At 44.0% G+C, this 143152-nt stretch overlaps 3 protein-coding genes, 1 long non-coding RNA gene and 1 other non-coding gene across 6 annotated transcripts; all 5 read left to right on the top strand.

The window, feature by feature from the left end:
* The first annotated feature begins 64936 nt into the window (after positions 1 to 64936).
* Positions 64937 to 90894, top strand: LOC144329911 (golgin subfamily A member 8S-like). Of its 2 annotated transcripts, XM_077939522.1 has the most exons (10): positions 64943 to 65024; positions 80608 to 80657; positions 84362 to 84405; positions 85594 to 85704; positions 85851 to 85894; positions 87744 to 87792; positions 87881 to 87974; positions 88071 to 88175; positions 89960 to 90018; positions 90359 to 90894. In XM_077939522.1, the coding sequence occupies exons 1-6, from the start codon at positions 64992 to 64994 to the stop codon at positions 87780 to 87782; spliced, it is 321 nt and encodes a 106-aa protein (XP_077795648.1). In that variant the 5' UTR covers positions 64943 to 64991; the 3' UTR covers positions 87783 to 87792; positions 87881 to 87974; positions 88071 to 88175; positions 89960 to 90018; positions 90359 to 90894. The 2 variants fall into 2 exon arrangements, with proteins under 2 accessions (XP_077795647.1, XP_077795648.1); XM_077939521.1 differs by lacking the exons at positions 85594 to 85704; positions 85851 to 85894 and having other exon boundaries at positions 64937 to 65024; positions 90359 to 90504.
* MIR7197 (microRNA mir-7197) lies at positions 88077 to 88137 on the top strand. Its single transcript, NR_128385.1, has one exon. It is a non-coding gene; the product is annotated as a microRNA mir-7197 (primary transcript).
* Positions 90895 to 91344: 450 nt separating the features above from the next.
* On the top strand, positions 91345 to 93917 carry LOC100430472 (golgin subfamily A member 2). The gene is made up of 4 exons (XM_028851970.2): positions 91345 to 91562; positions 91658 to 91908; positions 92016 to 92123; positions 92872 to 93917. Exons 1-4 carry the CDS (start codon positions 91496 to 91498, stop codon positions 92899 to 92901), a joined length of 456 nt encoding a protein of 151 aa, XP_028707803.2. The 5' UTR covers positions 91345 to 91495; the 3' UTR covers positions 92902 to 93917.
* LOC144329410 (golgin subfamily A member 2-like) lies at positions 93137 to 104186 on the top strand. The gene is given in 22 exon segments (XM_077938799.1): positions 93137 to 93424; positions 93721 to 93917; positions 94727 to 94790; positions 95220 to 95279; positions 95460 to 95540; positions 96705 to 96759; positions 96844 to 96936; positions 97026 to 97111; positions 98511 to 98569; positions 98900 to 99041; positions 99880 to 99952; positions 99955 to 99968; positions 100076 to 100183; positions 100378 to 100465; positions 100849 to 101100; positions 101219 to 101415; positions 101567 to 101807; positions 102415 to 102631; positions 103632 to 103705; positions 103708 to 103777; positions 103779 to 103827; positions 103914 to 104186. Coding segments are annotated over 22 exon segments (2664 nt in total). The 3' UTR covers positions 104070 to 104186.
* A 9122-nt stretch (positions 104187 to 113308) lies between these two features.
* LOC144329912 (uncharacterized) lies at positions 113309 to 120349 on the top strand. The gene is made up of 3 exons (XR_013395647.1): positions 113309 to 113435; positions 117958 to 118072; positions 120162 to 120349. It is a non-coding gene; the product is annotated as an uncharacterized LOC144329912 (long non-coding RNA).
* Positions 120350 to 143152: the final 22803 nt, after the last annotated feature.

Below are 143152 nucleotides of genomic sequence, written 5' to 3'. Positions count from 1 at the left end.
GTGGAGGCAGAGGCCAGAGTACATTTCCAAGACCCTCCTTCTGCCAGCTGCTTCTGCTGGGGGTCTGCCTGCGAGAGGCACTGATAGAAGCTGAAAGCAGGAAGAAGAAATGAGGCTCTGTGGCCTCCTGCCTCTTGAAGGGGCCTCTGGCCATGGCAGCAGCCAGAGGATGTGGGCTCCTGGTTCCCGATCAGGACCCCGCGCAGCCCCGTCAGCACAGTGGCAAAGCCTCCAACAGACCAGTGCCGTGCTGGCCGGTCAGGTTGCCCGCATCCTGATGTCTGGACGATCTTCTTCTCCCTTGTGCTCCCCCAGCCCCTTCAGCACCTTTTGCAACTAGTTTTCTGCATGAAATCCCAGCCTCGGAATGAACTCTGTAAGGCCGGGTCCACACCTGGTAGAGGGGCTGCAGTGAGGGTATGTTCAGCAGGCCTGAATTTCAGCCATAAATTTGGGGATAAGATAAACAGTTCATTTCCTTTGCTTTGCTTTTTTTCTTCTTCTTCTTTTTTTGAGACAAGGTCTCGCTGTGTTGCCCACGTGGGAGTACAGTGGCACAACCATGGCTCACTGCAACGCCAACCTCCTGGACTCAAGCGATCCTCCCACCTCAGCTTCCTGAGTAGCTGGGACCACAGACTTGCACCACCACACTTGGCTAATTTTTACAGTTTTGTAGAGACAGAGTCTTACCATGTTGCCCAGGCTGGTCTCTAGCTCCTGGGCTCAAGTGATCCTCTCAGCTTGGCCTCCCAAAGTACTAGGATTACAGGTGTGAGCCACCTTGCCCAACCATGTTTGCTTTTCTTAAATACACTTAATTTAACCTTCGAGTCCAGTGACTGCTGGGCAGTCATCGCTAGGGCTGTGCTGCTGTCCAGGGGAGCACAGAGGTTCTGGCCATTCTTGGGGCCAGGCACTGGCGAGGCCCCCATGCTGCAGTCAGCAGGCCCCCACTGTATTAGTCTGCACCGTGCTTCAGGGCTGCCCGCTCTGTTGGGCTTTCTTCTACTGGGAGCGCAGGAGTCTTTGTGAAGTCTGGGGCCCAGGCCTAGGATGCAGCCTGCCTGGGCCTTCGCGCAGTGCTTCCCTCTGAGGTCCTGCCACCTCATGAGCTCTGCCAGCGAATAGGATGCTCGCCCTGTTTCCTAGTGGGAATCACACACTTGTCTCTCTTGTCTCTACCCTGGAGGAATTTCCTTTGGGTCTGAGACAATTCTTTTCCCTCCTCTGCTTCCTTCAAAGTCCCTCCATCTAATCTCAATAAGCCTGTGCTTTTGGAAATAAAACCCAGGAAGGGGCCTGGAGGGAGCTACCACTCCTGCCCTGCCTCAAATCTCCCCTGAGGTAAGGAGGCCAGGATCTCCTATTTGCTCAAATGGGGGAAGGGAAGGAGAACTCCAGGGAGAATAATTTAAACTGATTTCTTCCAAGCTTCTCCTGCCAGAATTGAATATGCCCGGGAGCTATATCACTTCTGTAGCATTCCTGCCAATATGCCCTAACCTGAATCTAACCATGAAGAAACAATCAAATTCGAATTGAATTAACAGTCTACAAAATGTCTGCCTGGGCTCTTCCAAAATGTCAATGTCCTGAAGGAAAAAGGCCAAGCAAGTCTTCTAGGAGAAAGGAGACTCACAAAGACATGACAGCTAAGTGCAGTGGGGATCTTGAACTGGAAGCAGGATTAGGGAAAAAAAAATGCTACAAAAGATGTTGTTGAGACAATTGTTAAAATTTGAATATCATCTATCTATCTATCTATCTATCTATCTATCTATCTATCTATCTATTTTTGAGATGGAGTCTCTGTCTGTCACCCAGGTTGGAGGGCAGTGGCGCGATCTCGGCTCACTGCAACCTTTGCCCCCAGGATTTAAGTGATTCTTCTGCCTCAGCGGCCTGAATAGGTGAGACTACTGGTGCACGCCACCACGCCTGGCTAATTTTTGTATTTTTAGTAGAGGTGGGGTTTCACCATATTGGCCAGGCTGATCTCAAACTCCTGACCTCGTGATCCACCCACCTTGGCCTGCCAAGGTGTTGGGAGCCACCACACCTGGCCTCATCTGTATATTATACAGGGGTATTATTATAGTGTTGAATTTCCTCTGTTCATTGTATTGAGGTTATGTAAGAAAGCATCCTTGTTCTTAAGATGCACACTGAAGTATTTCAGAGGCATGGTGTCTTCAATGAACTCTCAAATGGTTCAGCTACACATATATACATACATATACATATATACATGTATATATACCTATGCATATATGCATACACATATAAACATATATGTATATATCATACGTATGTATTTAGAGCATATGTACATATAGTCAAATTGCATATATATGTATATATTAAGCAAGTGAAATAAGATATTAACAATTGGTGAATCTAGGCAGACTGTGTTGAGAGTTGGCTTACTCTCAGAGGGGAAACAGGTCTGCCAGCGACGCGTCTGAACTGGCACGAAGACCACAGCAGACAAAAGCTCCCATGGACGCCACTTCAAGTTACCAGGATGGGAGGAGAAGCAGGTGATGAGGCCCATGTTTCTCCCAGGAGTGAAAAGTGAAGGCTTTGGTGGGGGGTGCAGAGTTGGCCCAGGGAGTGGGAGGTGGTGGTGGGAATTGGATTCAGTTAATGAAGAGCTACAAGATGGAATGCATCAGAGGGGCTCTGGAGAATTCACAGGATTCTACTGAGTGGTGTGTGGGTTGAAAGCAAAGGGTTTCAAAGCAGCCGTGAACAGGGCTGGCTCTGGATGGGGTCTTTGGGAGGGTAAGGAGAGTAGAGGAAGGGTCCCGGGTTCCTGATCACTTGGCAAGTAGTGGGCATAATAATTTCTAATAATTTAGTGGGAGTTGAACATGTTTCAAGTGAGGCAGAGTACAAGGGGGTTGTCAGGGAGAAAACAGGTTGCGGCTTAGATGAAGCGTAGGCAGGAGCCATTGCAGGTGCTGAGCTGACTCACCCCCAGTGGAATCTTCTCCACCATGTTGGTTACCTCAGTTGGATGATGATAAAAGGTAGCTGGCTGCTCTTGAACCTGGGCTGGTATATCAAAAGCAAATCCAAAGAGGCTGTAATCAGACAGGTGAGTGTTGGCTGTGGACTGAGGCATCAGTGATCATGAAGATCCAGGCCAAACTCACAGGCTGCTCCAGCCTTCTGCATGGATGTGTATGTGAGAGGCAGGTGACAGCCCTGGTCTCCTCCTGAAGAAATGCTCTTAGGTGTTGTGAGAAATGTAGGTGTACAAGGGACCAGAGGGAAAAGGGTATGACCCTGTGGGCAACACCACATTCAAATCTCGAGAGGCAGTTTCAGGCACTCATCCCAGCCAACCATACGGGGTACCCACGTGTTAGCTCGTTACTGTGTCCAGTGCCCTGACAGCAGCATTGCATAATGTGGCAAACCCTCACCAGGGATGCTGGTGTGGAGGAGTCCAAGAGGCTAAGAAAAGGCAGCTTTGGGCTGGACGTGGTAGCTCACACCTGTAATCCTAGCACTTTGGGAGGCTGAGGCGGGCAGATCGTTGAGATCAGGAGTTCAAGACTAGCCTGGCTGACATGGTGAAATCCTGTCTCTACTAAAAATACAAAAAATTAGCTGGGCATGGTGGCGGGCGCCTGTAATCCCAGCTACTTGGGAGGCAGAAGCAGGAGAATCGCTTGAACTTGGGAGGCTGAGGTTGCAGTGAGCTGAGTTTGCTCCACTGCACTCTAGCCTGGGCAGCAAGAGTGAGATGCTGTCTCAAAAAAAAAAAAAAAAAAAGAAAGAAAGAAAGGCAGCTTCAGCCAGGTGCAGCAACTCACACCTGTAATCCTAGCACCTTGGGAGGCCCAGGCAGGCGGATCACCTGAGGTCAGGAGTTTGAGACCAGCCTGGACAACATGGCGATACCCTGTCTCTACTAAAAATACAAAAAAATTAGCTGGGCAAGGTGGTGCATGCCTGCAATCACAGCTACTCAGGAGGCTGAGGCAGGAGAATCACTTGAACCTGGGAGGTGGCAATTGCAGTAAACCAAGATTGTACCACTGTACTCCAGCCTAAGCGAGAGAGTGAGACTCCATCTGAAAAAAAGAAAAAAAAAAAGAAAAGGCAGCTTCGACCTTCCATTAATCATCACCCCAGGAGTGGGGGTCGGGGAATTGGATCTATACAGCTGAAAATTCAGAGCTTTCACAGAACCCAAGGAGTGGAAGGAGAGGTTAAAAGGGTAACAATGAGATAGTTATAAGGTGCAGTGGAGTTACATCAGGCATGTATTTCCTCAGTAAATTCAAACATCTGTGCTAGAGGCTGCAGTAGAAGGCAGAGGGAAAAAGAGGAGAGAATGAGAGCAAGAGCAGGTATGAGAGAAAAATAACCCCCCGGGGTGCCTCACCACTCCTTCTTGTCCCTTTACCTGGGCCACACTTTTGAAAATAGTCCTTTTGCTAAGCGTCATTTAATCGTTGCTAGCTTTGAATATGTCCTCTCCAAAATGCATGTGTTGGGAATTTAATCCTCATGCAACAGTGCTGTGGGGTGTGGCCTCTGGGAGGTGCTCAGGTCCTGAGGGCTCTGCTCTCATCAATGGATCAATGTCATTATCAAAAGGGCTTGCAGGAGTGGGGTTGCCTTCAGCTCTTCTGCCATGTGCAAATGAGTTCTTCTCATGCTCTTCTACCTTCCACCATGTGAGGGCACAGTAAGGAGGCCCATCCCAGATGCCAGTGCTTTGGTTTTGGACTTCCCAGCCTCCAGAACCGTGAGAGGATACATTTCTGTTCTTTTTACATTACCTAGTCTCGGGTATTCTGTTACAGCAGCAAAAGTGGACTAAGATAGTCACCCTCTGTGACTGCCTATTGCTCCTTGCCAGAGCCTTGTCCTAGACAATGGTAAAGGTTATTTAGACTGTATGGGATACTGGCATTCCATGCATTTAGAGGAAAAGGTTATCCTCAAAGCTTTTTACCTGGAAATGGTGCAGTTAAATACATACCTGTAGATGTAGAGGCTTTTATCAGTAGAACAGAGAAGCCAAAACCCAGGCCACACTCTGGTGACTGATCTCTTAACTCCCAGAGTCCAAGCTGATCCCACTGGGAGCCGAAGGGTACCACTGTGCCATGTGTGTGTGTGTGTGTGTGGGCAGGGGTGTGGAGAAAAGGGGATGAGGATCCTTCTAGGTTTACGGGTTCCCTGCTCAGATCCAGGACTCTTTACACGTGGTTCCGGATGATTCATATGTGCTTAACGCGTAATAGAAACCCTGTGGTTATAGGTGGAACAAACTCAACCTCCTACAATAGTAGCTACAGAGCACTGAGGTTACAGGTGTATTTGTGTATATATAGAGAAAATTCTAAGAGTATTCGCCAGTTGGTTAACAGTGGTTACTTCTGGCAGACAGGATTAGAGAGGGCTTTTATCTTTCTGCTTTGGATAGTTCCCTCTTAATTAGCACTTTAAAACACTTTGTTTTTGAGACAAGGTCTTGCTCCGTTGCCCAGGCTGGAGTGCAGTGGTGTAATCATAGCTCACTGCAGCCTTGAACTCCTACGCTGAAGCAATCCTCCCACCTCAGCCTCCCAGGTAGCTGGGACGTACAGGCATGTACCACTGCACACAGCTATTTTCTTGTAGAGATGGGGTCTTGTTTTGCTTCCCAGGCTGGTCTCAAACGCCTGACTTCAAGCAACCTTCCTTCCTTGGTCTTCTGAAGTGCTGGAATTACTGGTGTCAGCCGCCGTAATGCCCATTCAGTAATCCCATTTTTAAAAATGGGATCATTGAATGTTACAGAAATTCTTTGAAATTTTTATTTCAGTTGCACTAAATTTCAACAGGAACTTAATAAAGAGTTGCATCTTTAGAATAATTTATATCCTTATCCTGTACATGGTATGTTTCATTCAATATTACTTTTATACTTTACAAAACATTTGGTGATGTGTATATGTGTGTGTGTGTGTGTGTGTGTAAGAATAACTATAAAATACATCAAGAGTCTTCTCTGTGTTAGCCATTGTCCATTCATAGGCCTCACTTTTAAGACTATGAAGCAGGTATTAACAGATGAAACAGGCTCCAGGCTTGGTGGGGAAGTGGGATGTGGAACTGGGCTCCCATTCTAGATCCAGATGAGATAAAAGCTTCAGCTTTTCTCTCCAATGCTTTATTCTACACCATGCTGTACTCTAGGTTTCCCACATTCTAAAGTGCGTAAGCTGGAGAAGCTATGCAATATCTATCACATAGTTCTTTAAGCTATTTCTCCTTTAGGCAACTAATTATGATCCGGAGTATACTCTAAAACATGTATTAGTATAAAGTTATGAATTTTCCCTTAAAAGATTGAATACTCTGAAATGTAACTTCCTTCTAATGACTGTACTGGCCTATAAGAAATACTTTTATTTCTAGAATTCAAGACTTTAATTAGCATTAAAAGTAATCACCCTCAAGCACTTTCGGAATGTACTATACTTTATCCGTTTCACATACCAGTAGTCATTTTTTCTTCAGGGTAGTTTTTAATTATTGTAAAGATATTGTTATCTTTTGAAACAGGCATTCTAGAAGAAAGCTAGTGACAGAGATGTGATGCAGACAGATGTGTGTCTCTTTTCTCTCAGAGCCTCTAAGCCAGCTACAGAGCAGCTCTCAGGGTGGGAGGTGAGAGCTGGAGCTCTGAAGTTCAGTGGAGCTAGTTTGAATTCTAATTCTGTCATTTCCTTCTTGCATGTCCTTGAGTAAATTATTTAACTTCTTTATAAGTCAGGAAAATAGAAACCCACTGGCTATCACCCAGGCTGGAGTGCAGTGGTGTGATCTCGGCTCGTTACAACCTCTGCCTCCCAGGTTCAAGGGATTCTCCTGCCTCAGCCTCCCAAGTAGCTGGGACTACAGGCGTGAGTCACCATGAGCAGTTAATTTTTTTTGACGGAGTCTCGCTCTGTTGCCAGGCTGGAATGCAGTGGCGCAATCTTGGCTCACTGCAACCACTGACTCCCCGGTTCAAGTGATTCTCCTGCCTCAGCCTCTCGAGTAGCTGGGACTACAGGCACATGCCACCACACCCAGCTAATTTTTGTATTTTTAGTGGAGACGGGGTTTCACTATGTTGGCCAGACTGATCTCGAACTCCTGACCTCGTGATCCACGGTCCTCAGCCTCCCAAAGTGTTGGGATTACAGGTGTGAGCCATGGTGCCCGGCCTAATTTTTGTATTTTTAGTAGAGACAAGGTTTTGCCATATTGGCCAGGCTGGTCTCGAACTCCTGACCTCAAGTGATCTGCCCACCTCAGCCTCCCAAAGTACCGGGATTGCAGGTGTGAGGCACCATGCCCAGCTTCAACAGAGATAATTTAATATAGAGAATTGGTTAAATTGGTGCTGGAGGACTGCAAAAGTGAAAAGGCAATGTTGAGTGAACACAGAAAGCAAAACTGCAGGAAGCAGCTACTGCCTCTAGGGTGAGAGGGACAAACACAAGAAGCCGGGGTTTCTAGAACCTAGAGTCTCAACAAAACGAGACTCTGAGGTCTCTAATTCCAAGGTTTTGGCTCCTGGATGGCATTTCTGGACCCATCCTGGGCCAGAGAGAAGCCTGCTGCCCTGCAGGGTGAGTCCCAGGCCTGACATCATTCACCCACAAGCTGAGTGGAGAGCCCTTGGGCCTTGAGTGAACATCAGTAGTAGCCAGGTTGTACTTGCCAAGGGCCTGGGGTGGTGGTGGCCACAGGGAGACACTCCTATATATAGAAAGGAAAGGAAAGAATGGGAAAAATCTTTGTTTTGCAGCTTGGGTACCAGCTCAGCCGCAGTAGGATAGAGCATCAGGTACATTCCTAAGGTTCTGACTCCAGGCCCTGGTTTCTGGATGACATTTCTGGATCCACCCTGGGCCAGTGGGGAGCTCGCCACCCTGAAGGAAGGACACAAGCATGTCTGGATTCACCACCCGCTGACTGAAGAGCACTTGGGCCTTAAAAACACTGGTGATAGCCAGGCAGTGGTCACCATGGGCCTTGGGCAAGACCCAATGCTGTGCTGGCTTCTGGTCTGACCCAGTGCAGTCCCAGTGGTGGTGGCCACAAGGGTGCTTGTGTTACATCTCCCCCAGCTCCAGCCACCGTGGCATGGAGAGAGAGACTCCGTTTGTTTGGGGGAAAGTAAAGGAAGAGAACAAGAGCCTCTACCTGGCAATCCAAGGAATTATCTCAGACCACCAAGGCGGTATCTCTACAGTCTGCAAGAGTCACGGTGTTACTGAGCTTGGGGGTTCCCCCTAATGCAGATACAGCTGCAGTGACCAAAGATTTAGATCACAACACTCAATTCCTTTTGAATACTTGGAAAGCCTCCCCAAGAAGGACAGGCACAAACAAGTCCAGACTGTGAAGATTGTAGTAAATGTCTAACTCTTTAATGCCCAGGCACAGTCAGACATCCACAAGCATCAAGATTGCCGAGAAAAACATGACCTCACCAAATGAACTACATAAGGCACCAGGGACCAATCTTGGATAAACAGAGACATGTGACATTTTAGACAGAGAATTCAAAATAGCCGTTTTGAGGAAGCTAAATTAAATTCGCTATAAAATAGAGAAGAAATTCTGAATCCTATCAGATAAATTTAACGAATAGATTGAAAAATGTTAAAAAATCAAGCAGGAATTTTGGAGCTGAAAAATGTAATTGACACACTGAAGAAAGCATCAGAGTCTCTCAATGACAGAATTGATCAAGCAGAAGAAACAACTAGTGAGCTTGAAGACAGGCTATTTGAAAATACCGTCAGAGCAGACAAAATAAAAAAGAATAAAAAAGAACAAAGCATGCCTCCAAGATGTAAAAAAAAATCCTCAAATGGGCAAATCTAAGAGTTATTGATCTTAAAGAGGAGATGGAGAGAGAGATCAGGGTAGAAAGTTTATTCAAAGTAGTAATAACAGAGAACTTTACAAACCTAGAGAGGGATATCAATATTCAAGTACAAGAAGAGTAAGAACACCAAGTAGGTTTAACCCAAAGAAGACCACCTCAAGGCATTTAATAATCAAACTACAAAGGTCAAGGATAAATAAAGGATCCTAAAAGCAGCAAGAAAAAAGAAACAAATTACATACAAAAGAGTTTCAATACTTCTGACAGCAGACGTCTCAGTGGAAACTTTACAGTCTAGGAGAGAGTGGGAAGACATATTTAAAGCACTGAGGGAAATAAACTTTTATCCTGGAATAGTCATCTAGCAAAAATATCCTTGAAACATGAAGAAGAAATAAAGACTTTTCCAGACAAACAAAAGCTGAGGCATCGTTATCAACGCCAGATCTGTCCTACAAGAAATGCTAAAGTGAGTTATTCAATCTGAAAGTAAAGGTAATTAATGAGTAATAAGAAATCATCTGAAGGTACAAAATAACTGGAATGAGGACTTCTCCAGAACATGGTAGAAAATCATTTACTTACTCTAACATGGAGCTCCACCCACAGCAATATGGTGAACACAAGGGCTTCCCTTTGATCGAGAGTAGAAGAGACCAACATGGCAGCCACGCATTTATTCATTAGTGGGGAATGGGGTGAAAGGCATTGTCTCTCAGAAGAGCCCTGAGGCCCTGGTGGAGGCCTCCCGCAGCATCCAGATCCCCTCCAGACATATGTCTATGTCTGGTGTAGTACAGAGCAACCCATGGTGGTCCTGATGACCCATAGAGTGGGCTCAGTTATCATTTGGAAGGCCATTGTATACAGAAATATTAGCAATATTAGCACTATTTGGATGAAATGTGATTGGCATGTGTTGTAAGAATAATTTCAATGTTAATCTCAGTCAGAATGGAGTTGTTTTCTTCTCTACTTTACAGATTGGTGTATGGAAAAAACAAAGAGGGGAAACATGACAAAATATTGTGCATGGTAATATTCAATTTATGTAGAAAAGTATTTATATGACTAGAAAAAAACTGGAAGGATATAATAAACAACAAAATGCTAATAGCAATTCATGCTAATAGCAATTCATGCTATAGCAATCCTTCCTTCCTTCCTTCCTTCCTTCCTTCCTTCCTTCCTTCCTTCCTTCCTTCTCTTTCTTTCTTTCTCTTTTTTCTTTCTTTCTTTCTTTCTTTCTTTCTTTCTTTCTTTCTTTCTTTCTTTCTTTCTTTTCTTTTTTTTTTTTTTTTGATGGCGTCTTGCTCTGTTGCCCAGGCTGGAGTGCAATGGCACGATCTCGGCTCACTGCAACCTCTGCCTCCTGGGTTCAGGCGATTCTCCTGCCTCAGCCTCCTGGGTAGCTGGGATTATAGGCACACCCACCACGCTTGGCTAATTTTTATATTTTTAGTAGAGACAGGGTTTCACCATGTTGGTCAGGCTGGTTTTCAACTCCTGACCTTGTGATGCACCCGCCTTGGCCTCCCAAAGTTCTGGGGTTACAGGTGTGAGCCACCACACCCAGCCACTAATAGCAATTATTTCTGAATGTTGAACTTATGAATAATTTAAAATTTCCCACGTTTTCTAAAATTTCTGCCAAATATATGCAGTTATCAAATTACACCATAAATGCTATGACAATTTTTTTTTTTTTTGAGATGGAGTCTTGCTGTGGCCCAGGCTGGAGTGCAATGGTGCAATCTGGGCTCACTGTAACCTCCATCACCCGGGTTCAACCAATTGTCCTGCCTCAGCCTCCCAACTGGCTGGGACTACAGGTGCGTGCCGACACGCCCGGCTAATTTTTTGTATTTTTAGTAGAGACAGGGTTTCACCATGTTGGCCAGGATGGTCTCAATCTTTTGACCTCGTGATCCACCCGCCTCGGCCTCCCAAAGTGCTGGGATTACAGGCGTGAGCCCAGCCAACAATGTTTTAAAAAGGAAAAGAAAAGTGGTAGAGGAGCAGAGTCCCATGGGCTAGGGACAGGGACACTGGCAAGTCGAGTTCCTGAGCCCAAGGTGTCTGCACAGGCGCAGGGTAAACTTGCACAGACTGTCAATATCTATTTCCTGGTTGACTTATTTAAATCTCTAAGGAAAAGTTATGGTGAATCAAAATGAGGAAACATTTGAAGTGCACATAAGGAAGCCATCCTTGAGTCTTCCGTTTTTCACACTAAGTATCTAAAAGGTCCGTGCATGTAGTCTTAGATAGGATACCACTCCGAGATGTTTATCCAAAGAGAGAGAGAACATTTTAAGGTGTAAGTCCTGCAATGAGAAGGCTAATAAAATACAGTATAAGTTAAATATTCGTATCCTAGTAGGAGCCTCTTTTTTTCTGAAAGAAAAGAAAGAAAATCAGAGCAAAGTTTTGTTCACAGTGACACTCCTACAATGGATTCTCATCTTCATTCCTCCAAAGAGAACATTTCCACAGTTTAGTTCTCTCTCCATTACATTTTGCAGGCCTTTGATCTCCTCAAATCCATCCTTTAGGAATAGTCAACTAATTAATCTTCTCCCAGAAGCAGATGCTTTGGAGAAAATGGTAATTAGGTGAGCAAAAAAGCTTTCATCTCAAATATTTACTAATGAGTAGGAATGTTCAGCTTACCTTAAAGACCTGAGACAGGCCCCAGAAGGCCCCAGAGTTCTGTCCACCCAGTCATCTGTGGCCTGGTTTTGAAAAGCCCTTTATTTTTTCTTCTTCAACTAACTTTCTCATACAGCATCATGCTTTGGTTAGCACTGGACTTTTGAAGTAACCTTTGTTTTGATTCGTGATTTGTAACCCTAATTGTAACAATCAAGCCAGGCCAGGCCACACTGCCAGATGAGCTAATCACATCTTCTATCCTGTCTAATTGGGGTGGCACCTGCTACCCAGTCAGGTGGCCACCGGAGGAGACCCTCAAGGCCCAAAGATGGGGAGGGTTGGGTGGGGTTTCACAAGGGTATGTAGAACATGAGGCAAACCTTACTATGTAGGAACTCCCCTTTGAGTGTCCCAAACATTTCCAAAATTAACCAATTATTTTTTGAATAGATAGTATATGCATGAAGCACAGAATTCAAAAGATACAGGGTGGGCATGGTGGCTCACACCTGTAATCCCAGCACTTTGGGAAGCCGAGGCGGGCAGATCACTTGAGGTCAGGAGTTCGAGACCAGCCTGGCCAACATGGTGAAACCCTGTCTCTACTAAAAATACAAGAATTAGCCAGGCATGGTGACGTGTGCCTGCAATCCCAGCTACTCAGGAGGCTGAGACAGGAGAATGGCTTGAACCCGGGAGGCAGAGGTTGCAGTGAGCCGATATCGTACCACTGCACTCCAGCCTGGGCAACAGAGCAAGACTCTGTCTCAAAAAAAAGAATTCAAAAGATATAAAAGGGTATGCAGGTATGCAGTGGCACTAAGTGCGTTTCATGCAGGCACACTGCGTACGGCTGGGCAGGTACTATACTGCACAATTCCAGGGAGCCCCATGCCCATAGTCCAAAATTTTTACACTTTTTTTTTTTTTTTTTTGAGAGGGAGTCTTGCTCTGTCACCCAGCCTGGAGTGCAGTGGCGCGATCTCGGCTCACTGCAAGTTCTGCCTCCCGGGTTCACATCATTCTCCTGTCTCAGCCTCCCGAGTAGCTGGGACTACAGGCGCCTGCCACCACGCCCGGCTAATTTTTTGTGTTTTTTAGTAGAGATAGGGTTTCACCATGTTTACCAGGATGGTCTCGATCTCCTGACCTTGTGATCCTCCTGCCTCGGCCTCCCAAAGTGCTAGGATTACAGGCGTGAGCCACTGCGCCCGGCCAAATTTTTACTTTCTTACTTTTTTTTCAAGATAAACTCTTTTTTCTTATTGCATAAATAATATATCTTCTTGGGGGGAAATGTGGAAAGTAGTGAAAAGTTCAAAGCACATAAAAATAATCTGTAATCCCACCCACTGGCAATAGCACCTGCCTACCTATGGATGTGGTTCCTTTCAGGGTTCCTTTCAGTTCTTTTAGAAACACATATGTTGGCTAAGTGTAGTAAATAAAACAATTTCATTGATTAACATCTGCTAGACTCTTCAGCTCCCTCCCAAAACCCACATATAACCAGGACCTACAGAAAGCTTTGTTTTTTGTAAATAAAACATATTCAGGCTGGGTGCAGTGGCTCATGCCTGTAATCCCAGCACTTTGGGAGGCCGAGGCAGGCAGATCACTTGAGTTCAGGAGTCTGAGACTAGCCTGGGCAACATGGAGAAACCCGTCTCTACAAAAGTACCAAAATTAGCTGGGTGTAGTGGTGTGCACCTGAAGTCCCAGCTACTTAGGATGCTGAGGCAGGAGAATCGCTTCAATCTGGGAGGCGGAGGTTGCAGTGAGCCAAGATCATGCCACTGCACTCCAGAGTGGGTGACAGAGAAAGATTCTGTCTCAAAAAAAGTCCTGGAGTGTTGGGGGGAAGGGAAATGAAGGTAGAGCTTAGATATGGTTAGCAAATCTCAGGCCTCAGGACCTTCCGGCAACTTCTAGATAAAATTATCCCCTTAGTCTGCTCCCATTTTAAAAAGGAGTGGGTACCATATACCACAGGCTCACGAAGAGGTTTTCATTTCTTTACACTGAGATTTAAAAAAGCACCATGCAATATTTTTCAAAGAGTTAAATTCATTCATTCATATAAAAAGGGTTGCCTTCAATAATATCCTACTTTTTTATGTTAAAATAGGCTTTTCTTTTAGAAACAATGAAAGTTTCAAAACACTTTTCTCAACAATCGCACACACACAAAAGTTGGCAACCCTCTATCACTGCCCTAAATTATTTTTGAAATTTTAATGACTTGTGAAATCTGAAAGTCTCAGAATCATTGAACTCCATATGAACCTCTTACTGGATGAAGACCTCCACAGGGAAGGCTCTGTTATTTATTAATTTGCCTGGCTCACCCGAGGCCCTAAATATACATTCATCAAGCCACTGGACGAGGAGCTGGTGGGAGTGGGGCTTTGGAAGAAGGGGTTGGGCTAAAGCACCCTGGTACACTGGAACTGGGAAAGGCATTCCCATTTGCTACACGGCCATGATTGCCTAATCCCAGGTAGGTGCTTTAGATTCTCTGTATCTTTGAATTGCTTGTGAGGACAGTGTAAGTATCAGTATTCTCATTTTACCACAGACGAAATGAAGACTCTTAGAGATGAAATTGCCTGAAATTACATGGCTGGCAAAGTGCAGACTTTAGATTAGAACCCAGGGTAGTTGGATGCTGGAGATCTGATGTCTCCCACCACACCACAGCCAGATCACAGACCACCAGTTAAGGACCCCTGATCTGGGAAAGTTGGGAATGTATACGCCTCCCTTCCCCCTAAAAGTGGGCGAAATGTTAAATGGGAAGAGGCAGGCACTTTCTTAATTCTCAGCACCACTTTTGTTGATGACTCTGAACCCCTTGGACCTGGGTCATAATGGCTCCATTTAAAAAATCAAATTGAGGAAAAATAACAAAGAGCTAATCCAACTCTATGCAAATGTAGCAGATAAATTATGTCTGTTCACACTCAGGTTCCCTTTCTGTAGTTCCCCCCTCCTCAGATTTACTGGCTTGCACCCAAACCAGCCTCAATTTGATTCACCAGAAGCCCTCAAGGCTGAGTAATTCATATTTATTCACAATTGTATGCACAATGCACTCAGAATGCAGTTCCTGTTAGCTCTGAGCTTCTCAAACTTTAAGGTCGGGTACAAATGCAGATTCCGATTCAGTAGGTCTGGGGTGGGGCCTGAGAATCTGCATTTCTAACGTGCTCCTAATGGATGCTGATGCTGCTGGTCCTTGGATGGCTTATTGAGTAGTCAGAGCTTAGGTCATATTAATTTGCCTAACTGGGTACTTTCTGAGCTGGGACTCACGGTAAAACCCTCTCTCAGGGAAGATTGTCTTTCAGGCACTTCGTCATAGCATGACTCCATCCTGATCTCTGGGAAATGAGAGGTTGTGTGTGCTACGAACAGAGCTTAGAGCCTCAGCAAACAGTTGTGCAATGTATTCTTTTTGTGTAAGGAGACCTTCCTGGGTTTTGAAGTCACATCAACAGTCACTTGTCGACTTGAATTCTATATAAAAGATGGCTCTTTGTGGAACCTCCTCTTTCACATTTGCCTCAAATACATACTTTCATTGTGAATTATCCACATAATTAAGAATGCACAAATTAGGCATATCAATCTATGTATAACAGTAGATTGTAGCACAGATACTAATATAATCTTATATTTGCCTTACGCCTATTTCTTTAATTTCATAATTATATCCTGAAAAGAGCCACAATGGTCATCTAGTATTATTTTACAGAGGAAGAATTGTGGTTCACAGAGGGTGATTAAGCTGTCCAAGGAGACTCAGAGTTAAGGCTGCTAGAACCCAGAACTCAGTCCAAGGAGTCTGGAACTGGCATGCGGACTGGGTCTTCTGTACCAATTGGTAGAGGCAATCCAAGGCACATGAGTTCTCCAACTGTCTGCATCCTTAAATATTCCCCCTGAGGAGGCTTTGACATTCCTGCCTACACCTTCTTTGTGTGTCTTTAGGAATCCACAGACTACAAGGGATGGCAAGAAGGCTGTGTGTTATGTGGTGATGTCAGCTGCTGGCGTCGCTGAGGTCTCAGTGGTGGGAAGTTAGAAGAGAGGGTGTTGGAACCGAACTGTCGATTCCCTCCTGGGCAGGGGTCGCCGCAAAGGATCACCGACACAAGATTCACAGCAGAGAGTTATTTATTACTAGCGCGCTAGGGTCCCAAGCTCTAAGTTGGCCCTGGGACCCCGACTGCTTGTTACAGGCTGTTTATATAGGCAAACACAAGTTCAAACACAGCTTAGGGCGCGAAATTCAAACAAAGCTTTAGGCGCGTGGTAATTGGGTCTGTCTATGGCCTGAGCAAGGTGTCTTGTTCTAATTGGTTAGAGCAGGACCTTATGAGGTTTTTTTCCTGGAGTTGTTGATTCCGGGAACTTCGAGGCAGGGTGGGACCCCCGGAATTGGCAGGGTGGGACCCCATGAGGTTGTTTCCCGGAATTGGCAGGGTGGGACCCTATCAGGGTGGGACCCTATCGAGGCAGGGTAGGACCCTATCCAGAGCCACCTGGTGTTAATTTTTTTAAGTTCTTTTTTTATGAGGCCTAGTTTCTAAGTTTTATGCGGCCTAGTTTCATTCCCTCCTCTTTTTCTGTCAGAGGCTCAATCTTGAGCCTCTTCTTCAGTCCTGAGGGTCTGGTATTGTTGGGTCAGAACCATAGCATGTACTATGTTTAATCTATTTTTAATAAGGGTGAGTAAGCGGTTGAGTATGCATGGCCCGAAAGTCAGGATGAGTGTGAGCAGGATGAGGGGTCCTAAGATGGTGGAGATTAGGGTGTTAAGCCAAGGGGATTGGTTGTACCAATTTTTAAACTAACTTTGTTGAGATTTTCTCTCTTTTTTTCTCTTGTCTAATCTTTTTCTTAGTTTTGCCATAGAATCTTTAACTATTCTTGAATGATCTGCATAAAAACAACATTGCTCTTTCAGGGCTGCACAGAGCCCGCCCTCTTTCAGAAAGACAATTTCTAGTCCTTGTCGGTTTTGTAATATAACTTCAGACAGAGAAGTCAAGGACTCTTTAAGTTTTGTGATAGATTGTTCTATGGCTCTAAGGTCTTCATCTATGGCTACTTTAAGTTGTTGCAGATGATGGTTACCATGCACTAGGGCTGCTGTCCCGGTCTCAACTTTAGCCGCTACCTTAATTCCTAACATGTCGGCGAGGGTGAGGGAGATTAAGGGCGGGGAGGTGCTTTGAGGAGCTTTTAGTTGGGGCTTCTCCGATATGGAAACCGGGGGCTTCCTAGCTTCTAATAAAACCTGGTTTGGCCTTACTGCAACAGGGGCAGTGTCTGGATTGACTAATAGTCTGATTTGGAGGGGAATTTTAGGCGGGTTGTGCTGGTATAAATAGAGACCCTATATTAACCTTGGGAAGTCTGAATCTAGGAAAGATTTCTTCCAGAATTTTCTTGGCTACTATGTGTGCCGTTTCTTGCCGGGTGGGGTAGGCTTCTACCCATCCTGAAAAGATATCTATAAACACTAGCATATCCAGCATAGTGAGGTTTTACTTATATCCAGCATAGTGAGGTTTTACTTCAGTGAAGTCTATTTCCCAATAGACTCCTGGGCGATTACCATGAGTTTGTTTCCTTTCTGGCACTCGGGTAGCCCCAGCGTTTACCTGCTGACAGACCTTACAGGCAGATGTCACTTGTTCTACGAGGGTACTTGCCTTTGGGATTAGAAAGCCAGTTTTTTTCAATCAGTAATTTTAGCTTTTCGACTACTCAAGTGTGTCCAGGCATGCATCTGCTGGATCATTGCCAGGGCCTCCTTTTGGGGAAGGACTATTTTTCCTCCTTTTTCTCAGTTTTTAGTGTCTTTGTTCTCTATAGCCCCTATGGCTTTTGCTTCTTCCTGGTCTCCCGGGGTTTAAGTATGTTTAATAGTTATGTGGCTGGTTTCGTCAGGTTCTGTGGCTAGGGTTAGTACTTCCGCCATGGCGGCTTGCCTGGCCACTTGGTCGGCCTGTCTGTTTCTTACTGCGACTGGATCTTGTCCTTTTTGATGCCCGGGGCAATGAATTATAGCCACTTCTTGAGGAAGAAAAAGGGCTTTTAATAAGGCAATTATTTCAACTTTGTTCTTGATTTCCTTTCCTTCTGAGGTTAGGAGACCTCTTCTTTCATAGATACTTCCATGAGTATGAGCCGTTGCAAAGGCATACCGGCTATCAGTATAAATGTTAGCTTTCTTTCCCTTGGACAGCTCTAGGGCCTTGGTTAGTGCTATTAACTCAGCCTTCTGTGCAGACGTGCCAGGAGGTAGTGATTGTGCTTAAATGGTGTTGTGGCCATCTACTACCGCCGCTCCCGCCCTCCGGGTACCTGAGTCAAGGTAACTGCTGCCGTCTGTGTACCAGGTGTGATCCGCGTCTGGGAGTTCTTGGTCTTTAAGGTCTTCCCGTGTTCCATGGGTCTCAGCCAGTACTTGCCGACAATCGTGTGGGCTTGGTTGGTCTTCTGGTACCGGCAGCAGCGTAGCAGGGTTTAGGGTGACTGGAGGGCCAAACTGGACGCGGTCCGTGTCCAGTAGGAGGGCCTGGTAGTGGGTTAGGCGTGCGTTGGTTATCCACCGGTTCGGGGGCTGCCGCACTATGGCCTCTAGAGCATGTGGGGTAATAATAGTTAGTGGCTGCCCAAGGGTTAACTTAGCAGAGTCCTTGACCAGCATAGCGGTGGTTGCCATGATGCAAAGACACGGGGGCCAGCCGGCCGCCTCCGCTTCTCTCCCTCTCTCCCTGGTCCTTTTTCTCTCACAACTGCCGCCAGGATTTTTGTTAAATGCTTATCCCTCACTCGGTCCTTACGATCCTCTCGCTCCATCTGTTCCTTCGCTAACCTGGCTTCCCTTTCCTCAGGGGTTTCTCTCTTATTATACACTTTTTCTGCCTCCTTAACCAATTCCTGTAATCCATAGGTTTGGATTCCATCTAGTCTTTGGAGTTTTCCTTTGATATCTAATGCAGCTTGGTCTATGAATGCCATAGCTACGGTAGCCTTATGTTCTAGGGCCTCTGGGTCTAATGGGGTATACATTTGGAACCCTTCCAGAAGCCTTTCCATGAAGGCTGCCGGGCTTTCATCCCTTTCCTGAGTTATGGTCCTTACCTTGGCCAAATTTGTGGGGCGCTTTCCTGCCCCTTTGAGACCTGCCAACAGAGCCTGGCGATAGATTTGGAGACTCTCCTTACCTGGTGCCGTTTCATAGTCCCAGTCTGGGCGGGTGAGGGGAAATCCCTCGTCTATTTTATTGGGAAGTTGGGTTGGGAGGCCTCCTGGTCCTGGCACATTTTTCCGGGCCTCCAGGAGGACTTGCTGCCTTTCTTCAGTGGTTAGGAGGACCTGCAAGAGTTGCTGGCAATCATCCCAAGTGGGCTGGTGAGTGAGGAGAATGGATTTTATTAATGAGGTTAGGGCCTGGGGGTCTTGGGAAAAGGAAGGGTTATGGGTTTTCCAGTTGTAGAGGTCAGAGGCAGAGAAGGGCCAGTACTGGACCGTGTGATTGACGGTACGGAGGGGAAAAAGGGAGGATTGCCAAGTGGAAGGGCCATCTGGGTCCTCAGTCCACCGCAAGCGGAGACGAGGAGGTGTCGGTGGCAGTGTCCGAGGGGTGAGTTTGGGCGGGGCTGGCGAAGGAGACGGGGTGGAGGGAGGGGCCAAGGGAGAAGTTGGAGAAAGGGTAGGGGCCGAGGCGGTAGAGGAAAGAGCTGGGGACAAGACAGGGGGCAAGGGTGAAGCGTAAGGTGGAGGTCTCAGAAGGGGGTTTTGAGGTGGAGGAGGCAGGGGGTCAAGAAGGAGGAGATCCCTCTGGGGTTCATCTGGGAGGACTGGCTTATGCGGGTCCGGTTTCCGGTTTTTTTTTTTTGGGGGGCTTCTAAGGCAAGAAGGGTAGACTGGGGTGGGGAAGGGGAATGGAGGAAGGGTTTCACCCAAGAGTGAGGGTTTCGGACCAGATCCTCCCAAGTAATTATGTAGGCCACCTGGTCTGGGTGTCCGTGTGGCCCAGGATCTATCACTGTTGCTTTAACCTGTAAGATAATTGGGAGGTCAAATGTTCCGTCCTGGGGCCACCCAACATGGAGGGTAGGCCACTCGGACGAGCAGAATTTTTGCCATCGTCCCTTACGGACTTCTATGGAGAGGTTGTGGGCTCGAGCCCGAACGTCAGGGAAGTGAGTCAGGGTCAGAGACAAAGGAGTCGTCAACGTCTGTCTTATTTCATCCACGTATAACAAGGACAAAACGAAAGTAACAAAAACAAAGACCAGACAAGTAAGGAGAAGCCACGCGGCCAGAGAGTGGCGCCACAAGATCATAAATACTCAGACGGCAGGGGCGACCTGCCTACAGATTTAAGGAGGCTGACTGAGTCGTCAGCCTTCTCCCAGACTACCACCAGGGTGTCCCCTGGGGCGTAAGTGGGAAGGTGCCGGACACGTCTGTCCCCCTTCCCCACTTAATTCAGAAGGAGTACTCCCCAGAGTTCAGAGTTAGCTGGCAAGACAGACAGAACAAAACGAAAGTACCTGGTAGGTCCATTCAGTCAGCAGTCCGTGGCCCGGGCCAGATGGGCCTCCGCCGGATGGGTCGGGGGTCCCCGGACGACCCCACTTCCCGGCCAACGCACCAAATGTTGGAACCGAACTGTCGATTCCCTCCTGGGCAGGGGTCGCCGCAAAGGATCACTGACACAAGATTCACAGCAGAGAGTTATTTATTACTAGCGCGCTAGGGTCCCAAGCTCTAAGTTGGCCCTGGGACCCCGACTGCTTGTTACAGGCTGTTTATATAGGCAAACACAAGTTCAAACACAGCTTAGGGCGCGAAATTCAAACAAAGCTTTAGGCGCGTGGTAATTGGGTCTGTCTATGGCCTGAGCAAGGTGTCTTGTTCTAATTGGTTAGAGCAGGACCTTATGAGGTTTTTTTCCTGGAGTTGTTGATTCCGGGAACTTCGAGGCAGGGTGGGACCCCCGGAATTGGCAGGGTGGGACCCCATGAGGTTGTTTCCCGGAATTGGCAGGGTGGGACCCTATCAGGGTGGGACCCTATCGAGGCAGGGTAGGACCCTATCCAGAGCCACCTGGTGTTAATTTTTTTAAGTTCTTTTTTTTATGAGGCCTAGTTTCTAAGTTTTATGCGGCCTAGTTTCAAGGGTAGCAGAGGAACCCACCCTGTTGCCTCGGGAAGTATAATAGAAAGCATACTCAAGCATGGCTTGCTAGCCACCCCCACGTTTAACCTTGAGAATGTCAGAGCCTGAGGGATCAGCCTATGAGCCTCCCGTCTTTACGAATGAGTACTTTCCTGGGGCTGGCAGGGCAGCTCCTTCCAAAATACAAGTGGGGTGAGCACCACTTGTCTGGATATATGGCAACTTTTCAAAATTTAAAAAAGAAAGCAAGTTTAAAAAAGAAAATTGTCTAAGACAGAAGCAACTTTCAAAGAATTTTTATCCCTCAGGCTCTTTTTTTTTTTTTTTTTTTTTTTTTTACCAATTGCACATACATATATTAATACCTGCTTATGCAAAATAATACTCTCCCCTTTTTTCTTCTTTCCTTCCCTCCCTCCTCCTCTTCCTTTCTCTCTCTGTCTCTCTTTCTCTCTCCTTAACTTGGAATTCCCTGAAAATGCAAGTGTGCTGGGAAGCAAACTTAACCTATACAACATGTATGGAGCTAAAATTTTTAGATAATCAGAATTTAACACAACACACTAAAAAGTGTTTCTCAAAGCCTGTTATATGCAACAGAGTTTCCATAGGATGTGCTGGTAAAACCAACCAACCAAAAGAAGAGGTTCTGCCTTTATTTAATTGAACAAATATCCTTAATGCTGCAAGTGGTATGTATCCCTTACAAATTTCCAGTGCCAATTAGCAAATTAAAATACCGGAGAAGTACTTTAGTAATGAAACATTTACATTTTGTTTCAATGTAAAGTGTGGTCTGAAAACTTACTCAGCCGAATGTCTGAACTGTTTTTGTTGGTCTGTGGTAAGTACTGAAATGAACTAGATAAGCATTTAGAAAGTTTAGAGAAATTAGAATAATTTAATGCTTGTTGATACTACTAATTTAAAAAGCTGGGGTAGTATTTCTTTTTGTTTTTTAACATTTTACCTATTAAATAATTAGTTTTACTGTATTTTGCAAAAAAATTGGTCTGAGACAAATTGAAAATTAAAGAAAAGAAATTGGTCCTTTACCACAGGGAGTTTGAAAAGCAGTGGTTTAAAACCATTTTTCCCAGACTTATTAGACCAAAGAAACCCTGTTAAACTACCCTGTTAATAGCCTAAGGAACTTGAGTTTTGCAGACTATATTTTGGGAAATGCTATGCAAAAAATTTAACCAGATGCAATTCAATCGTTCTTTAATAATTTCAAAAGCAGCTCAGGAATTTGAGGGCTTCAGGCTCATCATTTAGAGCCACAGTTTTCAGTGTGCTGCAACTGGGTTGTAGTCTTAGCTACTCAGCACGTGTACAGCACAGGCGACCATGCTGCTGTGTTTGCCATGTGAAGAGCCCAGGGGTGAATATTAATAGCCCTGAGAACCTGAGCAAGGAGTGACATTTGCAAAAAGCAAAAACATTTTTAAAAAGGGAGTGACATGAGATGATGTACTTAGCACTAATTAAAATTTCATGCTTGGCCAAATCAAGTACTCATATTTTAGATAAATTTAAGACTATAAGTTATGAAAATTTTATTTCCTCTTCTCATTCCTTCAAAACTGAGTTGGAAAAATTTTCTTTTTAAAAAAAATCCTTATTTCCCCCAAATTACCTTAGTTTAGTGCTAATTTAGTGTCTTCATTATTAATTCAAATTTGCAAAGTTAAAAGAAACCAGTTTCTCTCTCGATTGTAAGAGGAAAAAGAAATGACTTTATTTTGGCTGGGCGCAGTGGCTATCGCCTGTAATCTCAGCACTTTGGGAGGCTGAGGAGGGCAGATCATCTCAGGTCGGGAGTTCGAGACCAACCTGGCCAACAGGGTGAAACCCTGACTCTACTAAAAATATGGAAATTAGCTGGGCATGGTGGCAGGTGCCACCCTGACTCTACTAAAAATACATAAATTAGCTGGGCATGGTGGCAGGTGCCTGTAATCCCAGCTACTCAGGAGGCTGAAGCAGAAGAATTGCTTGAACTTGGGAGGTGGAGGTTGCAGTGAGCCGAGATGGTGCCACTGCACTCCAGCCTGGGCGACAGAGCTAGATTCTGTCTCAAAAAAAAAAAAAGAAGAAAAGAAAAAAGAAAAAATTTACAAATATGATTGCCTTTTAAATATCTTTCTGCCAATGTGCTGGTCCTTCATGGGTCCTTAGCTTCTGTGCCTTCCCTTCTGTTCCCTGAGGTCTATTTTAGGAAGCTGGAAATTTCACTTCCCAGACACTCTTGTCAGTTGACTTTCTGTTAGGCTCTGCCCTGGGAAGCCTTGACAAGAGACTGGGAGGCAGGCAGAGGAGAGCCTGCTTCAGGCTTCTGAGGCGCTGCAACAGGGGCTGGGGATTCCTCAGCTCCACGCGCTGGTGCTCAGGGCTTACTCCGTGGTGCTGCACTTGGCAGTTTCAACATTAGTCTGTGGCTGCTCCCTGGTGGGCCCAAGACAGCGCAGGACAAGCCAGCGGCAGAGTAGAGAGGATGTGCCTGGTAACCCTTTCCCCTCCTTTTATTCCACAGCCCCAGAAGTGATAGTATTTCCTCACATTCCTAATATTTGGGTTATCTCATCTTCCCCTTTTGTTCTTTCAGCCTTTTCAACACTGTAGTAATGAGTTGTCTGTAGTAAATCCTCTCTGTTTGAAATATCTAGCAAGGTACCCATCAGTAAGCCATTCAGAAGAAAAACTGATACTGGTACCCTGTTTAAATATGGAGATATACATATTTGAGTTATATGTACATATATGTTACATTTCATATCCAAAAAGACTGCAATTGAAAATATATTTTAAAGTCTACTGACAAGACCTTGTTTTGCCCAAATTCGTGCAAAGATGCAATTGGTCATTTAGTAATGAAATAAACAAATTAGAAGTTAAGGTAGCTGGATGGTGGTAGGTGAATGGGAGTGAGAACCTGTAGTTGATCAAGTGTATAGTAACAGATACTGGCTTTAAAAATGTATTACTTGGCTGAGTACAGTGGCTCATCCCTGTAATCCCAGTACTTTGGGAGGCCAAGGTGGGAGGATTGCTTAAACCCAGGAGTTCGAGACCAGCCTGGGCAACATGACGAATCCCTGTCTCTAGCAAAAAAAATTACAAAAATTAGCCAAGCGTGGTGGTGTGCACCTGTGGTCCCAGCTACTGGTGGGGGCAGAGAGGGGCGGGGGCGGCGGTTTAGGTAGAGGATTACTTGAGCCCTGGAGGCAGAGATTGCAGTGAGCTGAGATCGTGCCACTGCACTCCAGCCAGGGTGACAGGGCGAGGGAAAGACCTTGTCTTTAAAAAAAAAAGTACTTCATGTATTTCCTGAATAGTTCGAATAGGTGTTTTCCAAAATGCAATTCATAGAACTCTGGTCTTCACTTAGGGAAGAAAGAGGGATTCTGTGTTCATTTAAGTCTGGAATTTAGATTGTATTTTACTATTTCTCTTCGCAAGTCATAAGGCTATTAGCATATAAGTGGCTCTGAGAGCTTGTAGTAAAGGTACCTGCTTAATTTTGTTTAAATAAAATTTTCTAAAATTTGGTTGATCATGGGATTTTTTTCCTGTTTATCAATAGTAAATTGCCATATTTTAGAACTTATTATTGGACAAGCATTTTGCAAGAATTATTTTATTTAATCCACTGCTTAACTTACACACATGCACACATAATTTTATCACTATCCCTAAATAGCTATTGCTGGTTTTTGGATTCAAGGAAATGTAACAATGAATATTAAAAAATGTAAAAGATAAATATTTCATCACATATTATGCTTATCTCCTCACACATTTCACTCTATGCCATATTTGGCTTGGTATTTTAATTTTATAAACATTTCCTTATGCAATATAAATTGCATAAATAGTGAGTATATGGCTTCCTTAGCCAATGCTGGCAGCACAGTATTATTGACAGCATCTCCCCTGGAAACTGCTTTTCCTCACAAAGTGTCCAGGGATTAAAACACAGAAAGATATAGGAGTAAGGATTTTTTTTTTTTTTGAGACGGAGTTGCTCTGTTGCCCAGGCTGGAGGGCAGTGGTGCCATCTCGGCTCACTGCAACCTCTTCCCGAATTCAAGAGATTCTCCTGCCTCAGACTCCCAAGTAGCTGGGATTACAGGCATGCACCGCCATGCCTGGCTAATTTTTGTATTTTTTAGTGGAGACAGGGTTTCTCCATGTTGGCCAGGCTAATCTCAAACTCCTGACCTCAAGTGATCCACCTGCCTTGGCCTCCCAAAGTGCTGGGATTACAGGCATGAGCCACCACACCCAGTTGAAGTAAGGACTTCTTTTTTTTGAGACGGAGTCTCACTGTCTTGCCCAGGCTGGAGTGCAGTGGCACGATCTCGGCTCACTGCAACCTCTGCCTCCTGGGTTCAAGCAATTCTCCTGCCTCAACCTCCCAAGTAGCTGAGATTACAGGCGCGTGCCACCACGCCCAGCTAATTTTTTTTTTTTTTTTGAAGCAGAGTCTTGCTCTGTTGCCCAGGCTGGAGTGCAGTGGTGTGATCTTAGCTCACTGCAACCTCTGCCTCTAGGGTTTAAGCGATTCTTCTGCCTCAGCCTCCCAAATAGCTGGGATCACCGGTGCACCACCACCATGCCAGGCTAATTTTTGTATTTTTACAAAATTACAATAGAGATCAGGTTTCAACATATTGGCCAGGCTGGTCTTGAACTCCTGACCTTGATATCCCCTCGCCTTCGCCTCCCAAAGTGCTGGGATTACAGGTGTGAGCCACAGCGCCCGGCCTAATTTTTGTATTTTTAGTAGAGACAGGTTTCACCATGTTGGTCAGGCCGGTCTTGAACTCCTGACCTCATGATCCACCCACCTTGGCCTCTCAAAGTGCTGGGATTACACTCATGAGCCACCGTGCCCGGCCAAGGAATTCTTTAATGCTTTCCACATTTATATATAAATGCAACACTTACCTTAACCTGATAAGTAAAAATAACCAAAGTCCACCAGGAAATTTAAGAGAGCATAGCGTATGTCTTTATGCTTTGAGCTGCAGGATAATAACCGGAGTAATATTAAGTTGGTGCAAAAGTGAAAGTAATTGCAAAAACCGCAATTACTTTTGCACCAACATGATGCAATGTTCTGTGTGCCCAGTGGCCTCCTGAATATGGAGGGGAACCCGAGCCAGCCTCCACGTACATCCCAAGAACCCTTTCTATTTCTAGTGAATGGTGTAGAACCATGGCTCATGGAAAAGGTTGCTTGCTTGCTTTTTTTCTTTTTAATGTTAAATCAACTGTAAAAGAAAGAGGATCTTTTAAAAAATTTCTGTTTGTTCATGTGCAAACAGGCTTCAGCATACCCTGTGGCTCCAGAGATGCAAAAGTAACTTGGAATTTGAGTCTGGATGATTCTTAATGGGAGCCATGATTTGAATTTGGCTGAAAATTCTCAATCTGTTTTTCCAGGACAGGCTGATGACGGCTGCTGGCCAGCACTCTGGCTGGCCTGGCAGAGCCTGCTTTGTCCCCTCCTGTTTCCCTTCCTTTGAATGGGTCTTTGAAATGCCCAGCTAACAGCTGCTGGAGGCGGGGCAGAAAGGCCTGGCAGAAACAGGTGGCTTCACCTGTGTCACAGTCGTGCCAGCTCCAACAACTGGCCATCGGCTGGGAGAAGGATAGTGGGGTCAGAAAGGCAAAAACAGGAAGGAGGGGGGAAAGGGAAGCACAAATAACGGGGAGGTGGAGGTAGAGGAAAGGCTGAAGCTGAGGAGAGCCTGGATGTTTGGACACCATTTAGCACCAGTGAATTAAGAGAACTCATGGAGATGTTAAGGTGGATGATACTTCTCTGTCTAAAATATGGCCACTTCGTTTCCTTAGGTTCTCTGATCCTGCGATTCCAAATGGAGTTTGAAACCTGATAAATTTAACCAACTCGACCAGACTTAGACCACACACACTTTCCAGGTTTGGAGGTGAATTCCGTCTCAGTCCTCCTGGCAGGAGGGCTAAACAACCCAGGGAGGTTTGGTTTTAGGCATCCATGCCAAAGGCCTTGAGGGGAAAGCCAGAGAGCAAATCAAGAGATATGAACAGCATCATAACTAAGAGACCGCAGGCTGGACAGGCACAGGCTCGTCAGCGTCCTGGCTGGTTCAACTGAACCCCAAGCATCTGCACCTGCTCCAACCCGTTGAATTCTCACACCATCTATCCTTTCCAGGTAAAGCCCCTGATGGGCAGGTGGGACACCTCTGGGAATCCACGTGATGATGTGCCCCTCCCCAGCCTTGGTGTGCTTTTACTACTGGTATGTGTAACTTTTCTTTGGAGGACTGCTTTGAGATGCTGGGGCCATTTGATCGCATGGACATGGAGAGTCAAAAATGCCTGGGACATTCCACCCCTGCAGCCCTCCGCCAACCACTGAGTGGTGACTGGGTCTGGATCCTGGTTCCCTTGCCTAAGCTCTGGACAGACTCTGAGACATAACTTGTCCTCTGGAGCCCCTCTGCAAGAACAGATTGAAGTTGCCTCTGTAGGATTTGGCTGAGATCGAACCTTTCCCTGTCCTGCTTCCCAGTTCCCTTGCTCGTTTCCCCTGGAAGCACTTTAATAAATCATTTGCACCGGGCGCGGTGGCTCACGACTGTAATCCCAGCACTTTGGGAGGCCGAGGCGGGAGGATCACAAGGTCAGGAGATCAAGACCATCCTGGCCAACATGGTGAAACCCCGTATCTATACAAATACAAAAAAAAATTTAGCCAGGCGTGGTGGCGGGCGTCTGTAGTTCCAGCTACTCAGGAGGCTGAGGCAGGAGAAGGGCTTGAACCTGGGAGGCGGAGCTTGCAGTGAGCCAAGATCGCGCCACTGCACTCCAGCCTGGGCGACAGAGCGAGACTCCGTCTCAAATACAGATAAATAAATAAATAAGTAATCATTTGCTCCTGAATTATCTCAGCATTTGCTTCTGGGGAACCCAATGTAAGACAGGCAGTTTTTAAAACCCAGGTATCCCTGAGGGAATAGTGCTTTATGATGGTAACAGGTTAGCTCTGATCTTTTCTTTTTGTGAGACGGAGTCTCGCTCTGTCGCCCGGGCTGGAGTGCAGTGGCGCAATCTCGGCTCACTGCAAGCTCCGCCTCCCGGGTTCACGGCATTCTCCTGCCTCAGCCTCCCGTGTAGCTGGGACTACAGGTTCTCCTGCCTCAGACTCCCGAGTAGCTGGGACTATAGGCGCCCGCCAGCACGCCGGGCTAATTTTTTTTTTTTTTTGTATTTTTATAGAGACAGGGTTTCACCATGTTGGCCAGGATGGTCTCGATCTCCTGACCTTGTGATCCGCCCGCCTTGGCCTCCCAAAGTGCTGGGATTACAGGCGTGAGCCACAGTGCCCAGTCAGCTCTGATCTTTTAATAATAGTAGTACCAGCAAACAGCTGGCCTTGACAAAACTGAACTTAGTATTGGTGAGTTTCAGCGTTTTTTCACTCTCTGGAGAAAGTCTCCTTAGTTTGGGGCACTCTCCAGAAACAGCCCAAGGCTCTCAGGGCTTTATGGATCGGAGGCTGAGAGGAGCATCCTGGAGCTGAGGAAAGCTTTGCCGAGGGCTGCCTTCGCCCGGTGCGATGGAGCCCCAAGCACATCCCTGGCACAGAGGAGGGGCTCTGTCAATTATCTGCAGACAACTAGGGGGCCCGTCAGGGTCCTAGGCTGTGATTTCAAAGCAGAAGAGCTGCCCATAGTTCTGACAACTTTTTACCATTACTCCAATCTGATAAGAATGAAATTGCAAATTAGAAGTTCAAGGCTGAATTATTTTAATAATTGTTGCAATGTTTTCCACTATCTTAGTATCACAGCCTATAGCAGTAATTTGAAAAATCCTTTTAGTAAAACAAATGCTTTTAGCAAATGGTCTTTTCCTCTAGGCACACAGGTGTTTTGTTCTTAACTATATGATTATTGCTCCATTATATATATATATATATATATATATATATATATATATGACATAAACACCTATGTCATGCATGTCTACATTTTATACATATATGTGTATATATGTATATAACTTTTATATATACCTATATAACATATATATGTATAAAGTTATGTGTGAACCAGTATCATTTATGGAACATAAAGGGAACACGTTTGATTTGAGCAGGGCAAGAGATGGGAACAATGTACACCTTGAAGCATGAGTGAGAAGTGATGGTAGAAGTTGAAAAGTCTGAATAAATGGAATCAATTCACATTTATGTTAAACAGACTGGGACCAAAGCATAAAGAATGTAATATTAATTTAAGTTAAATCAGTACTTAGGGTTGATATTATAGGGTTTTGTTTTTAAAATGCAAAGAAATCTAGTTGCAAGTTAAAGTCCTAGATGTATGTGATTACTCTTTTTTTTTTTTTTTTTTTTTTGAGACAGAGTCTAGCTCTGTCGCCCAGGCTGGAGTGCAGTGGCACCATCTCGGCTCACTGAACCCATCCTTCCTGGGATCAAGCAATTCTCCTGCCTCAGCCTCCCAAGTAGCTGGGATTACAGGCGTCCGCCACCATGCCCAGCTAATTTTTGTATTTTTAGTAGAGACAGGGTTTCACGGTGTTGGTCAGGCTGGTTTCGAACTCCTGACCTCATGATCTGTCCAGCTCAGTCTCCGAAAGTGCTGGGATTACAAGCATGAACCACTGTGCCTGGACGATTACTCATACTTTTTTGCTCAGTGTGAGGTTGAGAAAAGGTAAGGGTGTTGATGTTAGGTTGGTGTAAAAGTAATGGCAGTTTTTGCCATTCATTGGAGTTTTTGCCATTACTTTTAATGGCAAAACTCACAATTACCTTTGCACCAACTTAATAGTTCATGAATCTTTTAAAAAACAATTTTTCAAAATAATTGTTGTGAAGTGTATTACAACTGAGAAGAGAAATGCTGTGTAAAGTTCGAAGAATAAAATTGAAGCACACTCCTGCATCCTGTGCACTCAGCATTAGAAATAGGATATTTCCAGTACTTTTGAAGACCCACCCTCTGAATTCCCCCTCCTACCTCCATTACATCCTTTCCTTTCTCTTAAGACATAACAGATATCCCAGAATTTGTATCAGTTACTCATTTGCTTTTCTTTATAGCCTTACATCTAAGTATGGAGACTCCAACAATATATTGTTTAGCTTGGTATGTTGTAGACCTTTATATAAATGGAATCACACTGCATGTTTTTCTGTTAACTTTTTTTTGTTTCAACATTACTTTTGAGATGTGTTTGAGATGAATTTGTAGTTCATTTAGTTTCATTGCATTTCATTTCCATTGTGTGATTATGCCAGCTGGGTTCCAGCCCGCTTAGTGTGAGTGAACGTTGCTAATGCCTTGCCTCAGACCTATGGCACTAACCTCTTACCTCCTGCCCTAGGTGCTTAATTCTAAAATGTGGAAGAGTTTGCTCTCTTTGGGGTAAGCCTCTAACTGATGGTAGCTGAAGGCTATGAATAAATGCTGCCTCTCCTTTTCTCTTCACCATGCACAACCCAGGGATGCATTTTGTACTGCTTCTCAGTGAGGACCCAGGAACCACAGCACCTCTGGCAGCATACAGAATGCGCCCTCATGTTGCTCTCACTCCTTCCCTGCTTTGTTCCCTTGTTGGTACTTGCCCCCTGGGATCACTCTCCAATACAATGTTGTACCTTAGTTGGCTGTGCTTTGGGAATCCCAGGCTAAGACACTTTGATTCCATTATAAACATTTACAGCTATACATTTTCTTTTCAGCACCTTCATTAGCTGTATCTCAATATATTTCAATTTGTAGGTTTTTTTGTTTTTGTGGAATGGGGAGTTCTAAGACTTTCCTAATTTTCACTATTATGTTGTTATTGACCTATCGATTATTTGTATGTGTTTATATTTTGTAGATTTTGAAAGTTATCTTTTCTGTTATTGATCTCTTAGTTATATTGCAATTAGAGGTTTTTTTCTTTGAAAAAGCCTGATTCTTTCTTTGAAAAAAAACTGATTCTTTGAAATTTATTGAGACTTGCTTTGTGACTTACTACATGACCAGTTTTTATAAACGTTCTCTGTGTGCTTGAAAAAGTCTTTTCTTCAGTTTTGTGGGTACAATGTTCTATATTATTGTCCTCCCAAATCTTCTATGTACTTGCTGATTGTTTTTCATATGCCTGGTCTGTCAATTACAGAGAGAAGGATATTCATATCTTCCACTATGATGGCAGATTTGTCCATTTCTCTTGGGTAGTCAATTTTTGCTGCATATATTTTTGCTTTATATCATCAGCCAAAGTTAGCCAGGGCTCAATAATGGAGTTGAGGTCAAGAAAATGATTGTTTCAGCATTTCAAATTATCCTAGGCTGTTTTAAAAAGAGAAAAGTAGGTAAGCCTTAGCTGAACCATTTTCTTTAAGTAATGGGTGAACGGGTAAAAAAAAAAAACCCTAATTTGTCTGTAGTAAGTTGTTCTATATGAATATATGGATTTTCCACATAACTGAAGTTTAGACCAATTAAATGTATAAATCCTTAAAAAATTTAAGTGTTTTCTCTCCCCACCCTTTTATTTTGAAAAATTTCAAATCTATATAAATGCAAAAGACTTGTGTAATGAAAGCACATGAAACATGAGCACCTTCTTCAAGATTCACCAGTTATTAATGTTTTTGTCATATCTGCCTCCCCCTCACCCCATATATATTTTTTGGGTTGAATCATTGGGATACAGCTTGCAAGCATCATGACACTTCACCTCTGTATGTTTCGGCATGCATCTCCCAAGAACAAAGATATCCTCCTAAGGAACCACAATACCATTATGACATATGAGGATTAAATATTGATTCAATAGAAAATCATCTATTATATACTCATATTCAAGTTTCCACAATTAAGCCCCAAAATGTCCTTTATAGTTAGTTTTTATGTAAAAATCTAGTATTCAAGTAAATTCCCCATTGCATTTAGTTGTAATGCTTTTTAAAATTTAGAACAGGTAACCACTCCCTTGCCCTGACCCTCAATTTTGTTTGTCTTATAAGAAAGTGACCCTTAGAGACCAGGGCAGTTGTGCTGTAGAATGTCCCATTGACTGGATTGTCTGATTGTTTCCTCAAGGGTAGATTTAGGTTACTTTGTGGCAAGAATACTATAGAGGTGATATTTCCCTTGCATCATATCAGGAAGCACATGATGTCATTTCTCTCCCATTATTGGTGATGCTATTTCTTTGGTCAGGTTTATTAAGGTATAATTTATATATCATATAATCTATCCTTTTTAGTGTATAGTTCCATTACCTTTTTTTTTTTTTTTTTTTGAGACGAAGTCTGACTCTGTTGCCCGGGCTGGAGTGCAATGGCACGATCTCAGCTGACTGCGACCTCCGCCTACCAGGTTCAAGCCATTCTGCCTGCCTCAGCCTCCCAAATAGCTGGGATTATAGGTGCCCACCACCACGCGTGGCTAATTTTTTGTATTTTTAGTAGAGACAGGCTGGTCTCGAACTCCTGACCTCAGGCCATCTGCCTGCCTCAATCTCCCAAAGTGCCGGGATTGCAGGCACGAGCCCCCGCACCCGGCCAATTTTTGGTGTGTTTTTAATAGAGCCGGGGCTTCACCATGTTCACTGGACTGGTCTCAAACTCCTGACCTCAGGTGATCTGCCCGCCTCAGCCTCCTAAAGTGCTGGGATTACAGGCGTGAGTCACTGTGCCCTGCCCCATGAGTTTTTAATAAATGCTTGTGGTTGCCTAACTATCACTTCAATCTAGATGGAAACTATTTCCACCATCCCCAAAGTTCTCATGCCCCTTTGTACTCAATCCCCTCTTTATACCCCCAAATCGAGGAAACTACAGAGTCAATTTCTGCTACTACAGTTTTGACTTTTCATGAATGTAAAATAAATGGAATCATGCACTATGTAAACTTTTGTATCTGGCTTCTTCCATTTAGCATAATAAGTTTGGGATTTACCCATGCTGTTGCATGTATCAATAGTTTGTTCCTTTTTGTTGATTAGCATTACATTGTATACATATAGCAAAAGTTGTTTATTCACTCACAGTTGATGGACATTTGGGTTGTTTTAAGCTTTTAGTTATTATGAGTCAAAAGCGCCTGTGGACCTCTGTGTAGACTTACTTACATTTCTCTTGAATAAATACTTAGGAATGGGACTACTGGGTTGTATGGTAAGTCTGTTCTTAACTTTATAAGAATCTGGTAAACTATTTTTTTCAGTGGCTGTACCATTTTGCATTCCCACTAGCAATACATGAAAATTCTAGTTGTACCACATCCTTGCCAGAACTTAGTATTGTCAGTCTTTTAAATTTTAACTTTTCTAGTAGATGTGTAGTGGAATCTTATGGTAGGGTGATGCTAAATTTAATTATATGGTATGACGGTGTCCACCAGATCTTTCTATTGTAAATATTCCTTTGTACTTCTGTCATCAACAGATAATATATTTGTGGGCAATACCTTGAGGTCATGTGCATATTCTATTTTATTTCACTCAATGACTTTGGCATCTCTTAATAATATTTCCCTGAATTAATTATTACATTGGTGATTGCAAAATAAGGATTTAAGAAAATTCTGCTTTTTCTACATTTATGAACTGATATTCTTTTTAAAATAATTGTTTTATTTTTAATTTTTGTGGGTACATAGTAGATGTATATATTTATGGGGTACATGAGATGTTTTGATACAGGCATGCAATGTGAAGTAAGCATATCATGAAGAATAGGTTATCCATCTCCTCAAGCATTTATCCATTGAGTTGCAAACAATCCCATTACACTCTTTGAGTTATTTTAAAATTTAGAGTTATTATTTACTATAGTCACCCTGTTGTGCTATCAAATAGTAGGGCTTATTCCTTCTATTTTTTGTACACCTTAACAATCCCCACCTCCCCCAGAACCTCCAACTACTCTTCCCAGCCACTGATAACCATCCTACTCTCTTTGTCCAAGAGTTCAATTGTTTTGATTTTTAGATCCCACAAATAAGTGAGAATATGTGATCTTTGTCTTTCTATGCCTGGCTTATTTTACTTAATGTAATGATCTCCAGTTCCAACCATGTTGTTGCAAATGACAGGATCTCATTCTTTTTTTATAGCTGAATAGTACTCCATTGTGTATCTGTAAAACTTTTTTTATGTTTGTCCATCTGTTGATGGACACTTACATTGCTTCCAAATTTTAACTGCTGTAAATAGTGCTGCAAAAAACATAGGAATGCAGATATCTCTTTAATATACTGATTTTCTTTTCTTTGGGTATATATCCAGCAGCGGGATTGCTTGATCATATGGTAGCTCAATTTTTAGTGTTTTTTTGAGGAACATCTAAACGTTCTCCATAGTGGTTGTACTAACTTACATTCCCACCCACAGTATACAAGGGTTCCCTTTTCTCCACATCCTTGCCAGCATTTGTTATTGCCTGTCTTTTTGATATAAGCCATTTTAACTGGAGTGAGATGATATCTCATTGTTTTGAGTTGCCTGTCTTTGATGATCAATGATGTCGAGCACCTTTTCATAAACTTGTTTGCCATTTGTATGTCTTCTTCTGAGAAATGTCTATCGAGATCTTTTGCTCATCTTTTGATTGGATTATTAGATTTTTTCCTATAGAGTTGTTTGAGTTCCTCATATTTTCTGGTTATTAATCCCTTGTCAAATGAGTAGTTTGCAAATATTGTCTCACATTCTGTGGGCTGTCTTGTCACTTTGTTGATTGTTTCCTTTGCTGTGCAGAAGCTTTTTAAGTTGATGTGATCCCATCTGCTCATGTTTACTTTGGTTGCCTGTGCTTGTGAGGTATTGCTCAAGAAATTTTTGCCCAGACCAATGTCCTAGAGATTTTCCCCCATGTTTTCTCATAGTAGTTTTATGGTTTGAAGTCTTAGATTTAAGTCTTTAATCCATTTTGATTTTTGTGTAAGGTGAGAGATAGGGGTCTAGTTTCATTCTTCTATATATGGATATCCAGTTTTTCCAGCACCATTTAATGAAAAGACTGTCTTTTCCCCAGTGCATGTTTTTGGCACCTTTGTTGAAAATGAGTTCACCGTAGGTGTGTGGATTTGTTTCCGGGTTCTCTTATTTTGTTCCATTGGTGTATGTCTGTTTTTATGCCAGTACCATGCTGTTTTGGTTACTATAGCTCTGTAGTATAATTTGAAGTCAAGTAATGTGATTCCTCCAGTTGTGTTATTTTTGCTCAGGATGGCTTTGGCTGTTCTGGGTCTTTTGTGGTTCCATATAAATTTTATGATTTTTTTTTCTATTTCTGTGAAGAATGTCATTGATATTTTGATAGGGATTGAATGGAATCTGTAGATTGCTTTGGGTAGTATGGACATTTTAACAATTGAGTCTTCCAATTCATAAATATGGCATATTTTTCCATTTTTTGGTATCCTCTTCAATTTCTTTCATCAATGTTTTATAGTTTTCATTGTAGAGATCTTTGACTTCTTCGGTCAAGCAAATTCCTAGCTATTTAATTATATATGTGGCTATTGTAAATGGGATTTTAAAAAACTTCCTTTTCCTCATGTTCACTGTGAGCATATAGAAATACTACTGATTTTTGTATGTTGATTTTGTATCCTGCAACTTTACTGAGTCTTATGAGTCCTAATAGTTTTCTTGTGGAGTCTTTAGATTTTTCCAAATATAAGAGCTTATCATCTGCAAACAAGGATAATTTGACTTCTTCCTTTCCAATTTGGATGCCTTTTGCTATCATTCTCCTGTCTGATTGCTCTAGCTAGGATTTCCAGTACTACGCTGAATAACAATAATAACAATCAGCATCCTTGTTGTTTTCCAGATCTTAGAGGAAAGGCTTTCAGTTTTTTTCCTATTCAGTATGATACTAGCTGTAGGTTTGTCATATATGGCTTTGATTATGTTGAGGTATGTTTCTTCTATCCCCAGTTTTTGAGAGTTTTTATCATGAAGGAATGCTGGATTTTATCAAATGCTTTTCCAGCATCAGTTGAGATGATCATACATTTTTATCCTTAATTCTGTTGATATGATGTATCACATTGATTGATTTGTGTACGTTGAACCATCCTTGCATCCCAGGGATAAATCACTTGGTCATGATGAATGATCTTTCTATTTGTTGAATCTGGTTTGCTAGTATTTTGATGAAGATTTTTGCATCAATATTTGTCAGAGATATTGGCCTGTATTTTTCTTTTTTTGTCATGTCTTTGTCTGGTTTTTGTAACAGGTTAATACTGGCCTCTTAGAATGAGTTTGAAAGTATTCCCTCCTCCTCTATTTTTTGGAATAGTTTGAATAGAATTGGTATTAGTTCTTCCTTAAATGTTTGGTGGAATTCAGCAGTGAAGCCATCAGGTCCTGGGCTTTTCTTTACTGGGACACTTTTTATTACAACTTTAATTTCATTACTTGTTATTGGTCTGTTCAGGTTTTGAATTTCTTCCTGGTTCGATCGTGGTAGGTTGTATGTGTCTAGGAATTTGTCCATTTCTTCTGGATTTCCTAATTTATTGGCACATAGTTGTTCACATCACAGTAGCCACGAATGATTCTGTAAATTTCTGCAGTATCAGTTGTAATGTTTTCTTTTTTCATTTCTGATTTTACTTATTTGGATCTTCTCTCTTTTTTTCTTAGTCTGGCTAAAGGTTTGTCAATTTTATTTAACTTTTCAAAAAACCAACTTTTTGTTTTTTTGTATTTTTAAATTTCAATTTCATTTACTTCTGCTCTGATGTTTATTTCTTCCACTAATCTTGAGTTTGGTTTGCTCTTGCTTTTCTAGTTCTTTAAGATGAATCATTAGATTGTTTATTTGAAGTTTTTCCTCTTTTTTGATGTAGGTATTTATAGCCATAAACTTTCCTCTTAGTATTGCTGCTTTTGCTGTACTTGATATGTTTCGGTATGTTATGTTTCCATTATCATTTGTTTTAAGAAGTTGTTCAATTTTCTTCTTAATTTTTTCACTAACCCACTGGTCATTCAAGAGCATATTGTTTAATTTTCATGTGTTTGTATAGTTTCCAAAATTCCTCTTGTTGTTAACTTCTAGTTTTATTCCATTGTGGTCAGAGAAGATACTTGACAAATTTCAATTTTTGGATCTTTTAAGACTTGTTTTGTGACCTAACATATGGTCTATCCTTGAGAATGATCTCTGTGCTGAGGAAATTAACTGATATTCTTTAGAAAAAAAGAATCTCTTCTCTTCCCCTCCAGCCTGGGTTTATAGTTTCTGCACAAATGGATTCTTTTTTATTCAGTACATTATAATCCATTACTTCATTATTAATTTTGGTGCTCAAACGGCCCTGAAGTTGAACATGGGAGCCTCCTCAAGCCGGCTCTTGTGTCCTTTTGGCATGTCTCCATTAGTCTTTGAACATATCCTCACCTTCTAGAATCATAAGACTTTCCAGGCTCATCTTATACTTTCCTGGAATCATCCATTGCTCTAAAGAGCCCTGATTCCTTTTGCCGAGGAATCAATAGTAAATCCTTATGTGTCATAATGGTATTGTGGTTCCTTAGGAGAATATCTTTGTTCTTGGGAGATACATGCCAAAACATGCAGAGGTGAAGTGTCATGATGCTTGCAAGTGCTCCAGTTACTGGGATATCAATGTTTTGAAGCCCTTTCAGTGGGTATACCTGGAGTATATGCTATATTTTTTAAAAATATTGATTTTATATAACATCTCCAATTCAAATCCAACGCTACAGAGTTCTTTTGCATCTACACTCATTCCAAATTCTCCTACAGTGAGAGGCTTGATGTTTTCTTCTCCAAAATATTAATATATTTATTTGTTTTATCCTACAATTATATACAAAATAGTTTCAGAATTATACTCGTTGCTTTACTAACAACAAACCTATTACATGAATTCAAGATTTTTTGCAGTTATTTTTGGCCGCAGGATGTTACTCACTTAAATTATATTATTTTCATAAATTACTTGAATTGATTATACTTTCTCTGGTGTTATGTTAGCAATTTGATATACAATTAAATTGACTTGTGTCTGCATTTAATGTTAGGGTTTGAACCATTTTGAATATGGAAGACATTTTCTTTATTTCTTCTTCTTATTTTTTTTTTAATTGTAGAGACGAAGTCTCACTCTGTCACCCAGGCTGGAGTGCAGTGGTGCGATCTCGGCTCACTGCAAGCTCCGCCTCCTGGGTTCACACCATTCTCCTGCCTCAGTCTCCCAAGTAGCTGGGATTACAGGTGTGCCCGCCACCACGCCCGGCTACTTTTTGTGTTTTTTTTTTTTTTTTTTTTTTTGAGACGGAGTCTCGCTCTGCCGCCCAGGCTGGAGTGCAGTGGCCGGATCTCAGCTCACTGCAAGCTCCGCCTCCCAGGTTCACGCCATTCTCCTGCCTCAGCCTCCCAAGTAGCTGGGACTACAGGCGCCCGCCACCTCGCCCGGCTAGTTTTTTGTATTTTTTTAGTAGAGACGGGGTTTCACTGTGTTAGCCAGGATGGTCTCGATCTCCTGACCTCGTGATCCGCCCGTCTCGGCCTCCCAAAGTGCTGGGATTACAGGCTTGAGCCACCGCGCCCGGCCTACTTTTTGTGTTTTTAGTAGAGACGAGATTTCACCGTGTTAGCCAGGATGGTCTCGATCTCCTGACTTCGTGATCCGCCTGCCTCAGCCTCCCAAAGTGCTGGGATTACAGGCATGAGCCACCGCACCTGGCAACATTTTCTTGGTTTAATCATGTAGGCCTAATCTTGTTTTCAGCAAGACAACTGATAAAGTTCTCATGATAACTTCAGATAAAATTTTATCTGTTAGAAGAACCCCAACTAAACAGTTGGGTCAATCTAATTTTGGAGAAAGGTTTCTAGTGACAACTATAGGACCCAGTGACATTATAGAAACAGTTATCAATGCCCTCTTACTAGATGGTAGTAAGCTCCTTTGGAACAGACACTGTCTTTGAATCTCCAGAGCCTAAGAAATGATTAATACATAAAAGTTGTTCAATAAATCTTTACTGAATGAATTGAAGGATGAACAAATAGATAAGTCAGTGGTAGGGAAGAATATCTCAAGAAGCTAAAATGATGTGTTACCCAGTTGAATTAAGTAGGACTGAATGAAGTGTGACATTTATGTTATAAAAAACAATGTACATACAAACGTAGAGAATGTGGGAATCCTGGCTTAGCAACTATGTAAAAAGATTTTTTTTTTTTTTGACTCAGGAATATTGGTGCTCAAAAAGCTCAACACCTTGATACAATTATAGACTTCATTAAATATTTTCTGTGTGTGTATAATATCCAGGTAGTCCCACTGTCCATTGCTCTGAAGTGCTGTATCCAATTCCAGGTCACACACTTTTTAAAGGGACACCGAGGCAGAGGAAGCGCTTTTAGGAGGGTAATCAGCAGGTTGAAGAGTCTGAAAACCACATCCAGGTACTATTATAGATGATAGAAAATGCTGGGGTAGCTTTCCTTGGAGATGATTTTGAGATGAGATGAAATAACAACTGTTCAAATTCCTGAAAGATTGTCATGAAGGAAAAATATCAGTCGCTCTGTGGAACTCAAATGGCAGAACTAAGACCAATTCATGTAAGGCATAGAGGCTGACTTCAGCCCAATATAAGAAATTCCTACAGAGTTGAACAGAGAGGGAATGAGTCACTTCACATTGATGAGTTCCAAGCATGGTGAGGTCCGTGGCATTGTCAGCCACTGCCTGTGTGACCATCTTTCAGGAGCGTTGGAAGGGAATGCCCCGCTCGAATTAGATCAAATGCACCTGAAGGAACTGAACTGGCCAGCTGAAAGAATCCACACTTGAGTCTTCTGGGCTAGTCTCATCAAAGAACATTATTGTTTTCTAGTAATTCGATTTCTCTAATAATGGAGGAACGTTTCCATGTACTGATAGCTGTGATTTTTGTGTCATTCGCCATGTGGCTCTAAACAGTGTTTATCAAATTCAGATCACACATACTAATCCTTCAAATACTGCTTCATATACTGCTTTTAGAGATTCACAATCAATGAGAACATCTTAGAGGGTCTGAGAAGGAAGTTATTTTAACTTTAACTCAAAATTGCTTAAACACAGTTGTCAACAGAACTAATTTTTTTAATGCTACTTACTATCTCTGCTTCCAAGTTTCCTTGGTAATGCTGGCTGCTTTCCTCCTTTTCGCATCTCCTGCCTCTGGGGTTATCATTTAATGCTGTTTCTAGTGTTTTGAGACCACAGTCTCAAACACAATTTTCCAAAGCAACCACAAGGTGGCTCTGCTAGTCTTACAAAAATCAAGCTGCCGGGCTTTCCTGCAACCTCTGTCTCCTAAGGGCCTTGCGCAGGACTGCTCCACAAGGTCTGGGACCACTAGGTTACCAGTGTACATGAGTTAAGCTAGAATGACTGCGCCTGACCCAGATGAGTGACGTGTTCCAAACAGCGTTATAAGTACTGGAGTTTTCTGGTTGTCTCTTCCAAGTTCCCATTTTGAGGCTAAATTTCCTTAGAATTCATGAGTGGAACTCTTTTCTTCCAGGTCAGTGAAGAGCAGAAGGCCCTGAAATCTGGCAAGACCCGTTTCCTGTGAAGCCACTAGATATTTTCAACTAAGTATATTTCATTTCCTTCCAGGCCTTTGAGCAGAAAGAGATGTGAAGCAGGAAGCCGAGGTGTTGGCACCTCCAGCTTAGCCCTCTGTGCTAATGAGTTAATTCTAATCAGCAGCAACAGGAACAGTTTAATGGTGTTCTGATCCTGATTGCACCATCATCAAAAAATTGATTTTTGCAGGTGTATGCATTTTAATGAATGGGAAAAATAAGCATTGTCCTCAAAGCTAAGAAAGGGATATTTCTCACTGAATCGAAAGAGCTTACACCAGCTGTGCTGCAGGCGGGCAAGAAGCGTTAATGGTTTCCAAGGGCTCTCAGTGGCCTTATGGTTCCCAATTCTAAGAAGATCTATGTGTACATAGACGGTACCTTCAGATATCTTCAGAAAAATCTCTCTGCTTCTTTGTATCAGCTCCTTCTGCGTTACCCACTGTGTTCTTCCCGTGTAAGTCTTCTCCAAACTTCAGAATTTCATCCATTCATTCATTCATTCATTCACTCATTCACTCATTCAGTAGAAATATTTACACCTACTTTGTGTACAGCACATACGCTACATGCTATAGTTTGTTTGTTTGTTTATTGAGACAGAGTCTCACCCTGTCACCCAGGCTGTAATGCAGTGGTGCGATCTTGGCTTACTGCAACCTCCACCTCCTGGGTTCAAGCAGTTCTCCTGCCTCAGCCTCCCAAGTAGCTGAGATTACAGGCATCTGCCACCATGCCCAGCTAATTTTTGTATTTTTAGTAGAGACAGGGTTTCAGCATCTTGGCCTGGCTGGTCTTGAACTCCTGACTTCATGATCCACTCGTTTCGGCCCTCCAAGATTCTGGGATTACAGGCGTGAGCCATCACACCTGGCCAAGAGTTCTTTAAAAAAAAAAAAAAAGACTCTTTGAAGGGACCATGCTTCAATTGTCTTACACATTATGGAATGTCCCTCATTCTGGATTTGTCTGTTGGTTTCTTCTGATGTCTTAAAACTTGCCCTAGTAACCTTCTGTGTTTCCTAGAAACTGTAAACTTAGTCATAAAGATGATCCTGAGTGCACAGTCTTCCTTGAGACTTTCAGCCAGTAATGAAAAAGACAACAAGTGTTGGCAAAGTTGTGGAGAAATGGGAACCCTCATACATTGCTGGTGGGAATGCAAAATGGTGCAGCCACTGTGGAAAATAGTGTGTCTATTTCTTTAAAATTTACAGATACATTTATCATACAACTCAGAAATTTCACTTGTAAGTATCTACCCAGTAGACATAAAGACATATGTCCACACAAAGACCTACACATGAATGTTCATAGCAGCATCGTTTTTAACAGCAAAAAGTGGTAACAAGTCAAATGTCTATCAACCAACGTGTGAATAAACAAAATATAGTGTAGCCATAGAACATTGTTCAGCAATCAAAATTAATGAACTATTGTGATTCCTCAAAATGTTAAAAATAGAACTACCATGTGATCAAGCAATCTCACTTCTGGGTGTATATCCAAAACAATTGAAAGCAGTGTCTCAAGGAGATATTTGCACACCCGTGTTCATAACAGTATCTTTCCAAATAGCCAAGAGATAGAAGCAACCCAGATATTCATTGATGCATGAATGGATAACCGAAATATAGTATATACATGCAATGGAATATTTTTAGCATTAAAAAAGAAGGAAATTCTGTAATTTCTGTAAATGCTACAACATGGATGAAACTTGAAGACATTAAATGAAATAAGCCAGTCACAAAATGACAATCATTATATGATTCCACTTATCTGAGGTATCTAAAGTAGTCCTGTATGCCCTTTTTAGTCTGAGTCTGGCCATGGTTCTGCTGGTCACCTCTGGGGGTTTCAAGAGCCCATTCCACATCCGCATCACTGGTTGTGGCCTCTGGAGTCCTTTCCTAAACTGTTGCAAGCTGAAGTGATCTTAGAACTCACGAATGGATCAGTTCAGCTTGCAACAGTTTAGGAAACTTCACTGGATGCATGGCTAGCTACAATGATAGCCTGACTCAAATGAGCGCTTTTTGTCACATGTTTAATGTAGCCGAAAGCCCATGTGCCATATTGAAAACTCCTCACAATCGAATCCTAGTTAAACTTCACTTCCATCATCATCATCACCCACACACAAGGATAAACAAGCCTCATTGAGAGGAGAAGTGGGGCTGTGACCTTCATCCCCAATTCAAACATGTATGTTCTTTCATGTTTCATTTGGTTATATTTTCTTCTTGTGGGTGCATGGGATTTGTCACACACCTGCCTCTATAAGCACTGGAAATATCTGTGAGGAGACCTGGTAGCTCCTGACACCTTGACATCAGAAACAATTAGGAGTTGTTCCAGAGCCTGGCATCAGATGATAAACTAAATATTGGAAATACAAAGCCCTTAGCTCTGATGCGTAAAGGTAACGGAGCCCAGCTCTAACTCTCCAGCTATGCCTTTGATTATGAGGAAGGTGTATGAATATTTATAAGACTTTAAAAAAGAATTTGGATTATCATCAGATGGCTTCGAACACATGTAATGTTAAAATGTTCTAAGAGGAAGACTAAGGGAAGACAAACACTGGCCAAGGCAGGCTTTAGTCCATTTCCCTGCCCCATTAAACTGAGTTGCCTCAGTATACATTTCCTATTTCTGTTATTTACTCATGTAATCTAGGGTCAGTCATATAACCAGGGAAAGTATGAAAATATATTCTTGGCTGGGCGCGGTGGCTCAAGCCTGTAATCCCAGCACTTTGGGAGGCCGAGGCGGGCGGATCACGAGGTCAGGAGATCGAGACCATCCTGGCTAACACGGTGAAACCCCGTCTCTACTAAAAAATACAAAAATCTAGCCGGGCGAGGTGGTGGGCGCCTGTAGTCCCAGCTACTCGGGAGGCTGAGGCAGGAGAATGGCGTAAACCCGGGAGGCGGAGCTTGCAGTGAGCTGAGATCTGGCCACTGCAGTCCAGCCTGGGCAACAGAGCAAGACTCTGTCTCAAAAAAAAAAAAAAGTATATATATATATATATATATATATATTCTAATATGGGGCAGGTTCTGACCCATCAGAGGGATGGTCCCCAAGATTCCTGCTGTGCTAGGCATTAACCTTTCACTTGGTGAATTGTAGTGAAGTCTAGGATGTCCTGGGGGACGGTCTAGGACAGCCAGGGGTAAAGAGAGGTTTTGGGATAAAAGCTTGAATAACTATTAGCAGAATAACTTAGAAGATTTGGGGCAACAGTTATTTACCACCTGGTTTGGAATTTCTTTTCTTTCTTTCTTTTTTTTTTTTTTTAAACAATTGGTATGGCTGCACTAGTGCATAACGGCCACGTATAACCTTTCCATGGTTCTGTTCCTCATCTGCAGAATGGGGATAATATCCAGGCTGCCTGCCTTGTAGAGTTATTGAACCTTATATATAGATATTCTCTGAGCACAGTAAAGCCTGTAAAACAGAAATACAGAGTAGAAGTTTTTGAGAGTAATTCCTTCCTGTTGGAGGGCAGGAAGCTTTCCCAGCTGGTGAAGGTTCTCTGGGGCTGAGGTTGTTAGAGGGCCGACTCCAATCTGAGATTACACAGTATTCCAATAAAACTACGGACTAAAAATAGACAATGGGATTGGCCCGCTAGTAGAGCACTTCAGACAGCTACTGGGGCCAGAGTATGGGCGACCGGAACTGAAGCTCCAGGAAGCGGAAAGAACGAACCCTTCCATCCTGGGCTGTCTCTGATGTCTGCCCTTTACCTGCTCTCTGTAGGGTGATTGGGTATGCGTGAACAAGGGATGGAGGGGAGAAAAAAACCCATGTTTCAACTCTGATCCCATCAGGAGGTAACTGTTTTCTGTCAAGGGGAGTATAATTAAAAGAGCTTGGCTCATAACTGAAACTCATTAAATATTTGATAATTAACTCTGTAGTAGTACTAGTAGGACACAGGAGAACACAAGACAGGACACAGCACTCAGAGACAGGGAGAAAGCAACTAACTACTAAAATGGAAGAGAATCCATTTTTGGGAATAAGTCATTAATGGCAGGTATGTTTCAGAGCATATTGAAACAGTGCCGTGTCTTTATTATCTCTCGATTCATTTATTTAACATAAAAATTCATGGCATCTTATGGTAGATGAGGATATACTTATCTTACATGACGCTGCCATCACCCTGTCCTTCTCATATACTTACTTGTCTTAGTCCGTTTTGTGCTGCTAAATCCTGGCCCAGTCACTTACTAGCAGTGTCTCTGGACAAGTAACCTATGTATCAAGGGTTGCCAGACTTAGCAAATAAAAATACAGGATGCCTAATTACATCAGAATTTCTAATTGTCCATGCATACATGCACTCAGATAATAGGAAAATATTGCACAGAACATACTTTAACAATTACTTGTTTATTTGAAATAAAGTATCAGTATCTAAATTACATGCCTCTTTAATTATATTTCTCCAATGATTTGGCTCTCATTAATGGTTCTTTGTTTCGTAGAATGTGCTTATAAAATTCCTTACAGTGACAGTCTAAGTTCCATTTACATTGTAACACAGCTTCTACAGTTATCATATGCTCATTTTATTCTTTTGTCCATTGAACCTTCATTAATGAGAAAACATATGCAATATTAGCATGATAAGCCAGTATACTGGGCATATATTGGCATAAAGTTAACAACCCAGAGACCTTCTCTTCAAATATGATTTGTTGAAGTATATAATACCATCTTTCATGGCATAAATGGCTTTCCTACTCTTCAGGATTACATTGCATCTCTTCATCAGATAGCTTTTTAAGAATCCACTGACAAAAAAGAGCATTGTCATCAACTTTTATTTTCTTCTTCAATGCTACATATAAAAATTTCACTTGCTCACAGGCCAGAAGTCCATGTAAAAGAATAGAGTTCTCCAAGGGCTGAAACCATTTCAAAAGATAGTCATGGCAAGTGCCATAATAATTATCCACTTAAACAGGAATTTATTTTCCTGTTCTTAAGTAATATTGTTCTTTTTAAGAACAGCTTGGACACTTAAAGGGATAATTTTTGGTCAATACTTTCTTTAATGTACTCAACAGGTTCTTTTAAGCTCTGAAGTACTTCAATAACACTGTTTGCTTTTCTTCAATTTGCATAATCCTATTGCTGAAAGAGATACTAAAAATTAGGAACAAGAAATTAGTAGGCTTCATTTAATGGGTTATTTAAAAAGTCAGCTGCATTCGTTCAAGAGTGCTAACGGGGTTTTGGATGAGAGGGAATTGAAAAACTGTATCAGGTCTGCAAGACCATCCCCACCCTCAGAAATGTACTAGAAGATGGATTTAACCATTCTACGATGTAAATGTTCTTCAGAACATACTGTTCTATACAATAAAACATACAATGTTATCTGTCAACTAAAAATGATAAATACTTTTTTTTTTTTTTGAGACAGGGTCTTGCTCTCTTGCCCAGACGGGAGTGCAGTGGCATGATCATGGCTCACTGCAGCCTTGACCTGGTCTCAAGTGATCCTTCTGGCTTAGCCTCCTGAGTAGCTGCAACTGTAGGCACACACAACCATCCCTGGCTAATTTTTATTTTTTTGCTTTATTTTTTGTTTTTAACGTTTATTTTAAGTTCAAGGTATATGTGCAGGTTTGTTATATAGGTAAACTTGTGTCATGGGGGTTTCTTGTACAGATTATTTCATCACTGAGGATTAAGCCTAGCATCTGTTGGTTATTTTTTTCTGTCTTTTTATGAGATTTCATACCTCTATATTGTAACTCACAAGAGGAAATATTTTTCTGTTACATTCCAGAATACATATACACAAAACCCCCAAAGTGTCATAAAATAATACTTATCCTGCAATATGTAATGCATTAAAAATTTTTCTTGAAAAAAATACTGGTTGCAAACCATGAATGGTTGTGATCCATGGTTTGAAAAGAACAACTCTAACACAGCTAACATTTATAAAGCCATACCATAGCCAGACACTATACATTCACATTTATTACCCTCATTTAATCCTTCCGTCAACTTCATGATTTATCATCCCCCTTTTATAGATGAGAAAACTGAGGCTTAAGGAAGTTACTGCTCAAGGTCACATTTTGGTAGTAAGGTGTGGTAGTAAGTTGCCAAGCAGGGATTTGAACCAAAGACTGAAGCTAGGAACCAAATGCTTGGTCACCAGACTATGTGGCTTCAGCTGCAGAAATTCAGGGCATACTTATGCCCGTGGTAGAGCACTCGTGTCCCCCAGAAGAGTTTTGACAGACATTCCTGTGCAGCGTTTGTCATCTCTCCTTGGATCCACTTCATTGGCTCCTCCTGTGTGCGCGTGTGCGAGGACAGAGCGGGACCCCTGGGGGCCACTCTGCTTCACTATGGCCATCATGCTGCTCAGTCAGCAGGGATGCTTTCTTGAGGGAGAGGGTGGGAAAAAGAGGATTTCAGTGTGAGTGTACACTGGTCTGTGGCTTGCTGCTGCTTCATTATGATTCTTTATCTTCTCACCTTCTGTGAGATGATACTAAGTCAGATATGTATTTAAAGGATATAAGAAAAAGCCACATGGGCGTTGACCACAGATGGAAAGCAAAGATCAGGGCATGTGCACGTATCCAGGGTGCTAACATGTCCCTGACTCTAAACTGCTCACTGACTACCGTTCCCGTGTGGAGGTCCCTTGGTTCTATTATTTTCTCTTTCCCTTCTGGGCTGCTTCTTCACCTAAAGGGCCCTTGGTCTAGAGATGGGTTCAACTGATGAGATGCACAAGGAGTGGTAGGCAGGCTAATAATTTGGATCCACTTCATACAGACTTTTCATTGATGTCTTGGCAGTCATTTGTTGGGGAGGCCACAGAGGATGAGGGAAGGAGGTCTCGGTGGCTTCTCAGGGGTGGGAGCATATGCCTGTGTCACAGTCAGCCCACTTGACTGCACGATGCTGAGCTCAGCAGCACACAGGACCCATATCACCAGTGGGCATTAGGGGCCACCTGAAGAGTGACCCCTGCAAGCCCCGAGTGGATTCTCAAACTTGAGAATTAGTCAGAATCACCTGGAGGCTGTTAAAATACAGACTGCTGGGCCCCACTCTCAGTTTCTGGTTCAGTAGGCCTGGAGTGGGGACTGAGAATGTGCATTTCTTTTCTTTCTTTCTCCCTCCTTCCTTTCTTTCTTTTTTTTTTTCCTTTTTTTGTCAGAGTCTCGCTCTGTTGCCCAAGCTGGAGTGCAGTGGTGCAACTCGGCTCACTGCAACCTCTGCCTCCCTGGTTCAAGCCATTCTTTTGCCTCAATTTCCAGAATAGCTGGGATTACAGGCTCCTGCGACCATGCCTGGCTCACCATGTTGGCCAGGCTCGTCTTGAACCTGACCTCAAGTGATCCACCCGCCTCACCCTCCCAAAGTACTGGGATTACAGATGTGAGCTACCACACCCAGCCAAGAATGTGCATTTCTGACAAGTTCTCAGGTGATGCTGATGGATGTTGATGCTGCTGGTCTGGGGACCTCAAGAAGAGCATCCTTGAGGAGGAGTCCAGCAAAGTCACTGTTCACATTTCTTTGATGTTTATGAGCCCCTTCCAGGTGGGGCCCCTTCCTTTTACTGGCTGACTCACCCTTTAAACTGATGCGCTGCAAGTCTTGAAAAGAGAGAAACCAAAAACCCATTAGTCTGACTGGGAAAGCCCCGCCCAGCCTCCCAGAGAGGAGTTTCTGTGTGATGCCAAACTCACATAGGTGTTTAAAATGTTTGTTAATTTACTTCACCTGAGGTTGCAGTGAGCTGAGATTGTGTCACTGCACTCCAGCTTGGGTGACAGAATGAGACTCTGTCTCAAAACAAACAAACAAACAAATTTACCCCACCTGAAAGGTTTCTGCATCAGGGGATGGTGGATTCTAACTACCTAAGTGGCCTAGCCAGATGAGCAAAAGCTGGTAATATTTTGGGCTCTTTCAAGAGGGGAAGTACAGGGCTGGGCACAGTGGCTCATACCTGTAATCCCAGCACTTTGGGAGGCTGAGGCAGGACGATTGCTTGAGATCAGGCATTTGAGACTGGCCTGGGCAACATAGTGAGACCCTGACTATTAAAAAATAAAAAAAATAGGTGGGCATGATGGTACATGCCTGTAGCCCTAGACATTCAGCAGGCCAAGGCACAAGGAGCACTTGAGCCCAGGAGTTCAAGGCTGCCATGAGCTATGATTGTGCCACTGCACTCCAGCCTGCGAGACACAGCAAGACCTTGTCTCAAACAAAAAAGAAGAAATACAGTATGAAAAGGACAATACAGTATGATGAAAAGGAGACTTAGCACATGCACTTCTACCCAAATGTACTTTGTGTACATGATGTCACCAAGCCCATTCAAATATGCTTAGATTATAGATTTGCTTGAACCTAAGCCTTTTGCATATTCAGTCTGGTTGCTATGAACACAAACCTGAAGTTGACAGAAGAAACCTGGGGATCAATTAAACCAACAAGGCGCATCTTTATTTTTCACTCCCACTCCCCAGAACCCAGGTTCTGAAAGACTGTGGCTACTACTCGTTCATTTCCCATGAATGCACCAATGAGTACTATCAGAACTCCTGCACCGAAGCCAAAAGCTGGGGCTGCCTTTGTGCAGAAAGAGGTCCTCTTTCATTACATCTGGAAATACTGAGGAGAGCTCAGGGGTGCTTCTTCCTGCATGGGAGCCAGCTGGGAACCAATCACTGGGCTGCAAACAATGGCCACATTCCTCTGTCACTGTGCTCTCAGCAAAATGTTATCAGTCTCAATGAATATGAAATAGGGGCCGGGCGCGGTGGCTCACGCCTGTAATCCCAGCACTTTGGGAGGCCGAGGCGGGCGGATCACAAGGTCAGGAGATCGAGACCACGGTGAAACCCCGTCTCTACTAAAAATACAAAAAATTAGCCGGGCGCGGTGGCGGGCGCCTGTAGTCCCCGCTACTCAGGAGGCTGAGGCAGGAGAATGGCGTAAACCCAGGAGGCGGAGCTTGCAGTGAGCCGAGATTGCGCCACTGCACTCCAGCCTGGGCGACAGAGCGAGACTCCGTCTCAAAAAAAAAAAAAAAAAAAAAAAAGAAAATGAAATAGGAAAAATGCTAGGAGCCTTGAGGTATTCCTATCTTCTGAATGTAGCTGGCTTGAGAGCTGAGGAACATTCATTCTTTCTAGCCAAAGGCCAATAAAAACCCAGAGGTAGAATCCTATGGGATGTCTGAAGGAATCCCACTCTATGGGAAAGATAAACATAGTATGCACAAGTTTAAAGGGTTAGTTTCTATTTTTAGGACTCAAAAATAAAATTCAATGCATCTTCAGCACTATCGACTTCCTTAGAAATGCCAGCAGGAAAAGAACTAACCTGGCTCACTTTAAAGAATGCCCTTGAAGATGGAGTATTACCAATCTCTCTCCCCTAGGGGATGGCCCAAGTTGCACTGCTGCTCTAGTCATTGAATACAATCACACTTCTTTCATATGCCTAAGTGAACCGTAAATTTAAAAATGCTTTAAAAATGCATATTGAGAACAAATGCTATCAACTTGATCTAAAACAGCATTCTTTTTTTAAATCTTAGCATCTCAGCCTTGCCTGTAGAGCATGAAGACCACCGAAGAGGTGAGTCAAAGTTAACTAACTCAGAAAAGCTCTTAGGAGAGCCCATCAACACAATTGATTCAGGCTGCAGAAAGCAAAGGAGACAGACCTGGTGGGGTAAACCAATTCAGGAGAGGGACCATAGGCCGGGTGTGGTGGCTCATGCCTGTAATCCCAGCACTTTGGGAGGCCGAGGTGGGTGGATGGCTTGAGCTCAGGAGTTGGAGACCAGCCTGGCCAACATGGTGAAACCCCGTCTCTACTAAAAAATACAAAAATTAGCCGGGCATGGTGCTATTTGGAAGGCTGAGGCATGAGAATCAGTTGAATTCAAAAGGTGGAGGTTGCAGTGAGCCAAGATTGAACCATTGCACTCCAGCCTGGGCAATAGAGTGAGACTCCATCTCAAAAAAAAAAAAAAAAAAAAAAGGACAGGCACCATATACTCCTTTAAAACCGAAAGAATAAAATAGCCTCAATCAAGAGAAGGAGCAATGAAACAAACGCCCAGAGAAAACTCCAGTAGACTGTGACAGTTGGCTTTCCCCTAATGGTAACGCTGCCAGAGAGGAGAGCTAAATCAGAACAGGTTTAGGAAAAATTGTGTTGCATTTTGTTTCCATGTGGAAGCACTAACAGAAGTGAAGAGGCAGCATGTTCCATTCACTTTTCTGAAAAATCACATGACTTGATTTAAGGGAGGAGACCACCCCTCATATTGTCTTATGCCCAATTTCTGCCTCCAAAGAAAGAAGAAGTAAAAACTAAAAGGCAGAAATGAAATCTACAAGCAGACAGCCCGGCACCACACCCTGGGCCTGGTAGTTAAAGATCAACCCCTGACCTAATCAGTTACTTGCATTAAAAAAGCACTGTGAAGATCCCTGTCCTGTTCTGTTCCATTCTAATTACTGGTGTATGCAGCCCCCAGTCATGTACCCCTGCTTGCTCAATCGATCACGACCCTCTCACGTGGATCCCCTTAGAGTTGTGAGCCCTTAAAAGGGACAGGAATTGCTCACTCCGGGAGCTCAGTTGTTGGAGACATGAGTCTTGCTGAAGCTCCCGGCCGAATAAAGCCCTTCCTTCTTTAACTCAGTGTCTGAAGGGTTTTGTCTGCGGCTTGTCCTGCTACAGATTAACTTTCTCCCTACCCAGGGCAGGATTGAATAAATTTTACCTCCTACCCCCAGCCGAAGCAAAAGCTACAAAAGGGGGGTTTGTGGCAACAGCTTAAAAAACAAATCAATGAGTGAGAATGCCCAGATGGTCAATCATTATATTTGTTATTTTTGCATTTGGAGGGCACTCCTTACCTCCTTCACCTCTCCCCACCATCACCATCTCCTTCAAACAAGAGTCACATAGAAAATACCTCTCAAATGGAAAATCTATTCTGTTCCAGTGCCACAGGCTTAGGTGTATCTGTGGATTCCAGATAATGGGATGGCCATATGTCAACTTAGAAAGGGTGGGGGCTGTGATGTGACCCCAGCATCCTGGTCAGCTCCATGCCAGTACAACAGTCTTCCAAGTTAAAATGTAGATAAGACACAAGTACATGTACATTTATGGAGGTTAAATATCAGAAAGTGAATCCACTTTAGAGGTTTATAAAACGAGAGGCGGATGATGGTAGGGCTGCATGTGTTGGGCACTGGTGCCTGTTGCAGTCATAATTAACACTGCTTAACTGACATCTTGCTGAGGAAGAGAGGGCAATGGGGTGGTAAGAGAGAAAGTAGACATAAGAAAGGAAAATGGAGGCTGGGCACGGTGGCTCATGCCTGTAATCCCAGCACTTTGGGAGGCTGAGGTGGGCAGATCACAAGGTCAGGAGTTTGGGAACAGCCTGACCAACGTCTCTACTAAAAACCCCATGATGAAACCCCGTCTCTACTAAAAATAGTAGTAGAATGGTGAAACGCCATCTCTACTAAAAATACAAAAATTAGATGGGCTAATAAATGTCTTCTTTTGAGAAGTGTCTGTTCATATCCTTTGCCCACTTTTTGATGGGGTTCTTTTTTTTTCTTGTAAATTTGTTTAAGTTCTTTGTAGATTCTGGATATTAGCCCTTTGTCAGATGGATAGATTGCAAAAATTTTCTCCCATTCTGCAGGTTGCCTGTTCACTCTGATGATAGTTTCTTTTGCTGTGCAGAAACTCTTTAGTTTAATTAGATCCCATTTGTCTATTTTGGCTTTTGTTGTCATTGCTTTTGGTGTTTTAGTCATGAAGTCTTTGCCCATGCCTATGTCCTGAATGGTATTGCCTAGGTTTTCTTCTAGGGTTCTTACGGTTTTAGGTCTTACGTTTAAGTATTTAATTCATCTTGAGTTAATTTTTGTATAAGGTGTAAGGAAGGCATCCAGTTTCAACTTTCTGCATATGGCTAGCCAATTTTCCCAACACCATTTATTAAATAGGGAATCCTTTCCCCATTGCTTGTTTTTGTCAGGTTTGTCAAAGATCAGATGGTCGTAGATGTGTGGTGTTATTTCTGAGGTCTCTGTTCTGTTCCATTGGTCTATATGTCTGTTTTGGTATCAGTACTAGGCTGTTTTTGTTACCGTAGCCTTGTAGTATAGTTTGAAGTCAGGTAGTGTGATGCCTACAGCTTTGTTCTTTTTGCTTAGGATTATCTTGGCTATGCAGTCTCTTTTTTGGTTCCATATGCATTTAAAGTAGTTTTTTTTCCAATTCTGTGAAGAAAGTCAATGGTAGCTTGATGGGGATGGCATTGAATCTATAAATTACTTTGGGCAGTATGGCCATTTTCACGATACTGATTCTTCCTATCCATGAGCATGAAATGTTTTTACATTTGTTTGTGTCCTCTCTTATTTCCTTGAGCGGTGGTTTTTAATTCTCCTTGAAGAGGTCTTTCACATCCCTTGTAAGTTGTATTCTTAGGTATTTTATTCTCTTTGTAGCAATTGTGAATGGGAGTTCGCTAATGATTTGGCTCTCTGTCTGTTATTGGTGTATAGGAATACTTGCGATTTTTGCACATTGATTTTGTATCCTGAGACTTTGCTGAATTTGCTTATCAGCTTAAGGAGATTTTAGACTGAGATGATGGGGTTTTCTAAATATACAATCATATCATCTGCAAACAGAGACAATTTGACTTCCTCTTTTCCTAATTGAATACCCTTTGTTTCTCTTGCCTGATTGCCCTGGACAGAACTTCCAACACTATGTTGAATAGGAGTACTGAGAGAGGGCATCCTTGTCTTGTGCTGGTTTTTAAAGGGAATGCTTCTAGTTTTTGCCTATTCAGTACGATACTGGCTGTGCGTTTGTTGTAAGTAGCTCTTATTATTTTGAGATACATTTCATCAACACCTAGTTTATTGAGAGTTTTTAGCATGAAGCACTGTTGAATTTTGTCGAAGGCCTTTTCTGCATGTATTGAGATAATCATGTGGTTTTTGCCATTGGTTCTGTTTATCAACTAACAGGCAAAATAAACAGCTAGCATCATAATGACAGGATCAGATTCACACATAACAATATTAACCTTAAATGTAAATGGGCTAAATGCCCCAGTTAAAATACATAGACTGGCAAGTTGGATAGAGTCATGACCCATTGGTTCGCTGTATTCAGGAGACCCATCTCATGTGCAAAGACACACGTAGGCTCAAAATAAAGGGATGGAGGAATATTTACCAAGCAAATGGAAAGCAAAAAAAAAGCAGGGGTTGCAATCCTAGTCTCCGATAAAATAGACTTTAAACCAACAAAGATCAAAAGAGACAAAGAAGGCATTACATAATGGTAAAGGGCTCAATGCAACAAGAAGAGCTAACTATTCTAAATATATATGCACCCAATACAGGAGCACCTAGATTCATAAAGCAAGTTCTTAGAGACCTACAAAGAGACTTTGACTCCCACACAATACTAGTGGGAGACTTTAACACCCCACTGTCAATATTAGACAGATCAATGAGACGGAAAGTTAACAAGGATATCCAGGACTTGAACTCAGCTCTGCACCAAGCGAAACTAATAGACATCTACAGAACTCACTATGCCAAATCAATAGAATATACATTCTTCACAGCACCGTCACACTTATTCTAAAATTGACCACATAATTGGAAGTAAAATACTCCTCAGCAAATGCAAAAGAACGGAAATTGTAACAAAACAGTCTCTCAGACCACAGTGCAATGAAATTAGAACTCAGGATTTAGAAACTCACCCAAAACTGCACAACTACATGGAAACTGAACAACCTGTCCTGAATGACTACTGAGTAAATAACAAAATGAAGGCACAAATAATGAAACCAATGAGAACAAAAACACAACATACCAGAATCTCTGGGACACATTTAAAGCAGTATGTAGAGGGAAATTTGTAGCACTAAATGCTCATAAGAGAAAGCAGGAATCATCCAAAATCGACACCCCCAACATCACAATTAAAAGACATAGAGAACGAGGTGGCGGGCGCCTGTAGTCCCAGCTACTCAGGAGGCTGAGGCAGGAGAATGGCGTAAACCTGGGAGGTGGAGCTTGCAGTGATCTGAGATCCGGCCACTGCACTCCAGCCTGGGCGACAGAGCAAGACTCCGTCTCAAAAAAAATAAAAAATAAAAAATAAAATAAAAGACATGGAGAAGCAAGAGCAAGCAAATTCAAAAGCTGGCAGAAGACAAGAAATAACTAAGATCAGAGCAGAACTGAAGGAGACAGAGTTATGAAAAACCCTTCAAAAAAATCAATGAATCTGAGAGCGGTTTTTTTGGGGGGAGGTACCTTGAAGGGAATATGAAATCTTGGCCAGGAAATGGAGGATTTGTGACTGCAGGTGGTGTTTTCATTATTTTTTCCTGCTCCAGGTAGAACTTCAGGGAGGGGATGATCTGGGAGGTAAATGGCTGAAATTCCACTGGATTTGTGTTTGTGGCCTATAGCTCCTAATACCAGAAAGAAGGGCCTTTTCTGGGGTTGAAGTATTTCTTAAGAGGCCTGGGAAGAATGTGATTGCCTTGAGCTAACTGGCCTTATGAAGAGGACCTTAAACTGAATTGCCAAGTTATTAATCTCAGGATTCACAGACTTTGGAGGATAGCAGGTATGACTCAGAAAGATTTATAGGAAGGAGCCGGAACCATATATATTTATGGCTTCTGATGTCCACAGTGACAACTTGAGAGTAATAAATAATAAGCAAAATGGAACTTGAGATAAAGCATAACACAAAGATGGGAGTGGGGGCAGGAGGGAATGGGATCTGGTGGGCCACTGGGTAAATCCAACTTGCTATGCTTTTAAGGAAGTTGTTTTCTGGTGTTTCAGGCAACATGTGAATTACTGAATTGAATTCTGTGGTAGTACTTTAAGAAGGCTCTATTTGATAAATTTAGGTTCATTTAGAGAATAATAGCCAGGATTGGGAAGAGATTCTATTCTGTGTGCTAGGATAGCTGGTTAAATTATTGTGGATTCAGAGAGGAAAACATGGGGGTTCACCATAGCTTGTCTTCAACTACTTGAAGGACTACATATGTGGAAGCACTAGTTTTTATTTGTTTTTGGTGAACACAGGGCATAAAACCAGAACTAATAAGTCAAATTACAAAGAGGTGATTTTCAACTGAATATAAGGAAGTAATTTGTAACTATTTAGAGCCATCTGGTGATGTGATATTTAAAAAATAGAATGTTCCTCATCCTTAATAACTTAGAAGGCTGAGATGCTGGCCGGGCGCGGTGGCTCAAGCCTGTAATCCCAGCACTTTGGGAGGCCGAGACGGGCGGATCACGAGGTCAGGAGTTCGAGACCATCCTGGCTAACACGGTGAAACCCCGTCTCTACTAAAAAATACAAAAAAAAAACTAGCCGGGCGAGGTGGCGGGCACCTGTAGTCCCGGCTACTCGGGAGGCTGAGGCAGGAGAATGGCGTAAAAACCTGGGAGGCAGAGCTTGCAGTGAGCTGAGATCCGGCCACTGCACTCCAGCCTGGGCGACACAGCGAGACTCTGTCTCAAAAAAAAAAAAAAAAAAAAAAAAAAAAAAGGCTGAGATGCTAAATGAGAAATCATAACTTCATGAGATCCTTGTACAGCCTAAGAGTCTGTTTCTGAGTTAACATGTACTAGGGTAACTCAAACTTCATTTTAACAGTCACCTTCAATCTTTTTTTTTTTTTTTTTTGAGACAAAGTTTTGCTCTTGTTGCCCAGGCTGGAGTGCGGTGGCGCGATCTTAGCCCACTGCAACCTCTGCCTCCTGGGTTCAAGCAATTCTCCTGCCTCAACCTCCAGAGAAACTTGGATTACACCCTCAACCTTTTTTTTTTTTTCCTCCTTGAATAACTCTTTTTACTTCTGTAAAATCTGGATTTCTGAGTTCCGGGGTACAGAGTTTATGGAATAGCATACGGAACCATTGCCATTCCAGAGTTATGGAAGAGCATCTGGAACCATTGGTTATAAACCATTGTTGTTATTGATAGGTAGAGTTTTAATGATCCATATATATACACACACATACGTATATTTATATATACACACACACATATATATATATATTTTACCATAAAAAACAATGTTTTTCAAATGTAAATTGTGATAGAGGGTGTAGAAAATGTTACGATTACAGAGGGGTCCCCACATGCCTGTGATCATAATTGATACTTCTAGGAATAATCTTAGGAAATCTCATGGACCTGTGAAACTGACTGTCTAATTACTTCTAGAGGTAATAGTTGCAGTTTAGTAGACTCAAATGGTAATTGTCATGCAGTTTTACTGAAGTTTGTGTTGCTTCTTTTTTGTGGTTGGAAATCTTACAGAAGGAGGGGAAAAGATCACAATTTGTTAGGTTAGTTATGAAATTCTCTGTAGACCCTCAAATTATGAGTAATTTAACGAGAATTTTCAAACACTCAAATTCTATTATGTGACGTAATCCACATTATGGTGATTAAAATCTAAATATATCCAGTCCTTACTTTGATCATTTCTATGGTTGGGATAGTAATAGTTGCATTTAGGGTAAAAATATGAGTGATGACGTAAGACTTCAGAACTTAGGCCGGGCGCGGTGGCTCACGCCTGTAATCCCAGCACTTTGGGAGGCCGAGGCGGGCGGATCACAAGGTCAGGAGATCAAGACCATGGTGAAACCCCGTCTCTACTAAAAATAGAAAAAATTAGCCGGGTGCAGTGGCGGGCGCCTGTAGTCCCAGCTACTCGGGAGGCTGAGGCAGGAGAATGGCGTGAACCCGGGAGGCGGAGCTTGCAGTAAGCCGAGATTGCGCCACTGCACTCCAGCCTGGGCGACACAGCAAGACTCCGTCTCAAAGAAAAAAAAAAAAACTTCAGAACTTTCTCCAGAAGTTCTTTGTTCCTACAGTTATTTTTAGTTATATTTGCTTTACGTGCTTATATATGTGTTTTGGGGGCTAACATCCTTTTAAGAATCATTTCTGTATAGTCAGAATACATATTAACTGTGGTGTTGATACCACAGAATAGTTATCTGGGCAGGATGTTCATCTGTAAAGCTCAGAGAAACAAAAAATATTATTTTTATTAAAAAACCCTTAGTATTACATATGGATGTGCTAAGCTCATTTTGAGTTCTGTCACATGGTAAAGCAATACTGTTTTTTATTTATGTGTTTATTGACAGAGGGTGTTGCTCTGTTGCCCAGGCTGGAGTGCAGCATGATGCAATCATGGCTCACTGCAATCTCTGCCTCCCAAACTCCAGCCATCCTCCCACCTCAGCCTCCTAAGTAGCTGGAACTGCAGGTGCATGCCACCACACCTGGCTAATTTTTGTATTTTTGGTAGAGACAAGGTTTCTCCATGTTGCTCAGGGTGGTCTCGAACTCCTAGGCTGAAGCAATCCATGTACCTGGTCCTTGCAAAATATTAGGATTACATATGTGAGCCACTGTGCCTAGTCCGATATTTTTAAACATTTTAATTTATCATTTACTTTTGCTTTTTTGTTTAAAATCTTAAATTTTTTTCAATATTGTTTTTTGTTTACTTACCTGACACCTGCAGCCTAATTTTTGCCATATCTCCCAAAATGTTCTGTGAGTGCAAATATAGGGGTGTGTTAATAGATGTTTGTTTTGTGGGGATTGCAAGGTTTTGGGGAAGCCAGGTTCAAAATATCTTTTACTAAAGGACCTCTTGGAGCCTTAATGCTATTTTCTATTTTTTCCAAATTTGTTTAATAATCTACCGGACAGCATCTCAGAGGATGGTGTCCTTTGGCTTACTCTCTGGGAAATGCTTTGTTGGAAATCTGGAGTTCTGAGTGACTCCCATGTGTTTTCTGCCACAGAGGGAGAAAGGCTGATGTGATCCCTTAGTGGGCAGATGTTAGAGCTCTCTTTTGACAGATTTTTACAAAGTTGATCACAAATATACTTTTATAGTGAGTGGAAGTCCCAGGTTGGGTGTGAAACAGAGTTGTTTATAATTGTGTAAAGTTTCATGTTGTTGCCTTTAAAGCTTCCCTAGACTGTTTTCAATTAGGCAGTAAAATTGTTATAAAAGTACCTCTCTTGTCATAAAACCTCGTGATCAGTTTTGGAAGTTGAATGTTAGGTAACCCAGCCACATATTCACATATCCAAAATAAACACAAGACTGAGAAATAGTAAAGTTTTAACCTTTGTGTCTCTTCCTCACAACACCAGCCTTTTACGAGCTACCAAGCCATAGCTGTTATCTTTTTCACAGTTTAACATTAAAATACCTTTTTAATGAAGCCCTTACTGATTGGGGAGAAAAGACATAACTATTGCGCTTTAGTTTTATGTGCTTGTTTATAAAATTGTGTATGTTTACTCAGTATTCCCATAAGCATTGGAAAAGGAAGACAGGTCATTTTTTGTTCAGAATCTTATTTGAGAGAAAAAAAAATGATCAAAGAAAAGATTTGGAAAAAAATCTGCAAATTCAGGATAAATGTCTAAAAACATTTTTAAATGTGATTATAAAATTGACCAGTATAGCTTTTCAACATTTTGTTGTAAGAATCCCAAGAATTTAAGTTTATGATCTTAGTTTACCACCTACGATAGAGACAAATACATGAAGTTACGAATAATGCCATTTTCAGTTTTAAAATCCGTTACAAGTTTCTTCATTCTTTTTTTGCCACAGTGTGTTGTCATTATTCAAATGAATAATTAGAGTAAGTCAGCTTGTGACCTACCCAAATAAATCTTCTGATTCCTAATAAAGTGTTTTTCATTATACCAAATGCCAGCTATATCAGAGGGGATTAAAAGTACTGAGTACTCCATTGATTATCAAATGCTAAGCATGGACTTAATTTCTCTTTAAAGCAGCAAAAAGTTGCTCTGCCAATAGTTACCTGAAGCCTTCATGAAGTAGGTGGGATCTCAGCTAGGCAGTGAAATGTGAGTGGGGTTTGGTCAGCTGGTGGAAGTTGGAGGAAAATTATTTACATAGGTGAAAAGTAAACACATTCGGGTATCTAGGAAAAAGAATGAGGTATTCAGAGTATACCAGACCAGTCTGAGCTATAACACAAGAAGGGCAGGATTCATGTAGAAGAGTTGTAGGAAATAGTGCTGCTGTAATATCTTGTACTTATGCAGTTCTTATACCGCTTCCATCCACTATTATGGAGGGAATGGTAGTTGAGTTAAATAGTGAAACCCTGGAGCACACAGCCTTTAGGGGAGCTACTAACCTATTTATATGGTCAGGAAAGACACCTATTTTTCCCTGCTGTCCTCAGCTTCCAGTTATTCTTCTACAGAGTCCCCTAGTCTGTGATCACGTTCAGACGAGAGATTTGTTTTTGTTTTTTCCAGGGTAGGAGGAAGTGGTCACCACTTATACTAAGCAGTCTAGTCTTCTGTTTATAAATGACCTAGGATGGGGAGCCAAATTCTAGAACCTTGAGTAATCCTGAGATTCTCCAAGAGAATCCAAGAGAATCTCGAGATTATGCAAGATAGTAAAGTGGTCTCATGTTAGTTGTTTCTACAGCTCTCATCAGAAGCAGACACAGATGCTTTTTGTAGGAAAAGCATCTCTAGTTTAAGCCTGTAGGATTCCCAAAGATTAAAAGCAGGCAAGTGTGAATTCAGCCAATCATAGCAGTCAAGTAGTCAACCCAATATATTTGAGAATTGTCAGAAATCATGAATAGATATGTTTCCCAAAGACTATAGGTTTTGGAATCATCAGATACAGAACATAGACTTCAGATATTAGAATTGTGAGAAAATAGTTCCATGTGAAATCTAACATAAAGAAAAAAAGAATCATAAAATTGAGCAAGCAGTAAGACCACCAGGAATGATGAGGAAGACCTGAAAAGAAAATGGATGAAATAGAACTTACAGAAATGAAAATATATAGCTGGGTATAGTGGCTCACACTTGTCATCCCTGCGCTTTGGGGGACTGAAGCAAGAGGATGGCTTGAGTCCAGGAGTTTGAGACCAACCTGGGGAACATGGTGAGAACTCGTTTCTATAAAAAATAACTCCCACCCCCCCACACCCCCCAAAAATATTAATTGGGTATGGGGCACGTGCCTGTAGTCCCACCTACTGAGGTGGGAGGTGAGGAGGCTGAGGTAGGAGGATCGTTGGAGCCCAGGAGACCAAGGCTGCACTGAGGCATGTTCGTGCCACTGTAGTCCAGCCTGGGTGACAGAGTGAGACTCTGTCTCAAAATAAAATAAATACAAAATGTAATTGTTGAAATAAGAAACTCAGTAGATGGATTAGACATCAGAAAAGAGAATTGATTAGACAATTATCTCCAAAAAATAAGTCAGAATGTTACACAGAGAGACATGAGGATGGATGATAGTGCAGAAGTTGGTGAAGTGGAGGCAGGGAGAGAGACAGCAGAATGAGGTCTAAAATATGTCATAGTGGAATCCTAGGAGGAGATATTAAAATTATATTAGAAAGTGGCAGAAATAGAAGTTCTAAAGGTTATAGAAGCAAGTCCACATAAATCAGTCACAACAAATGTAAATGGACTAAAGTTACCAGTTAGAAAGATTGAATTAGAAAAACAAAATCCAGCTGTTTTAATCCATCATATTTAAACTATGAGGATACAAAAAGATTGAAAGTTTTTATAAAGGAGAGTGATGATGATATACCAGTATACATTAACCAAAAACAAGTGATGTAGTTTTAGTATCAAACAAAATAGGATTTTGGAACAGAAAGCATTAGTAACAATGATGCTTTGATAAAACCATCTGTTAATTAGATGATAAAAGATGATAAAAGTCTGTTAATTAGGAGGATGTAGCAATTTTTGTACTTCATGTACCTATCAAAATGGCCTCAAAATACAGAGGAAAAACTGATAAAACCGCAGGGAGAAACTGACAAGTTTGTTATCATATTTAGAGATTTCAACATACCCTGCTTACCATAAATAAGTTAAACAGAATGTCCATATGTGGATTCGAATAACTATTCAATGGGCATGGTATAACGGACAAATATAGACCTCTGTACCCAATAATTAGATATTATATATTCTTCTCAAGCATATATGGACTATGGGAGAAAAATTAATTATATAGTAATCCATAAAGCAAGTCAGAAGATTTAAAAACAATTGGTAGCACATATACCATATAATTTATAATTTAAATATGAAGCAATTAAGGTTAGAAGGCAATAATGAAGAGATTAACAAAAATCTACATGAATTTGGAAATTAAACACCCTTGTAAATCATGGTTTAAAAAATCAAATTAAATTTTTAAATGCTTAGAAGTGAAGCATAATTAAAATACTAAACTTCTATCTATTCCTCTCTCTCCCCCTCTTCCTATCTGGAACATTCATGAAGCTAATCTTTTTCAATGAAGAACACCTCAAATACTGAAAAGTAGAAAAAGGACAGATGTCATTCTCGGATCTTAGTTAAATCTATAAGTTAATAACAAAACCAGAAAACAAATACTTGTGGAATTTTAAAACTCATGCAAACAGCCCTTAGCTCAAATAGGGATTTGAAATTAAAACAGCAGAATACCTAGAGAATAGCAATAATGCAATTATTACTTACTAGAGACTAAAGGAGAGCTCCGAGGAACATTCATTGCCTTAAAATCCTAATGTCATTAAGAATGGAAATGAATAAAGCCTCTTAACTCATTGTCAGAAAGGACAATCAAAAAACCCGAAGAAGGGGGAGATTATTAAATATATACATGCAGAAATCAGTGAGTTAGAAAAATAGAAAGGGCTAAATCCCCATTACGGTAAAGCCTCTGTAGAAACATTCCTTTAACTTGGGCTTTGCGTACCTTGCTACTGATGATGGAGACTGGGAAAGGCCAACATTCTTATTTTCTCCTTGTGTTTTGGGTGATGGGCAGTAGGGTTGGGAAGTGACTGCTTCATAATCATTTCGGAGTTTCAGGGTATTTGTACTTTTTATGCATAGTTTGTCTCTGAATCTTTTTTTTTTTTTGTCCTTTTTGTGAAAATACTGACTGACTAAAAAACCACTTTTTCATTGATGTTAAGAAAAATGTGTTACTACACATTTTATATCTTAGTTTTTTAGGCGCATTATGGCAGGGCTTTACTATTTTAAAGAGCTCTTAGAAGTTGAAAAGGACTACCCTGTAGAAAAATGGGAAAAGTGCTTACGTAAATGTAATGTCATGTTTTTTTTAAAAAAAAAAAGGGAAAAGGGGCCAGGTGCAGTGGCTCACGCCTGTCATCCCAGCACTTTGGGAGGCCGAGGCGGGTGGATCATGAGGTCAGGAGATCGAGATTATCCTGGCCAACATTGAAGCCCTGTCTCTACTGAAAATACGAAAATTAGCTGGGTGTGGTGGTGTGCACCTGTAGTCCCAGCTACTCAGGAGGCTGAGGCAGAATTGTTTGAACCCCGGGAGGCAGAGGCTGCAGTGAGCCAAGATTGCACCACTGTACTCCAGCCTGGCAACAAAGAGAGACTTTGCCTCAAAAAAAAAAAAAAAAAAAAAGGGAAAAAGGATATTAAACGTCTGTTTACAGAAACAAACAAATGGCTCATGAACATAATAATGGAGACATGCTCAGTCTCACTCAATAATATAAATACAAATGAAAACTATACTAGGAGTCCATCTTTCATTTAGAATATTGTCAAAAATCACAAAGGTTTGAGGTACTGTGTTGGTACCTCAAACCTTACACACCAGTGTCTGTAAGCATGCAACTCTTTGTGAGGGAAAGCAGGGGGCAGTGGCTAATAACAATTGGCTATGCATGAATATTCTTCTATAATCTTAAAGAAGAACATACAAGAATAGTGGTTAACTTGTGTGGAGGAAGGAGAATGAATGAGAGGAAACTGGGTGGTTTGAGGACAAGAGTAGAAGGGAGAGTTTTCACTTAGGATGTAGACATTTTTGAGTGTTGTACTGTGTGAATTTATTACGCAAAAAATTCTGGGACATAATATAGTAGATACGTGCGTACCGCTACAGAGAATGCTGATGGTATATTAATTGGAAGTTAAGGTACAGGTTGGTTGTACTTACAGTGACAAAATTAACTCTCGATTTAGCTCCTTAAAAAGATTGTATATTTTTAGGGCCAGGCGCAGTGGCTCATGCCTGCAATCCCAGCACTTTGGGAGGCTGAGGCAGGTGGATCACCTGAGGTCAGGAAGGAGTTTCAGACCAGCCTGACCAACGTGGCGAAACCCCATCTCTACTAAAAAGTGAAACTCCATCTCAAAAAAAAAAAAAAAAATTGTATATTTTTACCAAAAGAGAACTCCTTTAGTAATGGCTTGGTGCCAATTATGGGCATTCTTTAGATTTCTTTTCTTTTTTTTTTTTTTTTTTGAGCCGGAGTCTCGCTCCGTCGCCCAGGCTGGAGTGCAGCGGTGCGATCTCCGCGCACTGCAAGCTCCGCCTTCCGGGTTCCCGCCATTCTCCGGCCTCGGCCTCCAGAGTAGCTGGGACTACAGGCGCCCGACACCGCGCCCGGCTGTTTTTGTATTTTTAGTAGAGACGGAGTTTCACCTTGTTAGCCACGATGGTCTCGATCTCCTAACCTCGCGATCCGCCTGCCTCGGCCTCCCAAATAGTTCGATTACAGGCGTGAGCCACCGCGCCCCAGCCATTCTTTAGATTTCTAACTTAAAATGTCATTCCTATGTGTAGTCATGGAAACTTAATATCTTCTTATCTGAAAGTAATATTTTGTAGTTTTAATAGAATTTATGAGGGAGTTTGAGTTTTATTAACATCCAGATAGCGTCCTTTAACTTGATTCCTCAATATGGAGATAGACTCTAGAACCAGAAAGCTTTGTAGTTGTCCAGTGGTAGGAAGACTTATAAAAATGAACTGTGAGATTTGTTGATTTTTATTGGGGTACAATTTTGGTTTTGTTATTCTTATAAAAATGTAGAGAATAATTGAGAAATAAGACTATTAAGTTAAAATTGTTTTTGAAATGGAAATATTCAGTTTCCTGTGTACTTTTAGGCACAGTGGTAATGCATTCATACATTGTAATAATTTTCACCTAATTTTGATTTAACATGTGTCTCTTTCAGAATCCATATAATCTTAGGAAGAGCCCAATAATCCTGTTATTCCATTGTACAGATACATGAGAAAAATAGTATGTTTAATACAATGTGTTTATTGACATTTAGGACGTTTCATATAATGTACTTGATGTGGTTTGGCTGTGGAATCTCAACTTGAATTGTATCTCCCAGAACTCCCCATGTTGTGGGAGGGACCCAGGAGGAGGTAATTGAATCACCGGGCCGGTCTTTCCCATGCTATTTTCGTGGTAGTGAGTAAGTCTCACGAGACCTGATGGGTTAATCACGGGTTTCCGCTTTTGCTTCTTCCTCATTTTTCTCTTACTGCCACAGTGTAAGAAGTGCCTTTCGCGTCCTGCCATGATTCTGAGGCCTCCCCAGCCATGTGGAACTGTAAGTCCAATTAAACCTCTTTTTCTTCCCAGTCTTGGGTATGTCTTTTATCAACAGCATGAAAACGAACTAATGCCGTATTGATATTTACCCTGTTTTAGTTTTCTGTTTTTGCTTTAGTTTCTTAAAAAAGTACAGTTACCGTAGTGAAAAATTTTAACTTGTGCTGCATACAAAATATTTTAACGAATCTTTAACACTGCTTCAGTCAAAATCTTTGTATCCTGTACACTTAACCTAGGTATCTCCAAGTCAGAATCAATATATATATATTTTTAAGTGCCTTAATGAATGACCCACTCTACTTACTCGAAATCAATGGTCTTAGGTTAGGAATTGAGTTAAAGGCAACTCTTTATAGATGGAGTTCTTGTTGTAACTGGGTAAATGCAATCAGAATCGTGACTTGCTGTTTCTGAAACATCTTCAGACTATACTTAATACTTCTGACAGTCTTACATATTTATCTATTCAAGTAAGAATAGTTTAATTTCAGTATATACTTGAGTATTGAATTGTAAATTTTTTTAAGTTAAATCTAAAATGTCTTTCATAAATGTAGTGGTCTTTAAATTTTGCTTATACCTTATTCACAGTGCATGTTTTGAGTTTTTGTCTCTAACAGTGAGATTAAAAAAAAAAAACTAGACTTGAAATAATTTCATAAATAACAAGACAAGAAATAATTTTATAAAGCCTTTTAAAATCATGTAGAACATATTTTTATATGCCATATTATACTTTGCACTAAAATTGTTTCTCTGTCTCCTTGTTTTACAAGGTTTTCTTTTACTAAGTAAATGAACCCATCACATTTTCTACATTATTTGGTGGGGGATCAAGGCAAAAAGGAGGTGGGGGCGCTTTTGGCAGGGTGAGGAGAAGTAGGGCATGTATATAGAATTTTTAAAAAAGGTTCCAGGTAAATCTCTAATTAGAATGATTTTGTCCCCTGTACTTCCATTTCATTTATTCCCAGAGCCGTTGCATGGACATTAACAGAAAACAAATAAGTAATCACTCTGCTAAGCTTTCCTATATTGACCTCAATGCACAAATGTTTCATTTGTTATCTTCCATTTGATGCAAGAACTGTGCTTGCAAATAAAATGTCAATGAGCTTGTTAAGCAAACAGAAAACGGAACTTACCTGTAATTAGAAGTTAACAAGAAGCTTTTGAAAATATATTAGTTGACAAGGAAGTCAAGAAAAAGAGGATAATAATAAAATATATCAAAACAAAGGTAAATTAAAAATGGAGGAATTTTCTAAATTAAACTCAAGGCTGCCAGATTAGAAAGACAATATAAATGTAATACAATCTCTTTTCCATTAATGTTTAAAACTTGTCCTATACTGACCTGTAAATTTGCCCCACTGATGAAATGGAATCTGAAAATCGGGATACAGATACTCTGGGAAGAACTCCTCCAGATCAGCTCCAAAAAGATACATACTATTAACGGGGGAAATATTGTGAACTGCAGTCTTTAATAGATAACATTGATCAAAAACATTCCTGTGGGTAAATTACATAAAATGCGTTTCTCACCAACAAAAGCCTCTATAAATTTCAGACTAATCTGATGACAATTTAGCTTATTTTTAAAAATGTGTAATGATATCAAGAAATGCCACCATAAAGGCCTGAATACAGTCCCTGAGCCTAAGCTCTTCCCCATCTTCACCTCCGTTTCACATGTGGTTGTACATATATTTGAGAGAGCTTCACTCATTTGTTTTGGGAGTAATCTATAACTTTGGACGTTTCTTGACGGCAAGAATCAAACCTTTTACAGCTTCTAGCATGCCTCTGTGCACCCCACAGATCCTCAATAAATAATGTTACCCTACTTTGTCATAAAATACAGGACATACTTAGCTGTACAGCACAGTGTGATTTGATCACACCCAACCTATGAGTGGATAATAACAGCACTGAATCTGTTTAAAAACCACATTTTCTATTCCCTTTTCATCTGCATGGTATATTCGTTTGGTTTCTAGTAATGTTGGCTCTATCCATATGTTTTTAGATAGTAGTACAAACTATGTTGTGCCTAAGTAAAATTATACCAAAAATTTTTATGGGGAAAAGCTAATGCGCTGCTCTTAATTTTAAGATTTTAGACATTTGAAAATATAAATTTTCAAATGAGATACTGGACAGTGAGAGTTTTATTTTGGAGGCTGCAGGAAATTGAAGTATCGGGGTAAGATTGATAGGCTCCTTTGGCTACTTGTGTATGGGGTTAGGGAGAATACACAAGTTTACAAAATCTAATAAATTCTCTCAGTGCTTACTTTTGTGACTTTACAAAAACTGGAATTATTTTTTCCTAGCTCTCAGTGGAGAAATGTAAGCTGTGAGTTTAACATCATGTTTACTGTGCTTTGGCCAGGATTTTGCAAGCTTTTGTGGAAAAAATTATATTGCTTTCCTTATCCTGTTTGTCACATATATATATATCAATATGCTTCCTTGTATTTTACTATAGTAAACTGTATCTTGCATATAGAGAAATAAGTCAGAGTGAATTAAAAGAAATCTTTACTCTGAGGTGGAAGCGTTGTCTAATGGACCATATGTTTAAGCCTTGTTAATAAATCACACTAGAGCCCAGCGCAGCAGTGTGCGCCTGTAATCCCAGCCACCTGGAGGGCTGAGGCAGGAGGATGGCTTGAACCTAGGAGTTCAAAACCAGCCTGGACAACATAATGAGACCCCATCTCAGTCAATCAAGCAACTAATCAATTACACTAAAAAGAGCAAGATCTTAAAACTGTTCTAACAAATGTCTGGGTGTCTAAAGCAATGAAAATAGTTTATGACAGAGTTACAGCAGTCATCAGAGAAAAACCCTGGACAAATTACAAATGTGTGCCAGTTGTGAATTGCTATGACTGCAACTGAAAACCAAAGTTATTTTTGTACAGTCTTCTTGGGTGTATTTGTGTTTAGTAATAACTTGTTTGCAAATTTAGAGGACTCTAGCTATGATTTCTTAGAGACTTTGAACTTGAGGAGCTCACCGTTTAATAGAAGAGAGAACTAGAAACCAAGATTAAATGTGGAGAGTGATGTTCTGCAGTACAGGGTGTATGCAGGGTGCAGAAGCACTATGGCATCGTGTTCTGGCCTCATCTTCTACTGCTCTAGACTTCCTGAAGTGCCATGTCCTGAACCTATCTTTTTTTCCCACTATCTGGACCTCTCTCTGTAGGTGCCATTCTCTCTCCTTGCAAGCCTTTTCCACACCTTATGTGCCTGGTAAGTTCTGTTTCTTCAAAATCTTCTTGAAGCCTGCCTCTACCTCATCCAAATAATTGTTTTGTCTACTTCTCTGTTATTTCCTTATAAATAATTACATTCAATTCTCATTATTTGCAGCAGTTATATTCTATAAAGTTGCCTAGAACACTGAATTAAAGAAATACTAGGCCGGGCGCGGTGGCTCAAGCCTGTAATCCCAGCACTTTGGGAGGCCGAGACGGGCGGATCACAAGGTCAGGAGATTGAGACCATTCTGGCTAACACGGTGAAACCCCATCTCTACTAAAAAAATACAAAAAACTAGCCGGGCGTGGTGGCGGGCACCTGTAGGCCCAGCTACTCGGGAGGCTGAGGCAGGAGAATGGCATGAACCCGGGAGGCGGAGCTTGCAGTGAGCTGAGATCCAGCCACTGCACTCCAGCCTGGGCCACAGAGCGAGACTCCGTCTCAAAAACAAAAACAACAACAACAAAAAAGAAGTACTAAACCCTTGTTCCCAGGGAAAATAGGCACATATATACATATCTCGCATAGGTTATAATCTTAATTCCTAAAAACAGCTCATCCTGGTAGATTGAATTTTCTTTATTTACAAAAGAATAAAGGAAGTACAGAAGCGTTAAGTGATTTGCTTGAGGCTGCTTCACTAACAGGTGCCAGAGTTAAGATTCAGACTTCGTCCAATTGGTCCCAGAGCCACAGCTTCTTGCACTACCCTGCACTGCCCTCTGCTGTCTCTATCCTTGGGTCATATTTGTATGAGAGCTGAAACAAGGCGGCTCAGGGTCACCTTAGTTGACCGTAGCTTGGGACGTGTGCAAGGAGTGACAAATTTTTCACTACTATGTGTATATTCATGAATCACCTGGAAAGCTCCACAAGTATTAATTTGGAGATTACAAACACATTTTAGTAAGTAAGCAAATTTGCAAATATAGGATTCACAAATAATGAGCATCAACTGTATTTGTAAGTGACTGCTAGGGTCTGGTTCATGATAACCCTTTCGCCCAACAAGGTGGAATGTTTCTTTAGCTTCTTTGATAGTTCATTCATTTATTCATTCATATTTTTATTAAACACTTACATTAAGCCAGATTCTGCTGTAAACTGCGGTGAACGAGCTAGAGATTAAGGTCTTGCCCTGTGGATTTTATATTACAGTAAGAAAGACAGAGAGCTAAGTCTGGAGCTCGGGGGAAGTAGACAGTCACTTGACCAAGGTGAAATCTGGTGTGCCCCTTCCTACTTCACATCCCCAGACATACTTCCAGAACGTTTCTGTTCTGTTCTTGGGTATAAACTCTTCCTTTTGAGCCTCTTTCCACTGACGCATGTCAACCTCTACTTGTCTTTTGTTGATTTTGAGGCCACTTGCCCATGTTACTGGCAGGGTATTGCAGAAGAATCATGCCGACTTGCTCTTTGAATTCTGGTTCTGCTACCTACCAACTGAATTGCTTTGGTCCAGCTCTTGGACTTCTGAGCCTATTTCCTAATTTCAGAAGTGGTGATACGATGTGTTAGACCCTGATGGGTTGCAAGGAAGAGGCACATACATATCATCTTTGGTAATGAGGGCTGAATGTAAACTTGGATGGGAAGTCATCTAAGTAGCCATATTGTTTCTTGGCTCTAGTACTTTCAAAACGTCACAGAACATTAATTTAGCAGTATATAGGATAGGATTTGAGCTCTGAAGACCTGCCCTCTTTTCCTTTGTTCACCCAACATTTCTATTTTCCAAGAGAAGAGTATCTGATTGGATTAGCCTGTCACCTCCTAAAAACGGAAGGCCCCTATTGGAGAGAATTTTGAGCCATGCCATGTTCTTGGTGATTGATCTCCCTTAAATTCAACCTCTATGTTGTCCTTAGCTGAAACACTGATCCAGCTAACTGATCCTTGGTCCAGTTACTTGTGGCCAAACAAGTAAGGTTGGTTTTATGTATTATTGGTCACATGGATATGCTACAGATATGCTTTTTGTGTACGCTACAGTTGCACAATAGTTGTATGACTATAGCATATTCAGAAAGAACCATTAGGAGACAGTTTCTTTAGAAGACAATTGAGAGTATAACAAACTCTAGCAGTCCTAGAGTTTCATGGCCTTCTGTCCAAATACTTATCTAATATGATCATAGATAATTGTTAATAAAGCATCTAACAAGGTGATTGACACATGTCAAATATTCAATACATTTCCCTTTTGGTATTGTAGTTAATATTATAGTGTGGTTATTACTTGTTAATATGGCTGCTTTTCCATACTAGACCGTGAGCTCTATGAGGGCAGTTTCTACAGTTTCATCTTTCTCTCCTAGACACTTAGTTCAGTGCCTGATACGTAGTAATAGAGGCACAAACATTTCAAGAGTTAAGGAATTCTCAACTCTTACTGAAAGAATGGGAGGATATAAAGGTTTTCCAGAGAAGGTGTTATTTAAGCTGATTGTTTAAGGGTGAGGAGGAATTCTTTCTAGGTGAATAAAACCTTGAGGCATCATTCCCAGCAGAGACTAGCAGGTGCAAAGACACAGAGATATAGATAGGGTGAAGTTTACCAAACACTCCTAGATTTAAAAATACCAAAAAAACAATCAAAATCAAAAATTAAAATTAAAAATCACCTACAGAAAAAACTATGAATGGGCTTGACCAGAGAGCATGTCACAGTTGATTTAACTATGGCCGTAGATACTCAGTAATGGATGGAAGTTTTAGGGGAAGAGCATAACATTCTCAGGTTGTTGGCAGAGCATCTAGAACAATTTAGAAATACAGGTATTGAATTCTGGGAAAGATGACACTGTAGGGAATCATTTCCTTCTCTGTGTAGGAGGCATGTATGTTCAAGGTCACACACTGTTCAAGGTCGCACATTGCTCAAAGAGACCATGAGCAATCAAGGGAGACAGATGGGCGAGTACCTGGTTATCATGTGACAAGTGAGGTAATACAGATATGAAGAAAATGCTATCTGAAAATGAAGAAGGAATAATTAGTAATATATGGAGTGCTAGGGAAAGGTTTCTCAAATGAAGCTGGCTGGGCATGATGGCTCACACTTGTAATACCAGCACTTTGGGAGGCAGAGGTGGGAGGATCCAGCAGGATCTAGGAGTTCACGACCAACTTGGTTGACTGAGCAAGACCCTGCCTGTCTCTATATCGAAAAAAAAAATTTTAAATGAAGTGATATTTGAACACTCTGGAACACTATGCAAATATGGGACAGACTGAAAGAATATATCCAGCTTAGTTTGAATTAACATTTTTAGAAATTTTACATTGCAAAAATTGTACATATTCACTGTTGTGAAATTAGAATTGATAAACAAGGAGGGGGGATCTACAAAGCACTCCGTAGGTCCAACATACTGAGACAATGCTTAATGCTTTGATGGATTTATTTTATACTTTCTATGCATATGCATGTATTGTATACATACATATGCATTGTTAAATAGAAATTGTTATGCTGGGTGTTCTATTTATCCATTTATTTTATGAAATACATCCTCAAAGAGTACATTTGCTTTGCTCAAGGGAGTCTTTTGCTACATACTGCTGTACATAATGAAAACTAAAAAAGGAATTAACTTTCCAGCCTTGTGATCTTGTGCTGATTTAAATAGAGGCTTCATCAAAGGCACATTCAGAAATGAACTTGGTGTGTGGGTGGTTATCCTTGGCATTATTGTTTGTGATAGTATGATGAGGATGGCTTCAGTGTCTGCCCACAGGGAACAGGTTAAATAAACTGTGGGACATCCAAACAGTGGAATACTGTGTAGTTGTAAAGAAGAATGAGAAAGACCTATGTACTCAGGTAGAAGAACTCAGATATATTGTGTGGTTTTTAAAAAGGAACAAAGAATGGTATGGTGTATATGGTATGCTGCTTTTTGTGTTGAGAGATAAGAGCAGTATTTGTGAATGTAAATTCTGAAATGATACATGAGAAACCGATTAAAAGTGTTTGGCTGTGGAGGGAGAATAGGATATGAATGGGATTTTGCCACATACTTTTGTAGTTATATTTTTAAATTTTTCGAATTATGTGTTTGTATACATTACCCCTTTAAGAATAAGTGAATGAAGGAATGAAGTGAGATTATGAAAAAAGGATCTAAGGGGCTGCCCATCTTTTTAGTACCCAGTGAATATTAATACATAGCAATAGCAGCAAAAATTGGAAGAGTAACCCCAGAAAGGTGGGGAGTCAGCCTTTCCTTTGTCTTTGCTTCAATTTCATATATTTTAAAAAACACTGAGAACAATAAAACAATTTAAAACAAAAATGTTTCCATACATTTTAAAATAAAAGGAAGATAGGGCAGCTTCGTGTAGTGTACATTCCAAAAATTGACTGAATGACCTCAAGAGGCAGGGATTCTACCTCTCAAGCCTACATGGGATACATACATGAGAAAAAGTAAGAAAAGGAAATTTAAATATAAATAAATGAAAATAACACTTCTTCTTGATTATAAAGGAAATCACATTCTGTAATAATTTGGATGACAAAATATAAAGAAACATCTTTAATTTTGCCAGTCAAAACATTCTGGTTTGTTGCTTTTTATACTTTATGCATATAAACATTGTAAAAAGTAGAATCATAATATATAATCTTTTGTCACTTACTATATTTTGGGCATGTTTCTATGGCAATAAATATATCCTGGTATCATCTTTTTTTTTTTTTTTTTTTTTGAGACAGAGTCTCGGTCTGTTGTCCAGGCTGGAGTGCAGTGGCAGGATCTCGGCTCACTGCAAGCTCCGCCTCCCGGGTTCCCGCCTTTCTCCTGCCTCAGCCTCCGGAGTAGCTGGGACTACAGGCGCCCGCCACCTCGCCCGGCTAGTTTTTTGTATTTTTTAGTAGAGACGGGGTTTCACCGTGTTAGCCAGGATGGTCTCCATCTCCTGACCTCGTGATCCGCCCGTCTCGGCCTCCCAAAGTGCTGGGATTACAGGCTTGAGCCACCTTGCCCGGCCGGTATCATCATTTTTAATGGCTGGATGTATATTAAGTTAATCGTTGCACCTCAGGGGTGAATTTCCTCATATGTACATTTTAATGGACTCGAGCAAGCATTTTACGACTGAATTCATAGAAGTAGAATTTCTGGAGGAAAATAATATAAAACAGTTTTAGGGATTTTAATAGAAATTTTCAAATTATCGTGCAGGAAATTTGGTTCAGTTTATACTCCCACCAACAGAGACAGAGCTCTAACTTCCCCCTTCCATTTGCCATCTTTGCTGGTCTTTAAGCAGAAAATCTCATTGTTTTCATTACATTTCTTTGATTTCTAGTGCTTTTGAATCTTTTATATGCTTACTGGCTGTTTTTATTATTGTGGAAAGTGTCTGTTTCTCCATTGCCCATTTTCTGTTGGAAACCATTTGTTTTCTTCTGAGTAATTTTATAAAATTATAAAATAATTTTATCTTTTAAAATCATATTTCTGAGTAATTTTAAAGTTTTCTTTATGGACTGGGGATTTAAACCTTTTTTTCTGTCACCGAGGTTACAAAAACTTTCTCCTACTAAGTAATTTGTTGTTTAGCTTTATTTTTTCTTTCCTCTTTTAGCTACCCAGGCTCCAAAATCACACTTCACTTTATTTATTTATTTTTATTTTTTTGAGACAGAGTATGGTTCTGTTGCCCAGGCTGGAGTGCAGTGGCATGATCTCGGCTCACTGTAACCTCTGCCTCATAGGTTCAAATGATTCTCCTGCCTTAGTCTCCTGAGTAGCTGGGATTACAGGCACCCGCCACCACACCTGGCTAATTTTTCTATTTGTAGTAGAGGCGGTGTTTCACCATGTTGGCCAGTCTGGTCTCAAACTCCTGAACTCAGGTAATCAGCCTGCCTCAGCTTCCTGAAGTGCTGGGATTACAGACGTGAGCCACTGTGCCTGGCCACATTTCACTTAATTTTTTTTTTTTTTTTTGAGATGGAGTTTCACTCTTGTTGCCCAGGCTGGACTGCAGTGGTGTGATCTCAGCTCACTGAAACCTCCCCCTTCCAGGTTCAAGTGATTCTCCTGCCTCAGCCTCCTGAGTAGCTAGGATTATAGGCATGCACCACCACACCCAGCTAATTTTGTATTTGTATTAGAGATGGGGTTTCTCCATGTTGGTCAGGCTGGTCTCTCGAACCTCCGACCTCAGGTGATCCACCCACCTCGGCCTCCCAAAGTGCTGGGATTACAGGTGTGAGCCACCACGCCCTGCCATTTCACTTAATTTTTATCCTGCTGAATGAAAGCGTTTTAACTTAGTGATTTTAGTGTAAACAGGAGCAGGACAGAATGTAATTATCTAGGTCTCACTCTGTCACCCAGGCTAGAGTGCAGTGGCATGATCGTAGCTACAGCAGCCTCGAACTCCTGGGCTCAAGCGATTTTCCCACCTCAGACTCCCGAGTAGCTAGGACTACAGGCGTGTGCCACCAGGCTTAGCTAATTTTTAATTTTTTTCGTAGAGATGTGAATTACCTATGTTGCCCAGGCCAGTCTTGAACTCCTGACTCCAAGTAATCCTCCCACTTTAGCTTGCCAAAGTGCTGGGATTACAGGTATGAACTACTGCTTCTGGCTGAGAGTTTACTTTTGTTTGCTAGTGGTGTTTTTGGTATCTTTTCATATTTGAGGCTTTAGTGCTAGTTCTGAAGTATTACACTCACCATCTGAAGTTTACAGGACTTTTGTTTTAATATTAACAACTTTAGTTCTGCATCTTTGCAAGTATACACAATATGCCTACCAGGACTCTGCTTTATATCAGTCAAAAGCAAGAAGTAATAAAGTAAAACTTTGCCTGGCTAGAGGCTTTGAAAGAATGGAATATTCTGGTTTAATTCTATTAACTTGGAAGTATAAAGTTGAAAAAAAATTCAAAACTTTAATTTCCTGTTGAATGCAATTTGAAAATACAGCCAGTGATCCACTTTTCTTCTCTAGTAAGTTTGGACATTCAGATCTACTTGGTCTTTTATTATAGAACTCCTAGTGTGCCTTAGACTTATATTGTGAAGGTCCCTTTCTAAAACTTTAGATGTAGGAGGATGTAAGTGGTATTGTGTAAGATCAGACTGGATAAGAACAGATACCTGTAAATATACTTTTTAGATTAAATCTCTGATTGACACTTGTTTTCCTGTTTAACTTATTAAAAAAAACACATTAGCTGGAGGGTGGGAGTAGGAAGGAGATTTATGTCTTTTAATTGCATGTCTTTGTTTCATATAAAGACAGAACATGTAGTATCCCTGGCTTTGGGCCTACAGAAGGAAACACATTTTTCTACCTGCTGTATGCCAGAGGTTCCTGAACACCTGCAGGGCTTATTGCAGCACAGATTGCTAGGCCCTACTCCAGAGTTTCTGATTCATCAGGTCTGGGGTGGGGCCTGAGAATTTGCATTTATAAAAAGTTCTCAGGTGATGCTGGTGGTGCTGGTCCAGAGATGACATTTTTGAGAACCATTCTTGTATACTAACTGTAAATTGTAGAACTCTAGAAGAAAGCTTAGTTTGGTCTGGGACAAGAAGCACACAGGTTATGGAGCAAATCATGAAAGATTGAACCCTTGATCCCAGCCTAGTGTGGAATTCAGGTAACAAGCAATACATAGTGACATAACACAACTCTTGGTTTTCTTTTTTTTTTTTTTTTTTTTTTTGTGAGACGGAGTCTCGCTGTGTCTCCCAGGCTGGAGTGCAGTGGCAGGATCTCGGCTCACTGCAAGCTCCGCCTCCCGGGTTCACGCCATTCTCCCGCCTCAGCCTCCCAAGTAGCTGAGACTACAGGCGCCCGCCACCACGCCCGGCTAGTTTTTTGTATTTTTAGTAGAGACGGGGTTTCACCATGTTAGCCAGGATAGTCTCGATCTCCTGACCTCGTGATCCACCCGCCTCGGCCTCCCAAAGTGCTGGGATTACAGGCTTGAGCCACCACTCCCGGCCAACTCTTGGTTTTCATGATTACAAGTCATAGCCAAGTATCGAGTGAGAAATTCAGTTTCATTTGCAAGGTTTGGAGAGGCCAGGTGATTCTCGTCAAATAGGATTTAGTGATTAACCCCTTGAGAGTAGGAGTTATTTATGTCCTTTTTCTCTCCCCCATCACTTAGCATTTAGCCTTACTTTAGAAGGACCTTGTACTTTTTTTTAAACTGGTAAAGAGCTTTGAGTGCTTATTAAATTGAAAACTGTGTTTTTAAAGATATTAGACATGTTTCTTATTTAAAAAGTCTTAACAATAATGTAGGAGAATAAAATAATCTTTTTCCAAAAAAGAGAAATCATTGTGATTATTTTATCTTATTGGAATGTTGGATAATATAGTCTGCTGCATTAATCATCAAGCATGCTATGGGTTTTCCACTTTTATAGGATTTGTACCACAATTGAGGTAATACTGGTAATTCTTGTGCTCCATTTGAAGATGAATAACAAAGGCCAAAATCAAAGACCTGGTATAGAAGCTGTATAATGAAGATAGCTCTGAAGGAACACATATACACACACATAGACACACATATATATAAAGTACGTGCAGATTTTCTTTTTAAGTTTTAAAGTTTTAAAAGTGAAAGCCAGCCCTGCCCCTCTCCTGGAGTGGGCAGGGACAGCAGTTGCCTGTGCAGCTTTCCTTGTGAAACCACAGGTCCCTCCGGCCACACTGCCACCTGGCCATGTCTCCTTTCCCTTTTTTTTCCCTTTTACCTCCTTTCTCATTGACCAATGGGCTTGGAGCATTGAGGCCATGACCTTATCCTGCGTTCTATTGCGGCCCTGGTTACGCCTCCGCTGGCTCAGTCGCACAGCTGCGTGGTAGCTGGCTAGAAGTGTTTAGCAGTGGTTGCCAGGATCACACTGATGTGGTCCCAACTCCGCCTCCCTCTCTGCCCTGTGGTGTGGGAAGAAACTGACACAGCAAATTGGACACAGCCAAGAAAAAAAGGTAAAATGCAGCCAATTGGCCACGGCCAAGAAAAAAAGGTAAAAATGCACGGGGTCGTGGCTACCTGACCCAGTCCCAAGCCCCCTCCGACAGCAGGACCACTGCCAGAGTCTGTGCCACTCCTGAGGCATACTGGGCTGGGCCTCTGGGCTTCCCCAGCCAAAGTCTTGTCAGCCAGCCCCACCCCATCAGCAGCCCAGCCCCCACCCTCACTGGTCACCCCTGGGTGACTCTGGGCTAATGACTCCCAAGGCTCTCCACTCCAGATTTGGTCCTCACCTCCTGCCACCCAAGCCAGACCTCCCTGGGCTCTTTGAGCTCACATCTCCAAGCACCCCCTCCCCCACTGCAGAGCAATGTGGCCCCCCCAAGGAAGGAGTTGTTGGGAGAAAAGCTGAGTATTGGGAGAGAAGCTGAGGCAGGGCTTGCATGTCTGACATAAAGCAAAAGAGTCTTGGAACATGTCCGGGGTTCAGGGTATAAAACCCCTCATGAGCTTTGGAATACCAAGCTCTGTGCTAAAGAGTGGAAGGCTGCCCTGCTGCACCACAATCTAAGCCCAGGGCATAAAACCCCTTGTGGCTTGGATGGAATCCAGGGCTCAGGGCATAAAACCCCTCGTGGCCTCTGGAATGTGTCTAGACTTGCTGGCTCCTTGCTTCTAGCAAGTACAGGTTCATAAGACGAGTGTATCTTAAACTAGAACATGTTTTCCATTATCTCAAGTAGAATAATGTGTTCCATATACTGCAAAGAAAATGCTAAACCGTCACAGCTGTAGCTCATTCACTTGATGCACTGCTTTCTCTCAACCCTCACATCCTTACTACCTGCTGCTTTGTTTGATCACCAGTAAACAGTGTGGGCTCCCAGAGCTCGGGGTCTTCGCAGTCTCCATACTAGCGTTGGCCCCCTGGTCCCACTTTATGCCTTAACTAGTCTTTTCTCATTCCTTTGACTCCGCCGGACTTCGTAGCCCCCATGGCCTGGTGTAGGGTCTGATCATCCCAACAAGGAATGGAATGTAGTGAGTCACAATCCCCCTGGGAACTGTCATTATTGCCACAAGACCGGCCTTTGATCTTAGGACCCAATCCCCTAACTGTTCTCACCCCCTTTCTGGTTCCTCTGGTTGCAGCACAAATTTCCAGCTGGAAGGGGAATGGGAACTATGGAACCTGGGAGCAAGAGGTTTCAGGTTGCCTTACTCCCTTAACTTAGACACTGACAGTGTGAAAAGCTTACACTCCCCACCATCGCCTCCCCCTGCACCGGTGAGCAAACATTGACAGTTGTCAATGGGAGAATGGGATTGGTTGGTTTCCTTCCAGGCTTCTACTCTTAAGAGAGACTTTAGCATTTTGTTTTCTGAGTTCTCTACCTCATATTTGAGTTCTCCATGGTTCTGAGACCAGAGTGCCTTTCAGTCAGTGGTCTCTGGAGTGAGATCTGCTCATCTTCTGTGGAACAGATCTTGGGAAACTGAACTTGACAGCTTGAATCTTCCTCATCTCATCTCAACCTGGGGTACTTTGAGTGGCACAGGATAAATATGGGGCATCTTTCTGAAGCATCAGCTTGGCTTCATTCTCTTGAAAGAGAAAAAATAATATACTTAGGGGTGACAGTCACATAGATTTCTAAGAGTATACCAGACTTCTCTCTGAAATGAGACTTGGGTTGTCCTCTTTCTGATAAATTCCCAGATTTAACAGAAAGGCTGCCTTCTGTCATGAGGATACATTGATGTAAAAGTTTGAGAGGTGCTGGTGTACTTCTTACACTAACAGATGTGTGACGATGTGTGACTCTGAACTGCACAGTGTACAGTTCCTGCCTACTTTATGTTTACTTTTCTACATCTGCCTCTGGTTTTGGTCCCTGGCAGCTGCTGATTCATGGCAAAACCCCAGAGCTCGGAGTCAGAAGACTGAGTTTAAGTTTCATTATTGCCTTTTTTTTTTTTTTTTTTTTTTAGCCATCGTATCAATCCTTGTCTGTCCTTAAGTGATTATGACAACACCTTGTACAGTTGTTGGTGGCATTAAATCAGATGGTGTATAAGAGTATTTTGTAAAAACCATAACGTAGGATGTGACTGTAGGGGCTTGTAGTTCTCATGAGTATTACTGCTTTTCTTTTCCAAAGTTGAGAGAATATTAGCAGAGGAACAGCCCTTGTGTTCGGCAGGAGTAAAGAGGAAGAAAAGGAAACAAAATGGCAGTAGCACTGAGACAAAAACTTCTGGTGGTTGCCACTCACCTAGGGATGTGAGTCTTGGCTGGCCAGGCTTCTGGGGACAAGGGGCCCAAGGGGCAGTAGAGGGTAATTGTTAAGATTGTGGAAAAACTGTCAGGTACTGGTTAAGAATTCTGGGTTCGAATCCTACCTCTCCATCTGCTAGGGATAAGATTTAGGGCAAATTGCTTGAGCTCTCTTTGGGCCTCCTTTTTCACATCTGTAAAATAGGGGTGCTGTTGTTTTACATATATTTGTGAGGTTTAAATGAGATTTGTTATTGCTGTTGTTTTTATGTTAATCCCTAGTACAGGGCCTGTTGTAAACACCCAGGACACCCAGGAAATGGTAGTTACTGTTTGATTTTCCTCATCCCCATTCTCAAGGGGAAACCAGGCCAATGAGAACAGCCATTTGCCATCAGGCTGTCCCTTTAGGAGTCACTGAAAGGGCCCCAGCATGTGGTGAGGAGAACCCCAGGCACTAGGGTTAGGAGAAGATCTAACTTTTGCGTTCATCTTTGCCATCAGTTTGCTGCGTGACCACAGAAAAATCACTTCTTCCACTGGGCCTCAGTTTCCTCCTCTGTAAGATGATACCAGATAAGATCAGTGCCTTCCAAATTTGTTTTTTAGCTGGAGACCCCTTTGTTCAAGTGAACCGTTACTCAAAAGTCTGGTTTTTAAAATAGAGGTGGAGGTCTTCTGGAGCTCTCCCAGATTCATCGCCCATGTCCTGGGCCTGTGGAGAGGGGTCCAGTGAGCATATGAAGAGCTGCACTGGTCAGGTGACCCCACTCCATGCTTAGGGGACTTTCCCTAAGCAATGCAGTCACATGGAGTGGGGTCACCTGACCAGTGCAGATAGATGACTTTCCCATCTATCTGTTCTGGCCCTTGGCAAGGCAGCAGGTGGCCATTTGGTGGAAGGAGGTCACAATCACAGGTCGTGGTTTTGACCTCCTCCACTCTTCTTTAGCATTTCGTTTCCCTGAACCCATATCTTCCTCATTCCCTGACTTTCTTGCCTCTCTCTAAGTGACTCTTTCTCCCCCTGCCCTTGTTTTTCCCTTTTCGCTTCCTGTAGATTCAGGACCTTGTGAAGGTGCTGCGTTCCCCACACTGGACATGTGGAAGGTGAGGGGGTGCTGAGACTTCTCTCTGGCTTGCTCTCTCCAGCTGTGCATGCCCTTAGGCTTCTCTGGTTTGGGGGAATACTTTGTCTTCGGCTTATTTTATTTTGCTGCCTTAACCTTCAGCCTGTTTGTGTCCACTTCTTCACCTGTTTGACTGTTTTTTTTCCTTCCCCCACATCTTTTATCATTTTAGAGAAGGTGAGACATACCTTAAAGTTTAACAACAATTTGAGAATAACTTTCAGAGCAGGCCTGTGGGATTTAGGGCTTTTTTTTTTTTTTGAGATGGAGTCTTGCTCTGTTGCCCAGGCTGGAGTGCAGTGGCAGGGGCACGGTCTCAGTTCGCTGCAATCTCTGCCTCCCAGGTTCAAGCCATTCTCTTGCCTCCACCTCCTGAGTAGCTGGAATTACAGGTGCCCATCACCATGCCCAGCTAGTTTTTGTATTTTCAATAGAGACAGGGTCTCACCATGTTGGCCAGGCTGGTCTCGAACCCCTAACCTCAAATGATCTGCCCTCCTCGGCCTCCCAAAGTGCTGGGATTACAGGCATGAGCCATCATGCCCAGCCTGAGATTTGGGCTTTTGAATGCCCAATGTGATGCTCTCAGACTAGGAGGGATGGAGGGAAAAACCCAACCAACCTTTAGGTTTTGCCCTAAAGGCAAAGATCATTAGACCACATAGAAGTCCGTCACTTTTTAAAATTAATTCACTTTGGTTTAAGAGAGAAAACACAGGGTTAAGAGAAAATGAGTTCACATTATAGTTGGAAGGATTGAAGCTATTTTTTCAGAGGAACTAACTGTAAAAGATATGAGGTTAACCAAACAGATAAATGACTGAAACATTCTGCCCCTAATCTCTTTAAAATAAAATGAACACTTAGCCATATTCATTGGGCTCTTGATAGCAAAGGCACTTTGCTAAATAAACAATGGAGAGAATAGATGAACAAGGTAGGCTGCACACTGAGGGAGGCAGACTCGTCTGAAGGAGGCAAGAGAGAATTTTGGAACATTCTAAATGCTCAGCTCTGGGGTAGCTTGGTTCCGAATGGACTTGAGGCTGGGGGAAGTGGCATTTGAGGCTGACTTGAAGATTAAAGGTGGGTAAACATTCATCCATAAGGGGAGTAGGGGAGGCAGGGAGAGTGGTGAGGTCATGGCCATCATTATGAACTCACAGAGCACCTTTCAGGAGCACAGGGAGCCTGGTGGGGGGCAGGGCATGGGGGTACACGGGGCTAGGAGATGACTTCCTCTGGTTGTGATTTGGCATTTCCTTCATATCTTACTTGCCTGGGGTGCTCCTGACAAGCCAGAGGAGCAGGGCACAAATGGCGCCAGATCCTGTTGAAGATGGGCATGGGGAGGGGGACTGAGACAGAGCACCCTTGTCTGCTGTTAGAGACTTTTCAGTCTTCACACCTGTTACCCGCCCCCGCCAGTGGGTCAGGTCTGTCCAGGTGCTGTGACTCACCTTGCCAGCTCAGAGGAGGTACTGAGTGGTATGGTGCAGAGTACAGGCCTAGAGGCATCTTGCAGCCGTGTATTTGGCTTTTTCTCTGCCGATGGTCCAGTGGATTGGGGGGTCTGGAGCCTGTTTCCTAATGCTCTGAGATTCTGTGCCCAGCCCAGGTCTCTCTGTTCTGGAAACAAAGGCCCAGATCCCCATATTTCCTTTTTGCTGTTTAGTTTTAGTTTTTGTTTTTGAGACAGAGTCTGGCTCTCTCTCCTGGAGTGCAGTGGTGGGATATTGGCTCACTGCAACCTCTGCCTCCCAGGTTCAAGTGATTGTCGTGCTTCAGGTCTCCCGACTAGCTAGGATTACAGGCATCCACCACTGTGCCCAGCTAATTTCTTTTGTATTTTTAGTAGAGACGGGGTTTTGCTGTGTTGCCCAGGCTGGTCTGAAACTCCTGGCCTCAAGTGATCCACCAGCCTCGGCCTCCCAAAGTGCTGGGATTACATGCATGAGCCACTGCATCTGGCTCCTTGTTGCTTCTATACCTTCTCTATATCCATAACTGTTTCCCATGTAAGTTTTTTTAAAATTTCTCATTTTTATTACCATGTAAATTTTCTTTCCTTTTTTTTTTTTTTTTGAGATGGAGTCTCGCTCTGTTGCCCAGGCTGAAGTGCAGTGGCGTGATCTCGGCTCACTGCAAGCTCCGCCTCCCGGGTTCATGCCATTCTCCTGCCTCAGCCTCCCGCGTAACTGGGACTACAGGCGCCTGCCACCTCACCTGGCTAATTTTTTGTATTTTTTTTTTTTTTTTTGAGACGGAGTCTTGCTCTGTCGTCCAGGCTGGAGTGCAGTGGCACGATCTCGGCTCACTGCAAGCTCCGCCTCCCAGGCCCACGCCATTCTCCTGGCTCAGCCTCCCGAGTAGCTGGACCACAGGCGCCCGCCACTGCGCCTGGCTAATTTTTTGTATTTTTAGTGGAGATGGGGTTTCACTGTGTTAGCCACAATGGTCTCGATCTCCTGACGTTGTGATCTGCTCACCTCGGCCTCCCAAAGTGCTGGGATTACAGGCGTGAGCCACCGCACCCAGCCAACCATGTAGGTTTTCTACTCCAGGAGTGCAGATCTGTGATTGCGGTATCCTGAGTAGAGCTGATAACATTTCCAGAAGTAGGGAATAATGGAGAGAGAGAAAAATATCTTAATGTGATGGGACCATTTGAGGAGAGTAGGCTTTATTTATTTTTTTTAACTCCATTCTTAGCTACAAGACTTAAAATTATCTTCAGTTCTGCTAGCCTCTGTAGCACTTGCTCTAAGGAGGGAAGCAGATTTAGGTTTTCAGAGGCCAGGACCGAAGGGTCCAGTGAGCAGGCAGTCCTTTCCCTGGAGCGAGGTGTAGCCACTTTCCCCAAACCCAGCTTCCTGTCCAGGCCCTGGCTCCCTGGTGTTTCTCTCTTGTCATGCTTAGCTGGTCAGCCAGCTTTTTCCACTGTCTGCCCACCTGGCCTGTTGGATATTAGAAGATCTCTAGAGCCAGATGCTTGGGCCAAGAGTAAGGCCACAGTCTGGAGAGAGGCTGGGTGGGGCTCTGGTCAAGCAAGTAGGTCCAGCTGGGGGCAAGGGAGAGGCTCCACATGACTCCAAGTCCTGAATCCCAGGATGGTCCCCAGCTGCTGTTTCCAGGAAAGAGGCCCCACAATTTCTAAGTTGCCAAGAGCCATAGGGCAGATGTCTTACCTCTGTTTTTTTGGGTGGTTTCTTGGTTGGGTTGATGTTTCTGGATGTAAAAGGACAGGGTAGGCGTGATGACTATGGTTGATTCTCTTTTTACCTCCAGAGAGTGGGGAGAGGCTTCTAGTTGGGCAACTTTTTTTTTCCCTGAAAAGGCCTGAATCAGTAACACAGTCAATAGGTGCAGTGGCTTATACCTATAATCCCAACACTTTGGGAGACCAAGGTAGGAGGATTACTTGAGCCCAGGAGTTTGAGACCAGCCTGGGCAATATGGTGAGAACTTAGAGAGACAGGGTCTCGCAATCTCATGGGTAGCTTGTTCTCTAGGACCAATTGGCCTTCCTGGGGATGGGGCTGGGGGAAGGCTGAGACTGGCCTTTTACTTGAGGTCTGGGGAGATGCAAGATTGTTGGAATGAGCTTGGGAGCTTTGCTCACCCCACCCTGGGTGCCTGTTACCAGAAATTGAATGACCCTCTTATATGTTTCTTCCCACACAGAAACATGATGCTGACAATGACCCTCATCTTACGGATGAAACCAAGTAAGTGTCTTCTATTGGGGCAGCAGTCTCTAGGCCGAGGGAGTCAGGAAGGCCACTGCCCATGACCTTCTTTTCCATCAAGCCACCTGCACCCCTGACCCATGTCTCCACCCCTAGGACTTTCTCATCCACCAAGAGCCTGTGGTAACTCTACCAACAGCTCAATGATGTTGCCTCTGAGGTACCTCAGAAATTGAAGCCCAGAGTGGGGTGCAGGGGCAAGGAAAGTAGGATAGAAACCGAGGCAGGTTTTCACAAGAGAGGGCAGATCCTGGGAGATCAGCTGATTTGCTGCTGGGCAATGTTGAGGAAGTCGCCTCTTCCCTCAGCCTTCTCCCTTGAAGCTGTTCACATGAAGGAGTTGGACCACGTGACTGGTTGCATCATTTTTTGCTGCAGAAGCACCAGATGAGTGCTGCTCTGAAGGGAGGGATGGTGGGGAGATAAGAACCATGAGATATTTTGGTACAAAAGAGTTGTGGAATGAAGGGTTCAAGATAGGCAGGAAAGAAAATGTTGCCAGTTGCTGGGGAAGAAAGGAAGTCAGAGGGCTTAGACACTGAGGGGGCAGAAGATCTCCATGCGCACCATCATCTCTTGTAGTCAGCAACAGGTATCCACGGGGAGGGCCCTGCATCATCTTGTTAAGAATAAAAAGTTCCTCTTCAAAGTTTCTGTTTTTAAAAACAATAAGTGTTAAGAATAATAGTTCCTTTTAAAAACTTATTTAAAGTTTTCTTTTTATGCTATAAACTAATAAATCTTTTAGTTTACTAATGACTCTTTGTTATGCCCTAGGTAGCTGTTAAATATAGCAGAGAAATAAGTGTATTCTATGTTTCTATGTCCTTATATTTTAAACAAAGCCTAAGCTGTTTATTCTAGTTTCTAGTCTGCCTAGATATGCTCGGACATGCCTAGGCCTGTCCCAGCTCATAGCCTATGCCTTTTCCTTATTTGGAAATGTTATTATTATCCTAGTTTCCTGTAAGTAACCCCCTCCCTTTCTTTGTTCTCCATCGTGCCATTACCTATTTAGGGAAGTTTTAAGATTTTAGCAAATCAGAATCAGTTTAGATTGTGAGTTCCAGCTCTAGGACACAGCAGTAGGGTCTTGATGCATCAGGGATAAAAACTCCTGCTTTCCTTTGTTTGGTGTGCTCTCATGGCAATCTGGCTTGCAAACAGGATCCTTCTGCAGAAGTAAAGTTGCCTTGCTGAGAAATCTTTTGTGTGTTCGTGTTCCTTGCGACTCCGAATTTTCATTTCTAACAATGTGCTATCCTGAAGAATCTGGAGGTAAGAGGGCCTGGGCCAAGGTGCAGTGACCCCCTGGGCCAGCCCTCAAACCTCCTCCCACAGTGGGGGTAGGGTGACCCTCTGCCCCCTGAGATAGCCCAACAGCTCCCACCGCTAATTATTGCCCTCTCTAACTCTCCCCGCAGTCCTCCAGCTCCTCCTCTCTGCGTCTCAGAACCAATACCAAGAGGTAACTGTACCCTGAACTCCAGCTATCTAACAATCAACTCAATAGAATGATTGAGACATTCTTAAGAGTCCAGTAGGGCCCCCTGGTGCCACTCTGCCAATCCTGGGCTCCAATTTCCCCTTGGGGCCCTGAAGAAAGGGGCTAGGGGTGCCTGGTGCCAAGGGTATATGGGGAGCTGGGGGGCCCAGGTCTCAGCTGGAGGGACCCCATGGAGCATGCATCATGGCTCTTCTGTTGCTGCCCTCTTTGCCTACTGTCTCTTTTCCAGACACCCCTGCTCCAGTCCTTGCCACACACGCCTTGGGATTGTTGCCTCTCAGGGAAGTGTTAGTCTGACTGGTTGCTAGGAACTCCATATTTCTGCCCTGACTCAGTCCCTAATTTTCTCTTTGATTCTGGACAAGCCACCTCTCCTCCTTGGGCTTGTGTTTCCTGAGGAGGTAGAGAGTATCAGATGTCTCTGCTAGCTCTGAGAGTCCAAGATTTAAAGGTCCACTAGAATGTAAACCTCAGGGCCAAGGGATCCTGTCTGTCCTTTTTTGTCCTATATCCCTGCTATGAAGAATTGTACCTGGCCCGTGTGTGCTCAATGTTGAGTGAATGCATTTTCCAAATCACAAACTGGCAGAATGTTGGGCTTTTCTCAGACTCCATCTATACATGTCACTGGTAGAAGGTCGTGACTACAAGTTGTCCAAGATCTTGGAATTTTGAACAAAGAATTGGATAAAATGCCCAGCAAAGCAAAGAAAGAATGAAGCAACAAAAGAACCAAAGCAGGGATTTATTGAAAACACAAGTACACTCCACAGTGTGGGAGTGGGCCTGAGGAGCCTCTCAAGGGCCTGGATACAGAATCTTCCTGGGTCCAAATATCCGCCAGAAGTTTCCCATTGGCCACTTCATGCTCACCTCATGTAACTGAAGTGGTAGCCGCAATCAGTCTGATTGGTTGCAGAAAGCATCCAACCAGAGGCTGAAGTGAAGTTACAAAAGTCACACTCCTGTGCAAACAATCTGATTGGTTGCAAAAAGCAACCAGCAACCAACCAGAGGCTAGGGTGAAGTTACAAAGTTATACTTCTTTGCAAATGAAGACTTGACCAGCAATCAGTCTTAACTTGTTGCAGACAGCCAGTTTCCCATCTGCCTCACAGAAAAGGTGAAAGGTAGTAGCCTCTGGTTCTTTCGTTACTCAGACATGGAAAGCTAGGGTTTTCTTTTCATTTTGGTTCTAGGAAGTCGGCGCGAAACAGTCTTAGGTTCCCTGCCTCCGGACCCTATTTTCCTGCCTCATAGAGGTTTATGTTACTGTCGTTTTGGGAGAATCCAGATTCAGACTTTCAGTTCTGTGGCTGTGGGCCAAAACCAACAAAGACCCAAATCCTCTGTCCTTGGGAGCTTGAGGAGAGTTGACCAGTTCGTGGTCCCAGTGGGTCTGAGAACTTTGCCTTTAAAATCCACTCCTGGCCTCTACCTACCGCTTCATGGTCTGGGCAGTAGAGTCGAGGGGGCCGCCCTTGGTCCCCTTCCTTTGACCCTCCCCACGAAACAGCACAACCAAGAAATTGTGGATCAACTGGAAGTAGTAACGTGATTTCTTTGCTCACAGCATGACTGCTGGGTTTGGGGGGCACTCAGATGTAGAGGCCCCAGTCTCGTCTTGCCCACTCCCAGCCTGGGGAAGAAGGCTTACCCCCCATATTCCACCTCATCCCCACAGGGTCCCTGATAACCTAGTCCCATGGGTGGGCCTGTCCTGGGGCATTGGCGGCATTCAGGGGGCAAGTCCCTTGCTGAGCCATCTCTGCCTCCCCCTAGTAAGAGCTCTGTCTTCCTTTTCCTACAGGAAAAGCAAGAAAGCCAGCAAAACCAGGGAGAGCCCTAAAGAGGCAGAGGTGAGTGGAGGGTGTGAAGTTCCCTCCTGTCCTCTGGAGAGTGTTGCTTTCCTTTTCTTTTAGCACCTGCTTGGCTTTTCTCCCAAAGGTTCAAATCCAGAGAACCAACATACTGATGTCTGAGAAAGGAAAATTAAATGCTGAACTCTATCATATGCAATGTGCTGCCAGGAACTTTGAAGGTGGGAATCTGGGCACCCCGTCATCCTTCAACCTGGTGCTTTGACAGGCCTTTTGGGGGAGTCCTTTGGGCCCCATCTCAACCTCTCTCATTTCAGGAGAGTCCACGGATCTGGCCAGCCACCTGCAGTATTCCCAGCAGCGTGTGGGAGAGTTGGATTGGACTCTTTGCTGTCTCGACGCAGCAGAAGAACATGGACAGGGTGAGTCCTATTGCCTGCCCCATCCCTTGGCAGCCCAGGTTCCCAGATGGAGGAGTGAGGGACCTTTAGGTCCCTTCTACAGGATGGAGTGTCCTGCCCAGAAAACAGCATGGGCCATTTCTCATTGCTTTTGTATGTTGTTGTTAGAGGCAGCCTAGGGCTGAGTTGGCTGCTGTGGGTGAGTTGGGGAGCGCTGTGGGGAGCAAGCAGAGTTTGGACGTGCAGCACTGGATGCAGAGCTGGGAGGCCAAGTGCCTACCGTGCCCTTACCTGGCTGTGGCCTTGGCCAAGTCCTAAGTGGGGGATATGGTACTTACACTGTGAAGGTACAGAAGAATATCTTTAGTATGTTACCATTTGTGTAGAGAGAGGGAACGTGTGTATGTGTGCGTGTCTGTGTGTGTAAGTACTATGATAATATACATAAAACATGCTTGAAAGTGGTTTCAGAGCCACTGGCTGCGTTTTCTTGAGGCTCAAAAATGAGAAACAAACTAGGAAAGAAGGGAATTTATTGCTGTAACCGGATACAGGGAGAAGGCTGGAGATAATTCCACCAGGCCAACTCGAAGTGTTACAATTTTCTTAGTGCTTATATAGGTTGGGGTTATGTGCCTACGTGCAGCATAGCATTCACCTAAGTCTATTGATAACTAATTTTGTTTCAACCAGAAAGTCAGAGGCAAAAAGTGCTGGCTAAGTCTGATTAAGCTGTGAGGGCCCCAGTACCCTCAAGGCCTGTCTACTGTGGTATCAGAGTGATTATTTCTATCTTATCTCCCTCACAGCTTGGTCTGGAAAGCTGCCTTAGACTCTCCAATGAATCTATTCAAACAGCTGCCTCTGTTACCTTGACTCGTCTCAGATTCCGTCAACCCGAGACTAGGAATATAAGACTGTCTTTATTATTTTGACTTGCTCCAGGTTAGGGAGAAGCCTATGCAAGGGTCCTACTGACCATATGTTTCTTTTCTAGCTTTGATACCTGGGCATGAATTTCTCTAGGTTTAACTATTTGCTCAATGTTAAGGCAGCTCTGTGGAAATTTGTTTGTGTAAACTGGAGTGCTGTGCAGGGCTGTCTGTGTGACTGTCATGAAGGCCTGTCTGTGTGATTGTCAGGGAGAATTGGCCTGCCACAAAAGGATTCATACAAAACTCAGGAGAGAGACACAGGGTGGCTGGGAGATATTTCCCTTCTGTACCTTCTGAGTTTTGGACTATGTGAATTTATCATCCTTTCAAAAGGTGAACATAAGATTAATTTCCTCCTTCCTTTCTGTGTCCCAACCCCCATTAAAAAAAAGGGCTTAGAGAATCAGATATACCTGGGTGTTCAAATCCCAGCTCTGTCTGAGTGATCTTAGGCAAGCAATTAACCTCTAATACCCCATGTTTTTTACCTGCTCAACAGAGGTAATAGTAGTAACTGTCTCATATGGTGGTTGTGAGAATTAAATGGATTGCTAGCATGGTGCCTGGTGAAGCACTCAAAGGTTCAAATAGTGATAGTAATAATGGTAATAACAATAGCAATATTCTCTGATCTCTCTGGGCCTCTGGTAACCAGCTATAAATTCGATCTCTTTCCCTGTCCCTTCCACCCTTATTGAGTTCTTTGAGAAACAAATGAGACTATGGGCTTGGAAATGCCTTGAAAATATGTCAGCTGTGATTGAGAGTAAGGAAGTGTTAACTGGGGAATAGTTATTATAGCTATTGTTACTGGTCAGCCAGCTGCTCCTCTGCCTGCTATATCCTGACTTAATCTTTCTGTATTTGCAGTATAACAAGGAGGTAACCAAAGACAGAGATGCCCTCAGGCTGAAGTTATACAAGAACAGGTAGGACGGGGGACAGTGGGATGGGAGGTCTGGGGCCCTTAGCATGGGTGATGTGCTGGGAGGTGGGAGGGGTGCAGGTGAGCTTGGTGAGGTGGTCATACAGGTTTGCATGTGTGCACAGGCTAAGCTCTAGCGCTAGCTGTGCCCCTGACTCACGGTGTGGCCTTGGGGAACTCATGTCTTCTCTCTGGTGTGCCACCTGTGACTTGATTCCTGAAGTCCCTTCCAGTGCCACGGTTCTGTTGTTGTGGGGCGAAGGTAGAGGAGCCGTCCTTTCTGCTCTTCATTGTAGTCCTTTCTGTTCTTCGTTCATTCCTTTCTCTCCTGCCTCTGGCCATAGCCAAAACAATGAGGACCTGAAGCAGAAGAACTCAGAACAAGAAGAGAAGCTTCAAGTCCTAGTGACTGCGAAGTCAGGGATTTAACTCAACTTGAAGGAGCTGCACAGGAAGCTGGAGAGGACTGAGCTCCTGCTTCAGGCAAGAGGCTGCAGCCCCAGGGGTGGTGGGAGCCCCATCCAGCTGAGGACATGGTCTAGGGATCATGCAGGGTATGGGGAGGCTCCAGCCAAGAGCTGGAAAATTTGGGTCCTTGTTCTGGTCCTGCCATAGAATCCTCTAGAGACTGCTAAAAATCTACAAACTGGGGCCCTGCCGTAGACCTGGGGAATCAGAATCTCAGGGTTAGGGCTTACATTTTTTAAAAAATTGCATCATGGATGAAAACCATTATTTTATAGATTACACTTATATGGCTAGCTCATGAGTCTGTTTATTTCCTTCTGAGGTTCAAGCCAACACTTCAACTATTCCACGGTAATAATTGAGAGTAGAGTTTTTGTTTGTTTGTTTTTTATTTTGGGACGGGGCCTCCCTGTATCACTGGGGCTGGAGTGCAGTGGCGTGATCTTGGCTCACTGCAACCTCCACCTCCCAGGCTCAAGCGATCCTCCTGCCTCAGCCTCTCAAGTAGCTGGGACTACAGGTGCACACCACCATGCCTGGGTAACTTTTGTATTTGTAGAGACGGGGCTTTGCCATGTTTCCCAGACTGGTCTTGAACTCCTGATCTCCAGCAATCCACCCACCTCCACCTCCCAAAGTGGTGTTATTACAGGCATGAACCACCATCCTTGGCCTGAAATCTTTAAAAAAATTATTTAATTTTTTATTTCTAAAGCAAAGAAACTCGACAGTAGAGATCTTTATTGACCAAGTTGTACATTAAGCCGGGCTCTAGACCTTTTAAAGGGCGCTATGTGGAACAGCCCAGGCTCCCCAGATCTGAACTTCTCACTATTTACTATTCGATTTGATTCTAGGAAGTCGGCGCACAACAGTCTTAGGTTCCCTGCCTCCAGACCCTATTTTCCTGCCTCACAGAGGTTTATGTTACTGTCCTTTCGGGTGAATCCCTTCTCTTTCTGCACTTGCTTGGCTTTTCTCCCAAAGGTTCAAATCAGACAGTTGGAATCTTGATGTTTGAGAAAGCAGAATTGAAGACAGCACTGTATCACACTGAATGTGCTCCCAGGCAGTTTGAAGGTGGGAATCTGGGCACCCATCATCCTTCAACCTGGCGCTTTGACAGGCTTTTAGGGGTAGTCCTTTGGGCCCCATCTCAACTTCTCTCATTTCAGGAGAGTCCACGGATCTGGCCAGCCGCCTGCAGTATTTGCAGCAGTTTACGGGAGAGTTGGAACGAACTCTCTTTGCTGTCTCCACGCAGCAGAAGAACATGGATAGGGTGAGTCGTACAGCCTGCCCCATCCCCTGGCAGCCCAGCTTCCCAGATGGAGGAGTTGAAGCTGGTTATGAAGCTCTTGATGCTAACCAGCAGTTACAGCAGGCCATGGAGGAGCGGGCACAGCTGGAAGCACACCTGGGGCAGGTGAGGCTTTGCAGAGGGAGGGATGTGGAAGGAAGATAACCCCAGGTGGCCAGGAGCAGGTGAGGACCAGTGACAGCCCTTCCTGACTTCTGTGCCCATTCTTGCAGGTGATGGAGTTACTGAAACAACTACAGATGGAGAAAGATCAACACGCTGAGAATCTGAAAGGAGAGAGCACTTTGTGTTGGCAGAGGATGCGGGAGATGTCAGAGGAGGTGAGACCTGACCCTTCAGCCCCAACCACAGATAGGTCACTTGATTGTTCCAGGCATCTGTGAAATGGGAGGAGCACAGCCAGAGGGGGTTCATGGGTCTGGGCTTTGTGGAGTTAGGGGCAGAGAGGGAGACGGTAGCCTGTCCAGCCACCAGCCCTGCTCTCCAGGGCCCTTTCCCCCTGTGCTTTGGGCAGGTGCACACGTTGAGGGAGGAGAGGGCACATAGCATGAGTCGAGTACAGGAACTGGAGACGAGCTTGGCTGAACTAAGGAACCAGATGGATGAGCTGGGGCTGGGGTGACCTGGGAGCAGGACTGGCGTCAGAGGGCTGTGGGGATGGCTTAGAATGCCCCAGGGAGGTGGGCGCATGGAAAGGCTTTGAGGCAGAGGGAAAGAGGTCTGTGCCAGGAGATGGCAAGTCTTGTCATCTTCACGAGCCTCAACGTCCCCATCAGCCAAGAGGAAAAAGTTGTCAGCCACCCACAGGTGTCTCTATCTGAAAGTGGCTTGGAAGATTGGCTACCATCAGGGTGTGAGGAATCATTAGCAGGGAGGCCAAGTTTGGGGAGCTTGAGGGGAGGAGTGGATCAAGAGAAGGATTTTTTTTTTTTTTTTTGAGAATGCAGAGGGTTTTTTTGAGAATCATTAGCAGGGAGGCCAAGTCTGGGGAGCCTGAGAGGAGCTGTGTACCGAGAGGAGGGTTTTTTTGAGAATCCAGAGGCCCTTATTGTCTGCTTCCTTTCTCAGCTGAATCCTCACCCCTGGAGCCCCCAGTAGGGGGCACAGCCCTCATGTGAAGTGGCACTTCTGAAGGGACCTGTGAGCCAGAGCCCTGCTTTGATGGCTGTGGGCGAGAGAGGATCATTTTTCTGATCTGCCTCCATCCTTCCCTGTGCCATGGGAGGCAGACACCAAGTTCTGGGGTCTCCAGCTGCAGCAGCAGCTACAAGCAGAGGCTGAGCACCTGTGGAAGGAGCTGGAGAGTGTGGCAGGACAGCTCCAGTGGGCCCACATGCAAGACAATGAGGGCTTGAAACGCCTGAACTGGGAGCAGGAGGAGAGGCTGCTGGAGCTGAGCTCTGAGGGGAGCAGGCGGAGGTACGCAGGCAAACCCTGGGGACCATGCAGAACGACCTCACCACCATCAGCCCTGCACTCTCCCAGAACCCTGAGCTCAAGGAGCAGCTGCAGAGAGCAGCTTTGTAAAACTGGTGCATCCCACCTGGGGAGACTGTCCTCCTCCCTAGCCCTCCAAGACTTTGTTTCCCCACCTGTTAAGTGGGGGCAGTGTAGCCCTCATGTGAAGTGACACTTCTGAAGGGACCTGTGAGCCAGAGCCCTGCTTTGATGGCTGTGGGGGAGAGGGGATCATTTTTCTAAACTGCCTCCATCCTTCCCGGTGCCATGGGAGGCAGACACCAAGTTCTGGGATCTCCAGCTGCAGTGGGAGGCGTGATTGCTTGTCTCTGTCCAGAACAATGAGAACATGGAGATCACCAGTGCACTTTAGTCTGAGCAGCACATCAAGGAGGAGCTGCCAGAGAAGCTGGGTGAGCTGTAGGAGATGGTAATCCCCACTGATTATGCCACTGTAAGGGAGAAGGCAAGGGAGAAGAGAGAGGCAGACAGCTACATTGTACATTGCCCAGACTACTACTTCCTCATCACTGTCCTCTGCCCAGGAGGGGCCCAGTTAGGGTCACCTGCGGCACAGACTGGCCTTCTGGAAGAACAGTGCCTTTCTCCTCCCTGACTTTGGTGCACCTTCCTCCAGCCTGCTGTGGCTGCCACAGGTCAGAACCTGCTGCTGTCTTTTGCTGAGCTCCAGGGGGAGTGAGGTCCTCATGTGTTCATGAAAGAGGCTGTGCAGCCCCTGCTTTGAGCTTTGGCCATTCGAAATTCTGCCTAGCAGCCCAAGGCCTGGGCAAACCATATCCACACCCCCAAGTGGCTCCAAGCATGCGTGACTGTCAGTCTGACTGCACCAGCATCTGTCCTACCTGTTCCACACTCTTGTGTCCATGGCACCAAGGCACCTTCTCTCCCGCGTGGCCCCCTAACACCCTGCGCTCTGTTCTGTGACAGACGCCAAAGACCATGCTGCGTCTGTATAGCCACCTGCTGATGACACCGTATTACCTGGTGGTGTCCCTTGCCCTGGTGCCAGTCTCGCTAGTATAGTGGCACCTCAGGTTCATGCCTCCTCCTCTGCCTACTGCCCTCCTGTACCTACTGTGGATTCTCTTCTTTTTTCACAAGTAGTTTGTTCCCTAGGGCGAAGTGCCCTTCCTGGGGACTGGGATGGGGGAAGGCTGAACCTGGGCTTTTCCTTGAGGTTTGGGGACATAGAATATTGTTGGAATGAGCTTGGTAACTTGGCTCACCCTGCCCTCGGTGATTCTTACAGAAATTGAGTGACCATCTCATATGTTTCTTCCCACATAGAATGATGATGCTAGCCACAATCTCATGGATGAAAGTAAGTGAGTGTCTCCTATCAGGGCAGCAGTCTCTAGGCTGAGGAAGTCAGGGAGACCAGTGTCTAAGACCTTCTTTCCCATTGAGCCACCTGCACTCCTGACATCTGTGTCTCTGCCCTTAGGACCTTCTCATCAACCGAGAGCCTGCAACAACTCTCCCAACAGCTCAATGGCGTTGCTTCTGAGGTACTTCAGAAATTGTGGCCCAGAGGGGAGTGCGGGGAGAAGGAAAGTATGATAGAAAGAAGCTGAGGCAGGGATCACAAGAGAGAAGGAAGATCCTGGGACCAGCCGATTTGCTGGGCAATGTTGAGGAAGTTGCCTCTTCCCTGAGGCTTCTTCCTTGAAGCTGTTCATATGAAGGAGTTGGACCCTGTGGCTGGTTACATCATTTTATGTAACCTCCTGTAGAAACACCGGATGAGAGCTGCTTGGGAGGGAAGGATGGTGGGGAGATAAGAACCATGAAAGAAGTTGGCACAAAGAGGTTACAGGATGAAGGGTCCAAGTTATGCAGAAAAGAAAATGTTGCCAGTTGTTGGGGAAGAAAGGAAGTCAGAGGGCTCAGACACTGCGGGGACAGAAGATCTCCATGCGCACCCTCATCTCTTGTAGTCAGCAACACGTATCTATGCGGAGGGTCCTGCATCATCTGCTACCTTGAAGGATCTGGAGGTAAGAGGCCCTGGGCCATGACCCAATGACCCTGCAGGCCAGCCCTCCAACCTCCTCCCACAGCGGGGGCTGGGTGCCCCTCTGCCAGCTGAGACAGCTCACACACACCCCAACCCTAATGATTGCTCTCTCTACCTCTCCCCTCAATCCTCCTCCAACTCCTCTCTTCATGTGCCTCAGAGCAGATACCAAGAGGTAACAGTCACCCTGGGCTCAAGTTATATAACAATCAGTCAACTGAATAAAACCATCAAGTCATTGGTAAGAGTTCAATGGGGTCCACTGATTCCACACTGCAAGTCCTGGGCTCCAGTTTCCCCTTGGGGCCCTGAAGAAAGGACTGGGGGTCCCTGATGCCAAGGGCAAATGGGGAGCTGGGGGGCCGTGGCCTCAGCTGGAGGGACCCCAGAGCACAGAGCATGCATCATGGCTCTTCTGTTGCTGCCTTCTTTGCCTACTGTCTCTTCTCCAGACACCCCTGCTCCAGCTCTTGCCACACATGCCCTGGGGTTGTGGCGTCTCAGGGAAGCACTGGCCTGATTGGTTTTCAGGAGCCCTGTATTTCCACCCTGACTCAGGCCCTAATTTGTTCTTTGATTCTGGACAATCCACCTCTCCTTGGGCTTGTGTTTCCCAAGGAGGTAGAGTTAGAGAGTATTAAAAGTCTCTGTTAGCTCTGAGAGTCCATGATTTAAAGGTCCAGTAGAATGTAAACCTCAGGGCCAAGGGATCCTGTCTGTCCTTTTCTGTCCTATATCTCTGCTGTGAAGAACCATACCTGGCCTGTATGTGCTCAGTCTATGTTTGTTGAGTGAATGCACCTTTCTAAATCATAAGCTGGTAGAGGGTGAGCTTTTCTCAGACTCCATCTCTAAAGGTTTATGTTACTGTCCTTTCGGGAGAATCCAGATTCAGACTTTCAGTTCTGTGGCTGTGGGCCAAAACCAACAAAGACCCAAATCCTCTGTCCTTGGGAGCTTGAGGAGAGTTGACCAGTTCATGGTCCCAGTGGGTCTGAGAACTTTGCCTTTAAAATCCACTTCTGGCCTCTGCCTACTGCTTCCTGGCCTGGGGAATAGAGTTGAAGGGGCCACCCTTGGTCACCTTCCTTTGACTCTCCCAAGGAAATAACACATCCAAGAAATTGTGGATCAACTGGAAGTAGTAATGTGATTTCTTTGCTCACAGCATGACTGCTGGGTTTGGGGGGCACTCAGATGTAGAGGCCCCAGTCTCGTCTTGCCCACTCACAGCCTGGAGAAGAAGGCTTATCCCCCAGATTCCACCTCATCCCCACAGGGTCCCTGATAACCTGGTCCCATGGGTGGGCCTGTCCTGGGGCATTGGTGGCATTCAGGGGGCAAGTCCCTTGCTGAGCCATCTCTGCCTCCCCCTAGTAAGAGCTCTGTCTTCCTCTTCCTACAGGAAAAGCAAGAAAGCCAGCAAAACCAGGGAGCCCTAAAGAGGCAATTACAGGTGAGTGGAGGGTGTGAAGTTCCCTCCTGTCCTCTGGAGAATGTTGCTTTCCTTCTCTTTCAGCATTTGCTTGGCTTTTCTCCCAAAGGTTCAAATCAGGTAACTGGAATTTTGATGTTTGAGAAAGCAGAATTGAATACAGCACTGTATCACACTGAACATGCTGCCAGGCAGTTTGAAGGTGGGAATCTGGGCACCCATCATCCTTCAACCTGGCGCTTTGACAGGCCTTTAGGCCTTTGGGTCCCATCTCAACCTCTTTCATTCTAGAAGAGGCCGAGGATCTGGCCAGCCATCTGCAGTATTCCTGGAAGCATGTGGGTGAGTTGCAACGGGAGGAGAGGAAGGCAGATAGGGTAAGTCCAACCACCTGCCCCATACCCTGGCAGCCCGGCTTTCCAGATGGAGGAGTCAGGGACCTTTAGGTCCCTTCTGCAGGATGGAGTGTCCTGCCCAGAAAGCAACATGGGCCATTTCTTGCTGCTTTCGTGCGTGGTTGTTAGAGTCAGCCTGGGGCTGTGTCGGCTGCTGTGGGTGAGTTGGGGGCACTGTTGGGAGCGAGCACTGGATGCAGAGCTTGGAGGCCAAGTGCCTACCCTGCCCTTACCTGGCTGTGGCCTTGGCCAAGTCCTAGGTGGGGGTATGGTACTTGCACTGTGAAGGTACAGAAGAGTATCTTTAGTATGTTACCATTTGTGTAGAAAGAGGGAACGTGTGTGTGTGTTTGTGTGTGTACTATGATAATATACATAAAACATGTCTGCAAGGATTTGTAAAAAACTTAGGAGAGAGGAACGGGGTGGCTGGGAGATATTTCCCTTCTGTATTTTCTGAGTTTTGGACTATGGGTGTGTACCCTTCAAAAACTGAACACCAGATTATACCCCTTTCTTTCTGTGCCCCCACCCCCAGCTGTTAAAAGTGGAGGGTGTCCAGCTTCTTGGCGTCTTGAACAAAGAATTGGACAAAATGCACAAAGTGAGGAAGGAATGGAGGGATTTATTGAAACTGAAAGCACACTCCACAGTGTGGGAGTGCACCTGAGCATAAGGGCTCAAAGGCACCGTTAAAGAATTTTTGGGAGTTTACCCCCTAGAGGATTCCATTGGTTACTTCGGGTATGCCCTATGTAAATGGAGAGGATGAAGTAAAGTTACAAAGTCATTTAGCCATAGGCCCCATAGGGAGGATATTTCCTGTTATAGCTGAAGTGTGAACAGGCCTTATGTTCCCTGCCTCCAGATCCTATTTTCCTGCCTGACAGCGAAAAAATGGGCTTAGAAAATCAGATATACCTGAGTGTTCAAATCCCAACTCTGTCTGATGATCTTAGGCAAGCACTTAACCTCTGACACGCCATGTTTTTCAACTACACAATAGAAGTGATAATGGTAACTGCCTGCTATGGTGGTTGTGAGGATTAAATGGGATTGCTAGCATGGTGCCTGGTGAAGCACTCAATAAAGGTTCCAACAGTGGCAGTCATAACGGTAATAACAATAGCAATATTCTCTGATCTCTCTGGGCCTCTGGTAACCAGCTATAAATTTGATCTCCTTCCCTGTCCCTTCCACCCTTACTGAGTTCTTTTGAGAAACAAATGAGACTGTGGGCTTGGAAATGCCTTGAAAACATGTCAGGCGTGATTGAGAGTGAGGAAGTGTTACTGTGGAATAGTCACTGTAGCTGTCGTTCCTGGTCTGCCAGCTGCTCCTCTGCCTGCTGTATCCTGACTTCACCTTTCTGTATTTTCAGTACAACAACCAGTTAACCGGAGACAGTGATGCCCTCAGGCTGAAGTTATATAAGAACAGGTAGGACGGGGGACGGTGGGATGGGAGGTTTGGGGCCCTTAGCATGGGTGATGTGCTGGGAGGTGGGAGGGGTGCAGGTGAGCTTGGTGAGGTGGTCATACAGGTTTGCATGTGTGCACAGGCTAAGCTCTAGTGCTGGCTGTGCCCCTGACTCATGGTATACTTGGGCAACTCATGTCTTCTCTCTGGTGTGCCACCTGTGACTTTTGATTCCTGAGGTCCCTTCCAGTGCCACGGTTCTGTGGTTGTGGGGTGTGGGTAGAGGGTTGATCACCAAAGCAGCACTTTCTGTTCTTTGTTCATTCCTTTCTCTATTGCCTCTGGCCATAGCAACAGCAATAAGGAGCTGAAGCAGGAGAACTCAGCTTTGGCAGAGCAGCTTCCAGTTGTACTGACTGACAAGGCAGGGATGCAGCGTAACTTGGAGGAGCTGAAAAAGAAACTAGAACTCACTGACCTCACGCTTCAACAGGCGAGAGGCTGCAGCCCCGGGGGTGGTGGGAGCCTCATTCAGCTGGGGACATGGTCATGGTCTAGGGATCATGCAGGGTATAGGGAGGCTCCAGCCAAGAGCTGGAAAATTTGGGTCCTTGTTCTGGTCCTGCCATAGAATCCTCTGGAGACTGCTAAAAATCTACAAACTGGGGCCCTGTCATAGACTTAGGGAATCAGAATCTCAGGGTTAGGGCTTAAATTTTTTTTTTTTTTAATGCATCATAGATGAAAACCATTATTTTATAGATTACACTTATATGGCTAGCTCATGAGTCTGTTTATTTCCTTCTGAGGTTCAAGCCAACACTTCGACTATTCCATGGTAATAACAGAGTAGAGGTTCTTGTTTGTTTGTCTGTTTGTTTGTTTTGGGATGGGGTCTTGCTCTGTCACCGGGGCTGGAGTGCAGTGGCGTGATGTCGGCTCATTGCAGCCTTTACCTTCCAGGCTCAAGCGATCCTCCTGCCTCAGCCCCTCAAGTAGCTGGGACTATAGGCACACACCACCATGCCTGGGTAATTTTTGTATTTGTAGAGACACGGCTTCGCCATGTTGCCCAGGCTGGTCTCGAACTCCTGAGCTCAAGCAATCCACTCACCTCAGCCTCCCAAAGTGTTGGGATTACAGGCACGAGCCACCATGCCCAGCCTGAGATCTCTTTAAAATTATTTTTTATTTCTAAAGCAAAGCAACTTCACAGTAGAGATCTTTATTGACCAAGTTGTACATTGAGCCTAGCTTGAGCCCTTTTAAGCGGCACTGTGTGGAACGGCCCAGCCTCCTCAGATAGAAACTTCTCTTTCTTTACCATTCAGTTGTCTAGCTGGTGTGAAGGCCCTAATGCTAACCAGCAGTTACAGCAGCCCATGGAGGAATGGGCACAGCTGGAATCTACCTGGGGCAGGTGAGGCTTTGCAGAGGGAGGGATGTGGAAGGAAGGTGACCCCAGGGGGCCAGTAACAGGTGAGGACCAGTGACAGCCCTTCCTGACTTCTGTGCCCATTCTTGTAGGTGATGGAGTGGCTGAAGTATCTGCAAATGGAGAGAGACCAGTATGCCCAGTATCTGCACGGAGAGAGTGCCATGTGGTGGCAGAGGATGCGGGAGATGTCAGAGAAGGTGAGACCTGACCCTTCAGCCCCAACCACAGATAGGTCACTTGATTGTTCCAGGCATCTGTGAAATGGGAGGAGCACAGCCAGAGGGGGTTCATGGGTCTGGGCTTTGTGGAGTTAGGGGCAGAGAGGGAGACGGTAGCCTGTCCAGCCACCAGCCCTGCTCTCCAGGGCCCTTTCCCCCTGTGCTTTGGGCAGGTGCACACGTTGAGGGAGGAGAGGGCACATAGCATGAGTCGAGTACAGGAACTGGAGACGAGCTTGGCTGAACTAAGGAACCAGATGGGTGAGCTGGGGCTGGGGTGACCTGGGAGCAGGACTGGCGTCAGAGGGCTGTGGGGATGGCTTAGAATGCCCCAGGGAGGTGGGCGCATGGAAAGGCTTTGAGGCAGAGGGAAAGAGGTCTGTGCCAGGAGATGGCAAGTCTTGTCATCTTCATGAGCCTCAATGTCCCCATCAGCAAAGAGGAAAAAGTGCCTGTTGTCAGCCACCCACAGTTGTCTGTACCTGAAAGTGGCTTGGAAGTCTGGCTACCATCAGGGCGTGAGGAGTCGTTAGCAGCAGGGAGGCCAAGTTTGGGGAACCTGAGATGGGCTATGCACCAAGAGGAGGGTTTTTTTTTTGAGAATCCAGAGGCCCGTATTCCTTATTGTCTGCTTCCTTTCTCAGCTGAACCCCCACCCCCGGAGCCCCCAGCAGGGCCCTCCGAGGTGGAGCAGCAGCTACAAACAGAGGCTGAGCACGTGCGGAAGGAGCTGGAGAATCTGGCAGGACAGCTTTAAGCCCAAGTGGAAGAAAATGAGGGCTTGAGTCTCCTGAACTGGGAGCAGGAGGAGAGGTTGCTGGAGCAGGAGGAGAGGCTGCTGGAGCAGGAGGAGAGGCTGCTGGAGCAGGAGCGGAAGGCCGCTTCCTTTTTCAGCTGAACCCCCACCCCCGGAGCTCCCAGCAGGGTCCTCCGAGGTGGAGCAGCAACTACAAGCAGAGGCTGAGCACCTGCGGAAGGAGCTGGAGAATCTGACAGGACAGCTTTAAACCCAAGTGCAAGAAAATGAGGGCTTGAGTCGCCTGAACCAAGAGCAGGAGGAGAGGTTGCTGGAACAAGAGGAGAGGCTGCTGGAGCAGGAGGAGAGGCTGCTGGAGCAGGAGGAGAGGCTGCTGGAACAGGAGGAGAGGCTGCTGGAGCAGGAGGAGAGGCTGCTGGAGCAGGAGGAGAGGCTGCTGGAGCAGGAGCGGAAGGCCGCTTCCTTTCTCAGCTGAACCCTCGCCCCCGGAGTCCCCAGCAGGGTCCTCCAAGGTGGAGCAGCAGCTACAAGCAGAGGCTGAGCACTTGCGGAAGGAGCTGGAGAATCTGACAGGACGGCTTTAAGCCCAAGTGCAAGAAAATGAGGGCTTGAGTCACCTGAACCAAGAGCAGGAGGAGAGGTTGCTGGAACAAGAGGAGAGGCTGTTGGAGCTGGAGCGGAAGGCCGAGCTCTGGGAGGAGCAGGTGGAGGCGCTCAGGCAAACCGTGCAGAACGACCGTACCACCATCAGCCGCGCGCTCTCCCGGAAACACGAACTGAAGAAGCATCTGGGCGAGCTGAAGGAGATGGTAACCCTCGCCCAACTCAAGAAGGGCAGGGAGGTGGGTACCAGCCTCTGGGGAAGGGAAGTGGGAGGCCAGAGGCAGCTGCCTCTGGTGAGCAGTACATGTGACCCCAGCACCCTCCAGGGCAGTGCCATGACTATTTCTTGCTTCCTGCCCTCTGACTTTTAGAGGTGGGTAGCCTTGGACTCCTCCCAATATCCTCTAGCTGGCTATCATCCCAGCTAGAGACATGGAGCCCTCCAATCACAGGGAAAAGACAGTGGTATAAGAGGCTCCTTAGATTCAAACTGAATTCTGGCCTCGGCTCCACTGCTCACTATTGAACTGCTTTCCATCTCTAAGTCTTGGTTTCTTTCACTTAAAAAGGAAATGAGCATTTTCCTCACAGAGGCGCTCAGGATTAAATGAGATAATACGTGGAAAGCATTAGGCATGTAGCACACGTAGCAGATGGGGGTTGGCTCCTGCTTTTCCACCTGTGGCTTACAGGTTAAATGGTGGAAAAAGGGTGTGTGATTTGAGGCTGGGGAAGGCGGCATGGGGCTCTCGGCAAGGGAGGCAGTCACTTAGGCCTGGAACAAGGGGCCAGGGGCCTGGGCAGGCGACAGTGTCCCACGGTGCCCTTGTTACCCTGTTTCTGGGCCCAGAATCTGGAAGCCAGCCACCGCTTGACCTCACACCCAGCGTCTTCCTGCAGGTGGAGCTGAAGAGCCAAGAGGCTCAGAGCCTGCCGCAGCAGCGAAACCAGTGCCGGGGCCACCTGCAGCCGTACTGTCAGCAGCTGATCTCTGAGAAAGAGGCACTGCACAGGCAGTTACTTCTGCAGATCCAGCTCGTGGACCAGCTGCAGCACCAGAGAAAAGAGTAGCAGAGATGGCCCGCCAAGAGTTGCAGGAGACCCAGGAAACGGAGTTGCTGAGGGCAGGTGCCCGAGGGAGATGAGACCTGGCAGCCTCTGTGCCTTCTCATTCTCTTTCCTGACCCCTTAGGAGCGCCTAGAAGCAGAACCAGTAGCTACAGGCCCAGTTGAGCTTCATGGCTCTCCCTGGGGAAGGTACGGGGGAGACCACTCAGAGGAAGAGGAGAGAGCCCCAGGAGGAGCGGGGGGCTGTTAGCAGCATAGGATTGAGGAGTTGGAAGAGACCCTTAGAAGAGCTGGTCATTATGCAGACCGGGTGTCTGCACTAAGTTCGGCATCAATATGGTGACCTGGGAGCGGGGGACCACCAGGTTGCCTAAGGATGGGTAAACTGGCCCAGGTCAGAAGTGGAGCAGGTCAGAACTCCCAGGTCGATAGGTAGTGGGACTGTGCCTGGGCAACATAACAGGACCTTGGCTCTTTAAAAAAATACAATAAAAATACAGAACAGCTGCTCATTCCTCTCTGGGGAGGGGCTGACCTAGGGTTACACAGTGAGGGTGGGAGCAGAGGTGGGCCCACTGTACCTCCCTTGTTGGGTTGTCTGAGGACCCCTCTGGTCACCACCCCCCACCTCCATAGGAGATGGACTGCAGAGTGAGGAGGAGGAGGAGGAGCCTTGGTCCATGCTGAGCATCCTAGAGGACCTGGAGAACTGGGAGGCCATGGTGAGCCTGCCTCCCCCTGCCCCACCTTTGCTGCCTCCCTCTCTGCTCCCTCCCAGACACCCTTATGCTCTTGGTTTTTCTGCCTTCTGATTTCTTTGGACTCTCACCCCTTCCCTCAGAGCCAGTGGTCAGACTCCATTTCACCTGAGACCCAACAGGTGCACCCTGTGAGGCCCCAAGGGAAGGGCTTCTCTCTACTGCCCTGGCCCGTTCATCCTGTGTATCCCCCTACAAGAATGCGCACCTCCTGCCCACTAGTGACTTTTTAAAACTTGGCTTTAGCCAGTGCCGAAGAGGAGCAGGCACAGCCACATGGGCGGCTGAAAGAGCAAAGGGTGCACTGCCAGCGCCTTCTCACCTGGTGGCCTTGGCCCAAAAGCAGCCAGAGGCGGCCACCTCAGCCCCAGGGACTGGGGGCGATTCTGTGTGGGCAGAGCCATGGGGCCTTGCAGGGGACCATGGAGAAGCTGCAGGTGAGTGAGTCTTTCCTGGCATGGCCAAGAAGGGTGGGGGCAGGGCAGGTTGTTGCGGGGATGTGACCCCATTATTTTGACTCCAGAGCTGCTTTATGGAGCTTATGCGGGAGAAGGAGTGGGTGGAGAAACTGGAATGTCGCTGCATTCAGCTGTCTGGAGAAACAGGCACCATCAGTGAGCGAGAGGCCGGGGCACGGCCGGCGGAGCTGCAGGGTGGTCAGAGGGGCCCCAGTGTCTGAGCCCTGTCCTCCTGCAGGAAAGTACATCACATCATACCAGAGCCAGAGGTCAGTGCTGAAGACGTGGCACCAGGAGGATGAGTACGTAAGCAGGTTGGCCCAGGACAAGGAGGAGATGAAGGTAGGGTGCGCAACATCTCTGCAGGGGTGGGGGTGGGGGTGGGCGTGGGCATGGACGTGGCAGCTGAGCACCCCTCCCTCCAGGTGACGCTGCTGGAGCTGGTGTTGCAGCTTATGGGCGGCCACAACGAGTGGCATGGCAGATTCCTGGCAGTTGCCCAGAACCCTGCTGATGAGCCCGCTCCAGGGGACCCAGCCCCCCAGGAGATTGGGGCTGCCGACTCGCAGGGTGGTGAGTAGAGCCCTTGGGCAAGGTGTGCTGGCAGGATGAGGGGAGGGCTCACACGGTGCTCTGAGCCCTGCCTCCCCGTCTCCAAAGATCTCCCACAGTGTGGAGCCTGAACAAGAAGAGGCCGGGGAGGGTTCTCCCCACAACAGCCCCACTGCACAGCAGATCATGCGGCTGCTTCATGAGGTGCAGAACCCCCAGGGGCACCCAGGCTTGGGCAGCAACCCCTGCATCCCCATTTTTTACTGGGCTCGGGAGAACAAGGTGAAGATAACAATCATCTAAAAGCCGGCCACTGTCAGCAAAGCCTGGAGAAGTGGGGCCAGAGGGTCTCCCCGACTATGTCCCTGCCACCCCTTCCCAGTTACCCCTTTACCCTTACAGTAGCAAAATAAGACCCCTATCTAATGAGGGAGACAGGTGCAGATGAGGTGAACATCATTGTCATCTAAAAACAGGCCACAAAATTTAAAAAAAAAAGTTATGGGATTAAAAAAAAGTTATGGGAAAAAAAGTTACGGGATAAAGAAAGTTATGGGATTAAAGAAGTTATGAAAAAAGTTGTAAGAAAAAAGTTATGAAAAAAGTTAGTTATGGAAAAAAGTTATGGAAAAGTTATAGAAAAAAAGTTATGGGATTAAAAAATAGTCATGGATAAAAATTTAAAAAATAAAAAGCAGGCTACTGTCAGCAAAGCCTGGAGAAGTGGGCCTGGAGACTCTGCCCCTACCATGTCCCTATCACCCCTTCCCCGTCACCCTTTTACCCTTAGAGTAGCAAGACAAGCCCCTGTCTAATGGGGTGAGACACACAAGTGCAGACCCTTTGCCGCCTTGGCCAGGGCTGAGTCCTTAAATTTCTGGATGATGATGATTGTTATTTAAGAGCTAGAGGCTCAGAGTTTCTTTCGAGGAAGCTTCATGGCCTCTCTGATGGCCTTAATTTCACCAAAGCAATTTTTCCCTCATGGGAGCTCCCATCTTACTCAGAGAGGCAGTTGAGGCAGGACAATGGAGCTAATGTAGACCAGGCGAGGGCACGAGCTGCTGGAGGTGGGTCCCCTTCCTCAGTGTACATATTGTATCTGTGCAACATTTTGTATATTCTGGGGGTAGGGCTGCCCCCTGGGTCATACATAGCGGAGGTTGGAGTTGGCACATGGGGAGGAGGTTCTAATAATTATTTGTGGCTGGGAAACTTATTTGATAGCATATGGCAGAGGAAGGAGGCAGGGATGGGGTTGTGGCTCCATGGTGATGAGACTCCTGTTTATTTTGCTTTTTATTTAGGAATAAATAGCTTTTGGCCATACTGCTCAGCCTGGTGTGTTCCTGTTTCCTTCACTGGCTCCTGGAGTTTGTGCCACTGAACGGGGAGCGCCAGAGTATCTGAACATGTCCAACCGGGCTGATGGGGACCTTTCAGGCCTGTTACCTGTATGCTGCCTGGTGACACCTGGGGGATTCCACGGGGACTGCCGTGGTGCCTGTGGGGCACAGTCCAGCCCTGACAGCCAACAGGCTCAGAAGCCTGATCTACCGGTGGCTGGGAAGGCAGGTACCAGCACCCAAGGGCACTGACTTCCATCCAGCCCAGGCGTCTTCCATTCCATCCTCCTCCCTCCCTTGCCTGTCTGTGCCTGGTGGCCTGTTTTTTCTGTCCCTCCAGAGTGCCAGCTGCCCTGCAGGCTTCCTCCAGGCTGAGTTAATGGCCCTGCGCCCTTGTGGCGAGAACCAGCTTCACAGGATGAGCCAGCTAAGCTCCAGGGGCTTTCCAGGAAAAGTGTCCCTTGGAAAGGATGTGGCCTTTTCACTGCTCCCAACAACACTCTGTTAATAATGGCTTGGCCCTTCCCCTCCCCTGAGTTCCACAGAAAACACAGCTAGCAGAGGACGCATTTCCCGTCATTCAGGATGGGTTTGATTATCAGCCGAGGGACAGCAGGACTGGTAGAGACTGTCAGGCCACATGGCTGCCTGCACAGTACACCCATGCTTGGCAGGGGACTGAAGGGATGGCGGGGGCTGGCTGTCCACAGGCCGGGCATGACAGGGAGGCCTCACTGGAGGTGGCACACTTTGGAGGGGCAACGTTCCTGTTGGCTACTGAACTCTTCCTTTGGGCAATAAGTTGAATGTCAAAATGAGGAACTATGGGTCATTTACCTTGATGTGATATACCTGGCTCCTTGCCAAAGGATACCTTACTTTTGGTTTTGCTAAGGGAAGAGGAGACAAAACATGAAAGCACTTGTTGACTAAAAGGAAGTCTTGAAAAATGCTTCAGCATTGAAAAGAGAAATGGAAAAACTAGAAAAGAAACCATACTTCCCAGAAGCTCAAGAGAAAATGTCCCCTCTTTCCATATGGCCCACAGATGCCAACTGTGGGAGAGGGTGGCATGTTTAAAAACAGGCAGAATAAGAACCTATTCACAAGCCAGAGATTTGGAAGTGACATTAGCTACCCCTCTCCAGATATAGGGGAAAGTACAGATCCTTGGAAACCCTAGACCTCAGTCTATATTACTGGATTCTCTTTTGAGCAGCAGCTTGGAAAGGCAAAGATGGGGAAGATTTTTAACTTCACTTCCTATGAATTATGCAGCTTCTTGCTAAGCATGGTTGAGAGTTTATTTGGGCAGGAGAGATTATGTGCAGGAACCTAAGAGGAGCCTGCTCTGAAGAATGCTGTCAGCATCAAAAGGGGCGGAGGAGGAGCTGGAATACAACACCCAAACTCCACAGACTCCAGGGCACTACTTGGGAGAGGTTCCAAATGTGGGCCCTAGTGATGCCATCTGCAGCAGAGAGAGCAAGTTCCAAAGAAGATGGGACAAGGTGCCGTAATTTGATGGTGAAATATCTTTATCAAATTTTGATAATAGTATATAACTCTGTATTAATTTCATTAATATGTATTTCAGGAAAAGTGGATAAAATCTAATAATCTCTTCCACAATATGTGTATATAAGTGAGTGAGGATGCTGCAACTGCCTACCTAGCAATCCTAAATTATCCAACTAGCACTCAGGGGAGCTGTAAACTTTAAGGGTCTATATATTTAACCACTACTCAGGTCACTGGGCTCCCTAGCCCAAGTATAGTTTCAGCCAATCTGGCAGCATGGACCCAAATTCGGGGTGATCAAAATCAGTCTTCCTCTGATACATACACAGAATACCCCACCCACCCCAGCCTTGCACCCAACTACAGCCCAACTTTCAAGTTCATTATCGTGATCCCTGCCCTTTGGAGAGCATCACATAATTCACAAGTAGCTGATTGAAGAGCAGGGAGTTGGTTTCATTCATCTTTTTCCTCTTTATTTCTAGCCTACTGCATGGTGTGGTCAGGCTCTGAACACTTATTATGGAATAAAGGAGAAAGGGGAGAAGAGGGAGAGAGTTGGAAGACAGCTAAAATATGCTTGTGTCTAAACAATGAAAAGGAGAGAGAATACTGCAAGATGACTCTTTCCCCTCTTGAAGCCCTCTTACTAACCTCATGCCTTTCTCTTTCCTTATTCTTGCCCTTATCCTTCTTCCAGTGACCCATTCTCTCTCCACTTTTGATGTCACTGATCTTTTCCTGTTTGGGGCCTTATTTCTACCCCTATTTGCTTGCAAGACTATCTACCTTTCTTTTTCTCATTCTCTGCGTATCTCATCTGTTTGTCTGATTTTTACAAATTTGATCTCTTATTCTGTCATCTGATAACTTTTTTCTTTTAAGAAGGAATGGCAGGGCCTCAGGAGAGCCAACGGGTAAAAGAGTAGATAAGAGAAAGAGCATCATCTAATGTTTCCCACAGGGGCAGGGCCCATTCATCCCTTCTCCCCATGCTTTGTCCCAGTAGGTCAGAAGTGGTCAGTCAAGGGTATCCTATCTCATCTCTCTCTGGGCTCCTTTGAGTTGTCCTCCTGACCTACTACCTACTGTTACCATCAACATGGAAGCTAACCCTTTCAGGCACTACCCAGTTTCTGTTGTTAACTGATCTACCTCAAAGAGGCAGTCCCAGGCCCTAATTTTGAGCAGCAGTGAAGACATACATTCTACAAAAGTCAAGAGAACTCCGTGTTTTTCCCACAGTTTGCTTCCCCAGAAAACTGACACCTGAGAACTCCATATACCCAAATCTAGTCTTGGTTCGGAGGTTTCTAGGCAACTTCCTAACACATGCACAGAGGCTACCTCTAAGGGGTGAATCCTAGTTTCATCTCCCAAGTCCAGCTTCACCCTAAGATCAGCTCCACTAACTCTAAAGAACCTTATGGTACAGGAGCTATTTCTCATTCATCTTAGAACCATGGATTCTCTGTTTGAATAATAAAATAACTTCCCTAAAGGCATTAAAATTTAAGTTTATTTTCGAAAGCATTGTAATACGTAGAAAAGTTTAGGGAAGAAGCGGTTGCTTGCTGTACAGAATGAATCTATTGGTGTCATATCTAAGAAAAACCATTGTCAAATCCAAAGTCATGAAGATTTACCTCTATGTTTTCTTCTAAAACTTTTATGGTTTTAGCTCTTACATTTAGATCATTGATCCATTCTGAGTTCATTGTGTATATAGTGTAAGAGTTCAACTTCATACTTTTGCATGTGGCTGTCTAGTTGTCCAAGCACCATTTGTTGAAAATACTATTCTTTCAACAATATTTGAAATATATTTCAATTCAAAATTCAACAATATGTGTCCAAGCACCATTTGTTGAAAATACTATTCTTTCTTTCTTTTTTTTTTTTTTTTTTTTTTTTTGAGACGGAGTCTCGCTCTGTCGCCCAGGCTGGAGTGCAGTGGCCGGATCTCAGCTCACTGCAAGCTCCGCCTCCCGGGTTCACGCCATTCTCCGGCCTCAGCCTCCCGAGTAGCTGGGACTACAGGCGCCCGCCGCCTCGCCCGGCTAGTTTTTTTTTTGTATTTCTTAATAGAGACGGGGTTTCACCGTGTTAGCCAGGATGGTTTCGATCTCCTGACCTCGTGATCCGCCCGTCTCGGCCTCCCAAAGTGCTGGGATTACAGGCTTGAGCCACCGCGCCCGGCCCGAAAATACTATTCTTTCAAATGGTCTTGGTGTCCTTGTTGAAAATCAGTTGACCCTACTTGTATGGCTTTCATCCTGGACTCTCAATTCTATTCCATTGCGTTATATGTCAATCTTGTGCCAGTACCACACTGTTTTGATTACTGTGGCTTTGTAGTAAGTTTGAAATCAGGAAGTGTTTGAATTCCACTTTTATTCCTCTTTTTCAAGATTTGTTCTATTTGAGGCCCATTTGCAATTCCATATGAATTTTGGGATGAGCTTTTCCATTTCTGCAAAAAAGATCATTGGGGTTTTGATAGGGATTGCATTGAATTTTATTTGTAGATTCTTTAGGATTTTTAAAATATATATTGGGCATTATTGCTATCTTAAAAATATTAAGTCTTCCAGTCCATAAATATGGAATGTTTTTCCATTTATTGGTGTCTTCAATTTCTTTTAGCAGTGTTTTGTAGTTTTCTGTGTATCAATCTTGCACTGCATTGGTTAATTTTAGTCCTAAGTATTTTATTATTTTTGATGCTATTACAAATGAAATTCTTAATTTTCTTTTTGGGTTGTCCATTGCTAGTGTATAGAAATAAAACTGATACTCTGCCTTGTACCCTAACTCTGCTGAGTTAATTTCTTAGCTCTAATAATTTTATTTGTAGATTCTTTAGGATTTTTGTATATATATATATATAGAATCATGTCATCTGTGAATGGTTTTACTTCTTCCTTTTCAATTTGGATGCACTCTCTTTTTCTTGTCTAATTGCTCTGGCTAGAAGTTCTAGTACAATGTTGAATAGCACTGGTGAAAGTGGGCACCCTTGTCTTGTTCCTGATCTTAGAAAAATATTTCAGTCTTTTACTACTGAGTATGATGTTAACTGTAGTTTTTAAAAAATGAATACCCTTTTATCATGTTGAAGAAGTTCCCTTCTACTAGCCATGGTTTTCTGAGTGTTTTTATCACTAAGGGGTATTGGAGCTTGTCAAATGCTTTTCCTGCATCAATTGAAACGATCATGTGGGGCCAGGCACAGTGGCTCATGCCTGTAATCCCACCATTTTGGGAGGCCAAAGCAGGTGAATTGCCTGAGCTCAGGAGTTTGAGACTGGCCTGGCCAACATGGCAAAACCTTGTCTCTACTAAAAGTACAAAAATTAGCTGGGTGTGGTGGTGCGTGCCTGTAGTCCTAACTACTAGGGAGGCTGAGGCCAGAGAATTGCTTGAACCTGGGAGGCAGAGGTTGCAGTGAGCCGAGATCACGCTACTGCACTCTAGCCTGGGTGACAGAATGAGACTGTCTCAAAGAAAAAAAAAAAGATCACGTAGACTTTTTCTCTTCATTCTATTAATGCGGTAGGTATATTATATTATTACATTGATTTTTGTACGTTGAACCACTCTTGCATTCCTGGAATAAATTTCTATATTCTGTTATTATGCTTTACTGTCTCATCTTTTACATATTTTCTCCTGTCATGTTTATTTCCTGCTATATGTGTACATATTATCTCTGCATTTGTCTTTTTCCACACTTGTCACTCTTAATTACTATTTTGTGTCTCTTTTATTGCTTGCATGTTTGGCTGATTTTCCTAGATAAGCACATTATATTTCACTGTCACAGGCAGACTAGAACCAACTCAGCAATGGAGGGCGGAAGGACTCAAGGCAAAATGTAGTAGTTAACCAATTACAGAGGCAGAACACACTAGCTTAAGTCAAGATGAGGTTGCAATGTCTATTTGTCCCATGCCACAATACCTGTGAATCAAGAATGCTGACCTCCCTGGAATCTTCTTAAGATTCTGCCCTAGAGAATGGGGAAAAGAGCTACCATCCTTAGGGTGTTGATATGAACTACTGAGAGGCTCCTTGACCAATGGGAGCATGTCTCTGTGACAGCATTTTGGGAATTTAAGGAGCATCAGGAAAGCCTCACTTTGTTAAAGAGGTAAGTAAACTAAACCCTGCTAATAATGCATTTGAGTATACCAGCTTCATATCCTTAGGTGAAGAGCCTGGACCTTCTTAAACATTAAACACTCTGGGATAGAAATGATCAGATCTTTATGTCTACATGAGTATGTTGTGAGAAGAAGGAGAGACAGAAGAGGAAGGTCAGAGGTACAGGGGAAGAGATTCTTTTTTTTTTTTTTTTTTTTTTTTTTTTTTGAGACGGAGTCTCGCTCTGTCGCCCAGGCTGGAGTGCAGTGGCCGGATCTCAGCTCACTGCAAGCTCCGCCTCCCGGGTTCACGCCATTCTCCTGCCTCAGCCTCCCGAGTAGCTGGGACTACAGGCGCCCGCCACCTCGCCCGGCTAGTTTTTTGTATTTTTTTAAGTAGAGACGAGGTTTCACCGGGTTATCCAGGATGGTCTCGATCTCCTGACCTCGTGATCCGCCTGTCTCGGCCTCCCAAAGTGCTGGGATTACAGGCTTGAGCCACCGCGCCCGGCCGAGATTCTTTAAAAAGGGCAAAACATGCACAAAATGTAGGTCGAGAGAACTATAAACAAACTTCCCCATTGTACAAACGAGCCCAGGGTGAATTCTGAGAGGGGGATCCAAGCAAACAGTGAATTTGCCTTCTACAATTAGGATGCGAATTCCCCTTAAAAAAGGTGTATGCTCAGACATGCCTAGCACAAGTCATAAGACACAGGATTCAGAAAAGACACTAGAAAAATCTGTCTTCCAAATGATGTTTAGTTTTCTGGTTCTAGCTATGCTACATTAAGGCTTTCCCAGTCTCCATCAGCAGGGGAAGGAGTATAAGGCATTGTTGCGAGTCTGAATTCCTGATGTGCAGCCCCCAGCTCTAAACCTTCCAACATAAACCCATCAAGGAGTGTGTTTCTGGTCCCAATCCTGGATCCTACAGATTTGACTGCTATGAGGTCTCCCTGTCCCTTATTTTTTTCCCTAAAATCTGATTTTGGTCTTACTGCAAACCCTTGAATTCTCATAAGATAGATGTATCAGGGAAATTCTAACTCCTAAACCTAAACAAAATAACTGCAAAAAATACCAGAAGAATTGTATTTCAATCAAGTTTTCTTATTTTAAATTGCTATAATGTATTTATTTTTTATTTTTTAACTTTGAAGTTCAAGGGTACGTGTGCAAGTTTGTTACATAGGTAAACTTGTGGGGGTTTGTTGTACAGATTTTTTTTTTTTTTTTTTTTTTTTGGTCAGCCAGGTATTAAGCCTAGAACCCGTATACCCATATTCCTGATCCTCTCCCTCCTCCCACCCCAACCCTCCGATAGGCTTCAGTATGTGTTGTTTTTCTGTATGTGTCCATGTATTTTCATCATTTAGCTCCCACTTGTGAGAACATGTGGTGTTAGGTTTTCTGTTCCTGCATTAGTTTGCTAAGGATAATGGCCTCCAGCTCCATCCATGTTCCTGCAAAGGGCATGATCTCATTCTTTTTTATGGCTGCATAGTATTCCATGGTGTATATATATGTACCACATTTTCTTGATTTAGTCTGTCACTGGTGGGCATTTAGATTGATTCCATGTCTTTGCTATTGTGAATAGTGCTGCAATGAACATATGCGTGCGTGTATCTATAACAGAATGATTTAGAGTCCTCTTGGTATATACCCAGTGATAGCATTGCTGGATCAAATGGTATATCTGTCTTTAGGTCTTTGAGGAATTGCCACACTGTCTTTCACAATGGTTGAACTAATTTACACTCCCACCAATAGTGTATAAGCATTCTTTTCTCTACAACCTTTCCAACAACGTCTCTTATTTTTTGGCTTTTTCCTAATAGCCATTAAATTGCCTTTAACTCCTAATTTCCAGCCATTCCTTGTCTGATTTTAGGTGACAGAGCTGCTGACAATTAGATTTGCCCCAAGGATGACTCCAGTGATAAACGCCATAATGGCTCCGTCTTTGCCCAGCCATTTTGCCAACCAGGAGAATGAACATTCATCCCTCCAGGGACAGGTAGGGAAACCAGTAGGAATCCCACTCCATCAGTGTGATCTTCAGGTGGGAAGGGGAGCGGTTGAGTCCCTGCACTGCAGGTGGAGGCGCACCTCCAGAGCTCATCGTGGGGGAATAGCCTAGCCTTAAAAAAACTATTCATACACAATTTTCAAGCTTGTTTAATGTCATTATGATTCTAGATCCTTCTGGATGATTGATATTGGAGATGCAGTAGAAAGGGATAGCCCTGAGTACCGAAGAGGTGGGAAGAGGGTACTGCAAGAATACAGTCCCCCATTTCACAAGCTGATCTTCTGATTTTTATTGACTGATTGATTGAAATGGGGTCTTGCTCTGTTGCCCAGGCTGGAGTGCAGTGGCACAATCATAGCTTATTGGAGTCTCAACTCCCTGGGCTCAAGCAATCCTTTTGTGTCAGCCTCCCAAGTCCCCAGGCTGCTCTCAAAGTCCTGGGGTGAAGCAATCCTGCCTCAGCCTCCCAAAGTGCTAGGATGGCAGGCGTGAGCCACCGAGCCCAGCCCTATACTGAGGACACTGAGAGGAGGCTCCCAGTCATGCAGGGCAGAAGCTACCAACCAGAGGAATCCCACCCTAAGGCAGCCAGGTCCAAGATCTGTTTCTATCAGGTCATGGAGGGACTGTGAGTTTAGGAGTAGGGGTGAGGTTGAGTGGTGTCAGGTTTCAGAAGTAACTCTAAGACTTTTCTCCATTTTAAGTCTACTTGGGAGCATTTCTGTTCATTTCCCTACAGCAAAGCCACTCAGCAGCACCTACACTGTTTCAGGTCACTTAAATGGTACCCAAGGTCAGGGCTGGATTTTAACTTTTTAACTGGATTAGAAAGGAAGGCTAGTTGGGAGCACATCAGCTAGTACTCACCAGAAGCAACGTGTGCAGAAAAGAGTTAACATAGTAGGCTTGAGACTGCTATCCTTGAAAAGGATAACTTGGCTGCTATCTGGGAACTTGGGTTTAGGGTTCCACACTTTTAGGGGTCGAGCTGAGTGGGAGAGAAGAAGGAGAAAAACAATTTTCTATTATTTGGTCCCAATATATCCTTGTCTCTTTCCATTTCCGCTCCTTTCAGACACAACCCTTAAACTACTTTTCTCATATCTCGTTTTTCTTCTCTCAGAATTATAGAAAGAGATTATTTCTAAAGAAGCTCACCAGCTGTACCAGAGATGCCTATATAGTCTGTTTGAATGACTCTATTGGGCTATATTTTCTGTTTGAATGACCATCTTCCAGTTGATAGCAGTGCTCTTCTTGTCTGCTCATTTCTGATGCTGTGAGTTTTCATTTGTGTCTTCACTGCCTTCTTTTCATCTTTTTTTCAGATTCGTCTCTCCCCTTTCCCTCTGCTATGGTATCCATCTACATTTTTTGTTTGTTCTGAAGCTGTTCTTGAATCTGTTTCTGTATTTGTCTCTGACATAATCTCAGCACTTGAATGTTTGTGTGTCTTCCTTTCACAGCTAAATGCATTCAAAGACATCTTTTCTAGGGAGGCCTGGAGAGTTAAGCCATCTGAGTACATGAGCAGAACTACTTCAATCATCTATTTGTGATCAAAGAACAACTTTGTTGTTGTTGTTGTTGTTTCCGGGCTCCAGTGGGTCAGAAATGATTAGATAGTACTCATGTTTGTCAAAATCTGTGCCCCGACCTGGCTGCCTGCAGGCTCTCCTAGATTCTATCAACAAAGACACACTAACATCCTTCAACAAAAAGCTATCAAGAAGTGGTTTCAATACATGTGTGGAGAAAACACAAGTAAGACGACGACGACAACAACAACAACAAAACCCCAAAATTTTAAAAACCAGAAAAAAAATAGAAAAAGGTGTTTTCAAGCCCCACAGCTGACCACTACTAAGAGTCAATATTTCCAAAGCCCACTATTTTGATGAAATACTTGGAAGCTCCCTGGCCTCTCCTTTTTGACCGGTCTCTTTGGCAGCTGAGACACAGCCAATGGTATTAAAACAAAGCAACAGTGACCTTCCTCCCCACCTCCTACCCTTGCTGCAAAGGCAGAGCCCAGTACCCTAATACACACGTGCGACTGACTCAGCCCCAAAAGGTTGTCCATCACTCCTGGCAGTGTTTCCAGGGCTTCCAGACAGGGCTCCAAGGCTTCCAGGGAGGGTTTCTCCAAGGATTTCAGCAGGGGCTCCAAGACTTCCTTTGAGAGGTTTTAAACAGTTTATGTTAAGATTTCAAGGAGTCCCTTGCAGGAGCTATGAGACTTATCAAGGTTTCCAAATTTCCACTTATAGGCCCCAGTGGAGGCCATAGATTTATTCTGCGGGCTTTTAGATATTTTGGGCAGCAGCTTCTAGCACTGTCTTCTTCTTCAAGGTCTCAGGGAGTAGCTGATCATTATTAATCAGGGAGGCTTCTAGAGGATCCTGTCAGCATATGCTTTCCTCAGCCCCCTCTTTTCATTCAGTCATTCAGCAGACATTTAAAGGGTACTATATTCTAGGCATTGGGCTGGGTCAAACTTATGCCACACAGCATCAGCCTCAAAGAGCTCACAGACATGGCTGCTCCCAGGACTCTCCTGCTGGAGGGGGCTGCCACCATCGGTTGCTGTCTTCAGCTCCCACAAGGCCCCTCATCTATAAAGCCTTGCTTCCCTGCCAGGTGGAACAGCTCAGGGTTCATCTTTCAGTTCTGTGACTGTGCAGCAGTTAGTCTTAGAGTCCCCAGTGCCAATTTTGTTCCAAGCTCTTTCAAGAAGTTTACTAAAACCTCCTGTGGAGTGGCACTAGGAGACTAAATCTCTGTCACCCCACCAGTGACAATTCTCAGGCTCTCTGGCCCTTGTTTGGCTACACTCTTTTTTTTTTCTTTTGAGACGGAGTCTCGCTCTGTCACCCAGGCTGGAGTGTAGTGGCGCGATCTCGGCTCACTGGTGCCCGCCACCACGCCCAGCTAATTTTTTGTATTTTTAGTAGAGACGGGGTTTCACTGTGTTAGCCAGGATGGTCTCGATCTCCTGACCTCGTGATCCACCTGCCTCGGCCTCCCAAAGTGCTGGGATTACAAGAGTGAGCCACCATGCCCGGCCTTGGCTACACTCTTGAGGCAATGGTAGGGACCCTAAAAGACCAAGAGTCTGAAAAGGTCTTTTAGCCCTAATGCCAATCCCACCCAGCCACACTTTGCTAACAAAGTAGTCACACTTTCCAAGACTTTTCAAATTTATTCCTGCGAATCAAATTCCATAAGCCACAATTGAATAGGAATATATTCTTTAATGAAACACACCTGGAGCGGGTTTGCCACTCTCTAATAAGTCAGAGAAGCCCTGATGGGGTTTTGGAAAGTACATGACATCACAGTGGGTACCAGGAGAGGGCCATGCCTGGAAAAAAGAGCAATAATAATAACAGCTACCTTGATAGCTGTGCAACAGATAACTGTTGAAGCAGTCTACAAATATTTTCTAGGGAACTCGTTTTACCTGCCCAACGTCCCTATGAGGTAGGTACTATTGTTTCATCCTCACTTTACACTTAAGAAATGGAGAAACTGAGATTGTAAGTAACTTGTTCAATGTCACACAGCTGGTATAATAGCAAGGCTTGAACCCTGGCAGTCTGGCCAGAGACTCTGAGCTCTAATGCCTGCACCTCTCCAAGGTGACTGGAAATGTCTCTTACAATACTTCCATTTCCTGTCAGATTTCTTTTTTTTCTTCCTTTCAAATTTTCTTCCATGATATTGGTTCAGCTACTGAAGACCACTTTTGGTCCTGGAGAGAAGGGACAGGAGGGCTTATTGTTCCTTCCCTCAATGTTCCTGAAACAAAATTTTCTCTCTACTTTTCCACCCCGGCCCATTTAGTCAACCCTTCTAATTGGGCCTTACTCTGTTTCCCCCTCTCAAAATATGAATCCTTGCAGACATCTTTCTTACCTTCTCTCGAAGCTGAGAATGGAGGGAGAGGACTGGTCTGCCAAGGGAGCCAACCCTAAGGCCAGAGAAGGGAGCCCCTGGGTGCTCAGCGGGGTCTGAGCCTCAGTGTCTGAATCTGCCTGTGTGACTCTGGCGTCTTGGGGGGCTCTCTGACACCCTCTCCCTTGCCCTCTCCTGTTAGATCCCTTGTCTTTCACGGCTCTCTTCTCTGTTACTGTCTCCTGGCCTGTTTGTCTCTCCACCCATCTGCCCACCATCCATGTCCACATCTTTGCTGCTGGAGTTGCTTTTTGGGGCCTGGCTTTCCTTCTTTCACCATCTCCTTGTCTCTGGACGCTTCTCAGTTTATTCTTTCTGGATGTATCTTGCTGAGGATGTGTCTGCGTCTGATTCTAGCCTATTTTTTTTTCTAAAAGGCTAAAAGGGGAAAGGAGCTCATGACCCCAGGATAAAATCCATTCTTTTGTAACATGGTGTGAAGGCCCTTGCGTCTGTCTTCACTTCTGCTCTTGCCACTGCTGCCCTGTAAGGCAGTGCTGCAGCCATAAGGAACTTAATTTTTTCCCTAAATGTGCTCCACCCCTCACAGGTTCTGTTCCCTCCACCGGAAAGACTTTGCCATGCCAAACCTGCTATTCAGCTAACTCCCACTCATTTTCAAGCCTCAGACACAGCTTCCTCTAGGAAAACAGCCCCTGGCCCAGGTGTGTCTTGCGTGTGCTTCCAGCCCATATTGCTGTGAAAGCGATGGTCATGTGTATTGAATTTGCCTATTTACTTACTGTGTCTCCCCCGTTGCACTTTGCTCTTTGAAGGCAAAGAATGACCTTCCTTCAAGAGAACATAGTGAGAAGACTGCTTTTGGCGTCATTCCTTATCAACTGTTCTCTCCCCACATCATCCTCTGAAATGTTGGCTCTTTTCTGCCTGATTTGGGGATTCTACAAGCCCAAATACTAATGCTTCCTCCTCCAAGTCCCAAGAAACACCCTTGAGGGTATTTCTTCTAAAACTTCTCATGTCAGTCTATTTTTTTAAATCATGGAAGAAGGTGAGATTGAGTAGGAGTTTCATGGGGGTCCTTCCGATAACCATCTTGGTGGCTCCACTTACAGGCAGGAAACCTAGATAAAATCAATCATATATTGATAACCCTTACCCATGTTCAATATAAACTTCAAGCATTTTTCAAAGGGAGGCATAATATCTCATTCACAAAAAATTTGTTGAAATGTTTCTTTCATGTATATCTACATATGTGTATATATGTGTGTGTATGTATGTGTGTATACATGTGTACAGATTAGTGACCTATAGATAGCTCTACAAAAGGAGGCTTTATTCATATGTAAGCATAGGATAGGGATGTAGAATGAGTCCTGGATGACAGACAGCACCTTGAACCTGGCTTTTCTGGCTGCATCTGAGAAATTGTGAGTTAGGGCCATGGGCTGGGTTCTGAGAGGACCTAATCAGTTCCAAGCACCTTAAAATCCAAGCTGTGAAGTTTATATATTCTTCTAAAGAAAAATGTCTCCTTTAGTAGTGGTAGCCAAAGAAAAACTACATTTTTGCCTGGCAGAAGTGATAGCCTATTACTCCACCTGTAGTACCTGCTTGTTGAATGAATAGTTGAACGTTGCCCAGCCAATTCGTATATCATTGTTTCCTTGCATGTTCCCCAATCCTAGAGAGGGCTTGAGCCTTTGATATGCTTTGGATGTTTGTCCCCCTCAAATCTCACATTGAAATGTGCTCCCCAATGTCGGATGTGTGGTCTAGCGGGAGGTGTTTGGGTCATGGAGTCAGAATCCTCATGAATGGCTTGGTGCTGTCCTCGTGGTAATGTGTGAGTTCCCACTCCGAGTTCATGTGAGATCTGGTTGATGGAAAGAGCCTGGCACCTCCTCCCTCTCTCTTGCTCACACTCTCACCATGTGCTATGCTGGCTCCTCCTGAGCCTTCCACCATGAGTAAAAGCTTCCTGAGGCTATCACCGGAAGCAGATGCTGGCAGCATGATTCTTGTACAGTCTGCAGAACTGTGAGCCAAATAAACCTCTTTTCTCTATTAATTACTGAGTCTCAGGTACTTCTTCATAGCAACACGAATTGACTAACACAGCCCTGTACTTTTTCATGAACTGACTAACACAGCCCTGTACTTTTTCATGAACTGACTAACACAGCCCTGTACTTTTTCATGAACTGACTAACACAGCTCTGTACTTTTTGAAGTTTCTATTGCTGGCTTCACCACCACCAACTAGAGCCTCCAGCAGGGCTCACCCTGCCCTGGTCTCTCTCCTGGCAAAGTCAGCTTCCCGCAGCTGATCCTATACCAGTTCTCCAGGCAGACAAAAGCTCAGAATTACCCTCTCCGTTCTGCACACAGCAGTGCCCAGGACAGTCCTGTGCTTTAAGCCCTTCTTCATACAGTAGCTCTCTTGAGGAACTTATGCAACATTGGCGAGATAAGACTCTCACAGCAGTCTCCCTTTCAATGATTTTGTTAGCTGTTTTAGACATTTACATTGAAATTCTAAGATTATTTTGTCGAATTTTGAAACAACAAACAAAAGGGATCCTTTAGAAGGTATTTGTAAATCTCCCACTGAATTGCGATACAGAGAGAGAGAGAGAGAGAGACAGGGTTTTGCTCTGTCACCCAGGATGGAGTGCAGTGGTGCAATCACAACTCACTATAACCTTGAACTCCTGGGCTCAAGTGATCTGTTCCACCCCAGCCTCCAAAGTAGTTAATTTTTTAAAGTAAATTTTTTTTTTTTTATAGAGACAGGATCTCACTGTGTTGCCCAGGTTGATCTCACACTCCTGGCCTCAAGCGATTTTCCAACCTCGGCTTACCAAAGTGCTGGGATTATAGGCGTGAGCCACCCTCCCCAGGCTGAGTTGTGTTTTTAAAATCAAGGTTCTCTTTGCATGTCTAATAGTTTTTGCTTATTAAAACACATAGGTGCTGGATTGTGTAGTGTGTCTGTTTTTTACATAATTTATTCAATCTAGCCTAATAAAATACTGCTACTACTATTTCTGCGTGTGTGTGTGTATTTGGATTTGTCAGCTACTTTATTTTCAACTCCTTTGGAAGCATTTTGTTTTAAGTATATTTCTTGTTCAACAATATATTAAATAACATATGCGAAAAACAAAACCCAATAACGTAGTCTCTCTTAATTAAAAAATTCAACCCATTCACATTTCATAAAATAATTGTTATACTCCCTTTTATTTTTTTCATCTTATTTTATGTTTACCATTTATTTATATCCTTTTTTTAATTTTCCTTCTTTTCCATTTATTCTCCCCTGTGTCCCCTGTTGATTTAGAAATTCTACTCTATTTTTCCATTCTGCTCATAATTACCTCCCAGTTTGTAACACTCACGATCAGACACGTGTTTCTTTACTAGTAAATAAAAAGGCATATTCCTCTACATGCCCCCTGCCGCACACACACAAATTCCACAATAGTCACAGAGAGACACATGTCCCATGTTTATGTCCAGCTACTCAGGCACACCTGGTTGGGGGCCAAACAAGCATAGTGGGCTCAGACCTGAGAATGGGACTCCAGGGGCCCAAAGTCCCTGTCTCCATTGATAGGCTAGCTCTGACAATCCCCAGTTACTGATACTCAAAACCCCATTTTTAAAGCTGGAGCTGTCTCTCTCAGACTTAATACACCTGTCATCAGACCTCTCAGAAAAGGTCAGATGGGGACAGATTTGGGAGTGAGAGGATAAAGGGGTGCCCCAGGGCATTGGGGAGAAGGGTATAAGAAATAGTGAAATGTGCCCAAGAGAAGTTGAGGGATGATGTTTGACTGTAGGGCCACTCTGCCTGGTAGGAGTGTCCCTCAGCAGGTACAGAAGCTCTCCAACGCCAAAGCCTGGTGAGGCGCTGTGTCCTGGACATGCATGGGAGAAGAGAAAAGGCAAGACAGGGAAGGGTGTGTGCCGTGTGCCCTGAAGGGTCACAGCAGGGAAAGGAGGAGAGGGCGCGGTGGGGGATATGGTCGGCATGGAGGGTGGATGAAGAGCCCCTGCTATAGAGGCAGGGCTTCAGGCAGAGGTCCCAGACAGACTGGGCTTCCAGACTGGGGCCTTCTTGTTGTGGAGGAGGTGGGATTTGGACTAGGGAGGAGCAGACAGTAGCCCGGGGTCTTGTGACTCAAGTATTTCCTCTTAGGGAGTGTAGAAGCACGTGGAGACAGGTCAGAATGGGATTGGGAATGGGAGGGCCTCTTATATTTGGCCCTCAGCTGGGCACTCCTTAGGAGGTTGGGTCACAGCCTGAGCAAGACCCTCCATGCCCTCTGGGTGAAGGTGGACTCCAGCTCTGGACAGACTCCTCCAGAGACCTGGGACCCTGGACCCCAGCACACCTGAACGGGCTGTAAGGGTCAGGAACACCCATCCTTCCTCACAGTCTGCAAAGGGCCCTTTGGAAAGGAAAACATCTTAGCTCCACTCCCTCATACTTGAGTCCAGGAGGAGTCCAGGAATCAGAAGATAATAGGACTTGTACTAAAGGGAGCTAGAGGAATCCAGGCTGGATGCTGGTGGAAAAGCAGGAGGAGCACTGCTAGCTCTCATTAGCTGAGCATTGACCTCGACAGGTGCTGTGATGTCATCACTAACGTGGAGATGAAAAACCAGAGGCTCTGAATTTAGATTGCTTTCCCAGGGTCGCACACCTAATAGGTGGGAGAGCTTACACAAAAGCTGTCTCTTTCTGATTTCAAAGCCGAATGTCTCAACTTCTACACCCTCCACAATTATTTTGAATACTTTAGCAGCTTTCATTTGGAGTCTGGCCTTACACTTATTATTGAATGGGAAAGGTGACCAAGGAAAGAACAGAATAGAGAGGACTGAAGAGAATAAGGGTGGGGGGAGCCCTTTGTGACTCGGGGCAGTGCCTCCCAGTTCACTTCTATACCTGCTTTCCTCATACACACACGTGTGCAGCTTTGGTTGATCACTCGGTTGGAGAGGTATTAAATAATCAATTAGGTTCCTCTTCCTCCCAAACCATGGAAGAACCCCCACCCACCCTGTCCACATCAGTCCCCCTCAGCTTCCCCTAAGCTTCCATGCCCCTCTCGCTTTCTGTCAGAACTGCACTGTGTGGAAAAGGCCTGCGGGCATTAGGAGGGGCCCCAGAAGAGCAGACAGACTTAATTAGATTGTCAAAGGGCTTGGTCTGTTCTTCCCCATTTCCACAATCTCAGAAGAGCAGACAGACTTAATTAGATCGTCAAAGGGCTTGGTCTGTTCTTCCCCGTTTCCACAATCTCTTCATATCTCCGCCCACCTTAAAATTAAAAATAAATTTAAAAATCTGGGCTGGGGGCAGTGGCTCACGCCTGTCATCCCAGCACTTTCAGAGTCCAAGGCTGGCGCATCACTTGAGGTCAGGAGTTCAAGACCAGCCTGGCTAACAGGGCAAAACCCCATCTCTACTAAAAATACGAAAATTAGCCAGGTGTGGTGGTGGTGGGCACCTGTAATCCCAGCTACGCGGGAGGCTGAGGCAGGAGAATTGCTTGAACCCGGGAGGCGGAGGTTGCAGTGAGCCAAGATCACACCAGTGCACTCCAGCCTGGGCGACAGAGTGAGACTTCATCTCAAAAAAAAAAAAAAAAAAAAAAAAAAAAAACAAACCTACTATGCGAAAAATACAAAAAAAAAAAAAAAAAAAAAAAAAGACAATGCAAAACTCTCATGTCATCTATCACACATAAACTGTCACCATTTGGTCATATCTCTCCCTCTGCCCTGCGAAAGGATAAGTGTAAGAAACAAAGTTTAATTGTTGCCTTGTTGGGTGATTATAAAACCAGTGAAGTTTTTGTAAATAACTTAAGTTGTGTAGTATATGTTGTGTCTACTGTTTAAGTCATTGAAGTCTTCAAAGAACTCTTTGTGATTGTAATTTAAATAATGTAGGGATATTTATAATTAAACGAGGAATTAATGAGTAGATGTTCAATTAAAAATGCGTTTAGAGATAGTATCAGATGTGTGAGTATAATAAATTGAGCACAAAACAATACAAATAGTGGTGAGTATGGCTTCCAAAAAAGCCTTTGGACCTGTGAAGAGTTTCAACATAAAGGCTAAGAGGCAGGGGAGATACAGCAGAGAAGACATGAGAAAGACCTAAGAGGCGCTAGAAGCAAGGGGACGACAGGCAACCAGATGCCCCAGGCGCTTCAGAACAAGCTGCCTCCTGCGGAGGCGGCAGGAGAGCCAAGTGGGCTCAGCCCCGGATGGCTGAGGGGACACCTAGAGGGTTCCAAGCAGGGGCAGGACAGGCCCGGTAGCAGGACCTCTTGAGTAAGGGGAGAGGGACAGGGAGATGGCTTTACTTCCGAGGAGCGCTGCGCGGGGAGAGACCGGCACCCCGGTCATGGTGACCCAGGCGAATGACACTGTCCAAAGTCACCGGAAGACATGCAACTGGAACGGGGACAGGGGAGGAGGGTCCCGGGAACAGCATGCCTCGCTGGGCCCAGGCTCGGGCGAATCTCAGGGCATCCATGCGCCCGTGTTTATACCCTACGGCCGTGCGTGGAGCTGGGGGCCACCGCCGAAGCCCCCCAGGCAGGGCAGGGGAGAGCAGGGCAGGGCGCCCGGGGCTGGGGCTCCTCCCTGCACCCCGCCACGGAGGAGGGGCTCAGGGCGCCCGCCTCCCCTGACTCAGCGCCCAGCGGGGGCCCTGGCGCAGCCGCGGAAAGCCCGTTAGCCCCGGAAGCCCCTGGCGGCGGGCGCGGGAGACCCCTCTGGCAGCCGTTAAAGGGCGTTGCGTTCCCGCCCCGCGTCCTCCTTCCGTTAGGGTTGGATGGTGGGGGCTGGTTTTTATTTAGCAGGTGCCCCTATGCAGGAGGACGCCCACTGGAGCTCTGGAGAGTGGGACATCCCCAAACCTAAACTGTTAACTGAGACCTGGAACTGTAGCAGAGTCATATATTCTTCCTCTTCTTCTTCTTCTTCTTTTTTTTTTTTTAAGACGGAGTTTGGTTCTTGTTGCCCAGGCTGGAGTACAATGGCGCCATCTCAGCTCACTGCAACCTCCGCCTCCCCCGTTCAAGTGATTCTCCTGCCTCAGCTTCCCGAGTAGCTGGGGTTACAGGCATGCGCCGCCACGCCTGGCTAATTTTTTTTGTATTTTTATTAGAGACAGGGTTTCACTATGTTGGTCAGGCGAATCGTATATTCTTGTGGTGATAGTGGCCTTAGGAAAAACAAACAAACGAAAAACCCCTTCTTGGATGACGTGAGGGAGAAGCCGCGGAAGCCTTGTTAAATAGTGCATCTGGCCTGTGGGGCGGCTTTTGCATAAACCCCTAGAAAATGTGAAAACTCTGTCACGGGAAGAAGGGGCTGTACAGTGGATGTTAAGTTGGGTGAAGTTTACGGTTCCATCCGTAAATACTGAGCTTCAGCTGCCAACCTCGCAGGCCACTGTTCTTCAGCTCAAAGCTGAGGATTTTGGATCAGATTTTCTGACGAGAGGGGAGCAGACATGCTTCCTGCTCTTTAAGCGATCTCCCTGGGATCCTAGTCATCCATCTAGTGAAGTCAAGAACCCATTAGGGTTCCACCGACCCAGCCTTTTTGTGCCCAATTCACAGATTCTGCCAAGTCAGACAAGCCTAGGGGCTTCTACCACACACGACATACCTATTTTCTTTCTATTCCTTTCTTTTCCCTATCAAAGTCCTCTCAGGCTCTCATAATGATACAAACATGGATTTTACCATCCTCTATTAGACAGGAAAGACAATTCTTGAAATGACTTTTAAGTCACTTTAATGTCATTAGATAAGTCATTTAACAAGCGTGTTATTAAGTTTAAAAAATTAAAAGACTGGCCTTTGGTGACTTCCCTCCCTGCTGGGGCACTATACTTTGCTCTGTAGCTGTTGCAGCCTTTTTCTGGCCTGCAGGTTAAGTTGGGTGTGTGAGCTGCGCAAAAGCTCTATAGTCTGTTAATGAAGCAAACGCTGTGGGCCTGACTTGGAAATGCATCTGGATGTGGACTCACCCAAGTTGCTGGGCATCGTGGGATAGCAGGAGAGTGTTTTTCCTGTGACCAGAACCGGGAAAGTGAGAAAGGTTCCTGGCAACAGGGAACCTGAACGAAGGACGGACTTCCTTTACAATTTTGGGGAAGGGCGAGGGTTTGTTCTTAAAGCCCATTTTTAGAATAGGTTAAACCTATATACAAATAGTAGCATTCATGGTGGCAGTAATTAGAGAAGATTCATCACAGTTGTTGGGAACCTAAAGGAAACGAGAGTGGGGATGGGCAAGCCTGGAATTAGAAAAAATATGACCTCTTCCTTTCTCCTGAATTTTAGCACCTCGTCACTATAAGCAGTCCTGGAATTCAGGAACAGTGTTACAGAGATAATTAAACAGTAGTTCAGGTATAATTTTCAAGGCAGTTAAGAATTTGGGATTCAGTCTTGCTGATATTGAATCCCAAATTCAGCACCCTTCAGGGGTGTGGGTCTGGTGAGTGGTGTCAGAGTAGCAGGAATCTTGAAACTGAGGGGTATAGGTGATATTGTTAAGCAGCTACTCGCTGCAAATGGCCTCTCCAAGGTCAGGACACTAGACATGTAATGTCGATTATACAGGAAAGTAGTGTTTGGTGATTTGCTTCTTTGATCTCTCAGCTCTCCCCTCCATTTTAACATCACCAAAATGCCTGAATTTAGGATGTACTATTTGTCCCCACACCCTGAAATCCTGTGCTCTGTGCTGCTGGACTAAGTAGTAAAGAATGTTGGATTCTAGTGGGAACCTGAGGTTGAATTCTCGAGTATCCTACGTGTTGTCCTTTCCTCCAATTGAGAGAGAATCTGAGGAGACCAATGAACTTTTGACCTCAGATCAGAGCTGGAAAGGAGGAGCTTGCAGAGGTATCAGTTCTGTGGGAGGTTGGATTATGACCAGAAAATGGGATAGTGACATGAGGAATGTGGCAGTGGTGTAAAGAATTTTTCTCCTTAGGGTGCTGGTTGAGGGCCTTTGCTGTCACTCCATACGGGGCCTGGAGCTGCCCTTTTGGAGTGATGTGCTGAAAGATGGAGCTCCGTCCTGGGTGAGGATACGGACCTGTGAAAGTGTCGGTTCCTAGGTTGATGGTAATTGGAAGAGCTTTTTGGGTGACTCTGAAGAAGGCTGTTGGGCTAAGGGTAAAAGACCAGCTGTCACGTACAGGCTAAGGGATTCAGGACTCTCTTGAGACCTCTCTTTGGGTGGTAACTGGGATGGTGTTACAGGTGCTGGACAGAAGTCTGAAGTGAGTCAGGGATGGGAGGCTTCCTTTGTGTTCTGTGGCACAATCACAGGCGCAGTGGGAGGGATGGTGTTACTATCCCTCCTCTCCCTGAAGTGCCTTCTGTACAGCTATGGGCTGTCCAGCTGCAACTCACATTGGGCTTTCTTGGCCTTCATACTATGTAGAAAAGGGAGAAAATGTCACTGTGAGAGATTTGGAAAATACATAACACAAAAAAGAAACACTCTTTTTTTTTTTTTTTTTTTTGAGACGGAGTCTCGCTCTGTCGCCCAGGTTGGAGTGCAGTGGCGCTATCTCGGCTCACTGCAAGCTCCGCCTCCCGGGTTCACGCCATTCTCCTGCCTCAGCCTCCCGAGTAGCTGGGACTACAGGCACCCACAACCGCGCCCGGCTAATTTTTTGTATTTTTAGTAGAGACGGGGTTTCACTGTGGTCTCGATCTCCTGACCTTGTGATCCGCCCGCCTCGGCCTCCCAAAGTGCTGGGATTACAGGCGTAAGCCACCGCGCCCGGCCAAGAAACACTCTTATCCTCAAATAATGAAAAGAAACTGAAGGAAAAAAAATTGTCTAATTTATGGGTTACTTTAGTCCAGGAAGCCTGAGGCCCACAGAATAAATACCCTTGTAGAGAATATATCAGTGTTTAAGTGTAGGTTAAGGGTCTTTGCTGAGGCTGGGGGTGGGACAGAACACAAATCTTCTAGGTTTTTACCCCTTGACGAGAGAGCCTTTCTGGGGGAAGTGCTATTGTACAGGTTTTTGAAAAACTTTTATGCAAAGTACAAAAGAGTTATCAGAATGTGGGCTTCTGAGGGAGTCAGGTTGGTTATATATATAGATTGGGGGTTGTAAAGTAGGCATTGAAAAATAGCTGTGAGTTTCCAGAGTTTAAGGGGAGCAAGGTTGGTAGTTGAGTATTGCGTCCGGGAACCCTTTCCTGCATGGTTGAAGGAATTTGCTCTTGTGGATGCTAACTGGAAGAGGGGAGCTTAAGGTTGCCTGACCAGAGCCCAAAAGAAACTGGAACCAAGGTACTGGCTGGATAGGCCAGCCATAGACACATTTGTGTCTATCCCATAGATGCAAAGCCAGGTGAAGGATACTGGTTCTATTACTCTCATTTCACCAGACATTTTGAGGAATGTTTGATGTATGTGGTCCTGTAATGAGGGACAGTGTTTTAAATTGGATAGCTATCTTTACAAAACAACAGCTTTGCTGTATTTTTCTCACGTGCCATGGGGCAATGAAATCGTTCATTTAATTGCCACAGTCCTGGGACAGCATTTAATTTCTACTGATCTAACCCAGCTCTATGGCCCAAAAAACCATGGCATAATAATGTCATGGAGCTTCCCCATCTTTCTTTGAACAGATGGCCAAAGGAAGGGTTTTAGGGTACCAAGATTATGGCCTGAAACTTTGTGGAGATTTATGGATTGATTAGGATTTCTAACCCTGCTTTTCCCTTCTGAAAGTATTTTTCTGTGACCATTTTGCAAATTTCCCAGCATCTTACTCTTTTAAAAAGCTTGGAAGTTTTCTGGCTCTGATATTTTCCCTTTGGTCTATGTTCTGCCTTTTTCTTAGGTGTTTTTGGCTCTCCTCCCAACTATTAGGTTGGTGCAAAAGTAATAGTGGGTTCAGACCATGAATTTTAAATCATAACTAGGTTCAAACACATCTTTATTAATCAAAATTGGAAACAGTACAATCAACACGTTTTTGCCAACAAGACACAGGTCTATTCCTGTAGTGTAAAAATCTGTGCTTACAGATTTGAGGAACTCTCGGAATGCATTTTCTGCATTCTGTTGGTTGTGGAAGTGTTTTCCCTGCAAAAAGTTGTTGATGCTTGAAGTGGTAGTCAGCTGGGAGGAGGTCAGGTGAATATGGCAGATGAAGCAATGCTTTGTAGCTCAATTCATTCAACCTTTGAAGCGTTTGTTGTGTGACATGTGGTCAGGCCTTGTTGTGGAGAAGAATTGGGCCATTTCTGTTGACTTATGCTGACTGTGATGTGCATCTCATCGATTTGCTGAGCATACTTCTCACATGTAATGGTTTCACCAGGATTCAGAAAGCTGTAGTGGATCAGACCAGCAGCAGACCAACAGTGACCATGACCTTTTTATTTATTTATTTATTTTTTGGCGTAAGTTTGGCTTTGGGAAGTGCTTTGGAGCTTCTTCTCAGTCCAGCCACTGAGCTGGTCTTTGCCGGTTGTTGTATAAAATGCACTTTTCATTGCACGTCACAATCTGATCAAGAAATGGTTTGTTGTTGTTGGGTAGAATAAGAGAAGACGACACTTTAAAATGATTTTTTTTTATTTTCAGTCAGCTCATGAAGCACCCACTTTTATCAAGCTTTTTCACCTTTCCATTTTGCCTCAAATGCTGAACAACTATAGAATGGCCGACATTGAGTTCTTTGGCAATTTCTTGTGTAGTTGTAAGAGAATCAGCTTTGATGATTGCTCTCAACTGGTCGTTGTCAACTTCTGATGACCAGGTATTACGCTCCTCATTTTCAAGGCTGTTGTCTCCTTTGCAAAACTTCTTGAACCACTTATGCACTGTACGTTCATTAGCAGCTCCTGGGCCAAATGCTTTGTTGATGTTGTGAGTTGTCTCGGCTCCTTTATGACCCACTTTGAACTGGAATAAGAAAATTGCTTGAATTTGCTTTTTGTCTAACATGCTTTCTGTAGTCTAAAATAGACATAAACAAGTAATAAGTCATTAGCAACAAAACATAGTGAGAAATGCCCTTTAAAATGATATATAACATAACCACGTTTATTTAAGAATGTATTCCAATATTGAACAGCAAATTCCAACAATGCAAAAACTGCTATTACTTTTGCACTCACTTTAATAATTTTCAGCTGTTCTTTGGGAAGAGGCTAAACAATTTCACAGCTACAGTAAAAACAAAAAAGCAAAAACAAAAAACAAAAGACAAACCTGTGTGTCTTGCCGCTGATAACATCTGGATCGGTTTTGTTTTCCTTTAAATGGTATTTGGTTTCTGGACCCAAAAGCCCACAGTAGTAATGACATACTTCCTGGTATTCTTGCTTGGGAATAATTCTTGGAGTGTGTAACCATAAATAGCATGATATGCTTCAACCCATAGTCTGTCAGAGTCCCCTTGCCACCATTCAGTTGAAAGACAACTACTAGTTGACAGGGCTTGACAATGAGTTTCCCGTAGGTAGCTCCCGTAGGTAGTCAAAAAGACTCCAGAACTTTTTGAAAATAATTTAGATTTGAAGGCATTTTGAAGAAGAAACCGAGAGCCTATGTTCTAGTCCTGGCACTGCCTTTATTAGCTGTGTGAATTTTGGCAGATCTCCAGATTTCCTTGGGTTGCGGTTTCCTCATGGGTAAAATTGGAATATTAATACCTTCCTCACAGTGTTGTTGGGAGGATTAGATGTGCTCTGTAGTCTGTCATATCACATACATGCTTGCAAATTTTTGTTATAACTTAAAAGCCAGTTTTAAATATGCCCTGGCCAAGAAGCTGGGGCACACAGAAAAAAAAATCAACAAAAGTTTGTCTAAGATCAACCCCTGGGGAGCTCAGAGCCCAGCAGAAAAAGCAGAAAAAGGGTTAATGGGAGTGCTTTTCTGCTCCCCTCATCACTCTGACAGTCTACTGACTGCTAAACTGTTGGGGAACCCTCTGCCCCCGAGACACAGGGCAACACCATCGGTGGCTATTAGAGATTTTCCTGGAAACTGGGAACCGGGTGACCAGCTCGCACAGCTGTGCTGCACCCCTGCCAACCACCCAGACTGGGAGGGCGGTGTCATACCAGTTGTGCATCCCCAGCACCAGTGCCCTGCCCGGAGATCTTCCACTCTGGAGCCATTGCACCACCAGACCACCTGAAAACAACATCACAACCATGCTGAGTTTGGCAAGCACAGACCCGAGGGTCCCTGGGGAGTTATGGGTTCCCTGGAGATCCAACCCTCAGCTTGGACTGCCCCTTGTGGGGATGGAGCATGGCCTGACAAAGCCCACTGGGACAAAGGAAACGTGGGCATAGTGTTGCCAACAGTTGAAGAGGGCTACCGAAGCCCGAGAACAGACGTGGAGAAGGGGGGTCATCTCTCACCCCTGCCCCATTTCGCAGTCCACTGTTCTGGATGCTTCGCAGCTCTTCTCCTGGGGCTTGATGAGCACGTGCTGAAAGAGGGCCTTTTCTGTTCTCCAGCTGCTGTACCCCTGCTGAGGGCCAGTGAGCCCTAAGAGCCTACCTGCTATTTCTCTCAGGTATCATCTATAGGACTGCGCCCTGAATCACACCACCACCACCAATACATGGCTACAACAGACAGCACCCGAAAAAGACACCGCAGGAACCTACCTGCAACCAAGGAGCCTGTACAGAGCCTTGGTCCTCTGAAAGCACCCAGAAATGAAGCCGATTGATCATATACAACATACACCACAGTCAAAACCCCAAGGGAAAAAATGAGAAAAAAGATCAAAATGCCCCATCTGAATGATAGCAAATTAAAAAAAAAAAAAAAAGAACCTTCAGCTATTAGCCAGGTATGGTGGCGCATGCCTGCAGTGCCCGCTACTCAGGAGGCTGAGGCAGGAAGATCATTTGAGCTCAGGAGGTGGAGGCTGCAGTGAGCCATGATTGCACCATTGTACACCAGCTTGGAGGACAGAGCAAGATCCCAGTTCTCCAAGCTTACTCTGGGGATTCCTTGGCAGAGAGGGGGGCCTGTTCAGTTTGTTGGAAGCTTCAAATTTTATTTTTGTTTCTCTTTGCCCCTTTTTTGGCCAAGATTTCCTAGAAGCAGCATAGATGGCCACGCTTTTATTTTGTCCCACATTGTTGTCGAGGTGGTGTGGCTTCCTACCCTGGATCCATCCTATCCCTCAGTGGGGTCCCTATGGTCAAGTGACTTAAGAGTCAAAAGACTTAGAGCCTGTTGAACATTCCAGGCCAGAGGGCAATGCAATGGGCAGGCACTCATCAACTCTTCAAACCTTTTAAGCAATATATGAGCCAGGAATCAAAGCCAAAAAGGTTACAAAATTGACTTATCTATAAGTTCTATGCATTGAACTATTGTAATCTTGGTTTTTAGTTAGAATTGCAGCAATTAGCTATATAAACAATAGCAGTTTCCTGAAACTGTTTAAGCTAAGGAACTTTAGAGGCTTGGGTTGTGCCGCAGTGCTTTCTATGGGTCTCTTTAGTAATTTATCCTAGGGTGGCCAATACATTTCTTGTCATATTTTTAGCAGCAGTGAAACTTTATGGTCTGTAGCAATTTGATTCTTGCCCCCTTGAAGGAAATAATTCGCCTGAGGGGGATGAGGCAGAGTGAGAGAATGAGGCAAGTTTTTGAGCAGAAGTGAGAGTTTATCAAAAAGTTTTAGAGCAGGAATAAAAGGAAATAAAGTACACTTGGAAGAGGGCCAAGAGGACAACTTGAGAGATCCAAGTGCCCTGTTTGACTTTTGACTTGGGGTTTTATAAGTTGGCATGCTTCTGGGGTTTTGTTTCTCTGTTTTGATTTTTCCTTGGGGTGGGCTATCCACATGGGCAGTGGCTTGTCAGCACTTGGAAAGCGCCACATGCACAATGTGTTTACTGAAATTGTGCCCATGCTCATTCAAGGCATTTTTCTTTTACCAGTTGAGTGTTCCTAGAGGAAGGTCATATACCAGTTAAACTCTGTCATTTTTCCTCTTAGTGAGCATGCTTGAGCCCACTTGCCCAGCTTCTGCAGTCATATCGGGAAGCTGCTGATCACCAGCGTCAGGTATCTTCTGTCTATTGGGAGACTGCCTCTCCCTGGCACTGGCTGTGACTAATTATTATTTTAGAGAGACATTGGTCTTTAATAATTTTAGACAATGGTACCCTGACATTCCTGGGTGGGGAGCCCTCTTCTGCCCTACTAGTCTCTGTCACCAGGTATCGTGATATCCCCTCGGTAATTCTCTTTTCATACTGGTGGAGGCAGGAACTTTTCCATGGTTGGGATGGATGGAAAAAGAGCCAGATAATGTCCCGGGAGGCAAAGTACTTCAATTTTCTAGCTGTTTAAAACAGGCACCTGTGTGCCCATCCTTGAGTTGGATGCTCTGAACTAACTCTATCCCTTGAAAATGACCCTTGAGACCAGGCATGGTGGTTCATGCCCTGTAATCCCAGCACTTTGGGAGGCTGAGGAGGAGGTTCACTTAAACCTAGGAGTTAGAGACCAGCCTGGAAAACAGCATAGTGAGACTCTGTCTCTACAAAAAAAAAAAAAAAAATTTCTTTTTTTAATTAACTAGGCAAGGTGGCACATGCCTATGGCCCCAGCTACTTGGAAGGCTGAGGCAGGAGTATCACTTGAGCCCAAGAGGTTGAGGCTGCAGTGAGCCATGAGTGTGCCACTGCACTCCAGCCTGGGTGACAGAGTCCAGCCTGGGTGACAGAGTGAGACCCTGTCTCATAATAAAAAAAAATTTTTTAAAGGCCAAGTGGGATGCCAAATGATCCAAAATGAGGGTGATTTGCAGGCTCTGTCAAATCATCTCTAGTCTTCAGAATGTCATGATTCTGGCTGTCTTGGAAAGAAGTAAAACAATGAGAGATAACATTAGTGATTTGACAATCAAAAGAGAATTTTTGTGTCAGAATGAAAAAAAAAAAAAGGAATTTCACTAAGGAACCAACTAAAACATCATGAAGAAAATTACAACCCAGTTCTTCTTTGGAGACTTACTGTAGCCAAGAAATAATTCAGGATCAGGAGTTAGCCCAAATTCTAGTCAAATAATAAAGCTTAAAAACAAAGGTCAGGGCTGGAATCTAGTATAAACAGGTGTGGTACAGTTTTCCTTTGAAACATAATTTTTAGCTCTCTCTAGTCCCCCTTTTCTACTAAAGAGAAAGTATAGTAAGATCGATCTGTGTGCAAAATTAGTTTTAGCCTTATTGTACTTCACCTGATTATTTGCACAAAGTGCAGCAAGAATTGTTTGACCATATAGGCTTTGCTGGAACTTTACCTGAAAATTTGTTAGTCTAATCAAAGCCTTGGTAAAATAATCAATGTCTCCAATTGTGCCCTATTAACAAAAAAAAAAAAAAGGAAACATTCTTATTCATCATATACAAATATAACTATATTGCCATAACATAAGAATACTCATGAATAGTTTCCAAATTTTAGAGAACTCAGGGAGAAAGAAAGGTAAATTTGGGTCACAAAAGTGTAGTTTACAATCAGAGTTGCTGCCTTCCAAACAAGTATGTTTGTTCACTGTTGGGAGAAAAGCTGAGTGTTGGGAGAGAAGCTGAGGCAGGGCTTGGAACATGTCCAGGGTAAAACCCCTTGTGGCCTTTGGAATGTGTCCAGACTTGCTGGCTCCTTGCTTCTAGTACTCCCATGATCTCAAGTAGCCATATGTTTCAAAGAAAATGCTAAACCGTCACAGTTGTAGCTCATTCACCTGATACACTGCTTCCTTTCAACCCCCACATCCTCACCACTTGTTTCTTTGTTTGATCACCAATAAATAGTGTGGGCTCCCAGAGCTCAGGGCCTTCACAGCCTCCATACTAGTATTGGCCCCCTGGTCCTACTTTCTCTGTTAACTTGTCTTTTCTCATTCCTTTGACTCCGCTGGACTTCATAGCCCCCACAGCCTGGTGTTGGGTCCAATCACCCCAACATTCCTGGTGCCCAACGTGGGGTGACGAAGACCCCAGGGAAGAAACACTAGGATGTGTGAAAGTGGAGGACGCATCATCAGAGGGCACCTGAGGACGACTGAAAGAAGCTCGGCAGAAAAGCTGAGCGCTCTGAAGAACTAGGGTAACAATGGGACAAAACGAAAGCAAACATTCTGCTTATTTGAATTTCTTTATTTTTATTTATTTATTTGTTTTGAGATGGAGTCTTGCTCTGTCACCCAGGCTGTTGTGCAGTGGCGTGATCTCGGCTCACTACAAGCTCTGCCTCCTGGGTTCATGCTATTCTCCTGCCTCAGCCTCCCGAGTAGCTGGGACTACAGGCGCCCGCCACCACACGCAGCTAATGTTTTTGTATTTTTAGTAGAGATGGGGTTTCACCATGTTAGCCGGGATGGTCTCGAACTCCTGACCTTGTGATCTGCCAGCCTCGGCCTCCCAAAGTGCTGGGATTACAGGTGTGAGCCGCCATGCCTGGCCAGCTTATTTAAATTTCTTAAGGCATTTATTACAAAAAGGGAGAGTGAAAGTTAGTACTCAGAATTTATCACTCCTTAGTACAGTAAAGCAGTTTTGCCCATGGTTTCTGGAACAAGGGACTATGGAGTTGGATGAATGGGAAAGAATGGGAAGAGATTTTAAAAAGGCATATAAAGATGAAGTAAAAATTCCAGTTTCTGTTTGGTCAATGTGGGCACTAATACAGGCAGCTCTTGAGCCATTTCAAACAGATAATGAGGCAGATTCAGATAAGGAAGACGAGGACAAGTGTAAAAAACTAACTTCAGATTCTGAGTGTGAGGAACAGCTACCAGAGGAGATTAAAGAAAGGAAAGCTAAAAAAAAGTATGTTTTACTAGCCCGTCAGCTCCACCTGCTGAATTAAATGAATGGCCACCTCCTCCCTCTCCCCTTAAAGGGTGAGAAAATGAATTAGCTGAAAAACTTACTGCTCTTGTAGTTGCAATATTAAAACCTGGAGCAATTGGTGGTGCTATACAAAATTCTATTCAAAAAGCTAGAGCTGAGGGAGACCTCAAAGCATGGCAATTTCCAGTTACTATATAACCCAGCAAGGAGGACAGATATAGCTAATTAGGCCACCTTTCTTTTTGTTACTAAAGGAGTTTAAGCAAGCCATTAGTCAATACGGACCAAACTCTCCTTTTGTGCAAACTTTGTTAAAAAATGTGGCTCTTGATAATAGGTTAATACCATAAGATTGGGATACTTTAACAAAATCTGTTCTCACTCTGCCTCAGTATTTACAGTTTAAAACTTGGTGGGCTGATGAAGCTCAAAACCAGGCAAGGGAAAACACACAAGCGCAGCCACCTATGCCTGTTTCCTTTGAACAGTTAATGGGAGTTGGCCCTTATTGGGGTCGATTAGAGAATCATGCAGTAACGGAGGATGTTGCCATTTTTCAGCTGCGCTCTGTGTGCTTACAGGCATGGGAAAGGACAAACGTTACAGGGATAAAAGATCCTCCCTTCCGTTCTGTCTGAAGAACCATATGTTGATTTTGTTGCTCAGCTCCAACAGGCTGTGTAGAAAGCCATAACTGATACAACAGCTCAGCATGTTGTAATACAGCTTCTTGCATACGATAATGCTAATGCAGAGTGTCAAACTGCTATTAGACCCCTGAGAGGGAAGGCTTGTTTAGCTGAATATATTCAGGCTTGCGATGGTATTGGAGGTAACTTACTTAAGGCTACTCTTTTAGCTCAGGCTATGGCTGGATTGAAAGTAGGAAAGAATATGCCCCATTTCTCAGGCTCTTGCTTTAATTGTGGGCAATTTGGACACACAAAAAAGGAGTATAGAAAAGGAAATGCTATCTAGTAATGGAAAAGTCTCATTTGCAGGACCTCAATAGCAAGTTTTTCAAACTGACTTTGCTTCTGCTCAAAGGGCTGAACTTACTATGGCTATGATAACAGTGTTAAAAACTTTTAAACAGCCAGTAAACATTGTTTCTGATTCAGCCTATGTAGTGCAAGTCACCCCAACAGTTCACCTTGGAATTGCCATCCACAAATCCAGCAGCTCTTTGTCAGTCAAGTTAGAGCAATTTATTGGACATTGTAGAATCTGGCAGCCCCTTACACTGTTCCAGATTCACTGTTCTAGGGAAAAAGAGCCTTCCTGCTCCTCCTCGCACCCGAAGGTAGCATGATCATATATAAACCATCTTCATTTTATTATGGAACTCTGGGCACTGCTTCCCTTTAGAGTGTTTCTCTTGCGTCACTCCAGACAACATGGGTATTTCAAGTGTCAAGATCATTTTATATACTCTGGGTATAGGGGTAGCTTCACTTAACATCCCATAACCAGTGAGTAAATGCACCTCAAGTGGAAATTCTCTAGTCCAAGGTCCCAGTAGTTGTCATTGGGAGGTACTCACAGGCCTTTGCCATAAGCCCCAATAAACACTCCACAAAAAGCTATCAAGTAGATAATTTGTCCCTACCAGCACTTGAGTTCCTACTCTACACAGTGGGCTTGGGCAGTCTTAGTGGTTCCCACCTAGCATGTCCAGTTCATATTGCTGGAACGGCAGATTTACACGCCTTCTGTTTTATAGTACTAGTGTAGCAGGACCGGTCGCAGACAAAACCTCTCGGACACCAGTTTTAGGAAGGAAGAGGCTTTAATCAGCTGAGAGCATCGGTAGACTCATGTCTCAAGATTCGAGCTTCCTGAAATAAAGATTCTTGTTCCTTTTAAGGACTTACAACTCTAAGAGGTCCATGTGAAAGGGCCATGATATATTATGCAAGTGGGGGCTACATGATTGAGGGCTACATGCATCAGTGATGGGGGCTAGAAGAACAGAACAAAGTTTCACAAGTCTTCCTCATACAATGTCTGGAATCTATAGATAACACAAGCGGTTAGGTCAGGAGTTGATCTTTGACTACCAGGCCTGGTTCTTGGTGCCAAGCTGTCTGGCTATTGATCTCACTTCTGCTTCTTTTTAACTTTTTGCTGCCTTTTTGAAACAGAAGATAATGGGAGAGGTGGTCTCCTTCCTTACTGATTAGGGAAAACATTCCCCAGTCAGTTACAATACCCATTTTCATAAGACATTTAGGTAAAAGAGACACAGATATTTTACATAAAGCCTATTTAAACATCCCAACTTTCATAATCCTATCAGCCCTTACATTTTTATGTTCTGGTCCCAGGAAACTTTTTCTTTTCCACTTCCAGACCATTTCACCCTTTCTGGTCAAAAAGGATTTGGGTTCTCAGCAGGGACTTGAGCCAAGGGACCCAGGCTCTTTTGTCAATCTTGATTAATTTGCCTCAACACTTCCCAGGCAATTGTTAATCAGCTTTCTCATTGTAACCTTTGCCTTCTGACTGAAGTAATTTCTCCAATCTGGGGCAAATACAGAAAACTAGTTTGGGGATTTTTAATTTTGAAGGACCAGCAGGTTCTCCCTTCAATAGTGTTGTATTAAAACCTTTGTGGTATATATATATATTTATTTATTTCAGTGGCTTTTGGGGTACAAGTGGTTTTTGGTCTCTAAGAAGCTCCAAACTTTTCCTCATTTTCCTTCTTCTAAGCCCTCCAAAGTCTTTCAACCTGCCACCCAATTCCAAAGTTGCTTTCATATTTTCAGGTATTTTTATAGCAATGCCCCACTCCTTGGTATCAATTTCCTGTAATAGGCTGTTCTTACATTTCTATAAATACCAAAGGCTGGGTAATTTATAAAGAAAAGGTGTTTAATTGGCTGATGGTTCTGTAGGCCTTATAGGAAGCATGGTGCTGACATCTGTTCAGCTTCTAGGGAGGCCTCAGGAAGCTTGCAATCATGGCAGAAAGTGAAGTGGGAGCAAATGTCACACACAGTGATAGCAGGAGCCATAGAGAGAGGGGGAGGAGGTGCCACACCCTTTTTAAACAACCAGATCTTGTGAAAACTTGCCATTGTGAGGATAGCACCAAGGGGATGGCATTAAACCACTCATCAGGGATTCGTTCTCATGATCCAGTCACCCCCCACCAGACCCACCTCCAACATGGGAGATTACAATTCAACATGAGGTTTAGAGGAAAGAACACCCAAACTATATCAACATCTTACTTTATATATTCTGTATGTAGAATTTTTTTCTCTTGTATCTACTAGTTTTAATCACATATATTAACTACTATTCTCTTAGTAACCCTCATTTCTGGTGAAAAACCTAGGATTACTTAATGCTGGGAACAAGCCTGTCATAAATAGGCCTTAAAGAAACTGGCCATAAACAGGATTTCTGTGGCAATGTGACATACTCATGATGGCTATGATGCACACTGCTAGAAGTTGTTCATTTACTGGAGCAGGGCAAGGAACACCTGGCCCGCCCAGAACGGACAACTGCTCAAACCACAAACAATAGCAGGAGTGGCCTGTGCCTTAACAACATGTTTTTGCTGCTGATAATCAGCCAGAGCCTGTTTCTCTACTCCTTGCTAAGAATGCTTTGTTTCCCGTAAGGAATGCTTTCAGCTAATCTATAACCTATAGAAACAATGCTTATCACTGGCTTGCTGTCAATAAGTATGTGGGTCAAACTCTGTTCGTGACTCTCAGCTCTGAAGGCTGTCAGCCCCCTGATCCCACGTTGCTCTCTATTTCTGTGTCTTTGTCTTCAATTCCTTAGTGCCGCTAGGTTGGGGTTTCCATGACCGAGCTGGTCTTGGTAACTTAATTTAATATAATGTTGTGGCTTCTTTGCTCCAGTCGTTCAGCAAGTGGGAGGAAGTGGCATCCAGTGGCTTTTTCACTTCCATAGTTTGGTGAGCAGGAGGGAGTGTTACAGCTTGTTTACTTGCACTGTCTGCAGCTCAGCGAGCCAGCCAGGAGTGTCACAGCTCTTTCGCTCTGTAATTCAGTGAGCAGGCACCCTATGGCTTCTTCTCACCAGTTGTTCTGCAAGCAGGAGGGAGGGTTATAGCTCTTTTTTACTCCTGTGGCCTGCAGCTTAGCAAGTTTCGGGTTCCAGGAAGAATAAGGTATGCAGACACTGGAGAGTGAGCACGGCAGAAAAGAATTTTATTGAGCTACAGAAGGAAAGCTGTCAGCTGTCAGAGGGACCAGGAAAGCAGGCAGCTGTTTGAGGCCGAGTCTGGGGTTTTTATGGGCTTAGAATGGGAGAATGAATGCATGCTGATTGGTCCACAGGTGGGCTTGGAGACAGCACCATTTGATTGGTTAAAAGGCATTATCCAGAAGGAACCAATTGAGAGAGAGTGTGTAAGATGGGAATAGAAGTTTTCACTCCAGTCGTGGATTCTATCCAGAACTAGCAGCTCAGTCCTCAGGTTGAAGGTTGAGCCCTACCAGCGTCCCATCCCTGTCTGCCTAGGAATTTGTCTGTCTCCTGTTGTTATCAATAACATGACTTTAAAAATTAAATTACTGAAGAGACTAGTTTTATTTAACAAAGATCACTGAAGTCATGTGAACTAAATGGCATTTGAGCTAGCTTCTATTTTCCTGAGAAGATATTTCATTTAAGCACTTATTTTTCTTTAAGCCAATTGATTAGAGCTCTTTCATATAATTTGATAGTGAAATATATAGACATGGCCAGGCATGGTGGCTCATGCCTGTAACCCCAGCACTTTGGGAGGCTGAGGCAGGCAGATCACCTGAGGTCAGGAGTTCGAGACCAGCCTGATCAACATGGAGAAGCCCCATCTCTACTAAAAAAATACAAAATTAGCCAGGTGTGGAGGTGCATGCCTGTAATCCCAGCTACTCAGGAGGCTGAACTAGGAGAATCATTTGAACCTGGGAGTCAGAGGTTATGGTGAGCTGAGATTGCGCCATTGCACATCAGCCCTGGGCAACAAGAGCAATACTCTGTCTCAAAAAACACACAAACAACAACAACAAAAAATAGACATACGAACACACAGACAGAAGCAGATCTTACAGATTTATAAGCTTCTGCATTTGCAGTTTTCAAAACTTCTCCCCTACTTTAAGACTATTAATCCCTTGAATACCTGTTATATACCCTAAACAACTGTTAGCCATACAACTCTAAATTTGCATCTCCAAAGACATGACTTAGGTGAAGCAGGTAGAAAAGGTATGTCTCAAAGGCACAAACTTAGATCTAAACAAAGATAAGATTTAGTATATAAACTTTAGGCCATTGTCTTCCCCATAGTTAAAGTGCCTAGTGGTTTAGGTGCAGAGACAGAGATGCCCTTACAAATGGAAGTTTCCTTTAAAGATATACATTTCTTTTTACAAAGAGTTTCACAAGACTAATTTAGTTTGAAGGGTGGTTTTTTTTTTTTTTTTTTCAAACTTACCTTGTCTCTTAATTCTAGAGCCAGATTACTGGCTTTAGGGTAGAGCCCTTTAGGAAACAGGGCTAATGGGAGCAGTGACTCACACCTGTAATCTCAGGACTTTGAAAGGCCGAGGTGGGAGGATTGCTTGAGGGCAAGAGTTTGAGACTGGCCTGGGCAACATAATGAGATCCCATTTTACAAAAATCAAAATAAAAGAAAGTAAGCAGTTTTTAGAACTAAACCATGCTTTTCTTACCCAAACACAAAGAACCAAGTAGTCCCCTGTAATAATAACTATTTCCTGTAAACAACACTGCTGTTAGCCACCTCTAACACTATAAACAGTTGCTCATAACTTCTAGCCGTCACACACACCAAGGTCTAGTCCTCTCACAGTACCAGGTAATCTCTGGTAACCCTAAAAGCCAAGGGGACCAGGTAGTGCGATACAAAAGAGGGCAGTGTTTTAGACCTGAGAGGAACTTTCCCGTGATTCTTGAAACACCTCAAGCAAAGCAGAAGACTCCCAAATAGGGAGTTAAAAAGGACAAATGCATTACATAATGATAAAGGGTTCAATTCAACAAGAATATTTATCTTAAATACATGCACACACCTAACATTAGAGCACCCAGGTTTATGAAACAATTACTCCTAAACCTAAGAAAATAGACAGCCACACAATAATAGTGAAGGATTTCAACACCCTACCCCACTGACAGCAATAGAAAGATCATCAAAGTGCAAAACTAACAAATTCTGGGCTTAAATTGGACATTTGACCAATTGGACCTAACAGACAACTACAGAATACTCCACCCAACAACCACAGAATATACATTCTTCTCATCTGCACATGGAACATACTCTAAGATCGACCACAGCCGTGGTTATAAAGCAAGTCTTTATTTAAAAAAAGTCAAATTACCTCTCTTCACTGACAATATGTTTCTATGTCTAGAAAACTCTAAAGGTTTCACCAAAAGACTCCTAGTCCTGACAAATGACTTCAGGAAAGTCTCAGAATACAAAATCAATGTCCAAAAATTGGTAGCATTTCTATATACCAGTAATGTTCAAGTTGAGAACCAAATCAAGAATGCAATTCCATTTACAGTAGACACACACACATACACGAATACTTAGGAATATGTCTAACCAAGGAGGTGAAAGATTTCAAGGAGAACTAACTACAGAAAACTGATGAAAGAAATCATACATGACACAAACCAATGGAAAAAGCATTCATTCCGTGCTCATGGGTTGGAAGAATCAATCTCATTAAAATGTCCACTCTGCTTAAAACAATCTACAGATTCAATGCAATTCCTATCAAATTATCAATATCATTTTTCACAAAATTAGAAAAAAACTATTCTAAAATTCATATAGAACCAAAAAAGAACCTGAATAGCGAACCAATCCTATGCAAAAAGAACAAAGTTGGAAGCATCACATTACTTGACTTCAAACTATACTACAAGGCTGCAGTAACCAAAACAGCAGGGTTAGGGGTGCAAAACAGACAATGGAACAAACTAGAAAAGCCAGAAATAAAGCCGCACACCTACAACTAACTAGTCTTTTACAAAATTGACAAAAAGAAACAACTGGGAAGGGACACTCTATTCAATAAATGGTGTTGGGATACCTGGCTAACCATATGCAGAAGAGTAAAACTGGACTCGCCATATACAAAAATTAACTCAAGATGGACTAAAGCCTTAAATGTTAAGACCTCAAACTATAAAAATCCTAGAAGAAAACTCTTCTGGACATTGGGCTAGGCAAAGAATTTCTGACTAAGACCTCAAAAGCATACACACAAAAACAACAAAAACAAAAATTGACAAGTGAGACCTAATTAAACTAAAGAGCTTCTGCACAGCAAAAGAAACTATCAACAGAGTAAACAGACAACCTACAGAAAGGGAGAAAATATTTGCAATCTATGCATCCAACGAAGGACTCATATCCAGAATCTATAAATAACTGAACAAGAAAAAACAACCATTCTGGGTGCGGTGGCTCACACCTGTAATTCCAGCACTTTGGGAGGCCGAGGCAGGGGTATCACTTGAGGTCAGGAGTTTAAAACATGCCTGACCAACATGGCAAAACTCTGTCTCTACTAAAAATACAAACAATAAAAAAAATTAGCCAGATGTGGTAGCGTGTGCTATAGTCCCAGCTACTCCGAGATTGTACCACTGCACTCCAGCCTTGGCGACAGAGCAGGACTCTGTCTCAAAAAACAAACAAACAAACAAACGAAACCAAATAACACCATTTAAAAGTGGGCAAAAAACATGAACAGACATTTCTCAAAAGAAGATATACAAATGGCCAGCCAACCTGTAAAGAAATGCCCATCGATAATCATCAGAAAAA

This window comes from Macaca mulatta, chromosome 7 (assembly GCF_049350105.2).
Source record: "Macaca mulatta isolate MMU2019108-1 chromosome 7, T2T-MMU8v2.0, whole genome shotgun sequence".
Taxonomy (NCBI): Eukaryota; Metazoa; Chordata; class Mammalia; order Primates; family Cercopithecidae; genus Macaca; species Macaca mulatta.
The sequence above is the reverse complement of the archived record's forward strand: the minus strand, read 5'-3'. Positions and strand labels throughout refer to the sequence as shown.

Excerpts from the sequence above, each read along its gene's own strand:
- LOC144329911 (XM_077939521.1), top strand. Across the intron at positions 87,793-87,880 it reads AGAGCCCTAAAGAGGCAGAG|GTTCAAATCCAGAGAACCAA; the intron begins GTGAGTGGAGGG and ends TTTCTCCCAAAG. Across the intron at positions 87,975-88,070 it reads TGCTGCCAGGAACTTTGAAG|GAGAGTCCACGGATCTGGCC; the intron begins GTGGGAATCTGG and ends CTCTCATTTCAG.
- LOC100430472 (XM_028851970.2), top strand. The coding sequence starts at position 91,496 with ATGTTTGAGAAAGCAGAATTGAAGACAGCACTGTATCACACTGAATGT. Across the intron at positions 91,563-91,657 it reads TGCTCCCAGGCAGTTTGAAG|GAGAGTCCACGGATCTGGCC; the intron begins GTGGGAATCTGG and ends CTCTCATTTCAG. Across the intron at positions 92,124-92,871 it reads TGCGGGAGATGTCAGAGGAG|CTGAATCCTCACCCCTGGAG; the intron begins GTGAGACCTGAC and ends TTCCTTTCTCAG.